The 136,845-nt window shown below is 39.6% G+C and overlaps 5 protein-coding genes across 8 annotated transcripts; 3 read left to right on the forward strand and 2 right to left on the reverse strand.

Moving 5' to 3' along the window:
* Positions 1–5,623: 5,623 nt before the first annotated feature.
* gcc1 (GRIP and coiled-coil domain containing 1) lies at positions 5,624–8,888 on the forward strand. Its single transcript, XM_046859989.1, has 3 exons — positions 5,624–5,835; positions 6,210–7,280; positions 7,371–8,888. Exons 2-3 carry the CDS (start codon positions 6,267–6,269, stop codon positions 8,643–8,645), a joined length of 2,289 nt encoding a protein of 762 aa, XP_046715945.1. The 5' UTR covers positions 5,624–5,835; positions 6,210–6,266; the 3' UTR covers positions 8,646–8,888.
* Positions 8,889–9,776: 888 nt separating this feature from the next.
* On the reverse strand, positions 9,777–25,063 carry dennd6b (DENN/MADD domain containing 6B). The gene is given in 21 exon segments (XM_046859991.1): positions 9,777–11,017; positions 11,162–11,236; positions 12,418–12,520; positions 12,621–12,721; positions 12,878–12,903; positions 12,906–12,930; positions 13,033–13,122; positions 13,217–13,281; positions 13,388–13,450; positions 13,535–13,629; positions 14,161–14,256; positions 15,204–15,326; positions 15,603–15,658; positions 15,751–15,813; positions 16,945–17,024; positions 17,357–17,462; positions 20,192–20,272; positions 20,348–20,463; positions 22,112–22,154; positions 22,239–22,277; positions 24,863–25,063. Coding segments are annotated over 21 exon segments (1,707 nt in total). The 5' UTR covers positions 25,001–25,063; the 3' UTR covers positions 9,777–10,894.
* Positions 25,064–36,007: 10,944 nt separating this feature from the next.
* ppp6r2a (protein phosphatase 6, regulatory subunit 2a) lies at positions 36,008–62,001 on the forward strand. 3 transcript variants are annotated; one of them, XM_046859986.1, is made up of 25 exons: positions 36,008–36,555; positions 40,194–40,352; positions 44,540–44,794; positions 45,474–45,660; positions 45,830–45,967; positions 46,161–46,226; positions 46,992–47,104; positions 48,050–48,163; positions 49,837–49,963; positions 50,098–50,250; positions 50,578–50,778; positions 51,588–51,652; positions 51,769–51,884; positions 52,200–52,285; positions 53,776–53,856; positions 53,995–54,092; positions 55,679–55,736; positions 55,837–55,964; positions 56,091–56,242; positions 56,355–56,481; positions 57,563–57,600; positions 57,682–57,811; positions 58,618–58,719; positions 59,171–59,231; positions 61,100–62,001. In XM_046859986.1, exons 3-24 carry the CDS (start codon positions 44,568–44,570, stop codon positions 59,214–59,216), a joined length of 2,553 nt encoding a protein of 850 aa, XP_046715942.1. In that variant the 5' UTR covers positions 36,008–36,555; positions 40,194–40,352; positions 44,540–44,567; the 3' UTR covers positions 59,217–59,231; positions 61,100–62,001. The 3 variants fall into 3 exon arrangements, with proteins under 3 accessions (XP_046715942.1, XP_046715943.1, XP_046715944.1); XM_046859987.1 differs by having other exon boundaries at positions 36,009–36,555; positions 57,566–57,600; XM_046859988.1 differs by lacking the exon at positions 59,171–59,231 and having other exon boundaries at positions 36,158–36,555.
* Positions 62,002–66,514: 4,513 nt separating this feature from the next.
* On the reverse strand, positions 66,515–87,572 carry fam3c (FAM3 metabolism regulating signaling molecule C). Its single transcript, XM_046859958.1, has 10 exons — positions 87,419–87,572; positions 83,400–83,468; positions 83,187–83,285; positions 81,601–81,624; positions 79,741–79,864; positions 77,480–77,538; positions 77,340–77,390; positions 69,035–69,119; positions 67,376–67,502; positions 66,515–67,255 (listed from the first exon to the last, which is right to left on the reverse strand). Exons 2-10 carry the CDS (start codon positions 83,413–83,415, stop codon positions 67,166–67,168), a joined length of 675 nt encoding a protein of 224 aa, XP_046715914.1. The 5' UTR covers positions 83,416–83,468; positions 87,419–87,572; the 3' UTR covers positions 66,515–67,165.
* Positions 87,573–94,720: 7,148 nt separating this feature from the next.
* cep83 (centrosomal protein 83) lies at positions 94,721–127,760 on the forward strand. Of its 2 annotated transcripts, XM_046860075.1 has the most exons (16): positions 94,721–94,798; positions 98,404–98,596; positions 98,737–98,887; positions 110,081–110,173; positions 111,833–111,964; positions 112,065–112,316; positions 113,543–113,674; positions 113,781–113,895; positions 114,703–114,847; positions 115,014–115,163; positions 118,335–118,410; positions 118,557–118,714; positions 121,828–121,957; positions 124,376–124,479; positions 124,568–124,736; positions 126,805–127,760. In XM_046860075.1, exons 2-16 carry the CDS (start codon positions 98,409–98,411, stop codon positions 126,934–126,936), a joined length of 2,127 nt encoding a protein of 708 aa, XP_046716031.1. In that variant the 5' UTR covers positions 94,721–94,798; positions 98,404–98,408; the 3' UTR covers positions 126,937–127,760. The 2 variants fall into 2 exon arrangements, 1 of the variants encoding a protein (XP_046716031.1); XR_006927225.1 differs by lacking the exon at positions 126,805–127,760 and having other exon boundaries at positions 121,828–121,956; positions 124,374–124,479; positions 124,568–124,709.
* Positions 127,761–136,845: the final 9,085 nt, after the last annotated feature.

Raw genomic sequence — 136,845 nt, forward strand, 5'->3', positions numbered from 1 at the left:
TGAGGGGCAGAATATCAGTACAACCAACAATTGTGAGCTGCTAAGAACATGTGTGACAGGTGTAGCATTTTACATAAACTAATGGCTGCACACAGCTTTGCGGGGACATGTCCAACTAATGAGAGATGTTTTGATTACAGTGAACGTTTGTCTGCATAAACAAACGCAATTTGCCTTTTAATTCTTGCACCTTTTGTTGTTTTTTTGAAGGCTCACTTTGGCATATTTCGCTCCGTGTTTGGGGTCAAAATGCAGACATAGATTGTACACGTTGACGTTGACACCCGTCACTGCCTCATAACACAAAAGACATATCGTTTTTCTTTGTGAAGCACAAACATATATTCGCCTTCTCATCTTTCTTGAAACAGCCTTCCATCTGCATACATTTTTCTCTTCCTGGACATTTTGGGATCATTGTTTGTATTTCTTAATTCAGAAAATGGCACTTATGTGGAAACACTGCACTCTAGTGTTGGGATGCCGTCAATTCACGGGTAACATGATCGGCATGCATTTTGGGAAATGTAGTTTATGGTCAATGCACCCTTTTGACTTATTTATTATACGATAATTAGACCTTTTCATCTTTCGCAGGCCACATAAAATGACGTGGAGGACATATGCCCTATATCAAGGTGTGCATAATTATTAGGCAGATTCTTCTCCTCAGGAAAAATGGGCCAAAAAAAGAGATTTAACTGACTCTGAAAGTCAAAAATGTAAAAAAGTCTTCCACGGGGATGCAGCACTCTTAAAATATCTAAGATATTGAGGCGTGATCACAGAACCATCAAACGCTTTGTAGCAAATAGTCAACAGGGTCGCAAGAAACATGTCGAGGAGAAAAGACACAAATTAACCGCCAAAGATTTGAGAAGAATCAAACATGAAGCTGCCAGGAACCCATTATCCTCCAGTGCTGCCATATTCCACAACTGCAACCTACCTGGAGTGTCAAGAAGTATGAGGTGTTCAGTTCTCAGAGACATGGCCAAGGCAAGAAAGGCTGAAACCCGACCGCCTCTGAACAAGACACATAAGTTGAAACGTAAAGAATGAGCCAAGAAATATCTAAAGACAGATTTTTCAAAGGTTTTGTGGACTGATGAGATGAGAGTGACTCTTGACGGACCAGATGGATGGGTCTGTGGTTGGATCAGTAACAGACACAGAGCTCCACTTCGACTCAGACGGTATGGGCAGGTATTATTAAAGATGAGCTAGTTGGACCTTTTCGGGTTGAAAATGGACTCAAAATCAACTCTCGGACCTACTGCCAATTTTTTGAAGACACTTTCTTCAAGCAGTGTTACAGGGAAAAGTGATTTTTATGCAAGAAAACGCTCCATCACACACATCAAAGTTCTTCACTGCGTGGCCAGTAAAGGCCTTAAAGATTAAAAACTAATGACATGGCCCCCTTTCTTCACCTGACTTAAAGCCTATTGAGAACTTTTGGGCCCTTCTTAAGCAGGAAATGTACAGTGAAGGTAAACAGTACACCTCTCTGAACAGTGTCTGGGAGGCTGGGGTTGCGGCTGCACAAAAAAGTTGATTGTGACCAGATCAAAAATTTAATTTAATTTATTTTTATTTGTATTGCCCTTTATGTTCTTTATAAGTGTAAGTTTGTCCCTGATGAGCGAGCCGGTGGTGACTGTGGCAAGGAAAAACTCCTGAGACGGCATAAGGAAGAAACCTTGAGAGGAACCAGACTCAAGAGGGAACCCATCCTCATCTGGGTTGCACCGAATGTCCATTTATAGCAAAAATCCAAATCCAAATCCATCTTTAAAGCTCCTGTTCTTACTCCGGAATTTCATGGAACCACCCAAGGCGTTGATGAGAAACCGTCCCAAGCTGCACAGAGTGGCCTCCAGTCAAGACTCGCTATGGCAGCATAACTAAAAGGGAGAACCAGAAGGTAACACAGACATGAGGGATCTCTGGGATAAGAGACGACCCACCACACCACCGTCAACAAACCTGAGTGAACGTGTGAATGTGAGGGGACGACAGCATACAAATATCCCAGTTCACCAAACACTCTATATCCATGTTCCCTCCAGATCTGAGCCTTTACCTAAGAAAAAAATCTACTGATAAAAGGCTTAACTAAATAAATATGTTTTCAACCTCGACTTGAACACTGAGACTGTGTCCGAGTCCCGAACACTGATTGGAAGGCTGTTCCATAACTGTGGGGCTTTATAAGAGAAAGATCTGCCCCCTGCTGTAGTCTTCATTATTTGAGGAACCAACAGATAGCCAGCACCTTTTGATCTAAGTAGGCGTGGAGGATCATACTGGTACAGAAGTTCACTCAGATACTGCGGTGCGAGACCGTTAAGTGCTTTATACGTCAGTAGTAGTATTTTATAATCAATGCGAGATTTGATTGGGAGCCAGTGTAGACTAATTAAAACAGGGTGATGTGGTCATATTTCTAGATCTAGTGAGGACTCTTGCTGCTGCATTCTGAACTAACTGAAGCTTATTTCTGCACTTACTCCAACACCCAGACAGTAAAGCGTTACAGTAGTCTAATCTAGAAGTAACAAAAGCATGAACTAGTTTTTCTGCATCCTGTAACGACATCATATTTCTAATTTTAGCAATATTTCTAAGGTGAAAGAAGGCGATCCTGGTAATTTTATTCACGTGAGACTCAAAGGAAAGACTCGGGTCAATAATCACACCAAGGTCTTTGACAGCCGTACACGCTGAAACAGAAACACCATCCAGAGATGCTACATAATCGGAAAGTTTGCTTCTAGCTGCATGTGGTCCTAGTAAAAGTACTTCCGTCTTATCTGAGTTGAGCAGAAGAAAGTTATTAAGCAAAAGAAACTGACTGACTGCGTGAATGAAAGGCTTGTGAATGTTATGGAAAAGAAGGGTGGCTTTACTGGACACTGAGGTTTTCTTTTTGAAATTTCAGAAATGTTTATTTGTAAATTTTGAGTTTGTTTTTTATTCTCACTTTAACAGGTGAAAATAAACAAGTGAGATGGGAAAATCTTTGTTTTGTATTAGTTGCATAATAATTCTGCACACTAATAGTTGCCTAATAATGTTGTACATGTAGATATTCTCTTAAGAAAGTCAAAACTTCACTTTTACCACTTAAATGTTCAGGTTTGAGGGTTAAACATTTTGGATTCACCAAGAGCCCTGTAGGTATACAATAACAAAATTAATCCTCAAAAATACAACTTGCCTAATAATTGTGCACACAGTGTATATATATATATATATATATATATATATATATATATATATATATATATATATATATATATATAAAATATATAACCTTGATACTCACAACCTCTATAGTTCACAACTTTTTATTTGAAACTGGACTGAGTGTAAAATACAAAAAATCTGATAAATCGCAAGAAGCCGTAAGTGGCTTGAAAGTTCAGTATAACATTTCAAGTTTGTACAAATAAATTACATACAAATTTAAAAATAACATTTTATTATTGTATTATTCATATAAAGTAGTAAATAAAACTTTTATGACAAGTAATTCACAATTTGTGTTGAGTTTACACTACAGTACAGTACATGTTCAAATAAAGGAAACATCAAAAAAAGAGTCAAAACCTTGTGAATTTTTGTTACTCGCGAGGGGTTAAAGAACGTAACCCCCAGGAGTATCAAGGTTTGCACTGTGTACATATATATATATATATATATATATATATATATATATATATATATATATATACACGATAACTGAATTCTAGAAATGTCACGTCCATAAGTATTCAGATGCTTTTCTCAGATGCTTTACTAATCCTTAAGTATTTTTGGGTTTGACACAACATGCATGGACACCTGGACTGGGGAATTTTCTGATATTCTTCATGACAAATCTTCTCAAGCAGATTGCATGGGGAGCCTCAGTAGTCAGCCACTTTTCAGACATTTCAATAGGGTTGAAGTCAGGGCTCTGGCTGGGCCACTTTAGGATATTCACAGAGTCGTCCCTAAGCCATTCGTGTGTTGTTTTTTGGCTGTGTGCTCTTGGGGTCAATGTCATGTATGAAGGTGAACTTTTAGCTTATTTGGATATTTGGATATCTCTGTTCTTTGCTCCCTCAGCACTGACCAGTTGCCCAGTCCCTGCTGCAGAAAGACTGCAGGAAAAGGAGGTGCAGAACAACATAGTGGCAAGAAAGACTACCCCTCCTCCCAGTGACCAGGTGCTCTGTCTATATTTACAGCTAAAGTGAGAAGAATTATATGCAGAGTTAACCCACAGAAGTCTGCTGGACCAGACAACATTCCTGGCAGAGTGCTCAGGGAATGTGCAGAACAGCTAGCGGATCTCTTCATCGACATCTTCAACATCTTCCTGAGCAGCGCAGTTGTTGTGCCTCACAATAAGGACCATCGTCCCCGTGACGAAGATGTCTCCAATCTCCTGCCTCAATGAATATTGTCCCGTCGCACTCACACCCACCATGAAGTGCATTGAGAAGCTCATCATGACGCACATCAAGACGCTCGAATCACATCATTAAGTTTGCTGATGACACGACCGTGGTAGGTATCATCAGCAAGAATGACGAGTCAGCATACAGAGGGAAGGTGCAACAGCTACCAGCCTGGTGTAGAGCCAACAACCTGTCTCTAAACTTGGACAAAACTGAAGAGATGGTTGTTGAGGAGAGCACAGAGTGGCCATTCTCCACTGATCATTGATTGATCCTTCATGGAGATTGTCAAGAGCACCAAATTCATTGGTGTTCATCTGGCAGACAACTTCACCTGGTCACTGAACACCAGCTCCATCATCAAAAAAGCCCACATCACACAGTCAAGAGTCAAGTCAAGAAGCTTTTTATTGTCATTTCAACCATATATAGCTGACGCAGTACACAGTGAAATTAAACAACGTTCCTTCAGAACCCCTGGTGTGTGTGTGTGTGTGTGTGTGTGTGTGTGTGTGTGTGTGTGTGTGTATGTGTGTTCAATTTCCTCTGAACAGTGGATGTTGAAATATATCTGCCACTTGAACTCAGAGAAGCATTTATGTAAATTGCCAGTCTGGTTTATGGATGTTTATGGATGGTGGATGTGCATAGGATAGACAATAGACAAGACAAGACAATATGAGCCTACACAAACAATACAAGTAATAAATAGAACACAATACACAGAGTATATCACAGATCAGTAATGTACATAGACGGATTCAATGACTGCAGTGTAGAACTGTATCAACAGCTCCTGTGGCAGACTGTACTTCCTTAATTTTCATAGAAATTACATCCTTTGCTGGACCTAAAATAGGAAGTATAGTCTGCCACAGGAGCTGTTGATACAGTTCTACACTGCAGTCATTGAATCCGTCTATGTACATTATTGATCTGTCTATTTTGTCTTTTATAGTCTAAGCTAAATGTAGTGTTATTTATGTCTGTACTTTTAAAAGTCACCAAAAGCCAAATATATTGTGTTTATATCAACACACTTGGCCAATAAACCTGATTCTGATCTGATAAGACTTTTATACAGAACACAGAGCGCTGCTGATTTCTCGCGAGATTTCTCGAGAACACTGTCTCGTCCGCGCGCGGTGTTTTGTGACGTAACAGATTCCAACCGCATCAGTAAATCACTGTAGATTATTATTCATTTTTATTGTTTATTGTTGAATTATAAATTGTTTTAAAAACAGTTTATGTAAATTTTAAGGTGAGAATTCTTGTTGATAAAATAAAAGATTGTGTGTTAAGACGGGCCCACGAGGCGTCACTTACTACGTCACTTCCGCATGAGCCCCTTGGAAGAGAAGCCGGAAGAGACGTGTGGAAGGTAAACACGAGCGAACAGACTTTGTACATTATAATTGTTTATGGTTTTTTTGTTGTTTTTTATTGCGTCTGGACTGTCTGGAGAATGTAAACTGTAATTATTTTCTGCGTTTGCTTTGTTTATTAACATCTGGACACAATGTGAGCTGTGTGGTTTATTAGTTGTTATGGCAGGACCGGTCGGTCTCAGCAGCTGGGTGTTTACTGAGTTATATTATATTTAAAATGTGTATATTTTTATATGTTTTAATCTGGTTGTTATTTTTGCCTGCCGCTTTTAATAAAAGAAAATCACCTTAAATGACTAGAATTTCTGAAACACTGCAGTCTAGAAGTAAAACTTCTAATGTTTCTGTTCCACCTGAACTCCTGCAGCTTCACACCTCTGACTCTCTGTAATGAACCGACACTGAGAGTCGCGAGTCGTTCAGCATGGAGAAGTTTGGGGTGAGCTTCGGCGGAGGTCTGAGCAAAAAAGAGCTGCTTGAATGTGTTGAAAGTCAGAAGAAGCAGCTCATCCAGTACCAAACCCGTTTTAAAGACCTTGTCCAGGCCTATAAGAGTTTACTGAAGGAGAAGGAGGCGTTGGAAGCTAGCCTGAAAGTCCTGACGGTGTCTGCACAGTGTCCGGAGCCCAACACCGAATACGCTGAAGACCATGGGTCACTGCACAGTGAAGACAGCCTGGACGCTGCTGAATCCGGTGGTGAAAGTGTTGTGACTGGCAGCAGCATAACGAGTGATGCCACAGATGAGAACCAGGTCGATCATGGAGAAGGTAACATAGTGTTTCCACAGCCAGAGAAGAGCGAATTAGAAAACAACACCGGCCCTGCAGCTGTGGAGCAAACATTAGGCTCAGCAAACGCAAAATCAGACCACCGGATAAACCAACTCAAGTCTCAGCTGACTACCTTGACCTCGTCCTTGACCACAGTTACGCAGGAAAAGTCCCGGATGGAAGCCTCTTTCCAAGCTGATAAGCGTAAGATGAAGCAGGAGTTGGAGGAAGCACGGGAAAAACTAGAGGACGAGCGTAAGCAGCACCAGCTTGAACTCCAGGCAGTTCAGGAACAGCTAGCGGAGAGCAGAGCACGCGTGATTATGCAGCAACACCAGTATGATCAAGAACAGCATGACCACGGCCATATGCTTCGTGAACTTCAGAAACTCCTGCAGGAAGAGAGAAGCCTTAGGCAGGATACAGAACTTCAGTTGGAGGATGCCAAGAAAGCTTTTGCAGAAACCATGCAGAGCAAAGACAAAGGGTTAGTTTATGAAGAGCAGCTGAAGCAGGTTAATCAGCAGTGTGAATCATTGAAGATCAGTCTGCAGGCTCTGGAGGCCGAGAAAAGCAAACCTGAGCAGCGAGTGCTGGAACTGCAGCAGGAGATCGCTGATCTAAAAGCGCACTTTAACCAACAGCTTCAGCAGGAGATTAGAAAGGTATAGTTTCACTACTTTAACACTGAAGCTTATTAATGGCATTTGATTGAAGGTGTTTATGTTTGTTGACTTTGAAACATATTTGTGCAGGTTGCTCAGGCAGATGTCTGCTTGCAGAAGCAGGCCCAACTGGAAGAGCAGCGAGTGGCAAGTCTAGAGGAGCGGGTTTCTGAGCTGTCTGGGCTGCTGGGTGCGAGTGAGAAGGCCAGGCAGAAAGACCAGCAGAATGCTCAGAGGCTCCGTGAGCATATCCTCCAGCTGGATTCAGAGAACAAGGCCCTAACTATTGCAGCCAGCACTTCCAGGAACACCTCAGGTGATCTTGGAATTGATGAACTGAATTTGGATGTGAACACACTGAAGGACAAGCTGGAGAAGGTAAAGAAGCTGTTGCAGCTGGTTGCACAGAGATCTCCAGAAAAAAGTTTGGAAATTGAGAAAATAATGGAGGGAGCAGGGGGACAGGATGCAGAGAAGGACTCGGTGCAGTTCTATCAGCAAGAGCTGCGACAGCTAAAGGAGGAGTTTGAGCGATACAAAGTGCGAGCACAGGTAGTCCTAAAAAATAAGAACGGCAAAGACAGTGCGCAGAGCAAAGAGCTTGAGGAAGCTCGGAACCAGCTGGCAGAACTGAAGGAAAAATACATCAACCTGCGTGTGCAGTTAGAAGAAGCCAAGATGACGCACAAGCAGGAGATTAAGGAGCAACAGCAAGCACTAGCAGCTCTTCATCAGTCTCATAAACAGGACATGGAGAAGCTAGAGGCTCAACACAGAGAGAATTTCTTGCACCTTGAGGCAGAGCTGCACAAGCAGAGAGAGCGCACCATGGCTCTACTCGAAGAAAAGGACCTTGAACTAGAAAAACTTCGATCCGAAACCACTGCAAGTGACGTAGCAGAAAGGGGATTTAAAGGGGATGTTGAGTTTGAGAGTTCTGTGCATGAAGATGGTGAGACGTTCACGCTGAAGCTCGCCACCCCCCCAAAAAACACCTTGCTGCTGTATGCCGAACATCTGGCTCGAAACGAAGTGGAGATTTCTGCTTTGCGCAAACAGAAGCATCAGCTAGAGGAAGGCATGCATCAACTCCAAGGAAAATTGTTTGCTAATGAAGAGAAGCACAGGGAGGAGGTAGATGAGTTGCAGGCGCAGCTGGACAAGAGGATTCGTGACCAGAGCAGAGACGGTGCTAATTTAGAATATCTCAAGAACGTCATCTATAGATTCCTCACACTACAAGACTCCAGAGGTTGCCAGCAGACGCTCATGGCCATTCTGACCATCTTACACTTCAGCCCTCAGGAAAAGCAGGCTGTCATGAAGCAGCAGGTGCACAGCTGGTGGTCACCCAGGAATAGATGATGCGATCAATTCATAGCTCAGTGCATTTATTTATTTTCTACTCGTTATTTTCTCATCTTTTTTAACTGTATATCAGATTATAAGGGCAGTTTATGTCAATGTTTATGTTCAGGTGGTGTTTTCTGGTAAAGCTGATAACTTTTCATTCTTTTGTTTTTTGTTATAATTCTGACATTCCAAGTGAATAACTTGCTTTAAATCTGTCAGCAATATTTACTGACCAATAAATCATTAATAATGAAACTTTGATTTCTGTTTTTGCGCAAAACATTGTAAGCTTGTATAGAAGTGTGTATCTGTTCTATTTTATTTATAAATATATATATGCTTATAAACTCATGCAATATTAGATAATGTAGTCTTCTTTCCTTGAGGCAGCCACTGTTTTAATGCTCATGACTTCTGTTTCTGGGTGATTGGATTGTGGTCCCGATGATGATGATGATGAAGATTTTATCACAATAGTGAGTAACTGAGTAGCCACTGCTGATTAACCATTAATTAATTAATAATCAAATCTTTATTGGATCATCACCAGCTGTAATTCCGACATCTCCAGGAATAAAAATTGTATTTTGATGAAGTAAGAAATGTTCAACTGTGTGTGAAAATTGTTGGATTTTTCCATAAATATGAGCTTTAATCAGAACTTGTCATGGTGTAATGTTTCTTCTGTGTATGTTAAAGAATGAATGATTCAGTGCCTTATTAAATGGATATTTGAAATCTTTAATAAAGATGTTTGTATTTTTCATTAATGTTTTTACAGCGATTTATACAAACGTAGGAAACATTACATTTTTATTATAATGCATTTTCTTCAACATTTGTACATCACGATAAACAGAAACTCTCAGTGCCTGCTAATGTTTTAACAAAACACATCCGAGAATAAATATATTGTATAAATAATGACTTACTCATTTAAGAGTTTGATCAACTTTACTGGACGCATCATAAATACATCAGTGTAATAATTTTAAATATCAGTGTATATGATAATCTAGACAACTGTCACTACTACCAATACACACACCACCACACACACTCCAACACACACACATTTCTACTCCTTGTAACAGTTTAAACCTCGAAAAGTGATTTCATGCATTCAGTTCTACTCAAACTAAATTATTGTTAAAGCATTTATTTGTCAGTTCAGATTAGAAACAGCTGACCATCACACCCACATGCTTCATCCTCAAAAAGGAAAAGGTAAAGAAAGGTGTGTTATACTTCTCACATGTACTTTATAGCACAGTGAATTCTTTCTTCACAAAACCCAGTGAGGTTAAAAAGCCGGGATCAGAGATGCTACAGCGCCCCCTGGAGCACAGAGGTTTAAAATGCCATGCTCAGGGCTCCAGGAGTGAGAGCAGAGTGGAAGAGTAGAAGCTTGAACCAGCGACCTTCTAATCAGTTACCAAGAGACGTCACCACTGAGCTCCAACTTCCCCCAAGCTATTAACACATTCAGAAGCATATAACTTTATAGAACTGTCTCTGCAGCTTTTCAATTTCGTTTTAATCCTGTTCCAGCATGATTTATACACAAAACCAGCTCCATGAAGCTCTATGGTGTGTTAAGGTTGGAATAGAACTTGTGTCCTGCACAAAGCCCTGATTCCATAACTGAACTAGAACATAAAATAAACACCAACCTCCTCAGCCAACATCAGTGTCTGATCTCATTAATACTAGTGTGGGATGGTCAGTGGAGAAAAAACCCTTATTACAAAAAAAGCATAAGAAATAATAAAGACAATATGAGGATCAATTTTATACAACTATAAACATCAGTTCTGGCTCAACATGTAATCATTCAATTAACAATAAAGTGAAAGAAGGTTTCTTTATGAAACAGAAATAATGTACAATACAACAAACCTCTAATTTTACTTTCTTGATTTAAAGTTATAAATTCTTACTGATAAGCTGCAGATCTCTATTGTTTCAAAAGTCAGTAGAGCAGAGTGAAGCACCAAGAGTGAGAGGCAGCTAGGCCACATTTCTATCCCTTCACCCTCATGGCTTCACTCAGCGGCACACACACACACGCACGCACGCACGCACACACACACACACGCACACGCACGCACACGCACGCACACACGCACGCACGCACTATAATACAGTATTGCTATCCCCTGTGTGTTGCTGTATATCTATTATTGCTGCTGCTCCACGAGTTTTGAAATGAGAGCACATGAGCTACCTGATCAAATCGGATTTTCATCCCTGCACTAAAATCAGTTTTTGTCGAGTACAGTCTGAAGATCCTCAGGCAGAGAGCTGATCACAGAATGGATGTAGTTCTGCAGCTTGTGCAGTAATTCCTCCTTCACCAGAAGCTGCTGTGTGTGAGCTCTCCTCTAGTGTAGGAAAGAAAACAGAAAAAGGAAAGTATGTAATAATAACAGATGAGAGTTTGCAGTAGTAAATCTAATAAAACTTGTAGAGGCACTGGTTTATAATCATGTCTGATGAAATTTAGAGCTTATAATTTTATCACGAACCAGTTTTTCACGCAATTTTAGAACCAGGTCAACAGTCTCCACTTCAGACTTGTCTTTTGTCCAACTCGGCAGATCCTGTAAAGAGTAAACAGCGAAACAAGAGCGAAACAATTCCAACACACTGAGATTCATTCTTATAAAGAGCCTGGATGTGATGTGAACACATTTACACAAGCGTTATCATCAGAAATCTGCTATTGATGAAAATACATTTAGTGTGTTAGTGTGTAAATGTAAGCATAGACATCATAGGGATGCTTTATACTTAAAATTCTTTCTTCACATTCCCCAGTGATGTTAGGAAGCTGTGGTCAGAGCGCAGGGTCAGCCACAATACAACCCTGATGGAGCACAGAGGGTTAAGGGCCCTGCTCAGGGGCCCCAAAAGCAGTTTGGCGATTCTGGGGCTTAAACCCCCAACCTTCAGTAACCCAGAACCACTGAGCTCCCACCTCCTTATTAATGACTAATATAAACCTGGAGGACGGACCTTATGGTGAGTGTACAGAAAAGTCCCATCTGATAATGTTACACATCGATCAGATATAACATTATAACACTGACATTATGAGCGGTGAAGTGAGTAACACTGATTATCTCTTCATCATGGCACCTGTTACTCAGTGGGAAATATTTATTAGGTAGCAAGTAAACATTTTGTTCTCAAAGTTAATGTGATAAAGCAAAAAAAAAAAAAATGGGTGAGCGTAAGGAGTTTGAGTTTGAGTTTGACGAGGGCCAAATTGTGACGTCTAGACGACTGGGTCAGAGCTTCTCCAAAACTACAGCTCTTGTGGGATGTTCTGGTCTGCAGTGGTCAGTGTTTATTAAAAGTGCTCCAAGGAAGGAACAGTGGTGAAGCGGTGACAGGGTCGTGGATCATTGATGCACGTGAGGAGTGAAGGCTGGTCCATGTGGTCCAACCCAACAGACGAGCTCCTGTAGCTCAAACTGCTGAAGAAGTTTATTCAGCAATGCTGTTGATGCTCGATGGGTCACGACTGTTTAAGCAGCAAAAGGGAACCAACACAATATTAGGAAGGTGGTCATAATGTTATGGCTGAACGTCTATATATTTATATCATATTGTCCTCTTCTCCCTGTTGTCTGGGAACTTTACCTTTCTTTGTCTGATGTTTGTAAATCCAGTGGAATTTTGTGCTTTGATTTAGATAATGCTTACATTTACACACAACTTTGAGTAAATGTGATAGATGTGGGTCAGTGTTGCTATGGTCCAAGGTTTCAGTACTCACAGCTTCACAGATGGCCTCCAAATGAAGACATTCTAATTTCTGTATCATTTCTCTTTGCTTTGCACGAAACCAGCCATCAAAGTTAGAAGACTGAAAGAATTTCCTTTAAAACACACAAACAGACAAATATCTAATTCCAGTATATTCATTTATAGAGAGAAAACAGAAACAATTTAATTGTACACATTGTGTTATAAAGTTACTTATAAAGGCCGAGCCAGTCCCCTTTGGGTGTTTGAGGTCCAGCATGATTCAGAGTGGCGAAGAACTCGTCCTGACTGAACGGTCGGATCTGAGGAGGAGTCTATGCACACACACACACACACACACACACACACACACACACACACAACTAATCATTCATTTTATAAATCTGCACAAAAATAAATAAATAAATAAAATGCTTTAATCTTTCTGAAGCATTTAAAATCTAAACAGGTTGGAATTAAGTTTATTTAACCTTCCATGGAGTCACGGATATCTGCCCGGCATCAAGCCAGCCAGGTATCGCTCCTGCAAAAACATTTTTTAGTTCTGAACACGCTCCTAATCGTTCTATTATCAAGGTATTTATTTATTTATTTATTAAGTATTATAATGAACATGAGTCCTCACCAGTGGAAGGACAAAGCTCTGGGTCAGTTCATACAAATAGCGCCTCAAGATGGCGCTCTGCACCTCAGAAGGCCTTTTCTTCTGAATTCCCTGAGAGAGAAATAAAGTGAGAGAGAAAGGAGTGAAACATAAATCTAACATTGCTATTAATATGCATAGTTTAATCAGGCTCGGTTTTATTCACCTTTAAAAGTCGCTTGATTAGAGCTTTGTCTTTATGGAGAAAGGGTTTGTACGCTGTGTATACACCTTAACCATGGACCACAACACAAGGGCACAGATGTTTATTTTACAGTCTTTCATCATTAAACCTTTTGTAATGAAACAAAATGTAAATGAATGCATTTCTATGCACCTGGTTTTGTGTCCAGCATTTTCAGCTTGGTCAGTTTCTTTAGTTTAACTTGTTTTAGCAAATCTAAAATCAGAGTGTGATCAAACTTGTGTAATAAGAAATGTGTTGAGTTTTAAAGATAGAGTTTTAGAAGAAAGCAGCACTTACTGGACATCTTTAGATCCCCCAGACACATGATGTGAGGCCAGTTCTGAAAGGTCTTTATAAAGAAAGGATTTGTAACACCAAGTAAAACATTAGGCCTGAAATTACAAGAAGAAGCATGAAGAGAGAAAAATCTGTCATCTTTTGGTACTTCATGATCTTCTATTGGATGCCTGAACATTTGTATTCACAAATACACTACGAGGTGGTATCAAAACGTTTTGCGATTAGCTCTGTTTGCTAAAAATAGTCCCCTGTTCCCGCTGGATCTCCTCAACGGTCTCAGAACTGCGCCATTTGAGCTGTATCTTCAGGAAGAATGCAAAGTCTGCAGGATCCAAATCTGGCGAGTAAGTTGGGTATCAGAGTGCACATGTGGTCAGAATAGCACAAGTTGCACGGCTCCAGATATACACAGGATGATGTATTTTGGCACACTGACTTATGAAGTTCGGTGCTCCCTGTGAATGTGAGTGCAGCCTTGTGCTGCCATCTGTTGGCTTATTACAAAACTAGTCTCTAAACTTTTTGATACCCCCTGTATATATATATTTATAATGTATATTATAAGAAGTAAAAACTGAAGGTTTTGGAGATTGTTTTCGTGTTTGGAGTGTGTTTGTGCTTACGGTGCCTGAGTTCTGGTCGTGTACTCCTTAAACTCACAGTCATGGATGGTAAAGTATGGCCGAAAATCACAACAGTATTTCAATGGACTGATGCAGCTGGAAAGAAGTGAACAGGAACTTGCTGAACTACACATAATTTACATAACAATAGATCGGCCTAGTGTGGTGTAATCAAAGACAAATATCAACTTTGTTTTTGTGCAAAACATGAAATACTTCTCCGATCATTAATTCATCTTTAAATGAGTGAGAAATGTTTATAAAAAAGTTGTCTATAATTGTAAAATGTGCATTTGTATGAAGTACTTTTGAAAAGAGTGTAGGAGGAATGAATTAAACACATCACATCGAAAACACCTGCACAATAACCAATAATTACAGGTTCACATGCAGACTGGCTGAGCTGAATGTGAAGAGAAAACCACAAGACCACAAAGAGCTTTGAGTGAATTGCATGACTGTATCTGAAAATTATATTCCTGCAGTGTTAAAAAATAGTCTTAATAACCAAATAGTCGGTTTTATACATTGATCAGCATAACATTATGACCACCTGCCTAATATTGTATTGGTCCCCTTTTTGCTGACAGAACAGTCGTGACCCATAGAGCATTAACATCATGAACTTCTTCAGCAAGCAGGAGCTCGTCTGAGAGCATTAACATCATGAACTTCTTCAGCAAGCAGGAGCTCGTCTGTTGATCAATGAGCCTCGGCCGCCCACGACCCTGTCGCCCGTTCAACACTGTTCCTTCCTTGGAGCACTTTTAATAGACACACTCGCCCATTTTTCCTGCTTCAACATTAACTTTGAGAAGAAAATGTTCACTTGCTGCTTAATAAATAAATTCACCCACTAACAGGTGCCATGATGAAGAGATCATCAGTGTTCTTCACTTCACCATGTTATAATGTTATAATATTATGCTGATGTGCGTCTGTCCTTTATGTTAGTTTTATATGTAACTGAATTGCCATTGCAGTATAACAGATATCTGACTCTATAAATAGAAAGTCTTTAGAATATTGGGAATTGGGAATACCTAACTAGAGCCAGCACTGTCTCCGAGGACACAGCTGGAGAAGGTGCCATGACGACCAACGGCTCTCCTAGCAACATCAGCTCCCACAGCAACTGTATGTGAATCAGGACAGACTGGAAGCACCTGAACAGGACACAAAGTCTACAAAGTCAGTTTAGAGCAGTGACAGATGTTTTAGATCTTCATGTTTCTTTATATTAAAATGTTTAATCACATCTGCTCTGCAATTCATCTCATCACATCTCATGACTAAGACTCAACATGAGGAGGTGAATTTGTTCCCATTAACAGATTTTACCCCAGAGCTACAAATATCAAAACATAAAATCTGTCCATTTTCAGCACAACAACAAAAATATCATCTACGCATACAGCAAATAGAACCGTACGGCAACATACTTAAAAATATCCAGCTCATGAATGGTAGAGAGAACCATAGAGGAAGAGAGACGCTTCTACAAATGACAAAAACAGAAAAGAGACTCAGGAAATATCAACATTTGATCTCAGAACTTTATCAGTACACATATAAAACATGAGCTCACACCTCTTTCTGTCCCTGGCTGATAGGACTTCCTCCTGGTTTGTCATCTTTTGAAGGAATTCTGACCTGGAAGTAGAGGAATACGCAAACAAAACAATCAACTCATCAACACAAAAGCACAGTTATCTCCTGTTCAGGATTATAATGAATCTAGGGACTATTCTTTCACACTTTGTGAATTTATTGTTAATTCACCTAATTTATTGAAGCACATGAGGACACATGAGGACATGTAGAATTCTGCACAGGCAGTAAAGACAAGCTTGATGTTTTCTTCTATATTTTCTATATATTTGTATGTTTCTTTGTTATTAAATTAAAGTAAATGTTATATCTTTATTTTAATCTCCTGAACACAGCACTGCTGGAAGACTTCACCCTGTAGAACTAGAACTTTTTTCTAAACCTGTTATTAAACCTGTTATCTGTTATTTAGGTGACAACAATAAACATATAATAATATTTAATCATTTAGGTCACTGGACACATGGTTTGGATCTGATATAATTCTGGATGCCAGAGTGCTTTAAATGGCATTTAATTTTAATATCTGAGAACATTTTCTTTTAATAACAATAGAACAATTTTAAGCAAATATATTTTTATTGTAATTTTTGGAAGAGTCAGTAGAGCTATGCAGAGAGTTTCAGATATATAAAAGCATATTTTGTTTCTTTGATCATGTGGTTTTATTCTGGAGCTCTTGAAGGTTATTTATAGCTCTGAAAATTACTGCTTTAACTGCCAGCTTCTCTGTACAGTGACATTTTCCTCGAAGTACTCGAAGTACTGTTTGGGGGAAATACTTTTTCCCCCAAACATTCTGTCTTTGGCTCAGGTCTGTTTTGGCTGTTGTTTTGTAGTTAAGATGGGAATTTTATAAAAACCTTCTTTAAAACAGGACATTTCAGGATGAACCTCGCACATAAAAACTGAAACACTGGCAAGGTTTCTCAGAACAGATGAACACAATAGCTATTATGTTTAAGCTGCATTTATATTTAATTAGGATAAATGATCTGCTCAGTCTATGCAATGTATTTATACTCAGTTACATTTATAACAGCTACTTGATAAATATGTCCAGGTTTGATACAACTGGGTGTTTCCTGATGCTGTTGTTAATGACAACCTTATATCTGAGAATCAACATGGTGTATTTCACTACTAAGCTACAAGCATGCATGAAGCATGAACCTGCAAGATGACTCCCATCACAGGTAAACTGAGTGTCTGTCCTGGTGCAGGTGGGGGCCACTGGTCAATCTCATTACAAACTGCAACATATTTACAACACAGATATTGTACTAGTTAGTTACTTTAAACATGTACTAATCAGCGTTATACACACCACATCGGGCTGCTATTAACAGTACATTAAATATGCAGCGCTGAATTAATTCACTGGTTCAACTACTTAACAAGCTCATCCTATTTGATTACATTACGTTAGCTTCTATTTCTAAACCAGTATTTTAGATATATTGGCATTCAAGCACATTAGAGCCTTTAGGTTATGTAATTTATCATTTGTTCATCATTGCATTATCATGTGTGACACAATGCTGGAAACTTCTCATGTTAAATGAATGAACCAGCTGGTCCTCACCTGCCTCCAAACAAGGCTCTGACTTCTCAAAGAACTCAGGAGCGATGATCTGCAGTAGAGACTGGAACAAGTGAACATACGGCAGTCTGGACACCAGCACCAGAGACTAGGACCGAAAGTGAAACAGTTAGGTAGGTAGCCAAGTTTCAGAAAAACAACACTGCCAGAAACGGGTGAATAAATTCTATTCAAATGCCAATTATTGACACCCTTGTCAAATTAAATGCTAGTAATTAGCTTAATTTTACACTGGAATAATAAAACAAATGTGTCACAATTATTGACACCTCTACAGAATGTCAGGTCCCTGAAGAGAAACCTGTTTTTATTTACATTCTGCTTTTAAATTACCTCAGAAATGTAGAACTGGAAATTACGTCATTTACAACCTCTGAGCATTCGAGCTAAATGTGGGAAATACAGTTCACCTTCTGTTAGCAAAAAGCTAATCAACAAACTGTGATAAGTGTGATTTTTAAAACAGCTTTGAAACAGTTTTTCTTGTTGGATGGTGTAAATACGTTATGAGCTCTTTTTTTTTTAAATATTGTACATTTTATGCTTTTCTTAGTGATTAGCAAAATTCTTATGTAGTCTGCCAGAATTTCCTTTTACACACATTTATTTATATTTGTTATTTTCTGTTTAAATTAATGCATTAATAATGTGTGATTAATGTAGCGCACATTTCTGCTTGACCATTTTAATTAGAAATATAAATACACATAAAAGAGACTAAATTAAATCCTTCAACACACATTTATTCACAAACGTACTTTTTCCTCCACGATGGACACATCCGGCAATTAAAACCACCATGTGGAAACAGTGCAAAATGAAAAATCATTTAAAATACACCATAATACTTTAAAACACAAAAATATTTAGTCTTCATGCTCTATGTTGAGTTTGATTTCACTAATAATAAACATACATTTGAATAACGCAGCAATATTTGTCCATGCGCATGTTGATTAGAGTATTAAAAACTTGAAAAGTATTAATTTAAGGTCCATTAAGAACAGATAAAAACGAGTTAACTCATGAAAATCATGTGATTAATTGCGATTTAATATTTGAATCGATTGACAGCTAATTGACAGCCACACATTTCTCATTTGGTTACCATGTCTTTAAAACTCACTACTCACCATCTTTACACCAAAAACATTATTTTCAAAGATGATTCAAAACATTATTTAATGTGAGCTCTAACAGAAATGTGACTGAACCAAAAAATGACAAAAAGCGATCTTAGGCAGCAGTGAAAGTGGGCGTGGCATAAAAGGAAGGATGGTTACACTTCAAATAACTGAAATTCCACTGTTAAATATGATTATTTTACAGAGATGTTCTTTCTCCAAAAGCTCAGTGAAGCTTGTTAGAATACTACGGCTCCACACTGTGAAGAAAAATTGGGACAATGTTATTAAACTAATTAGAGATTAGCAGATTTATTTTGAAGCATGTTTACTTGAGATTTCTGGGAAGATATTTCGATATTATGGATGGGCTATGATGCAGGGGTCTGAGTGTGCCAGGGAGTTGGAATGTGGCATCAGCAGTAGAAAGCTAAACTCACTATTATCTTTTTGATAAAGAAAATCTTTACCCTGTTATGATTGCTTGCTAATTCTGAAGGGCAGATTAATCTATTTTTATTTGAATAGCGCTAATCACTATGCTAATGATTTAAAAAAATCAATACTATGGAGTAACAGATTCTGATCTGACTGCATCTGCCAGGCTACAGCTGGCACTCGGTTGGATGTTTCAGCAGGATAATTAACATAACAATACAAAACCACACACTAACGCTTCAGTAACCACAGATTCAATCTTGTGTCATGGCCATCCCAGTCTTCTGACCTAAACCTCTTGAAACCCTGTGAATCACTCTTATTAGTATTATGTGATGTCATGTTGGTAAAGGGAAGTTACATAAAATACTTAAAGCATCAGGGCCCATAACTGTGACACATGACTTTGAAATTTTATTTTTTCATTTTTTCACTGAAACAAACCATTCAGTGAAATCAACTTCAATTTCAGTGTGAGCTTAAATTAAATATTCATCAATTAATGTTATTTAAATCCTAAATTTTTTCTGGAATTAAAAATTAATTCTGGATATAACTCAAGAACAATCTTTTTCACTAGATTCTTCTGGTGCATTTGTGTTGTTTCATTGTTAAAACATTACAAAATTAAGCCACTAGCAAACTATACGCTAAAACACAGCTGGTAGTTATTTATATTTATAAGAAAGGAAAGTGACACTGCTATTTTATTTATTTTACTATTTCTTTTCTTTCTTATTCGATCTGCCGATTAATCAGCTTAATCATTAATCATAGTTGATTGCTGAAATTATCTGCAAAAATACGTACCAATAGTTTTTCAGGGTTGCTGGAGTGGCTGAGAAGGTCCGCTGTCATTATACAGTATGAGTGCGGTCTCTAGAGGTGAATCACTGTCAATTTCATCCATTTTAGAAGTAACTGTTTATTTATTTGGAATGTTGCTTTTTGTTTCAGTTTCAATGCATGTCTTATTTTCCTGTATGTTTATCAATATAATTAATATATTCATATTTGTCATTTAGCCCATTTTTATTTTTGTAATAAAGCTTAGTGTTATTTTTTTTGTTTTTAATCCAGTATCCATTTTAATCTGTTGATTAATCAGGTATCTGCACGTTTGATCCAACTGAGCTATCGCTATCGGTACAATCCACTATTAATCAACCTCTAGTGAAAACTGTGATAAACAGTGAGCCACGTGGCTAGACTCCAGCATGCAGGAATACTGGTTTATATCATCTCATGTACTCACCTTCTGAAAGTAGCCCCTTCTGACGGAGACATCCTTCACTTGTCTAAAGTACACATAGCCGTAGAAATGAGCCATTTCCTTCTAATATAAAGAGAAAAATAGAGCTCTATGACAGATTCTATTATATTATATGTAAACTAATATCACATATCTTACCTGCAGTGGTAGTGGTGCTTCTCTGTTGTACACATCTGTCTCTTCAAACCATATACCACTCACTCGTCCCACAGACTGGCGCAGCCTAAAACTGAACTGCGTGTCTCCAAGGCTTCCTTTGGGAGAAGATTGGTACTAAATGTAACTTCTACTTAATACTCATAAAAATCTAAGCATTTTTAGTGGAACACTTGTTTATTAAAATTATATTTATTGGACAAAAGTGTATCAGTACACAGTGAAAAATATTCATAAATCATTACTAATGTGTAATAAATTAGTTTTATGATCCAGTGTGTGCATGAGGAAAATATTATTTTTTTCAGGCTTAAGATGGATGCGATTGCAGTTAAAGGCAATTATTGAAATAATCGTGACCGAAAAACCTAAACATAAACGTAAACAGGTCAGGAGATGAACTATCAAGACAAACAAGGCAAAAACAGGGCAGTTTGGTAGTGCTGGGATTTAAACTCATGACTTTCTGTTCAGAGGTCCTAATTTACTACCACTTCCAAGTACCAAGTTCTCATCTCATCTGACAAATCAATCGGTCTTATGAATTCTACAATATATTTGTTTCTCGTCTCAACCTGCCACTTCCTCCTTTATGCTTATCCATGACTGCAAATAAAGAACCACTGTTTTCACTACTATTTTAACATTCCCTCCTTTATGTTCAGGATTCATCTCCTCTTAGCAATTAAGCAATGCTCAATCCCATTAATCTCCACAATGCTCCAGACCATCACACAGAACCACCTACACGTCATCTCTAACGCTGGCTCATTAACCAAATGCTAGTTAACAATGGTCCATCCTGTAGAAACCAACCCTAGAGACCAGGCATTACGTCTATCCATTCTTTCTCAAATTCTTTGAGAAACACTCTGATCTCTTTGTTTTTCCCAGAACAACCTCGAAGATTCTGACCAGAGTGGCTTCAAAACTGCACACTACATACAAGCTGATTGTGTGGCCTTTACTGAGAAGCTTTATGTCATTAGATCAGTACTCATCCATCTCGACCTTTCAGCATCTTACATTATCCATCACATGAGTTTCCTGTTAATCCTTAGCGATCTTCTGTGAGATTGGTTTAGTGAAGAATGGCTGTATGAGAACATTCTCCAATCAGACACAAAGTCATTCTGTCATTCCATGCTGATGTCTTGGGATTCATGCACACAAACAAAAACTCACTGGTGCTCTTAGAAACCAGTCACATACATGACCAGTGTTTTACTGTTGGACCATTAGAAACGGTTACAGTTTTTCTTGATTGCTTTGGAGCGTTTCTCAGATCAGAACAGAAATTCTTAAAACCACTTCAACCTCCACATCCTGCGTCACGTGTGCACGTGTTGCCTTGAACAAATTGTGAACGCTTTTGTACATTTTTTAATTAATTGTGTCCAAGTGTCTGCAGTTTCCTACATTATCAACTGTTTTTGTCATTTCACTGAATCCCACCTGAATAGTTTTAAGCTTTAATTAGTGTGAAGCTTAAATTTCTATTAACTTTTTTTTGTAAATGTGTCTGAACTGATGAATTGTGCAGATGAATGGTGAATGTCACTAATGAAGGCGAGTGAACGGCATCAGATCAACCAATAAGAAACTAGTTCTCTAAAACAGATTGAAAGTGAATCTCGTGAACTTTCACTTGTCTCGTGAACAGACAGAGGAAAACACAAAATTATAACATCTGAAAATGGATTAAATTAACCAGGAAATGAACAAACAGAACTCGAGCGAACTTACCCGAAAATGAGTCAGGAAAGGATAGGTAGCATATGCTTGTTTTCTGAAGGAAACATCTTTTTTTTAGACACAATAGTAAAGCTAATCAACTTTTATAATAAAAAGTGTATATAACTCAGGCTCTTACCTCCTTCTCTGTAAGTTTTGCATCATGAGGGTAAATTAACTATGAGAAGAAACAAAAACAAATTCTCCTGTAACAGATGCTAATTTGGATGATCGGCAAATTTATTCAGTATTTTCCCCGAAACAAATGGTGAAATAGTCAAATGTTCCCTCATGTGTAACTCTGTGAGGCTAAAATGGATTTGACCTACAAATATAAGCAGTCCAAAGCAGAAACGTGAACATGATGGTGCATTCATGTGTTATTTCAAGGGCACACTTCAAGGATAGTGAACACACACAAAAACTGGTGTTTAAACATTTCCTTACATTACTGTAAAATTAATATCATAACACAATCATAACATCTTTGTGCACTATTATATATTATATTATATTATATCACATTATATCACATTAATATCTTCTTTCAGCTTCTCCCATTAGGGGGCGCCACAGCGGATAATCCGTCTCCATACCCCCCTGTCCTCTACATCTGCCTCTGTCACACCAACTACCTGCATGTCTTCCCTCACCACATCCATAAACCTCCTCCTTGGTCTTTTTCATTTCCTTCTTCCTGGTGACTCCATCCTCAGCATTCTCCTACTGATATAGCCCATGTCTCTCCTCTGCACATGTCCAAACCATCTCAATCTACATAGGCTGTCCCTCTAATAAACTCATTTCTAATCCTGTCCATCGTCGTCACTCCCAACAAAAACCTCAACATCTTTAGCTCTGCTACCTCCAGCTCCACCTCCTGTATTTTACTCAATGCCACTGTCTCTAAACCATACAACATCTCAGGTCTCACTACAGTCCTATAAACTTTCCCTTTCCCTCTCACAGATACTCTTCTATCACAAATCACTCCTGCTATCACTCTTCTCCACCCACTCCACCCTGCCTGCACTCTTTTCTTCACTTCTCTAACACACTCTAGATTACTGTTCAATGTTGACCCCAGGTACCTGAACTCCTCCACCTTCTCCACTTCTTCTCCCTGCAACCGCATCACTCCACTGCCCTCCCTCTCATTCACACACATGTACTCTGTCTTACTCCTACTGACTTTAATTCCCCTTCTCTCCAGCACGTACCTCCACCTCTCCAGGCTTTTCTCCACCTGCTTCCTACTCTCAACACAAATCACAATATCATCCGCAAACATCATAGTCCAGGGAGACTCCTGTCTGACCTCATCTGTCCATCACCACTGCAAACAGGAAAGGGCTCAGAGCCGATCCTTGATGCAGTCTAACCTCCACCTTGAACCAGTCTGGCATTCCTACTGCACACTTCACTGCTGTCACACTGTCCTCATACATGTCCTGCACCACCCTCACATACTTCTCTGACACACCTGACTTCCTCATACAATACCACAACTCCTCTCTCCACCCTGTCGTACGCTTTCTCTAAATCCACAAATACACAATGCAACTCCTTCTGACCTTCTCTATACTTCTCCATCAACATTCTCAAAGCAAATAATGCATCTGTGTTGCTCTTCCTCGGCATGAAACCATACTGTTGCTCACAGATGGTCACCTCTTCTCTCAGCCTGGCTTCCACTACTCTTTCCCATAACTTCATGGTGTGACTGATCAACTTTATTCCGCTGTAGTTACTGCAGGTCTGCACATCTCCCTTATTCTTAAAGATCAGTACCAGCACACTCCTTCTCCATTCCTCAGGCATCTTCTCACCTTCCAAAATCCTGTTAAACAATTTTGTTAAAAACTCCACTGCATCTCTTCTAAATATCTCCATGCATTCTACCGGTATCTCATCTGGGCCAACCGACTTTCCACTCTTTCTCCTTTCTTTGTGTGTGTGTGTGTGTGTGTGTGTGTGTGTGTGTGTGTGATGGTGATTTGGTAGTGGTGTGTGTGTAAGAGATGGTGAAGAGGTAGTGGTGTGTGTGTGTGTGTGTGTGTGTGTGTGTGTGTGTGTGTGTGTGTGTGTGTGTGATGGTGATGGGTTAGTGGTGTGTGTGTGTGTGTGTGTGTGTGTGATGGTGATGGGTTAGTGGTGTGTGTGTGATGGTGATGGGTTAGTGTGTGTGTGTGTGGTGTGTGTGTGTGTGTGGTGTGTGTGTGTGATGGTGATGGGTTAGTGCTGTGTGATGGTGAAGTGGTGGGTGTGTGTGTGCGTGTGTGTGTGTGTGTGATGGTGATGGGTTAGTGTGTGTGTGTGTGATGATGGTGATGGGTTAGTGGTGTGTGTGTGTGTGTGTGTGTGATGGTGATGGGTTAGTGGTGTGTGTGTGTGTGTGATGGGTTAGTGCTGTGTGATGGTGAAGTGGTGTGTGTGTGTGTGTGTGTGTGTGTGATGGTGATGGGGTAGTGGTGTGTGTGTGTGTGTGTGTCTGAGATGGTGATGGGGTAGTGGTGTGTGTGTGTGTGTGAGTGTGAGTGAGATGGTGATGGGGAAGTGGTGTGTGTGTGTGTGTGTGTGTGTGTAAGATGGTGATGGGGTAGTGGTGTGTGTGTGTGTGTGTGTGTGTGTGTGAGTAAGATGGTGATGAGGTAGTGGTGTGTGTGTGAGTGAGATGGTGCTGGGGTAGTGGTGTGTGTGTGTGTGTGTGTGTGTGTGTGTGTGTGTGTGTGTGTGAGTGAGATGGTGATCTGCTCCACTCACCTCTATTGCTTGTCCGAGCTCGAGGTCGAAGGTAACAACACACACACACTCGAGCCAAGCGGAGAAACGCGTCCATGGTCCCGAGTTCAGAACACTGTTCACCTCCCTGTTGTTCTTCTGGCGGTCAAAGCGATCCATCACAAACCCCAAAGCCCGCTAATATCTCTCTGTGCTCTCTCTCTCTCTCTCCTGCAGTATTTCTTCTTCTTGCAGACGCGTAAATTGGTGTTTTACTGCCATCTGCTGGAGCAGGTTGCCTCCTAAACACGCAACTAAACTGTAGAATTTAGAGCTTATTTGATTCTATACAGTAAGAATAATAAGCTCTAAAGGCTTCAGTTTAGTTGTGTGTATATATATACACTGGCGATCAAAATTAGAGAACAATTTATAAACAATTGAACAATTCTGAATTAATGTGATCTTCAATGCTCCACAGTTGAAGGAGTTTTTGTCCTGTCTATACCATGCTACCAGAACACCTTTTCCACAAAATAACTAAGGCATTTAAAAAAACATTATTTTGCAGAAAACACACTGATCAAAATTAGAGAACACTTTCAGATACCTCCCTTGTCTTGCTATGGCTGATAAGGGCAAAGGGATGACCCTATCAGCCATAGCAAGACAAGTTGGTCGTTCCAAATCTGTGATTTCAAGAATATTTAATCTTTACATCATCACAAACTCATTCAAGTCTGCCAAGAAGGCTGGTCGTCCACGGAAGACAAATACAAGAGAGGACAGGACACTGCGGAGGATCGCAATGGGCAATCGTTTCCACACTGCAGCTGGAATTGTTCACCAGTTCAGCGCTGAACAGGGTAAGGGTCTGTCTCGTCATACAGTGTCTCGACGTTTAAGAGCATTTGGACTGAAAGCCTTCTCTGCAGTGACCAAACCTCTCATTAGCAGAAAGAATCAAAAGGCTAGACCAAGCATGTTGTGTGGACAGAGGAGAACTGGTCCAAAGTTCACTTCAGTGATAAAAGCAAGTTTAATTTATTTGGGTCCGATGGGAAACATTATGTTCGGCAACAAACTGGAGAAAGACTGAACCCAAAGTGTGTAAAGAAGTCAGTGAAAAGTGGAGGAGGAAGTGTCATGGTTTGGGGCATGTTTTCTGCAGCAGGAGTTGGGCCTCTTATACAGCTACATGGCAGAGTGAATGCAAATGTTTATCAGAACCTTTTTCAACAAAATATGGTTCCTTCCCTGCGTCCATCACCCAATCAGCCCGCAGTGTTCATGCAGGACAACGCTCCATGTCACACAGCAAAACGGGTAAAGCAGTTCCTTGAAACTGAAAACATTGAAATAATGACATGGCCTGCTCAGAGTCCTGATCTCAACCCAATAGAGAACCTCTGGAAAATCCTTGGTGACAAAGTTATGACAAAGTTATGGCCATGAAACCCACTACAGTCACCGAACTGTGGAGGAGACTGGAAGAAAAGTGGACCAAAATCACACCAGAGCAGTGTGAGAGACTAGTGCTGTCCTGTGGCCGCAGATGTGCTGAAGTCATTCAGAGCAGAGGCCTGTACACTTCCTACTAATTGCTGACTGTTGTAACCTTCAAAACATTTTATTGTAATCTTTTTCCATGCTACAGTCATTGTTGTTCTCTAATTTTGATCAGTGTGTTTTCTGCAAAATAATGTTTTTTTTAAATGCCTTAGTTATTTTGTGGAAAAGGTGTTCTGGTAGCATGGTATAGACAGGACAAAAACTCCTTCAACTGTTGAGCAGTGAAGATGACATTATTTCAGAATTGTTCAATTGTTTATAAATTGTTCTCTAATTTTGATTGCCAGTGTATATATATATATATATATATATATATATATATATATATATATATATATATATATATATATATATAAAAGACAAACAAATTCTATTAAACATCTAACCTTCTTTTAAAGACGCACAAGTTCCTCAGATCTCTGCAAAATATATTTAATTTAATTGCAGTTTTATATGTAGAGCACCTTTAACAACAGACATTTTCCCAAAGCAGCTTTACAGAAACAAAAAGTTTATACAAAATGTTATTCATAATTTTATTGCCTAAAAGTTGATCCCTACTGAGTAAACCAGTGCCCATTGTGCTAAAGAGACTGTTCCATCATTGTTAAGGAGTTAAGTGATGGGTGCTGTGCAACCTGTGGTCCTGAACCATTTTAGCAGACTGTAGAATATTAATTCCAGTCCAAATCCTTCCTCAAGAGTTGCTCAGTAACTTTATGGATCTTTAAGCTGTTGATGTGAAACCATCATGACACACAGTCTCCAACTGATGAGAACTCCATTCAGAGGTAGAGCATCACAATGGATCAGGCAGATCTGAAGAGATAAAAAAGGACAGGAGGGACTGGTCACGAGAAAGAGAGAGAGATTTTTAAAAAGACCTTTATTACCAAAGTTCAGGACATACAACAGCAACTGGTAAAAAGGTTCAATTAAAGTCAATGCAGAAAAAAAAAAAAATAGATAAAAAATAGATTAAAAAGTAATTCACGTAAAAAGGCATTAAAAACAAAATGTATCAGGTGTTTTTAAGACATTATCAGTGCAAAATGTAGTTCATCATTTAAAACCGAGCAGAGTGCATTTTTATTGCACCAGATTCTCTCGAACATCACCAAGTTTACTGTCTTTTTGTAAAAGTGAAAGTCCACTAGAATCCTGGACTTCATCATTGCTGCTGCCACCAATTTTGCATCAGTGCTGCCTCTACGTTCTATCTTATTTCTGCGGCTGATGTAAATGCCCATCTTCGCCTGGCCCACGACAACGTTTAAAAGTTGACATTCCGCTTGCCTTCTCTGAGTGTAATTCACTCCCAGGATAAAAGTTTGGACCGAGAAGGATCTGTTAAAAGCACTAAAACAGTCTGTAAAAGAGTAAAAAGTGGATTCAGTCTGGGACACAGAGTAAAAGCATGAAATATCGAGAGAGAGAGAGAGAGAGAGAGAGAGAGAGAGAGAGAGAGAGAGAGAGAGAGAGAGAGAGAGAGAGAGAGAGAGAGAGAGAGAGAGAGAAAGAGAGAGTAAGAAAGAGAGTAAGAAAGAGAGAGAGAGAGAGAGAGAGAGAGAGAGAGAGAGAGAGAGAGAGAGAGAGAGAGAGAGAGAGAGAGAGAGAGAGAGAGAGAGAGAGAGAGAGAGAGAGAGAGAGAGAGAGAGAGAGAGAGAGAGAGAGAGAGAGAGAGAGAGATGGAGAGAGAGAGAGAGAGAGAGAGAGAGAGAGAGAGAGAGAGAGAGAGAGAGAGAGAGAGCAAGAGAGTGAGAGAGAGAGAGAGAGAGAGAGAGAGAGAGAGAGAGAGAGATGGAGATGGAGGGAGATGGAGGGAGAGAGAGAGGTTTTTAAAAAAAATACTTTATTAAAAAACCCTTCTCAGGTACAGTCAATGAGAACAAAAAAGAAAAACACAAAGAAAAAAGGAAACAGCACAGTGTGTGATGTGGGTTTATGATCACTGGTGTAAAAGTGAGTTTGCCTTTAATTACTGAACACAGACAATCATTACTGCACCATTCATCACCAAAAGTGTTCACTGTATTCATCAGTTTATGGAGGTTAAAATCAACAATTATTCTGGCTTTTATCATGTTCTTAAAGATGGGCACTGTTTCCTGTCCAGCTTTCTGTTCCATTCTGCTCTTTCTGCTGATGTACACAGCGAGTTTCGCTTGACCTACAATAAAATTAACCAGATGACTGTTTCTCTCTCTAAACAGAAGGGACATGAATCACTTACTGTGGGATTGATCTTATTAATAAACACATTCACAGCTACAGCACCATGTAAAATTCTCTACTGGAGATCACCTGTTTTTAGTCAGTGGTGGTGTGTATAATACTCTCCCACGCCAGTTTAAGATTTTCAGGAATCATTAATTTGTCGCGCCACACAGTGTCTGTTCGCTGTTTCAGCGTGTGTTTGTTTAACACCTTTACAATGTTTCTGTAAATCACTTCACCACTAAATGTACACAGATTTACAGTTTCACATTGTCCCAGGTTTAGCAGTGGACTACTGTGGCTTGATCCTTCAAGTGCAGGTGTGATGATCATGTCCAGGAAGGCATCAGTAGCATCAGGGACTGTAGCACCCAGACTGTATTCCTGTAGTAGCTCTTTCTCTTGTGGGTTTAGAGCTTCAGCCAGTTTGTTAAGGAATTTTTGTGAATACTGTAGTGATCTGACCCCCAAGTGTGATGAAACAGTCTCTGCGTCCTCAAGGCCTGGGCCTGCTTTGCTGATGATGTTGTGCAGTTGAAAGGAAAGTTTAGATAGGAGTAGTTTTTTGGGTCCAGGGAGGTCATTTCCCGACTCGTCCCGGCGAGCCCCAAAGATGATTGGTTCCTTTAGCAACCAATAGAGGGAGGACCCCCTGCTCACCCACTGGTGTTTAAAAAAAAGTCCACACTCTGAAAAGACTCCGATAGAAAGAGGGTATTCCAGTAAAGTCCATAGAGGAACAATCCATTAAGAACAGAGTAGCATCAAGTCCCAGTCCACCCACTCTGTGTAGAATGGTCTGAGCTAATGGTTTCCATGTCAGATTTTGGGTGTTTATCAGGAACTTTTGAATGAACTGGAGGCGGTATGTTGCTCCTCCGCTGGCCAGGTTAATGCGTCCTTGACCTCCCTCGTCCTTGTGCAGGAACAGAACACTTTGCGGGGTCCAGTGCAGATTGTCCCAGAAGAAGTTGACGATCTCACTCTGAATCTTTAAAAGAAGTCCATGCTGGAGGGTCCATGCAAGCGAGTTTATGTCACATGCAGGATGCTGCCAGGTTGTTGGTTATGAGTGTGCGTCCTCGATATGACATTTGAGGAAGAAGCCATTTCCACTTCTGTAAACATCCTTTAATGTTCTCAAGTGTTGTCTCCCAATTTCTTTGAGTAAAGTCATCATTACCCAGAAACACTCCAAGGTATTTTAGGCCACCTCTTTTCCATGTCAGATCTCCTGGTAGCATGCAATATCCTTTTTCCATTCTCCATCAACAATGCTTCACTTTTTTCCAGTTGACTTTTTCAGAAGAGATAGCCTTGAAATCCTTAACAATGCATTCTAGTCTTCTAACATCATCAAATTCAGAAATGAAAATTATTACATCATCAGCATATGCAGAAAGATGAAAAGAGTGGAGTCCAGTTAGTTCCTTTCTTTTTTTGCACAACAGCAGCTCGATGGCCAGCATTCCTGACATTGCACATCCTTGTCTATCCCCTCTCTGAACTTTAAAAGGAGCACTCAAACCACCATTGATCTTTAGTTTACTCTCAATGTTACAGTACATAGCCTGGATAATACTCACAAAACTCTGACTAAAACCAAAAGCTTCTAAGTACTCCGTAGGTGTTGGTGTTCGACACGGTCAAAAGCTTTTTCTTGATCTAAGGAAACCAACATCGATGCCTGAAGCTTTGAGACTTCTAGGATGTCTCTGACTAGTGAGATGTTGTGGAGTATTGATCTATTGGGTATGCAGTATGTTTGTTTAGGATGTATTACTTGATTTATTACTTTACTCAGTCTTGGGCAATTGTTTTTTACAGTATTTTATAGTCTGCACATAATAAAGAGATTGGCCTCCAGTTGCTTATGTTCTGGAGGTCGCCTATTTGGGTATCAGTGAAATAACAGCTCTTGTGAGGCTGAGTGGCAGAGTGCCTTTTTTACAGCTATTATTCAGAACTAGCAGAAGATCTTCACCAATTTCTGACCAAAAGGTTTTATAAAATTCAACAGGTAAACTGTCAGTGCCTGGAGATTTCCTATTGTCCATGCTCATTAGTGCTGTATGTAATTCTGCTAGTGATAGAATTTTTGCAAGGTTTGTGAGTCATTTATTTTAGGTAGGTCTCTAAGAAAGGTGTTGTTAGTAACCTCTTTATCTTCTATCTTGCATTTGTATAAATCCTTATAAAATTCTACTGCTCTCTTGCTTATCTCATTGAGTTCTGGGCCTATGGCTGAGCACAGTGAGTGAATTAATCGCTTTTTTACCATTTTTCATTTTCAGATAAAAAAAGAACTGGGATGTTGCATCCATTTTCGAGATGCTTTGAAAACGCGAGCGAATCAGCGCCTCTTGTGCTTTGATTTCCAACAAATCAGCAAGACCTGCTTTTTTAGATTTTAGAAAATTAAGTTGATCTTCATTCCCGGTAGATGATGATGTGTTTTACAAGTGCTCTATTTCATTTTCTAGTTTTTCCATTGCGTTGGCTATTTCCTTAGTAACATTGAAAGTATGCTCTTTACACAATTGTTGGACATAAACTTTGCCACAATCCCACCATTGTTGTAAGGAGCAATAAAAAATGTTTTTGTTCTTTAAAATTGTTCCAGAACATAATAAACAGTTTAACAAAATTGCCATCACTTAACAACGATGTGTTAAAGTGCCAGTAAGCACTTTGTGATTTCACAGATTTAACAGAAACGTGACAAATAACAGAGCTATGATCAGAAAACCCGACTGGGATGATTTTACAGTTTTTAAAACGGTTTGCTTGAAAACTAAACACATAGAATCTATCGAGCCATAGATAAAACATTATCCCTGCTGTGGGCCCATGTTTACTGCCTGATCTTAATACTCATGTTCCTCCAAATGTCACACAAATCAAAAATTCTGATCAGCTGTACAAGTGTTTTTGAGAGGCAATCTGTGGTTCTAAGTGATTCCTATCCAGTTTATCATTTTCACTGTAATTAAAATCTCCACCTAGAAACAAAAAACCTTCTGAATTGATGTTTTATAAAATGGAGCTGATTTTATTTAGAAAGAGGATTCTTTCTGCCCCCTTTGTAGGTGCGTAAACATTTAAAAAGGTCATTTATGTGTTTTCAAATTTTACTTTTGCTTTTAAAAGGTGCCCTTCAACTATTTCCTAAGTGGTTGGTAGAAAGTTTTTTTAAAAAAGTATTGCTACTCCTCCACTAGTAGAGGACATGTGGCTTAAAAGTATTTGTCCGTCCCATTGCCTTTTCCAATCCACTTCCTTTTTTAAGATCACTGTGTGATTCCTGAATAAACATTATATCAATCTGTTTATGCTTTATAATTTCAAACAAAACCATTCTTCTCTGACCATCTCTAGCACCATTTAGATTAAGGGTTCATACTTTTACATCCTTCATATTAAAAACATTAGTTTTTTATGCCATAAAATGCGTTTCATTCTTCAACAGTTGTCTCTTGAGTTTACTCACAATTTTCCTGTAAACTTCCTTATCTGAAAAGGCACCTCCTTTCATTAACGTTTTCACATCATTTATGAAACTCATGCCATCAAAGAAATAATCCTCCACCTCTACTCCTGGTAACCCTTTTGTCTCAAGTAAAAAATTGCTGATCTCCCCAGCATTGTACTTTACACTCATCTTTTCACATTTATATTGTGACGATAAGTAAGAACATTCTGATGTGTTGAAATCTGATGAATCACCATTGTTATCAGACACTACATTTTCAGCTTCACCTTTCCATTGTTTCTTTTGTTTATTTGTTTTGCTGCAACAGAGTTGCTTTCTTTTGGTGGGGACTTTTGTTTGCAGGTTCTTTTACTGCAGGTTTATCTACAGTGTCAGCGGTTGCTGCCCGCCTACTTCTTTTTCCTTTTTTTTTTTTTTATGGCGCCTTCTAAAGCAGCACCGGCTACACCGGTGGACAACCTATCGCGAGCCTGCCCAGCCACGTGTGGCGCACTCATCGCCGCGAGGGATTCCCATCGCTTCTACGTTGTCTGCATGATAAAAAGTAGCAGGACGAGGCTTTCAAACTGTATCTTCCTAGAAAGCCGGTGCCGCTCTGCCAAACGCTTCTGCTGCGGGACATCATTTCCACTACACTGGCAGAACTAACAAACCCCACGGGAAACCACCGGCTCACCAGCTCAAACTGCTGTCCTTCAAGACAGCTCTGCTTCTGGCTTTGGCTTCCCCCAAACGTGTCAGTGATTTGCATGCGCTCTCGGTTCATTCCTTATGCACCAAATTCTCACTCAATGGAGATAAGGTTTTGCTTAGGCCTAACCCGGCCTTCATGCCTAAATGCTTCCCAGCTTTCACTGGTGGTGTGATTGAGCTCTTCATCTCTTGAGCCCCACCAAACACGGGGAATCCCATCTCTAGGCAACGCCTCTTTTGCTGGCTTGTGGAAGCTATCTACTTAGCGTATGAATCTAGGGGCATGCAGCCTCCAGGTGGCCTTAGAGCTCACTCCACTAGAGGCTTGGCTGCTTCTTGGGCTTTGTTTGGTGGGGTTTCCTTGCAGGACATTTGTGCCGCTGCGAGCTGGTCCTCTCTGCACACCTTTGTCAGGTACTACAGGCTTGATGTTATTCGGACCCCGGTGGCTCATACGGTCTTAAGTGTGGGCTCTTCATAGCCACGTGCTACTAGGCCTGCAATCCTTTCAACCCTGCCTGCCTATATGTTTCAAGCATATAGTCTGCCCCTTTCCCTGACACCTGGGTTTATAAACATGTTTTTCTTTCTGCATGCTTGTTCGACATCATCAGGGTTTGAGCATGCATGTGACATGTCGTGTTTTTTTTCATGGCTGGGTTTTTTTCTCCCACCCAGTGTGTGAGGTCTGCTACTTTGTGACGTGCCGAGCACCACCTTTTGGGCCGTCCTCTGGCTTACAGGGCCTCACTGTGAGTGTATTGGGCAACCGGGGAGTTGTCTATATCTCCCATAGGTGGATCTCGAACACGAGATAATGAAAGAGAACAATAGGTTACTTTCGTAACCTCGGTTCTCTGAAACAACGAGTGGAGAGATCCACAAAGTTTCCCCGCTTGCTGCACAAGAAGCGAACATGGTCACTGAGGAAAAGTAGTGCGTGCAGGTGCCTTATGCACTCGGGTAAGGGGCAGTCCCTTAACTGCCATTGGGCTCCTGTCTGTCAAGCCATACTTGGTGCTATTGGATGCTTCTGCAGAGGTCAGGTACGGACGCCCTTCCCATAGGTGGATCTCTCCACTCGATGTTTTAGAGAACCGGGGTTACGAAAGTAAACTATTGACTCTTCCGCGGCACGAGCAGGCACTACCGTGGCGCGAGCACAGGTGATGTCAGACCCGGCCTCGGCAGGCTTTGCCTGCTCATGATTTCCAGCATCGGTGTTGTTTTGATTCAGGGTCTCAGGGCATGCACGCACAAGGTGGCCTTTTTTTCCACAGCTAAAGCACTTCATGCTCGTTTCAGATGTTGCGTAAACAGTGAAATCATATTCATCAACTCTGACAATAAAGGACAAATTCAAAGCATCTGCATTGTTCTTTAGAACCATGTAAACCTGTCTTCGGAAAGACACAATGTGTTTTAATAGCAGTGATTTACACCCGAGGGCAATTTTCCTGATAGGTGAGACCAATTTGCAATAAAAAGACAACTTTTGCCAGCTTTTTTTTTTCTTTTGCCAGACTTTCATCTTTTACAAAAGGGGGGACGTTTGAGATGATAATTTTTTTAGACAAGCTGCTGAGTGGGAAAACAGGTACCAGTGAGTCATCGAGTTTAATTCTTGTTTGAATCACTTCATTTGAGTTTTCAATCGTGCTTAAAACGGCGTTGTTCATTCTGGAAGCCGACACTATGACACTATGACTGACTACATCTTCTACTGCTAGAGCACACTCCTCTACCCTCGCTTTACACAACACCTTCACTCCATCACGCAGGGTTAAACCTTCACAGCTCATCCTGCACAATCCTACCACGAGTCTACACACCAAAACAATTTTTATGACCTCACAAAACAAAAAAACCCAACAAAACTAAGAAAATAATATGCAAAGGTGTATAAGAAGTAAGAGTAATAAAAAAGCACAACCGCACACGGTCGCCACTCACTCAACATGCCATCTCAGCATGCACTCAGAGAGAGAGAGAGATAGAGAGAGAGATATAAAAGAGAGAGAGAGAGAGAGAGAGAGAGAGAGAGAGAGAGTAAGAGAGAGAGATAGAGTAAGAGAAAGAGTAAAAGAGATAGAGAGAGAGATATAAAAAGAGAGAGTAAGAGAGAGATAGAGAGTAAGAGAGAGAGAGAGATAGAGAGTAAGAGAGAGAGAGAAAGAGTAAAAGAGAACTCTCATGTTTTGTGTTTCCTGTAAGTTTTAATATCAGTCTCAGTTCCTTTTATTCTTCTGGGTTTTTTCTGCTCTCACTGTTTGATATAACGCTTTGTCCTGTCTTTGCTCCACTCACTGCTGTTTTCCTTTCATTTGACCAAAACTGATTCTGGGGTAAAGAGGGGTAGGATGTTGGGAGTAGACCCGCTGAATGAGCAGAAAAGTATTGAAGAGTCTGAAAACACGAGAGTAGAAGCTGAAAAGGCTGAAATGTTTGTATACACAGAAACCAAACTGCTGCTGTCAGCTGGAGCATCACTTATGCAAATCCAACCTACCAAAGGTTTATTCTGTGTGCTGGTCTGCTAGTTCAAGACCTTCAATATATTTTTCATCATATCACTCTGTCCTGAGTTCAAATTTCAATACTCCCAGACATTAAATTCAGTGTTTCACAGTTCTATGTGATACAATTGAATAATTTTCTATCATTCTAATGCTCAAAAAATGTTTGTTGAGAAATACATCAAAAATAAATCAACAATTTCACACCACAGTTTTCTCTGATGGTCTTTATCTGTCCACTGACCAGGTAGTGGAGCAAACAATATAGTCCTAAACCATCACTAACTACAAGATTAGACTGTTGATTGATATTATTTACAAGAAAAAAAAATGAAGGCATCAATTCACATGTAGCTTCTTCTTGTGTTACAACATGACCACATGATCAAGACTCATGACTGAATATCTCAGGCTCCACAAAACATCTCAATTTGATGGGCTGCATAGGCCAAAGTGCACAAGAGGATCTGCCAGTGTCAACCAGGAACAGGAATCAGACTCATGTGGACATGATTTTATTTTATATTTGTAATCTTCAGCTCTTCAGTTGGACTCCAGCTGAACTTGTGTTAATGAGATCAACAGGTTCCTGGTTCCTCTCATGCTGGAGTAGAACTGCTCTGTACACCAGAGATGATGTGTTTCACTTTATTTTATTAAATACTTTTGAACATTAGTGACATTCATCTTAGAACTGAGGGAAATAAAGGAATGAACCAGAAGCAGAGGAGCAGCACCCCAAGTACAGTTTGTGAAAGTCAGGAGGGTTCAGGAAACAGTTCCACTCTCCAGACCATTTGGCGGCGGTAGTGCAACTATCACCAACCAAAGGAAAAACAAATACGAATGCGACGAAACGACGAGAAAGAAGAAGAAGAAGAAGACGAGGAAGAAGAAAACGGCGGCGGAGGCGGCGGCATGGCAGCGCACTGGCGCCCCCTGTTGACCTGCGCGGCTCTGAGCCTCAGCGCTCCTGTGGTGGAGTTCCGCCATTTTGAATCGAAGAAGAAGAAGAGTTGTTCTGCTCGCATGTGAGGATCGGAGAGTGTGGAGCTTAGCGTCAGGAGAGCAGTTACATCCGACTATCATGTGTGTTCCCGGGGACACCTAACTCTCCGGCTCTTACCGAGTCTGTGGAGCGGAAACAGAACCTGAGAGCTTCCCCGAGCAAAACACATCCTCCGTGTGTGTCTGTGCGCGCGCGCGTGTATGTATGTGCAGTTAAACTCGGAGCTGAACTCGAGGTAAGTTTATGTAAAATCACTGCGGTGTCGCTCAGCGCCTCACTGTCCGTGTGTTTACTCTCCACTGCACTTTCAGCGTCCCGGTGACGCTTCTCACGCGCGCTCTCTCTCTCTCTCTTACACACACACACACACACACACACACACACAGAGAGTGTTAAAGAGTCACACAGACAGAGTGTTAAAGAGTCTCACACACACACACTCTCCCTCAGTGTTAGACACACACACTTCGCTAACAAAACGACGAACCGTCAGCGCGCGACTCTGATTAGCTGTGCTAAGCTAACACCAGTTTTAACTTCCTCAGGCCTCAGACTTGTAACAAACACACACTTCTCCCAGATACCCCTCATACCCCTCAAACAGACTTCACACAGCTCTCATCCACACACTCATACAAACCTCACCTACTTCTCACACCTCACCTACGTCTCACACAAATCACACACACCTCACCTACGTCTCACACAAATCTCTCACACATCACACACACCTCACCTACGTCTCACACAAATCACACACACCTCACCTCGTCTCACACAAATCACACACACCTCACCTACTTCTCACCTACATCTCACACAATTTACACACACCTCACCTATGTCTCTCAAACACCTCACCTGCTTCTCACCTACATCTCACAATTCACACATCTCATCTACATCTCACATAATTCACACACACACCTCACCTATGTCTCACAGACACCTCATCTACATCTCACATAATTCACACACACACCTCACCTACATCTCACACACACCTCACCTACATCTCACACACACACACACACACTCACCTATGTCTCACACACCTCACCTGCTTCTCACCTACATCTCACACACAATTTACACACACCTCACCTATTTCTCACACAATTCACACACCTCACCTACTTCTCACAATTTACACACACCTCACCTGCTTCTCACCCACATCTCACACAATTACACACACCTCACCTACTTCTCACACCTCACCTACTTCTCACACAATTTACACACCTCACCTACTTCTCACCTACATCTCACATAATTCACACACACACCTCACCTACATCTCACACAATTCCCACACCTCACCTATGTCTCACACACACCTCATCTACATCTCACATAATTCACACACCTCACCTACATCTCACACAATTCCACACACCTCACCTACTTCTCACCTACATCTCACACAATTCCCACACACCTCACCTATGTCTCACACACCTCATCTACATCTCACATAATTCACACACCTCATCTACATCTCACATAATTCACACACACACCTCACCCACATCTCACACACCTCACCTACATCTCACACACATTCCACACACCTCACCTATTTCTCACACATTCCACACACCTCACCTATTTCTCACAATTTACACACACCTCACCTGCTTCTCACCTACATCTCACACAATTCACACACCTCACCTACTTCTCACCTATTTCTCACACAATTCCCACACCTCACCTGCTTCTCACCTACATCTCACACACACACCTCACCTATTTCTCACAATTTACACACACCTCACCTACATCTCACACCACACCTCACCTATGTCTCACACACCTCACCTACATCTCACACATTCCCACACCTCACCTATGTCTCACACACCTCACCTGCTTCTCACCTACATCTCACAATTCACACACCTCACCTGCTTCTCACCACATCTCACACATTCCCACACACCTCACCTACTTCTCACACATTACACACACCTCACCTACATCTCACACACACACACCTCACCTGCTTCTCACACAATTTACACACACCTCACCTACTTCTCACAATTTACACACACCTCACACACCTCACCTGCTTCTCGCACAATTTACACACACCTCACCTATTTCTCACAATTTACACACACACCTCACCTACTTCTCACACCTCACCTACTTCTCACAATTTACACACACCTCACCTATGTCTCACACACCTCACACACCTCATCTACATCTCACACACACCTCACCTATTTCTCACACACCTCATCTACATCTCACATAATTCACACACACACCTCACCTACATCTCACAATTCACACACACCTCACCTATGTCTCACACACACCTCACCTGCTTCTCACCCACATCTCACACACCCCACACCTCACCTATGTCTCACACACACCTCACCTCACATCTCACACAATTCCACACCTCACCTACATCTCACATTCACACACCTCACCTACATCTCACACAATTCACACACCTCACCTACTTCTCACCTATTTCTCACAATTTACACACACACCTCACCTATTTCTCACAATTCACACCTCACCTACATCTCACATAATTTACACACACTCACCTACTTCTCGCACAATTTACACACACACCTCACCTACTTCTCACACCTCACCTACTTCTCACACACACACCTCATCTACATCTCACATAATTCACACACCTCACCTATGTCTCACTAACACCTCACCTGCTTCTCACCTACATCTCACAATTCACACACCTCATCTACATCTCACATAATTCACACACCTCACCCACGTCTCGCACAATTTACACACCTCACCTATGTCTCACATAATTCCCACACACCTCACCCACATCTCACACAATTCCCACACCTCACCTATGTCTCACACTCACCTCACCTACTTCTCACACAATTTACACACACCTCACCTGCTTCTCACCTACATCTCACACAATTCACACACCTCACCTACATGTTACATAATTCACACACACCTTACCTGCTTCTCACCTATTTCTCACACACCCCACACACCTCACCTACGTCTCGCACAATTTACACACCTCACCTATGTCTCACATAATTCCACACACCTCACCTATTTCTCACACAATTTACACACACCTCACCTGCTTCTCACACAATTTACACACACCTCACCTGCTTCTCGCACAACTTACACACACCTCACCTGCTTCTCACAATTTACACACACACCTCACCTGCTTCTCGCACAATTTACACACACTCACCTCACCTACTTCTCGCACAATTTACACACACACACACCTTACCTGCTTCTCACACATTTACACACACCTCACCTGCTTCTCACACACCTCACCTACTTCCCACACAATTCACACACACCTTACCTACATGTTACATAATTCACACACACCTTACCTGCTTCTCACCTATTTCTCACACAATTCCCACACACCTCACCTACTTCTCACACAATTCCCACACACACACCTCACCTGTTTCTCACACAATTCACACTCACCTCACCTACTTCTCACACAATTTACACACACACCTCACCTGCTTCTCGCACAATTTACACACACACCTCACCTTCTTCTCACCTATTTCTCACCTTCTTCTCACACACCTCACCTACTTCCCACACAATTCATACACATCACCCACTGCTTACACAATTCACACACACCTCACCTGCTTCTCACCTATTTCTCACACAATTTACACACACCTCACCTACTTCTCACACATGTCTCGCACACGCAGGTGGAGATTGAAGGTGTATTGTGTATATAGTCAGTAAAGTGTGTTTCTCTTCTCTAATGTTGCAGAGTTTTTGTTATTTGTTTGCACTGATGTTTTATGTTTTCATGTCGTACTCATGCTTTTGGTCTTGCAGTGTCCATCTGAGGTGTTTGTGTGGTGAGGAGGCTCTGGTGGGAAGCAGACTCCATGCTGATTACTGCTAGTTTGCTCCATGCTTTCTGCAGTCTGCCACTCCAATGCCTGTCTACTCGTGGGGAAGGTGTAATTAAGGATTCACTCATTTCATCTGCTGGTAAATGACTGTTCATTCAGAACATGCAATTTATCCACTTCAGACCACAGACTTCTGCAGTAGCAGTGTTTATTCTGAACTGATTCTGTAGTACAAATATGAAAACTAGGAATTATGTGGACTGAATGGAGACCTGAGTAAATCCTTCATTTGGGCAAAATGATATTTTACTATATGTATAACTGTAGCTGAAATCATCTGTTCTTTATTTGCACATCTCTCACAGAGTGGAACTGAATTACAACAGGGAGGTGAAAGACTAATGTCCAACATTTGAGTATTTGATTGCAGTTAATAATTTCTGTTAAAATGTTTGTAAAGCAGAAATGCTGAGGCTGAAAAACTGGCAGAAAGAAAACTCAGTTTTGGACAGAACACTTTTTTCAGAATTAATCTGCAGAAGCATCCGAGTTTTTTTTCTCAGATCATCACACAGATCTGAAACTAGGGTTAGAATTTATTAGGAAGATTGTCTCATGATTAAATATTATTATAACTTTATCTCCTAATAGTATTTTTTTGGTTTCTGGCTTATATAAAGTATTGTGTATTTATTATTATTATTATTTTTATTACTATTAGCAGCATCATTCTTATTATTACTGTTATTAATAATTATATAAAGCATTGAAACAGAATGATCACTTCAGTTGTGCTCAGTAACTATTTTAACTCCCCTCAGGGAAACTGTTCAGTTCCTCACATTGAGTTAAAGCTCATTTTACACAAAGAACAAACCTGAAACAATGAATGCTAATGAGCTACAAGTAACCAAATGTCCGATAACACAACCGAGTTTTTGTGTATTTTTTTACTGTGATAAAGATTTTGGGTGTTCAGGGATGTTTATCATTGATAATGGAAATCAGAGGAAGTGTTTTATGATGTGAAAATAAAACACTACGAGTTTCTTACAAATTTTCTAATAAATCCAAAAATGCTGAAGTATTGGAAAAAGAAGCTGCATAATCATACAGCACATAGCGCCCTGCAGTGGCCATTTTTAAAGGATGAAAGAAAGAACAAAATGTGATTTATACTTGTCACATGAATTTTTTCATATCCCAGCGATGTTAGGAAGTGCAGGGCTAGAGCCATGATACATTGCCCCTGGAGCACAGAGGGTTAAGGGCCTTGCTCAGGGGCCCTAAGGGTGACAGATTGGTGATACTGGCTCTTAAACTCCAACCTTCCGATCAGTAACCCACAGCTTTACCAACTGAGCTCCCACTAGATTAAAGGGTCTTTTCAAGTCTCGCATAGAAAGCTGGGGTCGGAGTGAATCATCAGCCATGACACAGTGCCCCCTGGAGCACAGAGTGTTAAGGGCCTTGCTCAAGAGCCCAACAGTAGCAGCTTGGCGATAGCAGGACCTAAACCCCTGACTTTCTGATTAACATCCCAGAGCCTCAGAGTTACCACCTGAGTTTCATCCCTACAGGAACTAAGCATAAAAAATATAAAAACATTAATTAAATGTTTTATTCTCTCTCATACCTGCTGACAGGCTGATCAGGTATCAGTAAAATCTTGGCACTTATTCCTTAAATTCTCCCGCACAATAAAAGCCATAAGAATCAATTAACTCCTTCATTTTCAGCTAAATTACATAATATGCAAAACCTTCATTGAGAACCTTTTTTTTGTGTTAAAATTAGTATAAACGTCCTCATGAGTGTGACGTGACTGTCTAATGATCTATCAAGGCTTAATTAAGACAGCAGTATCAACGTTCTTCACACGTGCTTCTCATATCCCATATTATTCTGTTGTGCACCTACAGATAAATAAGCATTACCTTCCAAGCGCTATATAATCTATTTAATTACATTTATTTCATATTTATTGTTATTGAAATCAAAACCTTTACTAATGCATATGTTTGGTGGGTGTATCTAACAAATCATTAGGTTACGTTAATAACCAGAGGTCGAGCGATAGTGGTTTTACTGATACTGGTTGGATCGTACTCGCTGATAACTGATTAATCAACCGATAGTTTTATGCAGCTTAATGCAGCTTGCAGTCTCGCATGTAAAAACAAGCAGCACGTGGTGACAGTGATTCGCCTCTAGAGGGCGCTCTCGTAATGACAGCTGACTGGAAGCTGGAAAAATGTTATGGATTTTTTCCCGATAGTTCCAGCGATCAATTATCGGTGCCTCAACCCGCTATTAATAAATTAGGGACATTTCAGTTGAAATTTTTCATCCAATACAGATATGATATGACTAAAACGTATATAAAGTTACATTATTAAAATATGTCTCTGGCATTGTTCGAGGGCCGTTCCAAATGTGGGGTGTAGTTTGGGGACCATTGGTATAGATAATTGACCTTATTATTACTGTTATTAATAATTATATAAAGCATTGAAACAGAATGATCACTTCAGTTGTGCTCAGTAACTATTTTAACTCCCCTCAGGGAAACTGTTCAGTTCCTCACATTGAGTTAAAGCTCATTTTACACAAAGAACAAACCTGAAACAATGAATGCTAATGAGCTACAAGTAACCAAATGTCCGATAACACAACCGAGTTTTTGTGTATTTTTTTACTGTGATAAAGATTTTGGGTGTTCAGGGATGTTTATCATTGATAATGGAAATCAGAGGAAGTGTTTTATGATGTGAAAATAAAACACTACGAGTTTCTTACTAATTTTCTAATAAATCCAAAAATGCTGAAGTATTGGAAAAAGAAGCTGCATAATCATACAGCACATAGCGCCCTGCAGTGGCCATTTTTAAAGGATGAAAGAAAGAACAAAATGTGATTTATACTTGTCACATGAATTTTTTCATATCCCAGCGATGTTAGGAAGTGCAGGGCTAAAGCCATGATACATTGCCCCTGGAGCACAGAGGGTTAAGGGCCTTGCTCAGGGGCCCTAAGGGTGACAGATTGGTGATACTGGCTCTTAAACTCCAACCTTCCGATCAGTAACCCACAGCTTTACCAACTGAGCTCCCACTAGATTAAAGGGTCTTTTCAAGTCTCGCATAGAAAGCTGGGGTCGGAGTGAATCATCAGCCATGACACAGTGCCCCCTGGAGCACAGAGTGTTAAGGGCCTTGCTCAAGAGCCCAACAGTAGCAGCTTGGCGATAGCAGGACCTAAACCCCTGACTTTCTGATTAACATCCCAGAGCCTCAGAGTTACCACCTGAGTTTCATCCCTACAGGAACTAAGCATAAAAAATATAAAAACATTAATTAAATGTTTTATTCTCTCTCATACCTGCTGACAGGCTGATCAGGTATCAGTAAAATCTTTGGCACTTATTCCTTAAATTCTCCCGTACAATAAAAGCCATAAGAATCAATTAACTCCTTCATTTTCAGCTAAATTACATAATATGCAAAACCTTCATTGAGAACCTTTTTTTTGTGTTAAAATTAGTATAAACGTCCTCATGAGTGTGACGTGACTGTCTAATGATCTATCAAGGCTTAATTAAGACAGCAGTATCAACGTTCTTCACACGTGCTTCTCATATCCCATATTATTCTGTTGTGCACCTACAGATAAATAAGCATTACCTTCCAAGCGCTATATAATCTATTTAATTACATTTATTTCATATTTATTGTTATTGAAATCAAAACCTTTACTAATGCATATGTTTGGTGGGTGTATCTAACAAATCATTAGGTTACGTTAATAACCAGAGGTCGAGCGATAGTGGTTTTACTGATACTGGTTGGATCGTACTCGCTGATAACTGATTAATCAACCGATAGTTTTATGCAGCTTAATGCAGCTTGCAGTCTCGCATGTAAAAACAAGCAGCACGTGGTGACAGTGATTCGCCTCTAGAGGGCGCTCTCTTAATGACAGCTGACTGGAAGCTGGAAAAATGTTATGGATTTTTTCCCCGATAGTTCCAGCGATCAATTATCGGTGCTTTAACCTCTATTAATAAATTAGGGACATTTCAGTTGAAATTTTTATCCAATACAGATATGATATGACTAAAACGTATATAAAGTTACATTATTAAAATATGTCTCTGGCATTGTTCGGAGGGCCGTTCCAAATGTGGGGGTGTAGTTTGGGGACCATTGGTATAGATAATTGACCTTGTTATTTGTGCTTATTAAAATAAATAATATTAAAAATGTGGTGGATATGTCTATATCATTATTTGCCACACACCTACATCTGTTTTCTCTCTTTGTCCAGGCACGTGCTTTCTCTTCCAGCTGTGGCCATGTTCTGGAAGTTTGACCTGCACACCACCTCCCATATCGACCAGCTGCTTGATAGGGAGGATGTAACTCTGAGGGAGCTGATGGAGGAGGAAGATCTCCTGCAGGAGTGCAAGGCACAGAACCACCGTCTCCTGCTCTTCCTATCACAGGACCACTGCATGCTTGAGCTGGTCAGTCTCATCACAGAGGAACCTTCTTCTGACCTGGAGGAGAAAACACGCTTCAAGTAAGACATCCCACGTAATTAAGGGTGTAAGGGTACACAAAGTTCACGGCTCGGTACGTACCTCGGTTTTTAAATCACGGTTCGGTTCCATTTCGGTGCAGTTTTGTGGGAAGGAATACAAAACAGAATAGAATTAATTTTTATTAACACCGTTTATTATTATTGTTATTAACATTTGTGAACATCAACAGTTTACATTTTGAAAACAACCTTTTATCAAATTAATTCAATATACTTTTTTAATTAAATTGGCACAAATGTATTTAAATCAAATGAAAACATTTAATTAAACAGCTTATTTTTTTTAGACCCAGTATATATTTATTTATAAAATGTTTGTGTTTTAAATGAATATGATCTACTTAAATGTTCTACTTATTTTAGAAGATTTTAACAAATGTTTTTATTTCTTCAGTCCTTCATTCATTCACACACACACACACACACACACGTCACTTCTTCGCATGTGAACGAGAGAACGTGCAATTTATAATCATCTGTTTAGGTGTGGTGAGGAAATGACCAGGGGGATGCTGAATAATATCCTAATTTATTAATTATTTATTGTTTTATTTTTAAATGTACAGGTATTAATCTCTTCCATATGGCAATAAGAGACAAAATAACGAATAAAGAGAAAAAGATCAAATGAACCTTCTTTTGTTCTCTTTTCATCTAGACTTCCAAATATTGCCTGCGATCTCCTCACCTCCGATGTGAGCACCATTAACGACAAGTTGGGTGGAGATGTATCTCTGCTGGAGAAGCTTTACAGTCTTCTGGAGCAGGATCCACCTCTCAACCCGCTGCTTGCCTCGTTCTTCAGCAAAACCATCGGTAACCTGATAGCACGCAAAACAGAGCAGGTAAGTGCTTTTAACCTTAAAACATGATCAGCTGCGCTGCTCAGATTTCCACTGACATGCAGGAGACAATTCGTTATTGTGTGTGTTTATTTGAATGATGTTACTTGTGATGTGTTTGTTTATTTGGTCGGAAAATTATTTGCTTTGAAACGGCTTCATTTGCCTTTAGATGATCTCGTTCCTGAGGAAGAAACACAACTTCATCAGCCTGGTGTTGAACCACATAGACGTGTCCCCCATGATGGATCTGCTCCTGCGTCTTATCAGCTGTGTGGAGCCAGCACCCCTCAGACAGGAGGTTCTCAATGTGAGGAAACGCACTTCTGCTTGCTCACACACACACACACACACTCTCTCCTGGGTTGAACATTTTATTTCTTATAGTCTGAGATGATTTTCTGATCATTTAGTAATTGAATGTTATGAGAAGTGCAGGGTAAACAAATCAAAATGCTTCAAAAACAAACATGAACACACTGTAATAATGATTTGTTCTCCAGTGGCTGAATGAGGAGCGACTGATCCAGAGGCTGACTGAGCTCATGCACACAGGGAGAGACGAGGAGGTGAGAACATCACTGTCCCATTTAAATCTGGAGTAATGTGAGTAACTTGGTGTTTTATTAACCTGCTGAGGGATTTTAGCCTTTAAAGCACATTTGTTTTGTGCATACCAAGAGAGGTGCTCTACAAGGTGGTATCAAAAAGTTTTGAGATTAGCTCCATTTACAAGAAAGTTCTTTATCTACGTTTACACACAATCACATTAAAAACAGACCCATTGCACAGAAACGCAGCGCTCCCAGTGTCACTTCTGCCACTTCTGGAATGCGTTCTGGAAGTCTTCTTTTCAAAGCGTCTCAAGCACCTTCTGCGATTCGCGCTGGATCTTCGCAATGGTGTCAAAACGGTGACTGATCTTCATCTTCAGGTAGAGAGCGAAGTCTGCAAATCTGGCGAGTGTGGTGGGTGCAGAAGTGAGATCATGTGGATTGTTCTCCGTCGAACATCATGCACAAGTTGCTGAATGGTTTTGAGATGTTCGGGAGTTGAGCACGTTGAAAGTCTTTCTTATCTCTTGTGGTCTTCCTGATGTTCGTCGTATGTCCGTTTCATGCAGAATTTCACGTTTGCTCTTCGTTCTAACTTGCTGTCAATGATGAAATTGCGGACGTGGTATTGCACGTGTTCAGAATAACATCAGTCTAGAAACCTTTTGATACCACCTCGTGCATGATACCTGATTTGTGCAGTTTGGGAACATCTGTAATTTTACAGAACACTACAGAACTTGCACGTAGTTAAATAAAAGCTCTCTTGTGCACCGACAGAGACAATCAAATGCATCGCAGACTCTGTGTGACATCATTCGTCTCAGTCGAGATCAGGCCATTCAGATCCCAGAGGCCGTTGAACCAGATCCGTTACTGGCAGTCCTGGAGTCGTAAGTTATCGCTCGTTATTGTATCTAATAACAGGTGCAGGTGTCCGTGTGTCCACCCACAGATCACTGAATGTAATGAATTATAATGAATGATAATTCTACACATTCATCTAGTTATCCCTGTGCGTCCAGAAAGCCAGCGGCTGTCCTCACATAATTCATAACGCTCTTTACATTGCTCCTAAAACAAAGATGAGACACAAACTATGACTTTTTTTTAAACAAATATCTACATTCCTGATTCTTTAAAGGCTTCAAGAATTAAGGTGGCATGGATGTGATGTAGAAGTGCTCAGTGAGAGATTTCCGGGATTCTGGGCTTTTCAGGGATAAGCAACTGGCACCTTGGAGTATCTTTAAACACGGCCCACAGGACCATGTAAAGACTACTTTTAATATTAGGATGGTATTAATTCTTCAACCAGGAGCTAGATTCTGCCAAGTAATTATAAGCGATAAGCGGTGGAAGAGGGAAAACTAGATTTTTTACTACTCTCTCTATCACTACACTACGTATCCCTAAACTTTTTATTTTTTACTTTTTCTTCTTTGCTTATCTTGATTTTCGTCACGTTAATTCAATTGTGCACCAGCAGGAGAAATGACATCTTTCTCATTGAGACTATTTATAGACTATTTGGCAGTAGGAATGTTGTCTGAAATGTCAAAAATAGGGACTATGTACATTTGTTGTGATGTGTACGTTTGCTTGCTTTGGCCATTTAATAAACGCGTTGCATTAATTGTACAATGAGTTCCCTCAATATAGTGTAAATTAAGAAATGATGTATAATATATTAGTCTGGATTAATAATCTGACCCACCGAGTATGAAGGAGAATGCTGGACCCTCATCTATAAAAGTTGCCCATCCCAGTTTACATGCCTAGGAGAGAAGTATGGCTTTATATCTATGACCTGCTATAACAGTATTGTTTATGTTTAGAGAGGAGAATGTGGCGCAGCTTTTGAAGAGCATGTTTGAGAAGATGACCAGTGAAGCCTCTATAGTCAATGGAACTCAAGTTCTTCTGACGTTACTGGAGTCGAGGAGGACAGGGTGAGTAGATCCCTTAGGTTTCCATGTTGTGTGTGGCAGCCAGGGAAATCCTTCAAATAGTGAAATAAAGGATTCCTCTTCACAATTCCTACAATCACAATTTGTAGCATTTTGAAATAAAAAGAAAATCAGTGGGTTTTAGTGATCACTTGCCTTCTGTTTGTGTTCACTCAGTACAGTAGTTTAATAACCAGTGAAGCACAGAGAGAGGCAGTGATGTGATGTTCTTCACTGTTATAGTGTCTTGGCACTGAAATGTTGCTAAACTAATCGATTAAGAAGAAAAAAGGCAATAAATAGTTCCTGTGGTGAAGCAGATGATGTGCTGAATGAGGAAAAACTGATCGTATAAGGTGTGTGAATTTAGCAGCTGTGTCCTCAGGTTTACTTTTGGAGAAACCTGAACGGTTCTGCAGTTATTTTAGACTGATGATTTAATTTACTCCTGACAGGCAGCTCTTTGGATGTTTCTGCGTATGTGTACACAATCCAGCGCTAGGACAGAGAGAGAATTCCTTTGGTGCTCTATTATTAGCTCACTCATAAAAAATGATCCAGAGACTTGCTTTCCTTTTTATGGAGCTTTCACTCCCCTCCTTCAGACAGATCAGAGCCATGCTGTCAGGAGTGAAATAAAATCAAAAGGAATTTAATCTCGGGGTCAAGGCTTCTCGCTACTACAGGGGTGATTTGCTTTTTGTTGATGGCTCATTTAAAAGAGACTGTTTGTTTTATATCTGGAGCATTTAATAGTCAGAGCGGCATTTATATCTGGTTTGGGATAATACATTTTCAGAAATGACGACAAAACCAAATCCATACTTTTTAGTCCTAAAATATATCATGACTTTTATAACAGATGCGTGTGATTCAAGGGAAATGTGTAAAATGCAGCATTAATATTGCATTTGGTCTAATGTTGATCTGAAAACATATTAAAGTTTCTGAATAAAACAGTTTAAAGATCAGTCAGAAGCTTCTGGGCTACATTTCTGTTTGGTTCGAGATGATTTTCACTTCAGTTTGTTCATTATTGGATAATAAACTATAGTCATAGCAAAATTAATAATATATTCTAATTATTCTCAAACACAATTATAAGTGTAAATAAGTACAAAATAAATATTTATACCTACAACCTCAAATTCAGCAGTCTCTTTTCTGGATAAAAATCATGGTGACACTGATTGATTCTGAATCAATAAAATCATGATGTGACTCTATTTAGGATAAAAACCATGACGATGTGACACTATTTTGGGTAAAAATCCTGATGTGACTCTTCTGGATCAAAATCCTAACGTGACTCTATTGTGGATAAAAGCTGTACCATTTGCCAACATGGGGCCTGCTTTAGAAAGCTGCTGATTCGAGATAGGATGAAAGTTATTCAGATTTTTTTCATGGTTATTTAACAGTTAACTAATTAAAAAATTACAAATTTTCATAAAGGAATATGTACGTTCCTGTCTGTCCATGTAATGTGTGTAATTAACACAGCCTCTGATTACACATTATTCTCACACCTACTGTACAGACTTGTTTTTTTTTTTTTTTACTGATTTATTACTGCACACTATTTTATAAGTAGCAGCAGCATTATATATGTAATGCACACAATTATTTGTGTGTTTGTTTATTTTTTTTAATTGACCTCTGCTTGTGTGTTCTAGGCTGGAGGGTCTAATGGAGCTGTATTCTCAGGGATGTGAAAGGTCTTACACTGTCAACAGCAGTATTCTACGTACTATTGAGCCTCATCTAAAGGACTTCCAACAGCTTCTACTGGACCCTCCCAAGGTACTGGTTCCATCACTGAGCTGAGAGTGAAAGTGTGACTTATTGAGACTTCATGTTTTCACTCAGATTTATTTTTTCATTTGTTGTTCCTTTTTTGTTTTGTCCACTATCTTCTACTTCTTTCTCCAATGCAGAAAAGTGCAATACTCACAACTGTTGGTGTTCTGGAGCAGCCGCTGGGGAATGCACGCCTTCATGTGGCCAGGCTGGTGGCATCGCTGCTGCAAACAAGCGACAACAGCATCTGCCAAGAACTCTGCAGGCTTAACACCATGGACCTTCTGCTGGTGAGGAGTTACCTTCATATTGTTATCACACATGTTCCCATAACACACACTTCATTTGATTAAGTATTTGTGCCCATATGAGGTGGCATCAAAAAGTTTCAAGGTTAGCTCTGTTTACCAGAAAGTACTTTTGTTTATCTATGTTTACACATCATCACCTTCAAAATAGTGTTGCAAAACTATTCTCCAATCTTTTTTATTTACCTGATTATATCTGTGATGGAGAGGATTTGTTACGCAGTGTGAAAGAACCTGTGAGATCTACTGAGTTTTACTTCCATTAGTTTGTTTGCACTCATTTTTTGACTTTTTTTTTTTTGGTTGCAGGATTTATTCTTTAAATACACCTGGAATAACTTCTTGCACTTTCAAGTAGAGATGTGTGTGACCTCGATCCTGAACCACTCATCTCACATGGATCTGCATCCCTCAGTTCTCCAAAACCATGAAGAGAAGCCTCACTCTGAAGGCCAGAATGTCAACCCAGACGCACCAAATGAACCAACCCGTGCTGCCTTGGTTACCAATGTAATCAAAACATTTCAAATGGAGTTCTGTAGCAGTATAGTGGGAGAATTTATGATTTGGACACTCAGTGGTTTTCTGACAGTGTAGCTCACCAAATTGCATATAATCCTCTGTGTGGTTGCCAGTTCCATGAAACTGTTCCCTTCTGTAAAAGACACAAAAACAAAGGATATGTGCTGTAGTTTAATAAGTATGTGCTGAATGGGCTACTTCCATCAACACATCTATATAATATTTCACAATTTCTGGTTGATTCCCTGCACTCATGATTGATATTTTACAGCTGGTGTCTGCAAACACCAGTGTCAGTGACCTTCGTCTGTAAAAAAAATACTCTTTACTGTAAGTGCACATGAACATGCTGACTGCATGTCCCAGCATTCCAGGAGAAACTGGATACTTTCATGATATCTGTTGGACATAATTACTTAATGTTGTGGAGTTCTTAATTCACTTAATTCGGTCATTTTTGTGATGGTAATTATTACTATTTCATTACTAAGAACATCTCCTTTTCATCAGCCTTCTGTCAGTCACTGGTTTTGGTTTAGGGTCTAACTGACCTGGTATCTTTAAAAGAAATGCTCTGAATGAACTGTCATGATGTAGTTTAGTTCAGGCATGTTTTTTGAGCTCACTCTGAACTCGGGAGCTGCTCAATATAGATGTTCCCAGAGTTATCATGATGTTTCACACAGCAGACAAACGTAGCAGCATATATGCTACACTCGTGAATGATACTCTAATGTTGAGCTGCTGCTGACTATTCAGATAGTCATTGTGTTTTCCATCTGTGTGTTACTGTGCAGCTCTTCCAACAGTGTCGCTTGGTGCAAAGGATTCTGGATGCATGGGAGGAGAACGACAGAATTCAGTATGAGCTGCTTCCGTTTTTCACCATTTACCCACGTTTAAGCATGACGTATATGCATTATAGCATAGCATAGCTTTTCTTTTTCTTGATCTTGTTTTATGTCCTCTAAATTCTAGAGCTGAGGGTGGGACCAGGAGAGGTAACATGGGTCATTTGACTCGGATCGCCAACACTGTGGTTCAGAACCTGGAGAAAGGACAGGTCCAGTCTCAGATTAATGATCTCATTAAAGGTAGGTCTACGTGTGAGTGTAGATGTATGAGGTTTGGGAATGTAACATTATGTGGCACAGATTTGACATCATCTTTTTCCTCCGAGTTGTTTAGCTTGAACATTCCTTTTCTCTCATTTGAGGCCAGTATGAGAGACTGTTGAGAGGCAGTAGAAATATGCTGTCTGGGGTGATGGGTGGCTTTAAGTGCTTGTATTTCAGATGCAATATATAAGTGGTGAATGTATTTTAAGTTCTGAAAAATATTTGTGAGCTTTTCTTGGACTTTGCAGCATGAATCCCAAGCCTTTAAACATTTTGGTTGCATTTTTGCAGAACTTCCTGAGGACTGCAGGGGGCGGTGGGAGAGCTTTGTGGGAGAAACCCTCAGAGAAACGAACAGGAGAAACACTGTAGACTTGGTGAGCAGATGTGCATACAGTGTACATCACAAATTCCATTAGTTACATTTCAAACTGAGACCAAACATTTCATTCTTTACTGAATGTTCCATCACCTTGCACAGCAGTTCTACAAGAAAATCTCAGACGAGACGCACATTTAGTATAACAAATTCTATAATTGTACGTATTTCTTTTTAACCCAAACAAACGTATCATTTCATCATAAAAGCTGTGGGTTTTTTTTAAAGCCTTAAAAAGTATTCAATTCGCTGTTCTAGGTCTGAACTCATTTTAAACAGGTCTTTATTTTCTGATGTATGTACATGTAACGCTGCCTCTAATGCTCATTCAAATGCTTCCGCAGGACTTTCTAGTGGTTTTTTGTTGTTGTTGTTGTTTCCGTAGTGGTGGTGTATTTTCTTCCACTTGTCCAAATATAAAAAACTTTCTTTCAGCTTCTCCCATTAGGGGGCGCCACAGCGGATCATCCCTATTCGTGATCCGCATGTTTGATTTGGCACGTTTTTACTCTGGATGCCCTTCCTAACACAACACCCCATTTATCCGGGCTTGGGACCGGCACTAAGAGTGACTTGGCTTGTGTAACCCTAATGGCTGCGTTTGGACTAGTCCAAAAATAATTCCCTGTTTTATAATTACAAATGATACTAACATGCAACAGCCAATCAGCTTTCTGTTATCAATGAGAATCTATTTTAAATTGTACCACAGGTGTAAAACGTCTTTTATTTCACAGCTATGGGGAAGTGCAGGTTTAGTGATATTTAGAGCCTCGTTAGGCCAGTTTCTAACAACTTATTTGTGTTTTTGATGTTGTGTAAATGTCTTAAACGGAAGTTTTAAGCGGACATTCATGTCATTTACGTAAATATTTACCAGGATTTTTAACATTATTTTATGTGCAAGATTCAAGAAATGATGTTTGTTATGGACAAATGCACAGTGTCTGTAGGGGCGTGGCCTCAGTGGCCCTGCAGTAAGTGTGCTGTGTGCATGTGATTGATGAATGTGCAGGAAGAAATTTAACTGAAATCGCATTAAATCAGGTTGTTTTAGCTAGGAATATCCTGCATGATTTTTTCAAACTACATTTAAATTCCCTGTTATAGACTAACCTGTAATTCCCAGTTTATTCCCATTAAATCCTATGTAAAATTTCCAGTCTTGACAGTTCCTAGAGTTTTGCAACCCTAAATGTCACTAATTCTAGCAGCACATAACTCCTGATTAGCATAAAATAGCCTAATTAACCCACATTTATGAAGTGAGAGTTAGCAGTTTGAACACCTTACAGCAAAATCATAAACATGTATAATGAAATTCAGATATTAAATCTATTAGCTTGCATTTATTCTCCAAAACGTTCACCATATAGATCATGTTTTACTAGATAATATATACCAGCTTATCTGTAATTACTGTGTGATGCTGGTGCTGCACCCTGACTGTTTGAGTTCTGTAACACCTATGACCTTCTATTATCACAGGTCAGCACACACAACCTGCATTCTTCTAGTGAAGATGATGACATGGAAAGCCCGTTTCCCAATGATCTGTCTATCCAACAGGTACAGTCAAAGGTCATGTTTAAAAAAAACAAACAAAAAAAAACCACATTGTGACCAGTATCATCCAGAATGGTATAAATATATCCGATCCTCCTGAGATGACTAAAACGTGTCCATTATTACCTGTTTATCATCCAGGCATTCTCCGAATATCAGATTCAGCAGATGACTGCTAACTTTGTAGATCAGTTTGGCTTCAATGATGAGGAGTTCAGTGAACATGATGAAACTATCAAGTGAGTTTCTGCCTCGCTGAATTTTTGTAGTGATGTTAATTCTGTCTGTCTTTCACTTTCTGTCTTTATTAATATTATTATTATTATTATTATTAGTAGTAGTAGTAGTAGTAGTAGTAGTAGTAGCCTGGGCACACAGTTTAGGGGAGCAGTCACTGAAGGTGGTAGCTTCTCGGTGGCCCTGGTGTAGTGTTTGGACTTCTGTTGTTTTCAATAGGGTTTTATTTCTCTCTTTTTTTCTTGATCTTGATGAAGCTTGCTTTTTGCGTAGTTCTTCCTAATGTTTCTCGGACAAGACAGAGGAGTCTGATTGGCCAAATGATGGTGCTGTAGTACTGAGCTTTGCTGTTTATCTTATTAATCTTATAATTACTGAGTCCTTAAAGCTTTAAAATAAAATTCTTAAGAACTGTTTAGGTAAGTAATAAAAAGTTAATTTAGTAATCAGTGTAGCCACAACACGAGGATCAGTATTAATGTGTTAATTAACCAGTATTAATTAACGTCATGACTGTTTGGATTCATACAAAATCTTAACATTACATTTGAACATTACATTATTACTCAGGTTGGAGAATATGCCAAATTCAAGTCTTTACAACCGAACTAATGCTCGGTTTATTTTAAACCTATTTCACTGTTAAAATGGTGAGGTCGTGTTGTAGCACAAGGTTTTTAAACTTTGGCCAGTTTCTAATTAATCGTATCTCCTGCAACTTCTGTTCTTTCAGAGTTCTTCCAAAAAGGCTACATATAACATGTGAAGCCTTTTCTTTTGCTAAATAATCCTAAATATGTGCAGATAAGCAAAATGATTTAGGATTATTTTGCAAAAGAAAAGGAAGAATATTATTCCAATTTTACTATTAAAAGGATTAAAGTCAAATGATCAAAAACTTACAATAAGGCTCCTCTTTCCAATATCTGTATGGTGGAGTTTGATTTACTGCCTTTAGTAACCTTCTGCAGCTGTAGTAGTATACTGACTGGTGTTCACTTTAGTGTTCTATCCAACTTGTTGCTGCGCCATCAAGTTCTTTGAATTCTAGAAATCTAACGGGTGAGCCGAGTGAAAGGAATCCATGATGATAGACCGGGCTCTTGTCCAACATCTGGATAAGTAGATCATCTGGAGTTATGGAAGATCTTTGCATGCAGTTTTGCATTGTTCTGCGAGTGAGTGGATCAGGCAGGAAACTTTTCTGGGCTTGTGAAATCTGACCACTGTGGCAGAGTTTTTCTCAAAGATCTGAAGTCTGTTCAGATAGAACAGATGATGCTGTGTATTTTTAAAGATGGTTCTGATGCATGTAGATGAAGTAAAAGAATCTGACAGCTGAACTCTTAGGAGAACCATTGCTGGTTTTTTGTTGACTCATCGAATGTTTTAAGTTGCGGTTCTGTAAATATGGTTCTGTAATGGAGGTAGTGTTCATGCATACAGGTTATAATGTTTTTCAGGAAGTGAAGCTGGAAATCACGCAGAACAGCTACATCAAAAACGACCTATAAATATAATATTTACACTCATCACCTCTCTGTGTTCCCTCCACACATCTCACTGTTAATTTCTGTTTTGTTTTCAGTGCTACTTTTGATCGAATTGCTGAGATTAACTTCAGTATTGATGCAGATGATAATAGTGTAAGTTTCTGGAGCTGGTATTAAAGCACACATTTTTAAATTGCATTGGGTTTGGTGAATAATAAAACATGTTTGGGAATGTTCTCGTATATAATTCTAGGCGAGTGCTGCTGCCTTTGAAGCTTGCTGTAAGGAGAGAATACAGCAGTTTGATGACTGTGAAGAGGAAGAAGACATTTGGGACGATAAAGAGATCAGCTATGCAACTCAAGTGAAATCCCGATCCAGGTGTGTGTGGGTTTTTTCTCTATAGGAATTAAATTCCAAACATTTTAAAAATGCTTGTGTTCAAGTTGTGTAACTTGATTCTGCAAGTTGTGACTGAGTGAAGGTAAAATGTGTTTTTGTTTTTAGGTTTGGTGTGTCTTTATCTTCAGGAGGCTCACCTAAGGTTTCTGTGAGCAATGGGAAGCTGGGCCGCGGGTCGGCCGATAAGGATGGGGGGAGTCAGGTTTCTACACAAGTGGCAACCAGCCCTAAATCCCCCACACCACAGACTCCAGAAAGTATGTTTTAAAATGCCCTCATCACACACTTTAACGTGTGTCTGTTACTCAGAAATCTCAGATTAGAGATTGCACTCATTTAGAGATTGACCTTTGAGGTGTGTCTGTTAAGGTCCCACATGTTTAGGTGATTTCAGTGAAGTGAAGGACACTGCCTGGGGTTCTGCCTCCAACCAGGCCAATAAGGAGCATCATGGTACAGGATGGGCCAATTTCACAGAGTTTCACCCTTTCTGCAGGTAATCTGGACTCAGCACTAAACTGTATAATGTTGATTATAAACTGAATAATAACATTAAGGCCAGTTCACACCAGACACACTCGTGCCACTAAGAAAACCTAATCCAAAGTTTTAAGCGTTTAAATCCACCCAATCCCACTTTTAGTTTTCACTCAAAATGAGTTTAATTTTTCAACTTGTGCACAGGAGTGAAGTGTAAATGTGAAAACCACTGAAATCTCTTCTGATTCAGTGAGAAAATGATATGTGAGCAACCTGCAGTTAAATTATGAAATGTGTAATACTCTTTAACACTAAAGAGCATGTCTATCACTTCAGTTCATTTTTATTTGTATAGCACTTTTAACAATGAACACCGTCTCAAAGCAGCTTTACACAGATAATGTGGTTATAAAGTTGTATAAAAGTATAGGTTTAGTGCCTAAATGTTTGTTCCTTATAATTGTACGTTTATTCCTCTTGTATCTTCCATCTAAAATATTATAAAGTCTGTTCTGATTGAGGCCAATTTCACACAAATCCCTACAATGTTCTGTGTTGCTTCCTGGTGTCCTTCATCCTCACCCCAGTTTTGATTGGATTTTAATTTTAATTGACAGACTTGATGCATGGTCCTGCTGAAGAATAACATCGACATGTTTTTTATGCGGATCTCCTTCTCCAACTAGTAATTACTCAGCTAAATAGGTGTATTTAAATCCAAAGTACACATCTCTAACCACATGTATTTACACAGCTTTTCACTTTGTGTTTTTGTTAACTTTACATTTCATTATTATTAGTAACTCTCATAGCCTTTTAGTCTGTTCATTAATGATCAGATTATTGTATGAATGTCGTTTATTATAAACTTTTATATAGTGGAAGTGTACATTTGAATATTACTGTGTAATTCAGGTTATAAATTCATGGTTGTCTCCCCCCAATACAAGATTTATTATATATTATTTATTATATATTGTGCTGGTTTGGTTTTTTTATTTAAGTTTCTCAACAGTTTTTCTTTTCATCAAGAGTTTTAGGTTTAGTAAATGATTAAGTTCATTAATGATTAACTAATTGATTATTTTTTCCCCTAGCAGCTCTAAAAACTCAAAGAACCAGTCAGAAAAGAAAGGTTAGTATTTATTATTTTATGTTTTCATTCATAAATATGTCAAAAATTAAAAAGTAAAAAATATGTAATAAACATTTGCAGATCAGAAGGCCCCTGTGCTAGCTCCAGACTCGGGAGGCTTTGATGGTGAAGATGATGTGGGAACAGACAAGACTGAGGATGAACCCAAAGCAGCAGGCAACCAAAAAGCAGCAGACACTCAGATGTGCAGGTGAGAGAGAGAGATGAAGAGAAGATACCTGATTCAGTGATATTTACATGTATTGTGATTTAAACAGTGGTCCATGTATCTGAAACACACACACACACACACACACGTGGCTCTGTATTAAACTTGTTTTTGGCTCTTGGTGTTCCTACTGATCACCAACATACAGTTCAGCAGCAGTTCAACAGCAAGCAGAATATTTCCGAGAGAAATAAATGATGAAGAATCTCCGGATGATTCCTTGAGTAATTAGAATATAAGAAAAGTCTTGTGGACTATTATTTGCCTCGATGCTTTTAGTTCATTAAACTACACATGGAGCACTGTATCCATTATTACTGACTGTAGAGTAGAGTACTAAATTAATACAATAATCCCTAGCTGCAGCACTACTCCTGACTCTAACATGCCACTACTCCTGTCAGCTTATTTGCGTGATATTTTTGGTTTTTGATGATCATGTTTGTTAGTGTGTTAACACACTGATTTATTAATGAATTATTAATGATTGAAATGAGTTGATTATCATTTTTGTCACAAGACTCTTTAATTAATGTGAAGATTATAGCCGTAATAAATCAGAGTGCTTTGAAAGTAGAGATTTAGTAGATAAAAAAATGACTCCAGTAAAAGTGTCTCTTTAAACTTTCACTCGAGTTAAAGTGCAAAAGTATTTGCCTTCCAATGTCCTTTTGATCAAGTATATGGTTTATGTACTTGGTCCACCACTGATCATTGAGTATAATTACAGCTCTGTAACTGATCTATTGTGAATGAACAGAACTGCAAAACTGTTCCATTGTTTTCAGTGATGCACTTGGTGAGACACTGCAGAAGCTCACTATTACAGATGCAGCAGAGTCCCAGACACCGACATCCGATTCAGAGAACACCACTGTGACCGACAAGAGGTACGCGTCATCTGTACATTCTTTACCACGTTTCCATAAAGATGGTAACATTTCAATTTGACTCAACATTTAAACAATTTCTTTAAATGAATGTGGTGTGGCTGGTGATAAAATACTCGAACGTTTACACCGAATGATGAAGAAAACAAAAACAGAGTAAACGTTTATATGGGCAGAAATGTCTTCTAGAGGAGAAAGATCATAGGAACATGCAGAGGAACGTATCACTCTACAACTGCTTTGAGCAGAACAGCATCAACTACAACCTTTTACTCAACACATGTTCACTAAAAACTAGAGAGCTGGAAAATGTTCATGTCTCCAAGTCCATGTCTTCTGTGTCCACAATTAGAACCTAAACAATCTTTTATATTATAGTTCATGTGCATTTCTCTCCAACAGTATTAGAACAGAAAGGAAAATTCTTTTGTTTTTGTTATCTACTGAATAGATTTGGTTTTGAGGTCAAGATAAATGAAGTGATGGATCAGAATTGAAGCTTTAATTTTGAGGTGAGTAAATACAGGAACATAAAGAACACGTCACATGATTTGTATGTAATACATCTCCAGGCTTGTACCAGTGCTTTTTTCTGTTTGTTTTCAGAATGATTATTCATTTCTTTATTCTTTCTGACTGCTCAAAACAATCTGACCATTCATTTCTTGATCTCTTTCCTAAACAAGATGTTTCCACACAATGAGTTGTTCTCATATTAAGAAGGATTTAGGAAACACTAGGAAATCATGGGTCTGGTGAATGAATTGACCAGACTAAAACTTACTGATTTTTAGCTTCAAAATGTCCTGCGTTCCCCACGTATAATCTCTCTAGTCTTCATTAATGTTATCGTTTTAACAACAGTCGACATTCAGTGCTATTAACTGTTTAAACAATCAGATTAACAGAACAAACGAGGGCAACAAAAACACCAGTCAATATGATCCAATATTTTTGATCACTTGAAAAAAGAATGGTTTCAATCTAAAGGTTCCACATTAAACAACAGGAAATTCTGATCCATCCTTTCATGTCTCTTAAAATCAAATGACTTTTGGTGTAAAGCAAAAAACATTTACCGTATTTTTCGGACTATAAGGCGCTACTTTTTTCCCACGTTTTGAACTCCGCGGCTTAAACAACGAAGCGGCTTATTTATGAATTTTTCCTGGGTTTTTCCCGGTTTCACCAACTTCAAGACAAAAAACTGAACCACATAACATTAGACCAATGAAATTTCAGAATGGAAACGAAAAAGCGCACCTCACCTGTGTTCTGAGCTGCACGGCATCGGGAGAAAAGCTTCATCGATGGTGATTTTTAAACGCACGACGATGCCAAAAGATAAACTCCTGAGAGAAATAGTTGTGAAAGGAAGGAGGAAGACAGTGAACAATGACTTTCTTGGTCGGCTACTGTTTAGATACAAGCCGTTGTAACGCGTTGAGTCTGGGTGAAGGGAGAGCTCGCTAACTCCGGGTTACAACAGAAATCATATAAGCACAGACAGGTTTCCAAAACTCGTGCTTTTTTATTTTTCTTGGCAACAGCATTACGGGTTAGTCAAAGAAACTTAGAAATGAGCATCAGAAAATAATAAGGGTGCGCTTAATAGTCTGGAAATGACTGTGCATTAATCAGAGATGCCTCCTGATCCAGGGTGAGTTAGATGGTGAATTAAAGACTCATCAATAAATACTCTAATCCTGGTTCATTAGGACTTAAACTAAGAACCTCATCTGTTCAGAGATTAAGACGATGTTTAGACATTTAACCATCTTGGTGTCAGAACAGAGAACATTCTGGAAGCATGTTACAGAGAGTGAAGAATCAGAGGCAGGAAACAAATAGTTCAAACTAAAACTTGGCTTTATGCAATTAAACACACACACACACACACACACACACACACACACACACACACACACACACACACAGCTCCATATCTCTCTCTCTCTCTTGATGATGGATGGAGACATTTTTCTGATTTTTGGAAATCAGAAATGAACATGAGGTTTTTAGATTAGCAATGTGAGAAGAAAAAGGACAGTTGATTGATCTCACCTTCAGCCTCAGCACACAACCTTGAGGGTAAACAAAAATATATATCAAAGTATTTTACTAATCCTGCCACAATTCATTTATCAAGGAGCCTTAAAGTACATTTTAACCATCTGATCGATCTAATTAGCATTAAAGTACGATAAGAAACTCAGGACCTACCTGTAATCATGTTTATTCTGAATTCATATGATCATTATTCTGATTATTCTGACAGCTGTGTTTTCATACACACTTTGTTCTTTGCATGCACCTACGTGTAGTTTTGTTGAGTTTGGTGTGTGCTCATAAAACTTGCTCTGCTTTTGTGTGTTTTCAGGTTTGATGACACCACACCCAATGGGCCGATCTGAAAGTGTTGAACGTGAAACCAGACAAAATCCCCTCCAAACCCACTTCTTTGCCACTTCTGTTCTTACTCGGAAAAACAGTACCACTTTTGGTGTTAAAGTAAAAATGCTGCCAAGTTTATTGAACGTGGATCTACCAATCAGCGTGCCCCAGTGAAGGAGAAGGGATGTGTAGCACACGCCCAGGAACCAGAACTGTGCTCACAGGAGCTTTTATTTCTTTCAACTTTGTATGAAATTTGCAGTTTTTAATGTAGCAGTTATGGGTTTATTTTTCAGTTAGATCATTAAGAATTGTCTTCTTTTTTTTTCTCCTTTGTTTAATTTCCTATTTTTTATTTGCATCCGGTGCGATCGCAGTAACAGCAGGGTGTGGCAGCAGAGCACAGGATGTCCAATCACCCTCATCTGTCTTTCACTCCAATCACACGTGTTCATATGCACATCTGCAGCCTTTAACATGTATTTAAACACCGCGTCTGTAATCACTTTCCTACACCTCACAGTACAACTCGTGCACGTCAGTGGAACCCCATCCGAATAGGGCTCACGTCTCCTTGTGTGCAATAATGACATTTCAGCCCACACTGTTCGCATTGATGGTGAGGTGTTTCTTCAGGTTCTGAACTTTCTGCAGAGCTTTATAAATTGTGTAAACGGCAGCGTATGATTTATTTTTGGTTGCTATAAAGAATTTTGTCCTTTTCTTTTCAAATCAGCAAATTTCAAATTGTATGTTTTTGTTTTTTTTCCTTGTGTACTGCTTTTCCTGAGTATTTGTTTTCCCCGACAAAGCACTTTTAATGACGAATCTTGCCTTAAAGTCTTTTAATTGATACCGTGTCAATCACAAAAAACTAACGAGAGTGAAGTGGTCTTTCTTTCTTTCTTTCTTTCTACCCAAAGCACTTGCACAGTCTTCCTCTTTCTCCGCAGCTTCATCTGTTTATCTCTAATTAGCTTTTCTTTTTTTTTTTAAACTCGAGACAGAGCAACAGTGACCGTCATAATCCGTGATACAAAACAACAACAACAACACGGTTTCACTCATGGTTTAAATCTCACTGTTCATGCCTCAGGAGGTTTTGCTTCACTGTGCGTATGCGTCTCGCATTTCTCATTCGTTTGTTCCACAAAAGCAGAATCTTTTCCCAGGAAGTTTGAACACTGTACATCCTGCAGGTGCGATGGGAGAAACCGAATCCTCCTCAGTTACACTCCTGTGTTCGGATTGCGTCTGTACAGAACGTCATCATCAGCTCATGAACGAATCGAAACGTTTTAATCCTGTCCTTATTATATACCAAAGTTGTTCATCAGCAGCAAGCGCTTTATTCTGGTCAGGGTCGTTGTGGAGCTGGAGATCATCCTGAGATCTCTGGGCAGGAATCCATCACCGAGGTAAAAGCTGAGAATTCAAAATGAAATAAAACTGCTCTGTGGTTTCTTTTTCTCCAACCCTCATTTACTAATGTGTCCAATATCCAGGATTAAATCTACAGAGATGTCGATCATCAGTCGTTTCCCCTCACACCCGGGAAGGTCGATTGTTTTTTGTTGAGTTTTTCTCATGTTTGAGCGCATCTGAGTGACGCTGCATCACTGAGCTTCACACGCCTGCGTTATTTGGAATGATGATGACGTGGAGATTATTGTGTTCATGGTTCTGTAATGAGATGCATTTTCTGATATTTCAGCTAAAAGCCACTATATGACGTATAGACTGTGTCTATGTGGTTCTCAAGGCCAACTAGATACACACACATGTACGTGTATGTATTTTTATAGCTATTTGGAGATTTGTTTGATAGTTCTGTTCGGTATCATGAATAAATCTGTTATGAGAACTCGTTTCACTAAGCATCCGTCTGTGAGGGTCACGGGGGCCATGGATTTCACTCCTTTCTGAAAGACTGGAAGCAGGAGATGATTAATGAGGAGTTCAACAGTTTTCACATTAAAACTAGAATTCATTAGGAGATGACGATGCAGTTAAACGTTTCACAAAATGAATTTGAAATGATTATTATTAAACTCGAAAAATGATTTTTGTGAGTAGAAGGAAACTTCAAGTTAATCTTGAACTCAATTCAGACGAGGAACATTGGACTGCATGAGAAATGGATTCATGCGTGTGCAGGAACTTGGAGTGAAATTTAAACCTCTTTAATTAAATACATAATTATAATAAAAATGTAATACATTCTGTAAAAGCTGCTTTGAGACAATGGACATTGTGTGTGATTATGGGGAACAGCTGAGATTTTAGCATCAACATTTTTTAACACTTGTTAGATAAAAAAATAACTAAAACCTGACGTTTGGGCCACTGGACTGAGTTTACTGTAATCAGGATCTATTTGGCTTCTACAACAGAAAAAGTGGATAAATGACCCCTTTAAATCAAGTGGCTTTAGTCAGACTGAAGCTGAATGAAACCTCTGAGGATAAAAATGTAAATGAGCTAAAAGAAAGTAGAAGCTGCACAGGATTCGAGTGTGTTTGGATGTGTGTGGGTTCTGAAGGATCAACGAGGCACTGGCAAGGCTTTCGTGTAAACGTGGAAAGAAGATGGCAGGGGACTGGTGAAGGAAAAAGAACTGCAGAGTTCAGTGATGAGACTGGAGTGAAGGTGCACCAGACAACTCGCCATATAAAATATGTATGGAAGGGAAGTGAGAAAGAGGCAATTACTAAAGAGAAAAAGCTATGAAGAAACTTAGAAAGGCAATGAGCAACACAAAGCTGAAAGCTCTACTAGTAAAAGGTCAGATCTCAATCCCACATGCTGCATCCAACCAACTAAAGCCAATGGATTGTTTTTCCAGCACTTTTGACTGGATTAAGATCTGGATTTGGAGCATTATTCTGCTGAATAAGATCACCGCCATTAGAAACATATATTTCTTAAAACGTTACAGTCTAATGTGCTGCTGACAAACACCTCCAAGAATGAGGACGAGTCCCAGGCCACTGGTGCGATCTCAGGGTTGAGGTAAGATTCGAGGTTCAAAATAGAAATGATGTTTGGGATTCAACTATTCAATACACTGGTTAACTGTAAAATCAGGCCTTCAACATATCAGTGCGGCACAGTTGAACCAATAATCTAGGAATGAGAGACGCCTTGATTCAGTGCATCAAATCCACAAGATGGGATCGCAGGACAACTTGGAAGACTGTTAGATTTGCTAGAACTAAATACCACCTGGTGGCACATCTGAGGCCTTATCACTTCCCTCGCCAGGTTTTCCATCCCCCCCTTCTTCTGTTTCTTCCTACTACATTATAGTTTTTCTCAGTTGCTTAGGAGCGTTTCTGAGATCAGAAATAAAATTTTCAAAACGACATGTTCAACCTCCACATCATGTCATCACTTGTGCTCATAAAAAAAATTAATAAATTTGCTTTGAACAAATATTGAATGTACCTTTAGTAAATTCCTTCAACTAAATGTGTTCAAGTGTCTGCTGTTTCCTACATTATCAGATATTTATGTTCATTTTGATCAAAATATAATTTTCTGGTTCTCACCTGGAGTTTTTCCCCAAAACTGTTGTTAAACTTGAATTAATGAATTGTGCAGATGAATCTTCAATATCAGTAATGAAGACGAGTGAACAGCAGGAACGAAGGATTTAAAGAAGAGTACAGGCTTCTGCAGGAAATCTTGTTGTGCTGTTTGTATAAATTGTTTTGTGAAACTGAGAAAAACTCTTAGAACCATGTCTCAGAATGTTGAGGAGGAAAAAGCATCCAGAACCACACGTTTACTGCTACTGAGCAGGAGAACTTCAAGACAATCCACCTTAAGTTAACTAGGATTTCTGATCAGTTCCTTATTTAAGATGATTGAGATGATTCTCTGGTGTTTCTGTTGATCTGTGTGGGTGGAGCACTTAAGGAAATTGTGATACAAATTCACATCATGTAACAAAATTGTATTTTCTTTTTAATTGCTCAAAAATGATTGGTACATCGAAACAAAATAATTGTGAACAAGTAAAATAAGGCACTTCATTGGTTTTCTTCTAATTTGGACAAAGGCAATCGTTTCACAGCACACAGTTTTATGGAGGACGGATGGTACAACATTTAAACGTGTGAAGAAAATGGACTTTAAGATTATAATACAATCCATAAACAACATCAGCACGCACAGTTTTGGGGGGTTTTAAGCACATTTCAGTTTCCTTTGCATTTGTTGAGCTCCGAAACACAGCATCAGATTAAAAAAAGAATAATACGGCTGCTTTTATGCTGTACATCATTCTGTACAAAGTACCAGATCTGCTCGTCACCCAACTACTCGAGCTCTCAAATCACCTGTAAACATTAAAAGTTAAAATATTAAAAGTGATAAATCAACACAGGATTCATGCCGTTTGCATTTCCACAGCGTTCGTGATGTTCAAGATGAAACAGAATCACCAGGAGCTGCTGAACTTTCACCAGGAGACCAGTCATTTTCACACACATTGTAGTGCAGCGTATCCCAAACTCAACTCAATGGAAAGATATACACTATATTGCCAGAAGTTTGCGGACACCTGGTCTATGCGATTTCTGAGCATCGTATCTCACATTTAGTCCCAATTTGCTCTTATATTTCCTTCCACTCTTCTGGGGAATTGTTCCACTAGACTTTGGAGTGTGTTTGTGGACATTTGTGTTCATCAGACACGGGAGTGTTAGTAAAGTCAGGTACTGATGTAGGTGAGGAGACCTGGAGTGCAGTCAGCGTTCACATTCATCCAGTAGGGATGAGATCAGAGCTCTATAGCAGACCATTTAAGATCTTCCTCTTCAAACCATGTAAAGCAGATCTTAATGGAGTTTGCTTTGTGCACAGGGGCATTGCCATGCTGGTACAGGTTTGGGTTTCCAAGTTTAAGTGAATGCAAAATGTTACTGCATCCAAAGACGTCCTACACAATTGTGTTCCTATAACTTTGTGGTAACAGGAAGGTCAGGTGTCCAAATACTTTTGTCCATATAGTGTGTGTGTGGGATGATGATGAGGTTCTGTTCACTGGGTTTTTAATGTCATTTTTCTCTATGTTTATCTGCTGTTTAATGCTGCATGAGCGAGATGTAAACAAGTGAATAATTCATTTTGCAGAACAGATTCCTGAACTGAACACGACAGAAACACTTCTACTGGTTATGAATGGAGTGAAGAGGAAAAGTAGCACAGGCTCAAACCCTTCAGACTGCTGGAAGGCAAAAGCCCTCTGTTCCTAGCAGCAGCTGTAAAAGAGCTGAGTGTGACTTGTGAAATGAGGTAGAAGAATAATCTCTGTGGTGCTGTGGCCCTCCAGTACTGCAGCGTGTCTGCTAATCACAATAATATAAATAAATCAAAAGCATATAAGGGCTGAAAATGGTAATTAAATATATATATATATATAAAGTTTTGACATTCACGTCCATCCACACACCCAGGTATTAAAATGAGAAGTTTTAAGTCTAATCCTCACACATTCACACTGAGAATAAAAGAAATAAAGCATTCAAACAAACACAAACATCTTTCTGACAGCAGGAAACTCGGTAAGAAGCTCTAAAGTGCAGGGAGCGAATTAATGCACAGATTTGGGTTGGTTGTGAACCTCATAATGATCTAAACGATTCCTATTGAGTTACGAGCCAATCAGACTGGAAATCATTTCACATCTGAACGTAAATAAAAAACATGATTCCTATTCTCAGCTGTAGCAGTAGCTCTCTGCACCAGTCACATTCTCTCATCACAAGCACAACAGCTTTTCCTTTAAGTTACAAAACATACAACAATACACAAACCTCTTTATCTTCCCTCTAATACACAGCAGAACACATCTACCTTTCCATACTGCATCATCTCCTCATGTCCTGCCTTCTGTTCTCCTCCATTCCAACTAATTACATATTCATTAAAAGTAAGAATCTTTTGCATATAGAAGTAAAAAGTGAATGTTATGAAAGAAACATCTGTTCTGATCGACTGGACACGCAGACAATCGCTTGGTCTGAGAAGTGTGATGAAGAGGAGATCAATCGCGTTTCCGAGGAATGCATCCTTCCATTTCCAGAACTTCTGGCCAGCCTTCATACTTGTTGGTCTCACCATTGTTCTTAATGTACTGAGAGCAGGAGACAAGGTTTAGTTACATTACATACAATTAACAATGAAACATGTGAAGAAACAGCAGACAAAAGAAACAGAAACCTGAAGGCATCTGTGAGGCACAGTGGAAGTCTACCTGCTCAAAAGGACTCTTTGTTTTGATTCCTTTTCCTCCAACGAAGAGCCAGTTGTCCCTGAAGCCTAGTGAATTGATATACGAACTGCCCAATGCTGAGATTAACTTCCGTGCATCAGTATTAAGTCTGTTCACAAGAGAAATGCATGTTATTAATAGTTTGATGTCCAAAACTTTAAAAAAGTCATCTCAATATTCTGAGTTAAAAACATTTAGAACATTTCGTTTCACAACACCTCCCCGAGATCAATAGTCGAATCAGGGTGCTCTTATTGAAGCACTTTTCATTTAATAAAAAGAAGTAAAAAAAGTCACAGGAGATGATCTATGAAGTAGATTCCATGCTTCGATAAGAGGAACCTGATTTGACTACTGATCTCTCGGAGGTGTTATAAAACGAGGATCAAACCATTTTGGTTATATGGGCGTGTCTGATTTCACATAGAACTACCTTTTTTTTCTCAATAAGTTATATATAAATAAAATACAGATAAATAAAAATATGGCAAGAAAAGAAGCTTTTAATAAATATTTGTAACGTGTGTGAATAAATTCAACCTCTCCTGTGACTAAAGTTTCACTTTCTGTGATCCATAGCTAACCCAGGAGCATCTCAGCGGCAGGGATTTAAATACTGAACAATATCTGGGAGATTCTGTAAGGGTTTATTCTGTTCTAATTTCACTCTGTACACTTTGTTTGTTTTTCAGTGCATCAATGTTGTGCTGTACTTAGCACACACTCGCGTGGGAAATGTAGACGATGTAATTTGATTTGCTGACGTGTGAAATTTAAATCCTGTGGCCTTTATACCAGAAAGACTTTATGCAGTTTATTTATATATAATTTTTTTTAGGTTTATTTGAATCAAATTGTTTTAATAAATTTTCTTCTATCATCTTTGTGTGATGTTTTGGATTGTCACAGTACTGACAATATTTTATTGCAAAGCCTTTTATAACTTTGAGATCTTTGTTTTCATTTTGTCATCAACTCAACTATTTCCCAAAAGTGCATTTACGTTTATTCTGTTTAGAGTAAATCTTTTCAAAAGAAGTCTGATTTGTGTTAATTACTTTACACATTCACCTGGAATGGAGATGTTTGTGGTGCACTTTACTGTGTTTGGTTCTCTGTGTAAATGCTGCTCCTGCCACACTTTTCTGCCTTCTTTCTCCCTCACCTTCTCACCTTATTATAAGTGTAAGAGTGAGATTGTGAAATCCTGTGCTGTTCATCTGTTTGTTAGGCAATTAGTACTATGAACTTTCCCCTTCTGTATCAACCCACAGTACTAACATGGATTTTTAAGAAAATGTGTAAAATTGAGTTTCACCTTTAAGTCGCATGAAATATCTTTTATAACGACACCTGAAGCAATTTGAAATAAAAAATTAAATTTTTTCTTTTTCTAGAATCTTATTTCTGTAACCTTTACATCTATATTTTACCAAACATTTTTCCCATGAATTTTTGTTTATGCTTATAAACACATTTACTTTTAACATTTATAAGTACATATTTAAAAGACCTTATGAATGTACATCTAAAGTAGAATTTTCCACTGAAAACTTAAGTAACAAACAGCAGTATGTGTGTTATTATTATTAATAGTAATATTTACTAACGATCACTGCAAATACAATTAAGAGAACCTACTTTGTAGAAGCGTCATCAAAAGTAGCCATCATGACCACTGTCCCCTCTTCAATATCCTGCAAGAACTGGAGAAGTGGTTTGACATCTGAAAAGAAAAAAAAAAAGAGTCAAATTTCTCTAAAAATTTGTTTTCTTGCCAAATCCCCCGATAGTACAATCACTAATACACAAGACTTCAATTAGTGAAGTTATTTAGGAGAGGAACTTCTATATCAACAATAATTCATTAAATAAATTGGTGACCACTAAAAAAGTATTATATACCTGGACAGCACATATGATGGCATTAATGATATAAATAAGTAATGAGTGTCTGCAAGAAAACAATGTTACCACCAACCACTAGGGATGTGAACCACCATAAATGAGGCACATGTAATTTACAAACTGGCCTTTGTAGTGCAAAATAAAAAAAAAAATAGAAGAAAAAGGATTTAATAAAACCAGACAATTCTTCTCTTGTTCTTGTTAAACCAGCCATTAGTGTCACATATGTCAGGTCACTCTTAGTGCCGGTCTCATGCCTGGATAAATGGGGAGGGTTGCGTTAGGAAGGGCATCCAGCATTAAACATGTGCCAGATCAAATATGGAATCAGAATTTCATACCGGATCGGTCGAGGCCCGGGTTACCAACGACCGCCACAGGTATCGTTAGCCAACAGGGTACCGGTGGAAATTGGGCTACTGTTGGCCGAAGGAGGAGAAGAAGAGGAGGAAGACGTCTACAGAGACGGCAGGAAATGGAGAAGTGGAGGAGAGTGGAGGTTGGAGTTGGTACTTTAAATGTTGGTACTATGACTGGTTAAGGGAGAGAGGGAGCTGATATGATGGAGAGGAGAAAATTAGATATGCTGTGTGTTCAGGAGACCAAGTGGAAAGGGAGTAAGGCCAGGAACATTGGAGGTGTTTAAACTGTTCTATCATGGTGCGGATGAAAAGAGAAATGGTGTAGGGGTGATTCTGAAGGAAGAGTACAGTAAGAGTGTAGTGGAGGTGAAGAGAGTTTCTGATAGAGTGATGAACGTGAATAAGGAAGTTGAAGGGATGATGATAAATGTCATCAGTGCTTATGCTCCACAAGTGGCTTGTGAGATGAAGGAGAAGGAAAGATTCTGGAGTGAGTTAGATGGAGTGGTAGATGATGTACCTAGGAAAGAATGATTGGTGATTGGGGCAGATTTCAATGGGCATGTAGGTGAAGGGAACAGAGGTGATGAGGAGGATCCGCTCCGCTCCGAGATACCGGCTCCGCTGCCTACAACACGTGGCTCACCACCGGGGACATAGACGAGTACAAGGCTGCGTCTTACAGTGTTCGCAGAGCGGTGAAGGAAGCAAAGCGGCGCTATGGGAGGAAACTGGAGTCACAGTTCCAACATGGTGGCTCTAGGAGCCTGTGGTCTTCATCACTACGACAATACCAGACACACTGGACCATCTACAAATAGCGTACAGCCAGAACTGTTCTACTGAGGACGCCATCGCAAATCTTCTACACACAACAATGAGCCACCTGGACTACAGAAAAGGGAATTATGCAAAGATGCTGTTTGTGGACTACAGTTCAGCGTTCAACACAATAATACCCTCCACACTCACCTCTGGACAGACAGATCACAAGCCGTACGGGTGGGAAAACACACCTCATCCACCCTCACAATCAGCACTGGAGCTCCCTAGGGTTGTGTTCTGAGCCACCTGCTGTACTCACTGTACACATATGACTGTGTGGCCACTTCCAACTCCACCAATATCGTCAAGTTTGCTGATGACATTGTTGAGGTGGGCCTGATCTCCAACAACGACGAGGCAGCCTACCTACAGGAGGTTAAAAACCTGGAGAGATGGTGCCAGGAGAACAACCTTCTGAACGTCAGCAAGTAAGTTGTTGATAGTGGACTTCAGCACGAAGCAGGAGCGGTCATACCAACCACTAAACATCAGCGGGACCCCAGTGGAGAGAGTGGACACTTTCCGGTACTCAGGTGTTTACATCACACAGGACCTGTCTTGGTCCTGTCACACCAACACCCTGGTGAAGAAGGCCCGGCAGCGTCTGTACCATATGAGACGCTAAAGGGACTTTAAACTTTTCTCTTAGGTGCTAAACACTTTTTACACCTGCACCATTGAGAGCGTTCTGACAGGTAGCATCAACTCCTGGTTCGGGAACAGCACCATGCAGGACAGGCGATCCCTCCAGAGGGTGGTGCGTTCAGCTGAACGTACCATCCACACCGAGCTCCCTAACCTGCATTGTGCTGATCCCGAACCAGGAATTGATGCTACCTGTCAGAACGCTCTCAATGGTGCAGCCATCCCAACAATGGACTCTTTTATTTGTTGTGTTAAGGGAAATGCTTGGTGATGGACAGGTTGACGGACGAGGTCAGACAGGAGTCTCCCTGGACTATGATGTTTGCAGATGATATTGTGATTTGTTGTGAGAGTAGGGAGCAGGTTGAGAAGAGCCTGGAGAGGTGGAGATATGCGCTGGAGAGAAGGGGAATGAAACTCAGTAGGAGTAAGACAGAATACATGTGTGTGAATGAGAGGGAGGGCAGTGGAGTGGTGCGGTTGCAGGGAGAAGAGCTTCAGAAGGTGGAGGAATTCAGGTACCTGGAGTCAACAGTGCAAAGTAATGGAGAGTGTGTTAGAGAAGTGAAGAAAAGAGTGCAGGCAGGGTGGAGTGGGTGGAGAAGAGTGACAGGAGTGATTTGTGATAGTAGGGTATCTGCAAAAATGAAAGGGAAAGTTTATAGGACTGTGGTGAGACCTGCGATGTTGTATGGATTAGAGACAGTGGCATTGAGTAAAAGACAGGAGGTGGAGCTGGAGGTAGCAGAGCTGAAGATGTTGAGGTTTTCGTTGGGAGTGACGAGGATGGATAAGATTAGAAATGAGTTTATTCGAGGGACAGCGCATGTAGGATGTTTTGGTGACAAGGTGAGGGAGGCGAGATTGAGATGGTTTGGACATGTGCAGAGGAGTGACATAAATTATATTGGTAGAAGAATGCTGAGGATGGAGCCACCAGGTAGGAGGAAAAGAGGGAGGCCAAGAAGGAGGTTCATGGATGTGGTGAGGGAAGACATGCAGGTAGTTGGTGTAAAAGAGGCAGATGTAGAGGACAGGGTGGTATGGAGACGGATGATCCGCTGTGGCGACCCCTAATGGGAGCAGCCAAAGAAGAAGAAGAAGAAGAAGAAGAAGAAGAAGAAGAAGAAGTTAAGGGAAATGCTTCCGTTTCTTGAAAGCAAACACAGAGAGAATGAGGAGGAGCTTCTTCCCGCAGGCCATTCGGAGTTTAAACCAGGAAACACCCAGGATCTAGAACTGGTCCTCTCTCTCCATCTTCACACTTTTTCTGCTCAATTTTCTTTTTGCACTAGGACACTTTAATCTCTGGACTGTCACTTTAACTCTGGACTTGCACAGCACAGTGCACTTTATACCACACCACACCGCACACGGTCACTTTAAGGACAATCATGTCAATCACCCTAAATTTTTACTGTTTACTGTTTATACGCATCCACATATATCTTTATATATTTTATATAGTTTATACTTTTTCTTTTTAGTTTAATTTATCTACCTTTTTTTCCCTTGGTTTATTTTTCTCCTCATTCTATTCCCTCATGCGGACCGTCATAAAGAGCATTTCACTGCATGTTGTACTTTGTATGTGACAAATAATATTTGATTTGATTTGATGGGTAGGTATGGCTTTAAGGAGAGGAATGTGGAAGGGCATTTGGTGGTAGATTTTGCTAAACGGATGGAAATGGCAGTGGTAAACACTTATTAAGAAGAAGGAGGATCATAGGGTGACGTATAGGAGTGGGGTAAGGTGCACACAGGTGGACTATGTTCTATGTAGGAGATGCAACCTGAAGGAGAATGGAGACTGTAAGGTGTTTGGCAGAGGACAGTGTAGCTAGACAGCATCAGATGGTGGTCAGTAGGATGGCTTTGGAGGTGAAGAAGAGGAGGAGAGTGAGGACTGAAAGAAGAATAAGATGGCGGAAACTGAAGGAGGAAGAGTGTAGTGTGAGGTTCAGGGAAGAGGTCAGAGAGGGGCTCGGTGATGGTGAAGAGGTGCTGGATATTTGGGCAACTACTGCAGAAGTGATAAGGGAGACAGATAGAAAAGTTCTTGGTGTGACATCTGAAATAGAAAGAAAGACAAAGAGACATGGTGGTGGAAGGAGGAAGTGCAGGAGAGCATAAGGAAAAAGAGGTTAAAGGAAACAGAATTGGGATTGACAGAGTGATGAGAAAAGTAAGCAGGAGGACAAGGAGATGCAGCAGCAGGTGAAGAGGATGTGACGAAAGCCAAGGAAAAAGCATATAAAAGCTGTAGGAGAGGTTGGACACTGAGGAAAGAGAAAAGGATTTGTAGCGATTGGCCAGGCAGAGGGACTGAGCTGGGAAGGATGTGCTGCAAGTAAGAGCAATAAAGGATGGAGATGGAAATGTGTTGACTAGTGAGGAGAGTGTGTTGAGAAGATGGAGAGAGTATTTTGAGCAGCTGATGAACAAGAAAAATGAGAGATAGAGAAGGTTGGATAATGTGGAGTTGGATGGTGTGGAGGATTAGTAAGGAGGAAGTAAGAGCAGCGATTAAGAGGATGAAGAGTGGAAAGTCGTTAAGACCAGATGACATACACGGAGAAGCATGGAAATGTTTAGGAGAGATGCAGTGGAATTTTTAACCAGGTAGTTTAACAAGATTCTGGAAGGTGAGAAGATGCCTGAGAAATGGAGAAGGAGTGTGCTGGTAACGATCTTTAAGAATAAGGGAGATGTGCAGACCTGCAGTAACTACAGGGTAATTAAGTTGATCAGTCACACCATGAAGTTATAGGAAAAGAGTAGTGGAAGCCAGGCTGAGAGAAGAAGTGACCATCTGTGAGCAACAGTATGGTTTTATGCCGAGGAAGAGCGCCACAGATGTCTTATTTGCTTTGAGAATGTTGATGGAGAAGTATAAAGGTCAGAAGGAGTTGCATTGTGGATTTAGAGAAAGTGTACGACAGGGTGGAGAGAGGAGTTGTGGTATTGTATGAGGAAGTCAGGTGTGTGAGAGAAGTATGTGAGGGTGGTGCAGGACATGTATGAGGGCAGTGTGACAGCAGTGAAGTGTGCAGTAATACCGACAGACGGGTTCAAGGTGGAGGTTGGACTGCATCAAGGATCGGCTCTGAGCCCTTTCCTGTTTGCAGTGGTGATGGACAGGTTGATGGACGAGGTCAGACAGGAGTCTCCGTGGACTATGATGTTTGCGGATGATATTGTGATTTGTGTTGAGAGTAGGGAGCAGGTGGAAAAGAGCCTGGAGAGGTGGAGGTACGTGCTGGAGAGAAGGAGAATGAAAGTCAGTAGGAGTAAGACAGAGTACATGTGTGTGAATGAGAGGGAGGGCAGTGGAAGGGTGTGGTTGCAGGGAGGAGAGGTGTGTGGATGAGAGGGAGGGCAGTGGAAGGGTGCGGTTGCAGGGAGAAGAGGTGGAGAAGGTGAAGGAGTTCAGGTACCTGGGGTCAACAGTGCAAAGTAATGTATAGTGTGTTATAGAAGTGAAGAAACGAGTGCAGGCAGGGTGGAGTGGGTGGAGAAGAGTGACAGGAGTGATTTGTGATAGAAGAGTATCTGTGAGAGTGAAAGGGAAAGTTTATAGGACTGTGGTGAGACCTGAGATGTTGTATGGTTTAGAGACAGTGACATTGAGTAAAAGACAGGAGGTGGAGCTGGAGGTAGCAGAGCTGAAGATGTTGATGTAGATCTTTTCGTTGGGAGTGACGATGATGGACAGGATTAGAAATGAGTTTATTAGAGGGACAGTGCATGTAGGACGTTTTGGAGACAAGGTGAGGGAGGCGAGATTGAGATGGTTTGGACATGTGCAGAGGAGGGACATGGGGTATATCGGTAGGAGAATGCTGAGAATGGAGCCACCAGGAAGAAGGAAAAGAGAAAGACCAAGGAGGAGGTTTATGGATGTGGTGAAGGAAGACATGCAGGTAGTTGGGGTGAAAGAGGCAGGTGTAGAGGACAGGGGTGTGTGGAGACGGATGATCCGCTGTGGCGCCCCCTAATGAGAAAAGCCGAAAGAAGAAGAATTTTGTATAATAATTAAATGATTTATTCATAAATAAAATACAAACATTGAAAACAAGCATGTGAACGTAGTAAAGCCGCAATAAATCCCGTATGAAAACAGATAAGTTACAGTTGTAGAAGACAAATGCAAATGGGGTATATCAGTAGGAGAATGCTGAGGATGGAGCCACCAGGAAGGTGGAAAAGAAGAAGACCAAGGAGGCGGTTTATGAATGTGGTGAAAGAAGACATGCAGGAAGTTGGTTTGAAAGAGGCAGATGTAGAGGATAGAGGGGTATGGAGACGGATGATCTGCCATCTTAATCGGTATTTTATGTGACTCTCAGGACACGCCTCGGTCTCTGAAGTGCTGTGATGCGTCATATTCACGTAGCAGCAGCGGTGCCGAGAGAATGAGCTCGAGAAACAGTTTAGCAAGGAGAAATCAATCTACATAGAAAATATTGGTCACTTTCTAAATAATAAAAGAAATATGAATCTACTAATAATTATATATAAATAAATCATTTTTTACATTTTAGCGGGGGCGGAGTTAAAGGACTATACCATATGATGGAAGAGATCAAACAAAATGGAGCTCAAAAGGATTACCTTATTTACTATTTTCTTAGAGTTAGTTACACTCCCACCAATCATGAGTGAATAATGGGACGTATTAAGCATGAATGATTTCAACTGAAAATTACCTTCCCAGAACCCGTATAAGGACAAAGACAACTTATGCCAAAGTTGGTAACTTAGCAACGACTATGTACTATTATTCACTATAGAGGGAAGGAGCAGATTTAATTAGACTCCAGCAACAGAACAAGCTCCTGGATTGGGCGCTCAACTTTTGACAACTTGTGAAGATGCTCCCCTTTCTTGCCAAGCTTACGGTCACCAAGCTGGAGTTTAACTCTCCGTACAAGTCCATCTTTGTCAGTAGTGGCTTTTGAAGAGGGGCGGAAGAGATCAAACAAAACTCCAAAACTCGTGCTTTTTTATTTTTCTTGGCAACAGCGTTACGGGTTAGTCAAAGAAACTTAGAAATGAGCATCAGAAAATAATAAGGACATATTCCTCGGTCTTGCACACATGCAGTAATAGCGGAAAAATGCGGCGGCAGGCTATTCCCAAAATGCCGCTCTGCTCTTAAGGGAGCCACAACATATTTCATCCGTTACACCATGTAACAGAGACACTCTCTTTCGTTAAAGCCTGTGTAAAGTTTATTAGTTTCAGTGTAGACACCTGCGGCTTATAAACAGGTGCAGCTTATTTATGTTAAAAATAAAATCTTTGTAAAATTCAGTGGGTGCGGAAATTATGGTACTTACTGACACAATTGTTCTTTTATTTAGACCCTTTTCCTCACAATTAAGTGAGCAATATGCTACTTACTGCAGTACAATACTGTAAGATATTTCAGAAAAGCTTGTAGTAATGGTCTGTTACATCACTGCCTTTATACAGGAAGTATAAAAGGCAGAGAGTAATGAACAACATTTGGGGCACATTTAGGGTTTATAAACTTTCAAGGCTTAATTTAATTTTAATGCTGCAGACCAGCTATAAGTTTTTAACCTATTGCCTCTTCCCTGAATTCATTTTTTTGTTTGTTTATGTTCAGTTTTTTGGATGTCTGGCACTTTAACGCTTTCCTCTGTGCCATTTATAGTTATTCACTGGAATTCCACTGCTTATATAAAAACTGAAAAAATGTGTGTTCTCTAACATTTGACCATTAGTTTACATATTAGACACAATTACACAACTGTAACCATAGTAACATACAGTTCCAGGAACACAAAGGGTGAGACGGCGATTTAAACATGGAGGATTTTTGTGTATGGGTTTATTTATATGGTGAATATGGTGATTTTGATAAATGGGTCGAGGCACAAGATTAATTTCACAAACTGGAGCAGAAAATTTTCAGAAAATAAATGTCATGAATAAACAGCACCAGTAGTTAACACTAACAGCTTCATTATCAGTAGGGATGTGACACAGATGTAATTCACACACACACACACTTTATTAAAATTCCTTATACATATACCTTATACCATATCTTAATAACATGTCTCCACAAACTTTTGTCCATGCAGCAAAACCATGTAATGCAACACCTATCCCTGGGTTATCCTTGCGTGTGTGTGTGGGTGTGTGGGTGTGGATAGGAAACAAATGCTTACCTCCAGCCCACATGTCGAAAGATTCGGTCTTGATTAGTTTACCAGTCTTTCCTGTAACATGCACAAGTTAATCAGTGATTAGAACTTTTTTGCTCTTAGTCTTAATAATAAACTAAACTTTTTTCATCAAAAAGACATACCATTCACTAGGGCAATGTTTAGACCCCTTCCCACGTTGTTCTTAACACCACTCATCAATCTGAGGCAAGAAATAAACACATCTAAATCTATTAAAAAGAAGGTTTAACAGTTTAATATATTTATTAAATTTATAACATTTTAACAAATAGTTTTTACTTTAATACTAAACATACAGAGGACAAACAAGGATCACTCGCGGTGGTAACAAGAGAAAGAAACCTTGAGGAAAAAACAGACTCAAAAGGAAACCCACCCTAATCTGGGTGACACCAGACACCGGATAGACAAACATCACAATTTCACGTGCAATTAAAGACTAGAAATCAACTCTATTTTATTAAAAATAAAGGAGATAAAAGGTCTAAAGGGCCACACATTAAACTGCTTATCAGTCAGGTGTGCGAATACTTCTAAACCTGTGAATATGGAGGTATTATAAATAAAGCTGTAGTGTTAACAATTAAAGCACATTTTTTTAACCCTTGTATTTAGGATTTCAGAATTACAACTTGATTGTTCCATTTCAAATCCATTGTGGTGCCAATGTACTTGTCCAAATACTTATGAAACTGATTGCACGTTATTTTCCTTTTATGGTGATTGACTTTGCAGTCAACTTTAGACTCTTTCATGAAAATAAGCAAAAATTCCTCGGATATTTCTTAATATGGACATGCAATAAAGAATCCAAGTATTTCAGATCTTTTAATGCCTATGTGACCCAGCTGAGGCTGATCAGACCCCACATGTTCAGATTGACCATGGTTCTCCTCTCTTGACCCACAGCTATCTTGAGAATAGATGGCTCCACTCCCAGCAATTAAACCCTCATACGTGCCAAGTTTCCTTCCAAAGTTCTCTTTCCAAGAGAATATCAGCACAATAAGCTTTTCATTTTCAGATCTATTTTTATCAAGAACATTCTTTTAAGCAAAACAGAATCATTTTTAATTCACACCAAAAAGCTGATTGAAATCCATGGAGAAAGCTAAGAAGTCTAAACCTATAAAGACCCACATAACCTACAGGATATTGGATGCAAGTTTCAGGTTGCTGAGTTGCACTGAATCTACCTGTTAAATGGCTCCAACATGGAAATTATTCAAGGGGTGCCAATAATTCTGGCACATGCATTTGAAAAAACGATAGTCATTTTCCCACATAAATAACCACAATGTTCAACACCAGATTTCAGACCAAAACAGTTCTGATTAAGCTTGTTTTAGGCAGCAGTGAACTTCTCCCACACAGATAACAGCAGTGTAACTGAATAAAACAGCAGGACAGAAGACAACGTTCTGGAGTTTATCCTGAACACTTTGAGGTTAATCCCCTCGATGAAAAATGCATGTTGATGTGTCACTGTACTGAAGAATGTGACCGATACCTCCCAAAAAATGTTATGTTTAAAAAACGAATGTCTCATAACACAGAATGTAAGGAGCTCACCTGCCAACAGTGGTGGACGAAGTACACAAACCATGTATTTGAGTTCTAGATACACTGTTAAATATTACAGTAAAAGTGTCTCTAGACCTTTACTTGAGTCATAGTATGAAGTATTTGCCTTCCAATGTACTTAAGCATCCAAAGTACTATGATTTATTACCACTATAATGTTCCTAGTATCATTTTTGTTAAAGACTCTTTACTTAATCACCTCAGTTTAAGTGAAAAGACTCTGTTACTCTCAGAACACTGACTCATCAATTTAATTTTATTAATAATCAAACACATTGATTTCCATTTTAATTATTATGAGCCCAAATCGTAAAAAAAATTTTTTTGTGTAAATAAGACCACATGTGTTGTGGTAGTTCAAGTCTGGAGTTTCTTCATCATATATTCCTCTCTAAATGTTCTGCTTGCTGTTGAACTGATGCCGAACTCTATGTAGGTGATCAGTAGATACACCAAGCGCCGATCAACACCAGTTTAAAACAGAGCGTGCGCTCGACCCTGATTGGTGACTCGACCTGTTTTTTATCCACTTATAAATAAAAAGGGAGACTGATTTCGCAAAATGAAGTTGAGTAAATAGGAAGATATTTGACTTTAAAATGTAGTGAAGTAAAAGTAAAACGTCTCCTTAAATGAAAAAACTTCAGTAAAGTACTGATACAGTGCAGTAATTATTTATATTTACTTTATTACTGTCCATCACTGGTCTACACAAACCCATACACATGCACACACAGCGGACATGCAACAAAAATATGTACCGTGAACCGTGCGGTTTTAAGAAGGTGAAAGTACTTACATATCATCCTCTAGGCAGACTTTTGGCCCAACGATGCTGGCAGCTCCACTGGCCATTTTGAAGGAGAAATGGTCCTCAGGACAGAGTTTATATAGACCACACTTGTAACGAGCCGGCTTTGTAACTAAGGAAAAAAAAACAGTATTGGTTAGCGGTCTTCAGGAAAACCAGGAAAACACCTAGAACCTAGTACCTGGTCTCCTCTCTCTCTTTTTCCTTCTTTTGAACAATTGAACTGTCACTTTAATACAGCACATGAACAATCTGGTCTACTGTCAATATCTGTCATATCCATACTTATCCCTTACTATATATTTTGTACACTTATATTTTATACTTTATAGTTATACTTTTAATTCTTTTATATATATATATATATATATATATATATATATATATATATATATATATATATATATATATATATATATACACTAAACTCTGACTAATAAAATTAGATTTCATGTACAGATATGTATTCAGTTCTGTAAAGGTATCAGTTTTAAAAATGTAGTTTATACAAAAAGACTTATTTTCAAAAGATTTGTTAATACACTATGTGGCAAAAAGTATTTGGACACAAACTCGCTCCACTCAGAAGGTTCTCCATTAGATTTACGAGATTAGTAATCATTCATCTACAAGAGCATTAGTGAGATCAGACATTAATGTAGGTTGATGAGCTCTGTGTGGGACACTTAAGTTCTGCCATTCCAACATTAACACACCATATCTACATGGAGCTGAGTTTGTATAGAGATAGATTATGATGCTGGAACAGTCTCTGAGTTTCTTTCTTTCGAGTGAATGGAAAATTGTCAAGCTACAAACAGATTCTATATAATAATATGCTTCGAACTTTGTGGCAATATTTGGGGGATGACCCACAAATAAATTGGATGATCAGGTGTCCACACCCCCATAGGCCAGGCAGTTTACGTGTAACAGAAACTCAATTTAAACAGAAATCTAATAGCGCAGTATATTTAAGGCACCTCACCCTGCACCGAGAGCAGTCCCACACCTCTATCCTGTTCAAACACACCCTAAAGAAGATCACATTAAGAATGTATCTAGTCTTACAAACCACATTTCATCACAGGCTGAAAAATGCTCTGGATAGTTTAACATACATGATGTGGCAAATAATATTGGGACAACCATGTTTTTTTTTCAGCTATACGTGGTTCTTTCTCACACTGAGGCACATAAATTGTATCGGATGTCTTTGGATGCAGTAGAATCAAAATTTCCCCCACTTACTAGGAGTAACTATGAGACTCAAACCTGTTCCAACGTAACAATGCTCTTGTAAACAAAGCCAGCTCCATGAAGATCTGCTTTACATGGTTTGGAGAGCTCTGGCCTCAACCTTACTTTACCTTACAACCTTCCTACAAACTTTTGTCTAATTTTGTATATTGTATATTACAGGATTCTTTTCTGAATTCTGGTAAACAAAGTTCATTAATGATCTCTGCTGTTTTTAACCTACATCACACTGCTCTGTTCAAGTTTAGAGCAGTTATAAACCTCCAGATTAGAAATATATGTAATTGTGTAAATGAAAAAAATGGTATGTTGAGAAAAACAGGAACACTGCCCACAACATTCAACTGAACACAAATTGAACTAAAGCTATTTATTTTATCAGCTTAGTTAAAACCCTCATTTATTAAAACCCTCAGGCACGGACACATCACAGTGCTCACCAACAGAGCCTTAATGCATAAAGCAGCTCTTCAGAAAGAATGAAAATCTGCATTGTAAATATCTGTGAACAACTTTGTCCAGATTTCAAACAATTATATAGTATTAGTAACTTACACAAGTGGTGATTGATTAAACAAATATACTCACACTCTTCCATGGCTCCAGATTTCACTGCAGAGTAAAAGAGTACAGATTAAAGTCAATTTCTAACATTAACACTAACATTGATCTAAGATGAAAGGACATGTCAGTAATATTGTATTCATAAAACCAGATATGAACCACAAGTGAAAGTGAAACACAACCAAATTGTTTAAAATTTATTTCAATTTATTACTAAAATACTATCATACTATTACTTTAACAGCATTAAGTTCTTCAGCGGTTTCACTTCCCACTTGCATCAATGAGCCCCGGCCGCCCACGACCCTGTCACCGGTTTACCACTGTTACTTTTTGAAGCACTTTTAATAGACACTGACCACTGCAGACCAGAAACATCCACAAGAGCTGAAGTTTTAGAGACGCTCCGACCCAGACGTCTAGAATTTTGGCCATATTAACCTGGTCATTAAACCGGTGTAAGACCTCAGAACTAGTCATAGACTATCCCACTTATAACCTGTTAACTTACCAGCTTTGACAATGTGAAGCTGTTTGCAGTTTGCACAAACTGACTGAATGTTTAAATGTGAACTTTAGTTATTTTATATATTTCTGCTGTTCAAAACCATATACTGTGATATTGTGGGTAAATAAAATTAGATTTAATAAAATGTATTAATTAAGGGTATGAGATTAAGAGACACAGAGAGAGAGAGAAAAAAAAAAGAATGTGTGTGTGTGTTTGTGTGTGTGTGTATTACAGTTTCCGTGTTGCGTCTTTCCTAATAACAGAGCTGTTGACCTCTGCTGCTGTTTTGTTGTTTTATTACTTATTTGAATGTTTTCTTCTCCATTTCCTCCACTCTGTGTAGCTCAGTAAGGTCAATTAAATAAAACGAGTAAATTACTAAATCCGTACAGAAGCTCCGTCACTCTGAATGTAAATGGCTCTGTATATTACTATGGTTATAGATGGCTATAAGCATTAAGAACGCTGTTGAAACTGACCACAATTTCCTGTTAAACGCTCACACCTTCCTTTTCAGCCAATCAGAATCTGCCATCACACTATCATTTGTTTATGTATAATTTCTATTTCAGCATAAAAACTGTACAGAATCTTAAAGAGTGGCATCTTAAAGCTTTGCTTGATGTAAAATTATTTTTATAATCTGGTTGCCACTCAAATGAGGATGGATTCCCTTTAGAATCTGAGTTCTCTCAGGGTTTCTTACTCATTATTTCAGAGACTTTTTCCTTGTCACTGTTGCCACTGGTTTACTTATTAGGGATAAACATATCGGCACTAACATATAAAGTCATATTTATGTCTGTAAAGGTGTTTTGGGACAATGTCCATTGTTAAAACTGACTGAAATCATGAGTGTACACACTGTAATACTCCTGTTAAAAATTCAACACTTTTATAGTGAGTAAAGACACAAGTCTATGTCCGGGATCATCCACAAGCTGCCGTCATTAAACAGGCAAATATCCTGCTCTGCTCAATGCACTATTTACTCTGTCACTCACTCACAAGTGATAACACAGTGTGATAAAAAAACCAAACAAATTGTCCTCCTCACAACCGGATAACGCAGGAAAAAACAAAGGCTGGAGATATTTACCTAACATACGTGAAAAATCCATGTTAATCTCTAAGAGATGAAAAGCCAGGAATGCTGCCAAGAGGAAGACGGAGAGCAGGGCTATCAGTTTCAATATTCCTGAAAGCAAAAAAGTGCAGCAACAATACGGAATTAAAACCCTAACAAACAGCAACAAGAAGATATTTAGAAACACAATTAAATGAAACAGACACACGGGAAAGTAACACAAACCTCCGGTTCTCATCATCTCATCAAAACTTGCGTTGGTGAAAGTACGAAGGTGAAGTGAGGGTCAAATTCCTGGAGAAAAACACACACAGTATAGGAGGTGTAGGTCCAAATCAGTGAATTTTATACACATTTTTCCAAGTTGGTGGGAAGACCAGCAGAACCAGAACAAAGGAACATCTCTCCAAGAACTTTCAAGAACTGAACAGAACAGATGAACATCTCTCCAAGAACTTTCAAGAACGAATTTTTGACCTTGTTACACTTTATATCTCAGAATATTTATACGCATAATAAAATATAATAAAATTTCATATAAGTTCACATAAAGTCTAACGCTGCACAAATGATACAATGTTACAACAAGGTTCAAGGTTTTCCCAATATCTAAAACTGTAAAGTGTGAGTCAAACCCCAGGGAGAAAAACACAGTAAAGAAAGTCTTTTTATACACATTGATCATTTTCTGGGCAACAGACACTGAAATAAGATGACCTCTGGGTGTGGGTGTGGAAAGTAAATGAATTATTATTAATGTATTTGCACTGACTCACTTATACAGACTCTGAACAAACTGTACAATGGATTATTCTTTATTTATAATATATTTTATTTTCTTAGTTTACAAATTTGTAGAAGCATATCATGACAAATTCCTAGTACATGTAACAGGAGGATTTATGAGTTAAGTTAATAAAAGTGATTCTGATGAAGGTGGAGAGAAGAGAGATCTGGCCACCACAAAACAGTCAGTAATAGTGTACAGGTGAAGTGTAGATGTAGTGTAGATGTAGTGTGGAGGTAGTGTGGAGGTAGTGTGTGGAGGTGTAGATTTAGTGTAGAAATAGTGTACAGTTTGTATAGATGTAGTGTACAGGATGTGCAGAGGTAGTATAGAGGTAGTATACAGGTAGTGTACTGGTAGTAAACAGCTAGTGTAAATGTAATGTACAGGTGGTGTAGGAGTGTGTAGAGGTGGTGTAGTGTTTGTGTACAGGTGGTGTACAGGTTGTGTACAGGTGGTGTAGAGATGGTGTACAGGTTGTGTAGAGATGGTGTACAGGTGGTGTAGAAGTTGTGTACAGGTGGTGTAGAGGTTATGTACAGGTGGTGTAGAGGTTGTGTACAGGTGGTGTAGAGGTTGTGTAGAAGTTGTGTACAGGTTGTGTAGAGGTGGTGTAGAGGTGTGTAGAGGTAGTGTAGGTGGTGTAGAGGTGGTGTACAGGTGGTGTAGTGTTTGTCTATAGGTGGTGTAGACGTTGTGTAAAGGTGGTGTAGAGATGGCGTACAGGTGGTGTAGAGGTTGTGTACAGGTGGTGTAGAGATGGCGTACAGGTAGTGTAGAGATGGCGTACAGGTAGTGTAGAGATTGTGTAAAGGTGGTGTAGAGGTTGTGTACAGGTGGTGTAAAAATGGTGTAGTGGTTGTGTAGAGATGGTGTAGAGATGGTGTACTGTTGGTGTAGTGGTTGTGTAGAGATGGTGTACTGTTGGTGTAGTGGTTGTGTACAGGTGGTGTAGAGATGGTGTACAGGTGGTGTAGAGATGGTGTACAGGTGGTGTACAGGTGGTGTACAGGTAGTGTACAGGTGGTGTAGAGGTTGTGTACAGGTGGTGTAGAGGTGGTGTGGAGGTGGTGTAGAGGTGGTGTAGAGGTGGTGTACAGGTGGTGTACAGGTGGTGTACAGATGGTATAGAGATGGTGTAGAGGTGGTGTAGAGATGGTGTGAGGTGGTGTAGAGGTTGTGTAAAGATGGTGTAGAGGTGGTGTAGAGGTGGTGTAGAGTTTGTGTACAGGTGGTGTAGAGATGGTGTACAGGTGGTAGAGGTGGTGTATAGGTGGTGTAGAGGTTGTGTAAAGGTGGTGTAGAGGTAGTGTACAGGTGGTAGAGATGGTGTAGAGATGGTGTAGAGGCAGTGTAGAGGTAGTGTAGAGGTGGTGTAGAGATGGTGTAGAGGTAGTGTAGAGGTAGTGTACAGGTGGTGTAGAGATGGTGTAGAGGTAGTGTATAGGTGGTGTAGAGGTAGTGTGGAGATGGTGTAGAGGTAGTGTATAGGTGGTGTAGAGGTGGTGTGGAGATGGTGTAGAGGTAGTGTATAGGTGGTGTAGAGGTGGTGTAGAGGTAGTGTACAGGTGGTGTAGAGGTAGTGTAGAGGTGGTGTAGAGGTGGTGTACAGGTGGTGTAGAGGTAGTGTATAGGTGGTGTAGAGGTGGTGTAGAGGTAGTGTAGAGGTAGTGTATAGGTGGTGTAGAGGTGGTGTGAGGTAGTGTACAGGTGGTGTAGAGTGGTGTAGAGGTGGTGTACAGGTGGTGTAGAGGTGGTGTAGAGATGGTGTAGAGGTAGTGTAGAGGTGGTAGAGGTAGTGTAGAGGTAGTGTGGAGATGGTGTAGAGGTAGTGTATAGGTGGTGTAGGTGGTGTAGAGGTAGTGTACAGGTGGTGTAGAGGCAGTGTAGAGGTGGTGTAGAGGTAGTGTACAGGTGGTGTAGAAGTAGTGTATAGGTGGTGTACAGGTGGTGTAGAGGTAGTGTATAGGTGGTGTAGAGGTGGTGTAGAGGTAGTGTAGATGGTGTAGAGGCAGTGTAGAGGTGGTAGAGGTAGTGTATAGGTGGTGTAGAGGTGTAGAGGTAGTGTACAGGTGGTGTAGAGGTGGTGTAGAGGTAGTGTACAGGTGGTGTAGAGGTAGTGTACAGGTGGTGTAGAGATGGTGTAGAGGTAGTGTATAGGTGGTGTAGAGGTAGTGTGGAGATGGTGTAGAGGTAGTGTATAGGTGGTGTAGCGGTAGTGTAGAGGTAGTGTACAGGTGGTGTAGAGGTGTGTAGAGGTGGTGTAGAGGTGGTGTACAGGTGGTGTAGAAGTAGTGTATAGGTGGTGTAGAGGTGGTGTAGAGGTAGTGTAGAGGTAGTGTATAGGTGGTGTAGAGGTAGTGTATAGGTGGTGTGAGGTAGTGTACAGGTGGTGTAGAGGTAGTACAGGTGGTGTACAGGTGGTGTAGAGGTAGTGTATAGGTGGTGTATAGGTAGTGTATAGGTGGTGTAAAGGTAGTGTACAGGTGTTGTAGAGGTAGTGTACATGTGGTGTAGAGGTAGTGTACAGGTGGTGTAGAGGTAGTGTGGAGATGGTGTAGAGGTAGTGTAGGTGGTGTAGAGGTAGTGTAGAGGTAGTGTACAGGTGGTGTAGAGGTAGTGTACAGGTGGTGTAGAGGTGGTAGAGGTAGTGTACAGTTGGTGTAGAGGTAGTGTAGAGGTGGTGTAGAGGTAGTAGAGGTGGTGTGGAGGTAGTGTACATGTGGTGTAGAGGTAGTGTACAGGTGGTGTAGAGGTAGTGTAGAGGTGGTGTATAGGTAGTGTGGAGATGGTGTAGAGGTGGTGTAGAGGTAGTGTACATGTGGTGTAGAGGTGTAGAGGTGGTGTGAGGTAGTGTACAGGTGGTGTAGAGGTAGTGTAGAGGTAGTGTGAGGTGGTGAAGAGGTAGTAGAGGTGGTGAAGAGGTAGTGTAGAGGTGGTGAAGAGGTAGTGTAGAGGTAGTGTAGAGGTAGTGTAGAGGTGGTGAAGAGGTGTAGAGGTAGTGTGAGGTGGTGAAGAGGTAGTGTAGAGGTAGTGTAGAGGTGGTGTAGAGGTGGTGAAGAGGTAGTGTAGAGGTGGTGAAGAGGTAGTGTAGAGGTAGTGTAGAGGTAGTGTAGAGGTGGTGAAGAGGTAGTGTAGAGGTAGTGTAGAGGTGGTGAAGAGGTAGTGTAGAGGTGGTGAAGAGGTAGTGTAGAGGTGGTGAAGAGGTAGTGTAGAGGTGGTGAAGAGGTAGTGTAGAGGTAGTGTAGAGGTAGTGTACAGGTTTCCTCAGCTCTCGGTTGTAAAAAAAATTGTATACGTGTATATAATAAAACTCTCCCAGACCGGTTTCTCCTCACCGCCTCAACACTGATGCTAAACCAGTTAGCATAACACAACATGACGCAGGACTGCCACGAACAGTGTTAAAAAGGGTTATATAAATACAAATGTTTTAAAAAAGGTGCTGAAAACATACCGACTTGTTGAATATTCCAGAAAACTTCTGTGCCTAAAACATCTGGAAGGCACAATCCAGGAAACTACTCACAAACTACTCGAAAGAGCCAAATAACTACTGCCATCAACCTTCTCCGCAGAAGCAGGAAAGGGGCGGGGCACCGTGGGCAGGGGTGTGGGCGGAGCATAACTGGCTGTCCGCCGTCAAGTGGGCGTGGTCTTCGTAGATCAAAGATCTAGGGATTTCCTTTCGGTAAGTGGGTGGAAAGACCGGCAGAACCAGAAGAAGAGCAATAGCTCTCAAAGAACTAGTGATGGAAACAGCGGATCATTTTAGCGACTTGATTCTTTGTATCTCGTTTATCTAAAATGAATCTTTTTTTTTTTTTTTAGACATTTAGTGTATTTCGTTCCTTTTATCAGAAATGTAATAAGAGCGTATCACGTGACAGAAGAACGAACGACTCGCACCAGAGGACTCATGAGATTGTGTTTCTTATGTAATACATGGCATGGCGTCGATGTGAGTCACTTAATAAAATACCAACGACTCGGACTGGAACAGTCTAGATATGAACTACAATTTCTGTTTCCTGTAAACAAACTACGAAGAAACTACTCGTTCTTCTGAGTCATATTTCTGGATCGGACCACTAGTAATTAGATACATTTTCACGTTATATTTATATAATATAATAATAATAATACAATATAATATAGTTTAATATAAAAGCAGTTTACAAGATGATACACTTTTTAGGCATAACTTTATGACCACCTGGTTCCCTGGTTGGTTTGCTGGTAAACAGTTCTGACCCATCGAGCATCACTAGCATGAACTTCTTCAGCAGTTTGAGCTACAGGAGCTCGTCTGTTGGATCGGACCACACGGATCAGCCTTCGCTCCTTACGTGCATCAATTAGCCTCGGCCGCCCACGACCCTGTCGCTGGTTCACCACTGTTCCTTCCTTGGAGAACTTTTGATAGATACTGACCACTGCGAGCCAGGAACATCCACATGAGCTGCAGTTTTGGAGATGTTCTTACCCAGTCCTCTAGTCATCACAATTTTTTTCAAATCCTTACTGTGGCGAGGAAAAACTCCCCGAGATGGCATAAGGAAGGAACCTTGAGAGAAACCAGACTCAAGAGGGAACCCATCCTCATCTGGGTTGCACCGAATGTCCATTTATAACAGATATACGATGTTGCGGGGTACAGTGATGATGATCAGAAGTGAAAAGTAGTCCTGAATCAGTGTAGCAGACTGTTGACATTAACTACAGTCCAAATCCATCCTCAAAGCTCCCATTCTTACGCTGGAATTTCATGGAACCCCCCAAGGCGTTGATGAGAAACCGTCCCAAGCTGCACAGAGTGGCCTCCAGTCGAAGAGAACACTATCCAGAGGCAGACCTGGACAAAGTGGGAAGATCCACAGAGGGGCAGGAACAGTGGTCACTGGAGCCTCAGGAACATGTTTAACTCGACCAAAAGAGAGAAAGAGAGCGAGAGAGAGAGAGAGAGAGAGAGAGAGAGAGAGAGAGAAGAGGGGTGACAGGAAGAGAAGGATATAGATTATTATGTGTCTTTATTGTTGTATGAAAGTTAATGTCACTGTCTCATAATGTTATGCCTGATAGGTATATTCTACAGTTATATAACAATCTTCTCCTGGTTTTTCCTCAATATCCAAAGCTGTTACTGAAAACAGCCTCAAACTAAATAAATCTGAAACTACTTTCTTTTATACAGCAGCTGTTGTACCCTGTTGATACCCAGTCTGCATCAGTTGACCGATTTGCACTGCACACGCATTTATCATATTTCAAAATAAATAGGAGCAGCATTATTATAGCCTGACTGCAGGAATGTTCACTATTTAAACAATCAAATCAGATCAGATGTAATTATATGATCCCAGAATTCTGTCATGTTTAGTGTCATTTAAATGTGTATTTCAAGGTAAACACTTATATAGGAAAATATATAAAATAATCTTTACACACACACACACAAACACACACACACACACACACACACACACACACACACACACACAATTTTTGGCAGTTGAGTGTAGACAGTTAATATGTGAATATTTTTGGAGCATTTAGGCATGATGTGGCAGTGTCCCAAACCAAAAAAGAGCATTAACAGAGTGGGTGCTTGTTAAAAGAAACTATCCAGTTCTTACAAATATACAATTAAAATCACAGGCAGTACACTGAATTAATTTCAGGATTTATTTTAGGTGTAAACATTGCTTTTGATATTTGATCTCCTTTTTACAGCAAAACCTATATTAAATAATAATAAACAACCTATTTATATGCTTACCATTAATATCTTCTTTTTCTTTCGGCTTCTTCCATTATCGATCTCCACAGCGGATCATCCCTCTCTTTATATTACTCTGTCCTCTACATCTGCCTCTTTCAAACCAACTACCTGCATGTCTTCCCTCACCACATCCATAAACCTCATCCTTGGTCTTCCTTTTTTCCTCCTTCCTGGTGGCTCCATCCTCAGCATTCTTCTACTGATATACCCCATGTCCCTCCTCTGCACATGTCCAAACCATCTCAATCAGGCCTCCCTTACTTTGTCTCCAAAACGTCCTACATGCATTGTCCCTCTAATAAACTCATTTGTAATACTGTCCATCGTCGTCACTCCCAACGAAAACCTCAACATCTTCAGCTCTGCTACCTCCAGCTCCACCTCCTGTCTTTTACTCAATGCCACTGTCTCTAATCCATACAACATCTCAGGTCTCACCACAGTCCTGTAAACTTTCCCCTTCACTCTCACAGATACTCTTCTATCACAAATCACTCCTGCTATCACTCTTCTCCACCCACTTCACCCTGCCTGCACTCTTTTCTTCACTTCTCTAACACACTTTCCATCACGTTGCACTGTTGACCCCAGGTACCCGAACTCCTTCACCTTCTCCACCTCTTCTCCCTGAAACCGCATCACTCCACTGGCCTCCCTCTCATTCACACATGTACTACTGACTTTCATTCCCCTTCTCTACAGCACGTACCTCCACCTCTCCAGGCTCTTCTCCACATTCTCCCTACTCCACCACAAATAACAATATCATCCGCAAACATTAAAGTTCACGGAGACTCCTGTCTGACCTTGTCAACCTGTCCATCACCACTGCAAACAGGAAGGGGCTCAGAGTTGATCCTTGATGCAGTCCAACCTCCACCTTAAACCAGTCTGTCGTTCCTACTACACACTTCACCACTGTCACACTGTCCTCATACATGTCCTGCACCACCCTCACATACTTCTCTGACACACCAGATTTCCTCATACATTACCACAACATGCAACTCATTCTGATCTTCTCTAAACTTCCCCATCAACATTCTCAAAGCAAATAATGTGTCTGTGGTGCTCTTCCTCAGCACGAAACCATAATGGTCACCTCTTCTCTCAGCCTGGCTTCCACTACTCACTACTCACTACAGATTCGCTTTGTTTGTAAGAAAGTACTTTATTTATCCACATTTGCATGCTATCACAGTTTCCCTGCCACTTCTGGAATGTGTCCTGAAAGTCTTCTTTTCAAAGCATCTTCTGCTATTTGCGCTGGATCTCCACAATGGTGTCAAAACTGCAGCCTTTGAGCTGATCATCTTCGGGAAGAGGGTGAAGTCCGCAAGAGCCAAATCTAACAAGTAGGGTGGGTGTGAAAGTGAGATCAAGTGTGAGGAAAGCTTGATGATGGTGCACACATGGTCAGATTAGCACCAGTTTGCTTCTATTCTTATGTGCTCTTAAGAAAGTGACAACTGTTTTCATATTTAACCGTTCAGTTAGTTATTAGTAGTAGTTAGTTATTCATTGACAGTAAGTTAAGTGTTATTTGATAATTATAATAAATCATAATAATTTGAATAATTAACTCATTATATTATTTTATGTGCTGGTTTCCTGGTGGTCTAGTGGTTAGGATGCAGCGCTCTCACCGCTGCGGCCCGGGTTCGATCCCCGGTCAGAGAACCAACCCCAGCCACTCTTAGTGCCGGTCCCAAGCCCGGATAAATGGGAAGGGTTGCATTAGGAAGGGCATCCAGCGTAAAAACATGTGCCAAATCAAACATGCAGATGATCCACTGTGGCGACACCTAATGGGAGAAGCCGAAAGAAAGTTTATATTATTTTATGTGCTGTATTTAAAACTATTGTTCAAATTTAAAGGTTAAGCATGTCATAATAAATAGAGCCCTAAGTGTTCTCTAATAGTTCTATTATTGTATTATTAGGCACAGCAACAAGAATCATAACTATCACTACCCTCCAGCTCTAAACCAAAACACAGCTAAAGTACATAAATACAGCAACTTATTTTCTCGCTATAAGAATGTCACAAACACATCAGCAGATCATAGAATAGCTGTTAGAAAGTGTTCAGGAAGCGCTGGATCAGAGTCTATTTACATACATTCAAATAAGACTGCATAAAAAAGCATTTCCTATTAGGAGTCAAGTTGCAGCTGATCTTAGCCTGCAGGAATACATAAGCTGTTTTTATGACTTTTGTGACTCGACTGTCATGCTGTCATATGGAAAAATGTCAATCATCTCATCAGCCACACATTTTTTTTTATTACCACATACATATTTATACCTACTACAAAATACATTCAAAAGTACTAAAACTAAACATTTCCCACAAACTGACAACACTGAGATGAATTTTCATATTGTTGATGTTTATTAACATTACTGATCATGTGCATGCTGTGACGCTGATTATTAATCGCCTTGAATGTGTAGTTTTACACAGTAGTTTATTAGTCATTTGAGTTACAAATATTTTACACATTTTATATATTCAGTAGGAAATTGCACATCTTACACAGCTGCAGTTTATTATGTTACTCAGTGACATATTTTTGTGCATATTTATTTGTATTTCTATAATTTGCAGCCCTTGTGTGGGAGAGCAAACACTCATATAAAATACACACTGAAGAGCACGTCCACAACAACTCTGACCACAAACCAGCAACACAAACTGGTAATACAATTTCTACCAACCAGAAGTGCCGTCCTCACAGATCTTCCAGAGCTTACTTCATCTTTTTTGATTCAACTAAGGCAAAGGACATTTCACCTCAAACGCTGAAATTCCTCTAGCACTTTCCACAACACACGTGTATTCAGCAGTGGACACCTATAAGGTGGCTGTTTTAGACGGCATACCCAAGACGTGTGCTCACTTCTGGTCAACTGGCACAGGTCATCACTGACATTTTCAATCTGTCACTGGCCCAGGCCACGTTTCCCACATGCCTGAAAACTATCATACCAGTGCCTAAGCTTTCAGTTGCTGAGTGTCTGAATGATTTTCACCTGGTTTCACTCACCCTTATTGTTATGAAGTGCTTTTAGAAACTGCTTCTGAGTCACCTCATAGAAGGCCTACCATCTATATTGGACCCACAACAAGTCAACAGAGGATGCAATTTCCACTGCTCTTTATCGAGCCCTCACTAAAATAAATAAGAACAAAAGATACATTAGAATGCGTTTAATTGGCTTCACTTCTGAAGTCAACACAGTCATACCCACTAAACTGATCTTTAAGCTCCGTGTCCTAGATATCTGCACCTCCAAATGCAGATAGATTCTTGACTTTCACACCAATAGACCTCAGTCTGTAAGTTTGGGCAATCACATGTCCTCAACCCTCACTCTGAACACTGGCATTCCAGGGGTGTATGCTGAGCCCGATAATCTACTCCTTGTTCACTCATGACTGTGTTCCTCTGTATAAATCCAACATCTTCATCAAGTATGAGTTGAAGATCAGCATCAATGATGAATCAGGTTACAAGGAAGAGATCCAAAGCCTGACAGTGTTCCACCAACAACCTTACCCTCAATGCTATGAAGTCTAAAGAGTTGATTGTGAGCTAACAGCAGGAGACACTCCCCTGTCGACATCAATGGAACTGAAGAAGATCAGGGGTCTCCAGCTTTAAGTTTCTGGTAGTTAACCTTTCTGAGTATGTGTCCTGTAACCAGAACACTTCACCTCTGCTTAGGTAGGTGCAACAGCATTTGTCCTTCTTGAGGAGACTTCCAGACACTGCTACAGATTAGAGAAAAATAAATATAAATGAAATATATGGTAAAAGAAATGAAACATTCTATGTAACAATTAAAAAAGGTGCTACAGAACTAAATTCATATTGCACATGATGTGATAGTGCACATGGTTTGATGGTATAATAATGCACATGATATATAATCTTAGTTGCTTAAGAGCATTTCTTAAATCATTCTTAATATGTATTTATTATATAATTATAAATATAATAAATGCACCAGTAAGTGCATTTCTCAAAACAATTTGTACAAACAGCACCACACATATTTCTCATTGCCATCAGAAGTCCTTTAGTCGATGTTTACAAACAAGATCATCAAATTGTTTAGTCATGTTGTCATTATGATGGTGCACGGTTTCAGTATTTCCTGATGTAGACTATGGTTTGGATAAAAATAATTAAAAAGCTGAATTTCTTCTGTATGGCATCTATACATTTTAACAGCACAAATGTACACATTACTTTATGTGAGATATTGATTGTAAAAGACCAGACAGGATTCACACGTTTACTGTACTGTACTAGTGTTCATTTATTTCCTGGTTCTTCATCCATTTTCAGAAGTTGTAATTCTGTGTTTTTCTCTGTCTGTTGCCAGTTAAATGTTCATGAGATTCATTTTTGACCTGTTTTAGAGAACTAGATGATTATTGGTTGATCTGATGCCGTTCACTCGCCTTCATTAGTGACATTCAAGATTCATCTGCACAATTCATCAATTCAAGACACATACAAAAAAAAAAGTTTAATAGAAATGTAAAGAAGATAAACTTCACACATTATAACACCTGATTTAATCATTTTGCATTCAATGAACTGATGCTGAGATGTTTTGGGGGTTAAAACTATTCAGGTAAGAACCAGAGTAATATATTTTGATAAACATTTTTTGATTAAACAGTTGATAATGTAGGAAACAGCAGACACTTGAACACAATCAATTAAATGTACCAAAACAACGAGAAATTGCTTTTAAGACGCGCACAAGTGACGTCATGATGTGAATTTGAATTGAGAATTTCTTGTCGGAAATAAGAATAAATCACGCTCCAAAGCGACTGAGAAAAACTCTGATCTCAGCAGAAGGAAAACATCTGGAGGTTTTTCTTTACCGACTCCCACTTTTGAAACTCAGACACGCGGAAATGACGTCATTGCTTCTCAACGCATTCTGCTGTGTGTTCGCACGGAGGGACTTCGGACTACACCGGAAGTTCCGGGTTTCGGAGGATGGGGCAGAGGGTTGGAGTGTAAACAGGTAATGAATGTTCACTTTTTGTTCATTGCCTTCTGGTGCAGTAGGAGGAGGATGATGATGATGATGATGATGATGGAGATACAGCGGTAGTTTTCGCTGTTCTTTCTCCACTTTCCGAATCAAAACATCCTGTTTAATGCTCTAGTTTTTGATAATCCTCAAATAATACACAGTGAAATCTAAACTTCTTTACACAGCACGTGTTCTGTCTCAACACAAACATAACACCAGGAGAGAGAAACCTCTCTCTCTCTCTCTCTCTCTCTCTCTCTCTCTCTCTGTGTGTGTGTGCGTGCGTGTGTGTGTGTGTGTGTGTGTGTGTGTGTATGTGTAAGCATAGAGATAACAAAATTCAATTTAAAATGTAATATGCGAAATTGCTTGTGTGTCTGTATTTAAATTAACTTTTTCCATGACTACATGTGCAGTTTGGTGCAAAATGAAAATTAAATTATATAATTTACACTTGTCATTTCCAGCTGTAGTTTTAATATGTAAATAACATACTAATTTTAACACTTTATAAGTTGCAAAATAAAGATGAAAATTTATTTCCCAAATTGATTTGACATGTCCAAGCAGAACTGGCAGCAAAATGATCATTGAAATGTGATTCGTCCTAAATGCATTTAGACTCATGTTTAGGACACTAAGGATTGTGTTTTCATCATAACATCCTCACATCATCATCATGAATAAAAGTAAATATGTTCTTTGTAAGTATGTTTGTCCCTGATAAGCAACTGTGGCAAGAAAAAACTCCCGAGATGGCATAAGGAAGAAACCTTGAGAGGAACCAGACTCAAGAGGGAACCCATCCTCATCTGGGTTCCACCGAATGTCCATTTGAAGCAGATATACAATGTTGCGGGGTGCAGTGATGATTATCAGAAGCGAAACTGTATCCTGAGTCAGTGTAGGAGACTGTTGACATTAACTACAGTCCAATCCATCCTCAAAGCTCCTGTTCTTATTCCGGAATTTCATGGAACCATCCAAGGCATTGATGAGAAACCGTCCCAAGCTGAACAGAGTGGCTTCAAGTCGAAGAGAACACTATCCAGAGGCAGGCCTCAACTAAATAAATATGTTTTCAACCTCGACTTGAACACTGAGACTGTGTCTGAGTCCCGAACACTGGTTGGAAGGCTGTTCCATAACTGGGGGGTTTATAAGAGAAAGATCTGCCCCCTGCTGGAGTCTTCATTATTTGAGGAACCAACAAATAGCCAGCACCTTTTGATCTAAGTAGGCGTGGAGGATCATACTGGTACAGAAGTTCACTCAGATACTGCGGTGCAAGACCGTTAAGTGCTTTATACGTCAGTAGTAATATTTTATAATCAATGCGAGATTTAATTGGGAGCAGTGTAGACTGATTAAAACAGGGGTGATGTGGTCATATTTCCTAGATCTAGTGAGGACTCTTGCTGCTGCATTCTGAACTAACTGAAGCTTATTTCTGCACTTACTCCAACACCCAGACAGTAAAGCGTTACAGAAGTCTAATCTAGAAGTAACAAAAGCATGAACTAGTTTTTCTGCATCCTGTAACGACATCATATTTCTAATTTTAGTAATATTTCTAAGGTGAAAGAAGGCGATCCTGGTAATTTTATTCACGTGAGACTCAAAGGAAAGACTCGGGTCAATAATCACACCAAGGTCTTTGACAGCCGTACACGCTGAAACAGAAACACCATCCAGAGATGCTACATAATCGGAAAGTTTGCTTCTAGCTGCATGTGGTCCTAGTAAAAGTACTTCCGTCTTATCTGAGTTGAGCAGAAGAAAGTTCCACTGTCTAATGTCCTTTACACACTCCTCAACATTGTTAAGCTGATCTCGCTCATCTGGCTTTGCTAAAATATACAACTGTGTATAATCAGCATAGCAATGGAAGCGAATACCATGTTTATGAATAATTTCACCAAGAGGCAGCATATATAAAGAGAAAAGCAGTGGGCCTAAGACAGATCCTTGAGGAACACCAAACGTTACCTCATAGAGTGTGGAGAACTCACCATTTACATCAACAAACTGATAGTGATCAGTCAAATAAGACCTGAACCAAGAGAGAGCTGTTCCCTTTATTCCAACAACGTTCTCAAGTCTAGCAAGAAGTATAGTGTGATCAATGGTGTCAAAAGCTGCACTAAGGTCGAGCAAAACAAGTAAAGAGACAAAACCTTGATCAGAGGCCAATAACAGGTCATTTACCACCTAAAATAGTGCCGTGTCTGTGCTATGATGAGGCTGAAATCCTGACTGATACATTTAAAAAATGTTATTCATAAGTAGGTGTGAGCAGAACTGCTGTTCTACAACCTTTTCTAAAATTGGAAAATGGAAGAGTTAATTATTTTTAAAACAGGTTTAATTACCTCTGGAGCTATCTGTTTAAAGAAACTTGTAGGCAAGGGATCGAGAATGCAGGTTGATGATTTTGATGAGGAGATTAATGAAATTAAGTCATTCTCATGAATAGGAGTGAAGCTTTGTAGTTGATTGTCTGCTATAATGACACTGCTGTCTACAGGGTTACTTGTAAAATAATTTGGATTTATATTAACCGTCTGGATTTCTTGCCTGATGTTTTCAATTTTATTATTAAAAAAGTTCATGAAATCATTACTACCTAATGATGGTGTGCATGTTAGCGCAGTGCTTTTATTCCCTGTTAATTTTGCTACCGTGCTGAATAAAAATCTAGGATTATGCTTGTTATTTTCTATGAGGGAGGAGAAATATGCTGATCTAGCAGCACTAAGAGATTTTCTATAATTTAGGAGGCTCTCCTTCCATGCTATTTGAAATACTGTTAATTTTGCTTGACGCTACTTATGTTCTAACATGATCACAACATCGTCATAACATCATCATAACATGATCGTAACATCTTCACAACATCATGACCATCATTTTGCTGCTATTTCTGCTTTCCGCTTTACACATATCAAATTAATTTGGGTAATACATTTTTATCTTTATTTTGTAACATGTTAAGTGTTAAAATTACTATGTAATTTAAATATTAAAACTACTGCTGGAAATGGCAAATTGAATTATATAATTATAAATTGTAAATTTTAATTATATAATTAAACTTTCATTTTCCATTTACACAAAATTATTCACATATGATGATGGAAAATGTAAATTTAAATATTTAAAATTTTAATATTTGATATTTTTATATATACATTTTTAAAAGAATTTTGCTGTATCTGTGCTTTCATGTGTATGTGTGTGTGTGTGTGTGTGTGTGTGTGTGTGTGTGTGTGTGTGTGTTACTAGCTCTTGCTGCTTCAGTTGCCCAGACAACCTGCCCCAGTCCTCAGTGTGCCCTTGTGTAATCACACATTTCGTATCCACAACACAAAATGAAGAGAAATCACTTGAGACTGAAGTGTGAGCTCTGAGAGGCAGAGAGCAATCATGTGAGCATGTTCCTGCCCTGTAACTGCCCCTGTAACTGCCCTGATTTGCCTCTCATCCCTGCACTGGGACAGAAGCTGGATGGAAGAGTGTGTGGGTCGGTTCAACATCTTCAGGTCACGGAGCTTCACAAGACACACTGATTTTTCGTTCTTTTTGTCTCAAAGAAACGATGGACGGTGGAGTAAATTTCTCAGCCATGTTTCCAAACTTGGAGGCTGGTGGAAGTGGAAAAGCCCAGGAAGTAAGTGCAGGGTTCCGCAGCTTGGACACAGAGCTCCAGAAGATGCTGATTGATGAAAGGATGCGCTGTGAGAACCACAAAACCAACTACCAGACACTTAAAGCAGAGCACACAAGGTCTGGTAGCATGTCATTGTATAAGGAAATAACTTGTTATATCAGAAACTAGGTTTAGTTTTGTTATTCAGCAGATATTTTGGTGTAATTGGAGAATTGTGCTTGTGTGTGTGTGTGTGTGTGTGTGTGTGTGTGTGTAGACTGCAGGGTGAGTATACACAGTCCCAGGCTGAACTCAGAAGGATGCTGAGTGAGAAGCAGGTTGGTCAGGAGAAGCTGCAGCTGCTCCTGGCAGGGCTAAGAGGAGAAGTGCTGGATAAGACCCGGGAGCTCGAGGAGCTTCGATTACAGGTTCATATATAATATTAAATATTAGAGGAGTTTCACGTTTCTCACTTGTTCTACTCTTCTCCACATTAACACAAACTGAGGCATTTGAGTAACTTGTAAATCTCTGGGTAGTTTTTCTCAGTTGCTTTGGAGCGTTTCTCAGATCAGAAATGAAAATCTGAAAAAAACTTCACATCATGTCGTCACTTTAGCACATCATCAAAGCAATTTCTTATTGAGTGAACGCTTTGGTACATTCATTTAATTTATTATGTACAAGTGTCCTAGATTATCAGTTGTGTGTCATGTTGATCAAAATATAGTTTTCCCGGGTTTTCACCTGAATCGTCTTAACCCCTAAAACATCTCTGCATCAGAGTCATTTAATGCAGAACGGTTAAACCAGTTGTCAGAATGTGTAAATCTTAAATTCCTATTAAATCTTGTTTTGTAAATGTGATGAATTGATGAATTGTGCAGATGAATCTTAAATATCACTAATGAAGTCGAGTGAACGCCATCAGATCAACCAATAATCAACCAGTTCTCTAAAACAGCACTTCCAAAGCAAATGAGAAAAAAAAACTGTAAACAAAATAACAAAAGAAATAATGATCACTGATTCGCCAAAAAAAAGATCCACCTTTATTTAACTCAGCAATAAGGTAAGAGCTTTTTTGATAATTAATGAAGTGAATAATATGATTCAGAGTTCAGAAGAATGAATGGCCTCAAGCAAAAAATGTGCTTTTGTTCTCTTTGTTGGAGTTATTAAAATGTGTATGTACGTGGTTGTGTGTGTGTGTGTGTGGTAGGTGATAACACCTCAGCGGTTGGAGTTATTAAAATGTGTATGTACGTTGTTGTGTGTGTGTGTGTGTGTGTGTGTGTGTGGTAGGTGATAACACCTCAGCGGTTGGAGTTATTAAAATGTGTATATACGTTGTTGTGTGTGTGTGTGTGTGTGTGATAACACCTCAGCGGTTGGAGTTATTAAAATGTGTATATACGTTGTTGTGTGTGTGTGTGTGTGTGTGTGTGTGTGTGTGTGGTAGGTGATAACACCTCAGCGGTTGAGTTATTAAAATGTGTATATACGTTGTTGTGTGTGTGTGGTAGGTGATAACACCTCAGCGGTTGGAGTTATTAAAATGTGTATGTACGTTGTGTGTGTGTGGTAGGTGATAACACCTCAGCGGTTGGAGTTATTAAAATGTGTATATGCGTTGTTGTGTGTGTGTGTGTGTGTGGTAGGTGATAACACCTCAGCGGTTGGAGTTATTAAAATGTGTATATACGTTGTTGTGTGTGTGTGTGTGTGTGTGGTAGGTGATAACACCTCAGCGGTTGGAGTTATTAAAATGTGTATATGCGTTGTTGTGTGTGTGTGTGTGTGTGTGTGGTGGTGATAACACCTCAGCGGTTGGAGTTATTAAAATGTGTATATACGTTGTTGTGTGTGTGTGTGTGTGGTAGGTGATAACACCTCAGCGGTTGGAGTTATTAAAATGTGTATATACGTTGTTGTGTGTGTGTGGTAGGTGATAACACCTCAGCGGTTGGAGTTATTAAAATGTGTATGTGTGTGTGTGTGTGGTAGGTGATAACACCTCAGCGGTTGAGTTATTAAAATGTGTATATACGTTGTGTGTGTGTGTGTGTGTGTGTGTGTGGTAGGTGATAACACCTCAGCGGTTGGAGTTATTAAAATGTATATACGTGGTTGTGTATGTGTGTGTGTGTGTGTGTGTGTGTGTGTGTGTGTGTGTGGTAGGTGATAACACCTCAGCGGTTGGAGTTATTAAAATGTGTATATACGTGGTTGTGTGTGTGTGTGTGTGGTGATAACACCTCAGCGTTGGAGTTATTAAAATGTATGTACGTTGTTGTGTGTGTGTGTGTGTGGTAGGTGATAACACCTCAGCGGTTGGAGTTATTAAAATGTGTATACGTGGTTGTGTGTGTGTGTGTGTGGTAGGTGATAACACCTCAGCGGTTGGAGTTATTAAAATGTATGTACGTGGTTGTGTGTGTGTGTGTGTGTGTGTGTGTGTGGTAGATGATAACACCTCAGCGTTGGAGTTATTAAAATGTATGTACGTGGTTGTGTGTGTGTGTGTGTGATAACACCTCAGCGGTTGGAGTTATTAAAATGTGTATGTGTGTGTGTGTGTGGTAGGTGATAACACCTCAGCGGTTGAGTTATTAAAATGTGTATATACGTTGTGTGTGTGTGTGTGTGTGTGTGTGTGTGTGTGTGGTAGGTGATAACACCTCAGCGGTTGGAGTTATTAAAATGTGTATGTGTGTGTGTGTGGTAGGTGATAACACCTCAGCGGTTGGAGTTATTAAAATGTATATACGTGGTTGTGTGTGTGTGGTAGGTGATAACACCTCAGCGTTGGAGTTATTAAAATGTGTATACGTTGTGTGTGTGTGTGTGTGTGTGGTAGATGATAACACCTCAGCGGTTGGAGTTATTAAAATGTGTATATACGTGGTTGTGTGTGTGTGTGTGTGTGGTAGGTGATAACACCTCAGCGGTTGAGTTATTAAAATGTGTATGTACGTGGTTGTGTGTGTGTGTGTGTGTGTGTAGGTGATAACACCTCAGCGGTTGGAGTTATTAAAATGTGTATGTGTGTGTGTGTGGTAGGTGATAACACCTCAGCGGTTGGAGTTATTAAAATGTGTATTTACGTGGTTGTGTGTGTGTGTGTGTGTGGTAGGTGATAACACCTCAGCGGTTGGAGTTATTAAAATGTGTATGTACGTTGTGTGTGTGTGTGGTAGGTGATAACACCTCAGCGGTTGGAGTTATTAAAATGTGTATTACGTGGTTGTGTGTGTGTGTGTGTGTGTGTGTGTGGTGATAACACCTCAGCGGTTGGAGTTATTAAAATGTGTATACGTGGTTGTGTGTGTGTGTGTGGTGGTGATAACACCTCAGCGGTTGGAGTTATTAAAATGTGTATGTACGTGGTTGTGTGTGTGGTAGGTGATAACACCTCAAGCGGTTGGAGTTATTAAAATGTGTATACGTTGTTGTGTGTGTGTGTGTGTGTGTGGTAGGTAATAACACCTCAGCGGTTGGAGTTATTAAAATGTGTATGTACGTGGTTGTGTGTGTGTGTGGTAGGTGATAACACCTCAGCGGTTGGAGTTATTAAAATGTGTATATACGTTGTTGTGTGTGTGTGTGTGTGTGTGTAGGTGATAACACCTCAGCGGTTGAGTTATTAAAATGTGTATGTACGTGGTTGTGTGTGTGTGGTAGGTGATAACACCTCATCGGTTGGAGTTATTAAAATGTGTATATACGTTGTTGTGTGTGTGTGTGTGTGTGTGTGTGGTGATAACACCTCAGCGGTTGGAGTTATTAAAATGTGTATGTACGTGGTTGTGTGTGTGTGTGTGTGTGTGGTAGGTGATAACACCTCAGCGGTTGAGTTATTAAAATGTGTATGTACGTGGTTGTGTGTGTGTGGTAGGTGATAACACCTCATCGGTTGGAGTTATTAAAATGTGTATATGCGTTGTGTGTGTGTGTGTGTGTGTGGTGATAACACCTCAGCGGTTGGAGTTATTAAAATGTGTATGTACGTGGTTGTGTGTGTGTGTGTGTGTGTGGTAGGTGATAACACCTCAGCGGTTGGAGTTATTAAAATGTGTATGTACGTTGTTGTGTGTGTGTGGTAGGTGATAACACCTCAGCGGTTGGAGTTATTAAAATGTGTATGTACGTGGTTGTGTGTGTGGTAGGTGATAACCTCAGCGGTTGGAGTTATTAAAATGTGTATGTACGTTGTTGTGTGTAGGTGTGTGTGTGTGTGTGGTAGGTGATAACACCTCAAGCGGTTGGAGTTATTAAAATGTGTATACGTTGTTGTGTGTGTGTGTGTGTGTGGTAGGTGATAACACCTCAGCGGTTGGAGTTATTAAAATGTGTATGTACGTGGTTGTGTGTGTGTGGTAGGTGATAACACCTCAGCGGTTGGAGTTATTAAAATGTGTATGTACGTTGTTGTGTGTGTGTGTGTGTGTGTGTGGTAGGTGATAACACCTCAGCGGTTGGAGTTATTAAAATGTGTATATACGTTGTTGTTGTGTGTGTGTGTGTGTGTGTGTGGTAGGTGATAACACCTCAGCGGTTGGAGTTATTAAAATGTGTATATGCGTTGTTGTGTGTGTGTGTGTGTGTGTGTGTGTGTGTGTGGTAGGTGATAACACCTCAGCGGTTGGAGTTATTAAAATGTGTATATACGTTGTTGTGTGTGTGTGTGTGTGTGGTGGTGATAACACCTCAGAGGTTGGAGTTATTAAAATGTGTATATACGTTGTTGTGTGTGTGTGTGTGTGTGTGTGTGGTAGGTGATAACACCTCAGCGGTTGGAGTTATTAAAATGTGTATATACGTGGTTGTGTGTGTGTGTGGTAGGTGATAACACCTCAGCGGTTGGAGTTATTAAAATGTGTATGTATGTTGTTGTGTGTGTGTGTGTGGTAGGTGATAACACCTCAGCGGTTGGAGTTATTAAAATGTGTATGTACGTTGTTGTGTGTGTGTGTGTGTGTGGTAGGTGATAACACCTCAGCGGTTGGAGTTATTAAAATGTGTATATGCGTTGTTGTGTGTGTGTGTGTGTGTGTGTGTGTGTGTGTGTGTGTGGTAGGTGATAACACCTCAGCGGTTGGAGTTATTAAAATGTGTATATACGTTGTTGTGTGTGTGTGTGTGTGGTAGGTGATAACACCTCAGCGGTTGAGTTATTAAAATGTGTATGTACGTTGTTGTGTGTGTGTGTGTGTGTGTGTGTGTGTGGTGGCGATAACACCTCAGCGGTTGGAGTTATTAAAATGTGTATACGTGGTTGTGTGTGTGTGGTAGGTGATAACACCTCATCGGTTGGAGTTATTAAAATGTGTATATACGTTGTTGTGTGTGTGTGTGTGTGTGGTAGGTGATAACACCTCAGCGGTTGGAGTTATTAAAATGTGTATATACGTTGTTGTGTGTGTGTGTGTGTGGTGATAACACCTCAGCGGTTGGAGTTATTAAAATGTGTATGTACGTGGTTGTGTGTGTGTGGTAGGTGATAACACCTCAGCGGTTGGAGTTATTAAAATGTGTATATACGTTGTTGTGTGTGTGTGTGTGTGGTAGGTGATAACACCTCAGCGGTTGGAGTTATTAAAATGTGTATATACGTGGTTGTGTGTGTGTGTGTGTGGTAGGTGATAACACCTCAGCGGTTGAGTTATTAAAATGTGTATATACGTGGTTGTGTGTGTGTGTGTGTGTGTGTAGGTGATAACACCTCAGCGGTTGGAGTTATTAAAATGTGTATGTACGTGGTTGTGTGTGTGTGGTAGGTGATAACACCTCAGCGGTTGGAGTTATTAAAATGTGTATGTAGGTTGTTGTGTGTGTGTGTGTGTGTGTGTGTGTGTGTGGTGGTGATAACACCTCAGCGTTGGAGTTATTAAAATGTGTATGTACGTGGTTGTGTGTGTGTGGTAGGTGATAACACCTCAGCGGTTGGAATTATTAAAATGTGTATATACGTTGTTGTGTGTGTGTGTGTGTGTGTGTGTGTGTGGTAGGTGATAACACCTCAGCGGTTGGAGTTATTAAAATGTGTATATGCGTGGTTGTGTGTGTGTGTGTGTGTGTGGTAGGTGATAACACCTCAGTTGGAGTTATTAAAATGTGTATGTTGTGTGTGTGTGTGTGTGTGTGTAGGTGATAACACCTCAGCGGTTGGAGTTATTAAAATGTATATACGTGGTTGTGTGTGTGGTAGGTGATAACACCTCAGCGGTTGGAGTTATTAAAATGTGTATGTACGTGGTTGTGTGTGTGTGGTAGGTGATAACACCTCAGCGGTTGGAGTTATTAAAATGTGTATGCGTGGTTGTGTGTGTGTGGTAGGTGATAACACCTCAGCGGTTGGAGTTATTAAAATGTATATACGTTGTTGTGTGTGTGTGTGTGTGTGGTAGGTGATAACACCTCAGCGGTTGGAGTTATTAAAATGTGTATATACGTTGTTGTGTGTGTGTGTGTGTGGTAGGTGATAACACCTCAGCGGTTGGAGTTATTAAAATGTGTATATACGTGGTTGTGTGTGTGTGGTAGGTGATAACACCTCAGCGGTTGAGTTATTAAAATGTATGTACGTTGTTGTCTGTGTGTGTGTGTGGTAGGTGATAACACCTCAGCGGTTGGAGTTATTAAAATGTGTATGTACGTTGTTGTGTGTGTGTGTGTGGTAGGTGATAACACCTCAGCGGTTGGAGTTATTAAAATGTGTATACGTTGTTGTGTGTGTGTGTGTGTGTGTGTGTGGTAGGTGATAACACCTCAGCGGTTGGAGTTATTAAAATGTGTATATGCGTGGTTGTGTGTGTGGTAGGTGATAACACCTCAGCGGTTGGAGTTATTAAAATGTGTATATACGTTGTTGTGTGTGTGTGTGTGTGTGTGTGGTAGGTGATAACACCTCAGCGGTTGGAGTTATTAAAATGTGTATGTACGTGGTTGTGTGTGTGTGTGGTAGGTGATAACACCTCAGCGGTTGGAGTTATTAAAATGTGTATGTACGTGGTTGTGTGTGTGTGTGTGTGTGTGTGTGTGTGGTAGGTGATAACACCTCAGCGGTTGGAGTTATTAAAATGTGTATGTACGTTGTTGTGTGTGTGTGGTAGGTGATAACACCTCAGCGGTTGGAGTTATTAAAATGTGTATTTACGTGGTTGTGTGTGTGTGTGTGTGTGTGTGGTAGGTGATAACACCTCAGCGTTGGAGTTATTAAAATGTGTATGTACGTTGTTGTGTGTGTGGTAGGTGATAACACCTCAGCGGTTGGAGTTATTAAAATGTGTATATACGTTGTTGTGTGTGTGTGTGTGTGGTAGGTGATAACACCTCAGCGGTTGGAGTTATTAAAATGTGTATATACGTGGTTGTGTGTGTGTGTGTGTGTGGTAGGTGATAACACCTCAGCGGTTGGAGTTATTAAAATGTATGTATGTGTTGTGTGTGTGTGTGGTAGGTGATAACACCTCAGCGGTTGGAGTTATTAAAATGTGTATGTACGTTGTTGTGTGTGTGTGTGTGTGTGTGTGTGGTAGGTGATAACACCTCAGCGGTTGGAGTTATTAAAATGTGTATGTACGTGGTTGTGTGTGTGTGTGTGTGTAGGTGATAACACCTCAGCGGTTGGAGTTATTAAAATGTGTATGTACGTTGTTGTGTGTGTGTGTGTGTGTGTGGTAGGTGATAACACCTCAGCGGTTGGAGTTATTAAAATGTGTATACGTGGTTGTGTGTGTGTGTGTGGTAGGTGATAACACCTCAGCGGTTGGAGTTATTAAAATGTGTATATACGTGGTTGTGTGTGTGTGTGTGTGTGTGGTAGGTGATAACACCTCAGCGGTTGGAGTTATTAAAATGTGTATTTACGTGGTTGTGTGTGTGTTGTGTGTGTGGTAGGTGATAACACCTCAGCGGTTGGAGTTATTAAAATGTGTATGTACGTTGTGTGTGTGTGTGTGGTAGGTGATAACACCTCAGGTTGGAGTTATTAAAATGTGTATTACGTGGTTGTGTGTGTGTGTGTGTGTGTGGTAGGTGATAACACCTCAGCGGTTGGAGTTATTAAAATGTGTATGTACGTGGTTGTGTGTGTGTGTGTGTAGGTGATAACACCTCAGCGGTTGGAGTTATTAAAATGTGTATACGTGGTTGTGTGTGTGTGGTAGGTGATAACACCTCAGCGGTTGGAGTTATTAAAATGTGTATGTACGTTGTTGTGTGTGTGTGTGTGTGTGTGTGTGTGTGTAGGTGATAACACCTCAGCGGTTGGAGTTATTAAAATGTGTATGTACGTGGTTGTGTGTGTGTGTGGTAGGTGATAACACCTCAGCGGTTGGAGTTATTAAAATGTGTATATACGTTGTTGTGTGTGTGTGTGTGTGTGGTAGGTGATAACACCTCAGCGGTTGGAGTTATTAAAATGTGTATATACGTGGTTGTGTGTGTGTGTGTGTGGTAGGTGATAACACCTCAGCGGTTGGAGTTATTAAAATGTATATACGTGGTTGTGTGTGTGTGTGTGTGTGTGGTAGGTGATAACACCTCAGCGTTGGAGTTATTAAAATGTGTATTTACGTGGTTGTGTGTGTGTGTGTGTGTGGTGGTGATAACACCTCAGCGGTTGGAGTTATTAAAATGTGTATATACGTTGTTGTGTGTGTGTGTAGGTGATAACACCTCAGCGGTTGGAGTTATTAAAATGTGTATTTACGTGGTTGTGTGTGTGTGTGTGTGTGTGGTAGGTGATAACACCTCAGCGGTTGGAGTTATTAAAATGTGTATATGCGTGGTTGTGTGTGTGTGTGTGTGTGGTAGGTGATAACACCTCAGCGGTTGGAATTATTAAAATGTGTATATACGTGGTTGTGTGTGTGGTGGTGATAACACCTCAGCGGTTGGAGTTATTAAAATGTGTATGTACGTTGTTGTGTGTGTGTGTGTGTGATAACACCTCAGTTGGAGTTATTAAAATGTGTATGTGTGTGTGTGTGTAGGTGATAACACCTCAGCGGTTGGAGTTATTAAAATGTGTATGTACGTGGTTGTGTGTGTGTGTGTGTGTGTGTGTGGTAGGTGATAACACCTCAGCGGTTGGAGTTATTAAAATGTGTATGTCGTTGTTGTGTGTGTGTGTGTGTGTGTGTGGTAGGTGATAACACCTCAGCGGTTGGAGTTATTAAAATGTGTATGTACGTTGTTGTGTGTGTGTGTGTGTGTGTGTGTGTGTAGGTGATAACACCTCAGCGGTTGAGTTATTAAAATGTGTATGTACGTTGTTGTGTGTGTGTGTGTGTGGTAGGTGATAACACCTCAGCGGTTGGAGTTATTAAAATGTGTATGTACGTGGTTGTGTGTGTGTAGGTGATAACACCTCAGCGGTTGGAGTTATTAAAATGTGTATACGTTGTTGTGTGTGTGTGTGTGTGTGTGGTAGGTGATAACACCTCAGCGGTTGAGTTATTAAAATGTGTATGTACGTTGTTGTGTGTGTGTGTGTGGTAGGTGATAACACCTCAGCGGTTGGAGTTATTAAAATGTGTACGTGGTTGTGTGTGTGTGTGTAGGTGATAACACCTCAGCGGTTGAGTTATTAAAATGTGTATATGCGTTGTTGTGTGTGTGTGTGTGTGTGGTGGTGATAACACCTCAGCGGTTGGAGTTATTAAAATGTGTATGTACGTGGTTGTGTGTGTGTGTGGTGATAACACCTCAAGCGGTTGGAGTTATTAAAATGTGTATGTACGTGGTGTGTGTGTGTGTGTGTGTGTGTGTGTGTAGGTGATAACACCTCAGCGGTTGGAGTTATTAAAATGTGTATGTACGTGTGTGTGTGTGTGTGTGTGTGTAGGTGATAACACCTCAGCGGTTGGAGTTATTAAAATGTGTATATACGTTGTTGTGTGTGTGTGTGTGTGTGTGTGGTAGGTGATAACACCTCAGCGGTTGGAGTTATTAAAATGTGTATACGTTGTTGTGTGTGTGTGTGTGTGTGTGGTGATAACACCTCAGCGGTTGGAGTTATTAAAATGTGTATACGTTGTGTGTGTGTAGGTGATAACACCTCAGCGGTTGGAGTTATTAAAATGTGTATATACGTTGTTGTGTGTGTGTGTGTGGTAGGTGATAACACCTCAGCGGTTGGAGTTATTAAAATGTATGTACGTTGTGTGTGTGTGTGTGTGTGTGTGTGTGTGTGGTAGGTGATAACACCTCAGCGGTTGGAGTTATTAAAATGTGTATATACGTTGTTGTGTGTGTGTGTGTGTGTGTGGTAGGTGATAACACCTCAGCGGTTGGAGTTATTAAAATGTGTATGTACGTTGTGTGTGTGTGTGTGTGTGGTAGGTGATAACACCTCAGCGGTTGGAGTTATTAAAATGTGTATTTACGTGGTTGTGTGTGTGTGTGTGTGTAGGTGATAACACCTCAGCGGTTGGAGTTATTAAAATGTGTATGTACGTGTGTGTGTGTGTGGTAGGTGATAACACCTCAGCGGTTGTAGTTATTAAAATGTGTATGTACGTTGTTGTGTGTGTGTGTGTGTGTGTGTGTGGTAGGTGATAACACCTCAGCGGTTGGAGTTATTAAAATGTGTATGTACGTGGTTGTGTGTGTGTGTGTGTGGTGGTGATAACACCTCAGCGGTTGGAGTTATTAAAATGTGTATATACGTGGTTGTGTGTGTGTGTGTGTGTGGTGGTGATAACACCTCAGCGGTTGGAGTTATTAAAATGTGTATGTACGTTGTTGTGTGTGTGTGGTGGTGATAACACCTCAGCGGTTGAGTTATTAAAATGTGTATTTACGTGGTTGTGTGTGTGTGTGTGTGTGTGTGTGTGTGGTAGGTGATAACACCTCAGCGGTTGGAGTTATTAAAATGTGTATGTACGTGGTTGTGTGTGTGTGTGTGTGGTGGTGATAACACCTCAGCGGTTGGAGTTATTAAAATGTGTATATACGTGGTTGTGTGTGTGTGTGTGTGTGGTGGTGATAACACCTCAGCGGTTGGAGTTATTAAAATGTGTATGTACGTTGTTGTGTGTGTGTGGTAGGTGATAACACCTCAGCGGTTGAGTTATTAAAATGTGTATACGTGGTTGTGTGTGTGTGTGTGTGTGTGTGTGGTAGGTGATAACACCTCAGCGGTTGGAGTTATTAAAATGTGTATGTACGTTGTTGTGTGTGTGTGGTAGGTGATAACACCTCAGCAGTTGGAGTTATTAAAATGTGTATTACGTGGTTGTGTGTGTGTGTGTGTGTGTGTGTGTGTGTAGGTGATAACACCTCAGCGGTTGGAGTTATTAAAATGTGTATGTACGTGGTTGTGTGTGTGTGTGTGGTAGGTGATAACACCTCAGCCGTTGGAGTTATTAAAATGTGTATGTACGTGGTTGTGTGTGTGTGTGTGTGTGTGTGGTAGGTGATAACACCTCAGCGGTTGGAGTTATTAAAATGTGTATATACGTTGTGTGTGTGTGGTAGGTGATAACACCTCAGTTGGAGTTATTAAAATGTGTATACGTGGTTGTGTGTGTGTGTGTGTGTGTGGTAGGTGATAACACCTCAGCAGTTGGAGTTATTAAAATGTGTATGTACGTTGTGTGTGTGTGTGGTAGGTGATAACACCTCAGCGGTTGGAGTTATTAAAAGCCCAGCTGCAGCAGGAGATGGAAGTTCCTATTAAGGAGCGCTTTAATAAGCTAGAGGAGGTGAGTGACCTTTAATCTTCTGCTAGTCGCTCTAAAGCAACGTTCTTCTTCACAGGCAGCCATAGTCATAGCCATAGATTCCTCTCTCCTTAAAAGCCTGAAGAAAGCACACAGTCACAGAGGTAGGAAGGAATGAGAGAGGAGCAGAACTGGTCATCTGGAGCTCCTAAGTGGAGATTAGAATAAAGTGTATGTATAAACAAGAACCAGAGCAGCAGGATGCACTCCAGTTTTGTTTATTTACTATAACCTACATTGTAGGAATGTCTCAGGTTGTGCATGCATACACACAAGGAAACATCCTGATCCTGACCATCCGTAATGTTCAGAATCAAATTACACTACTTATGATTTTTGAAAAACAAGAATTTACTAGGGGTGTAAGAAAATATTGATCTGCGTTAGTATCGCGATATTTTGTTGGGCGATACTGTATCGATTTTCAGAACGCAATATTCAATCCTGACGTTAGATAGATAGCAGTTTTCTTATCTCTGAACTTAAACAGTGACAGGAAATACTAGCACTAATGTTAGCGTTAATATCCACCTGTTTCCTGGGGGGCGCTGCTGTAAAAACAATTAGGAGTAGAAATTCTGCCAGAACCAGTAGCAGCTTTGACTGACTGATGGCAATATTAAAATTTTTCGTGTTTGAAAATATAAAAATGGCGTTTAACAAGCTCAGGAACGACACGTGCTGTTTGTGGTTGCACTTATAACCAGACGGAGCTTAATTTGTGGCGTAAAGAACAGCGCCATATACACAAAGCTTAAGTTAGAGTGAACTGCATGTGCGAGAGGACACGCCTGTTTTTCCTCACCTGACTGCATTCTCTACATTTATGGAATAAATATGTATTTTTTTTGCTCATTATTTTCTTGCCTCCCTACATTTGTAGATTGTAGGTTTTGGATGTAAAACAGTGGAGTTCAGATCATGCTTCTACTACTAGCATAATGCTAATACTAATAATATAAAACACTCATCATCATCAATACCACTTTATATGCGCTGTTTTAATGACTATGTGCACATGTTTTTTAATGATCATGTGAGTTACAGTAATACAGATAATTATGTACATGTATTGCAAAACACTTGCTGGCACTGAGGTGTGATGTGGGTACGGGCTGGTACAGGACAGGTTTCATGGTATGGGTAGGTTTAAGAGGTTCAGGTTAGCATTTAAATGCACTGTGTTTTGTTTTTTTATTTTTTTTATTAAGGTTTGCATATGGTGGTGTTTTTGATGACAGCTTTCTTGAAAAAATTTCCTATTCTTAAAATTAGAAATATCTTAATATACCTCCCTGATTACTGTATCACAACGTATTGCTAAATGTCCTATCGTAACCCCTGCATCACGATGCGTATCGTATCGCCAGATAATTGCCGATACACAGACCTAGAATTGACCATGACTTTGTAAAGAAACCATGTGTGTCAGTGTGGCCAGAACGAGAGAGCAGCTATTACTCTGGAGTGTTCGAGCAGATGATACATGCTGATTAGGAATGAGTGTGTATGGTGTAATGGTGGTTATAATCCTGACTCCCCCACAGGTCATCTTCAGTGTGAAAGCTGGTGGTGAATCTGCAGTGTGGCTTTAAATCTGAGATGATTGGGTTCTTTATATCATTTCTCTGTGTGTTCCAGGAAGCTGAGAAATACAGATCTGAATACAATAAGTTGCGCTATGACTTCACCTTTCTCAAATCTGAGTTTGATCACCAGCGAGAGGAGCATGAGCGGGTTTTGGAGGAGCAGCGGATACGTTACAGTGCGGATGTAAGTCTTGTGATTGGCAAGTTTACTTCCAGAAATGGAATAAAATGATTAGATTTTTCGTGTGTGTGTGTGTGTGTGTGTGTGTGTGTGTGTATGTTAGCTGGCTCTCTTGGAAAGGGAGAAGGAGAAGCTGAGTGCACAGCTGCAGAGTGGAGATTGTGTGACCGATGGGAAGCGTGTGGAAGCTCTGCTGAGAGAAAAGGCGCAGCTACATCAGAGGCTCTGCAGCCTCGAGGCCGAGGTGGCGGAGCTCCGAGCGGAGAGAGACAGCACAGGAGCACAGGCAGAAAACACACAACGCATCCAGCTCCGCCAGCTGGCCGAGTCCCAGACTGCACTCAAGACCCTGGAGGTAAAAAGACTTCTGGACTTCTAGGCCTATTTACTGTGATTATCCACAGGTCTGCTTACATCTGGTCCAATACGGTTCAATATTGTTTTATATTCATCTCAAGTATTATTGACTTTATTCCTGAAGAATGAGCACAAACAACAAGTTACATGTGTTTCACACATGTATTTATCAGCCTGAATATAAACTGATTTTTCCAGAAATCTTTTGTATGAGTAGATGCCCTTCAAGAGTAACTTTGAAGAGCTTTGGAGTTTCTTCCTGCAATTTATTACACAGAGGTGTTATGACACAAGGATCATACTATTTTGGTTATATGGGGGTGCTCAATGTCTGAATTCAAATAGAACTACTCTTTTTCTCACAATAAATGAATATACAGTCTTTTATAATAATGCTGGAAATAAAAATGTTAAAAGAAAGTAGCTTTTATTAAATATTTGTAATGTGCGTGAATAAACATTACATTTACATTTACATTTGCGGCATTTGGCAGACGCCCTTATCCAGAGCGACTTACAGCTGAGCAGGGGGTGGTCTTAGGGCTTTTGCTCAAGGGCTCAGCAGTGGCAGCTTGGTGATGGTGGGATTTGAAACTGTGACCTTCCGATCCAAAGTCAAATGCCTTAACCACTGAGCTACCACCTCCACCACCTCCTAACACCTGCTTAGTAAACGTCCTGTGACACATTGAATTTTTATTTTCCATGATCCGTGAGTGACACCGGAGCGGCAGGGATTTAAATAACGAACGATGTCTGGGAGATTCTTGGTTTTATTCTGTCCTAATTTTATTCGCACGGGAAATTTAGCCGATTTAATTTGATTTGCCGACATGTGAAATGTAAATCCTGCCTGCTTGTGTGGCCTTTCTGCACTTCTTTACTTGTTTTCCTTTAGGTTTATTGATTCACACTGTTTTTATACATTTTATTTTTAATCTTTGTGTGATGTTCTGAACATTGCGGCTTTAAAAGGTATCGTTTTCCGAGTGTTTCAACCATAAAAAGATAAAAAGGCATCGTCACTTTCGTCTCTCACTTGACAGGGAGATGGAAGCAAGTGAACACAAAGCTGTAAATTAAGATGAAAATATACAAATCAGACTTTTGTCGTTACTGATTATATTTATTTCCTCTTCCTCACTGTTAGGCAGCATCATGCTTTGTGCTTAATTCAGTATTTAATGTAGGAGAATGTTAACGGCTCGGTTTGTTGTGATGCAGTCGGAGAAGCAGTCCGTGTGCCTGCAGTTAGATCGAGTGGAGAAGGAGCTGCGCTCGAGCCACGAGCAGCACATCGTCCTCACGGGCAAACTGCACAAGGCCGAGAGGGAAATACATGCCCTGAACAGTCAGGTCTGCTCAAAGATCCACATTCTCTCTGCAGTTATTTTATTTTTCACATATTTTATACTTAATATTGAAATAATCTGTGTTACATTTCTACCCCATATAAAAACAGGTTGAAGAAATTAAACACGCCCATAGGCTGGAACTGGCTAATGTTAAGATGGAGTTTCTGAAAGCCAGAGGAGAACTGGAAAGAGAACGAGACAAACTGCAGACTCAAGTGGAGAGTAGGTTTTTACTTCTACAGTTGTTGCTTTTCTGATATCTCGAACTCTCTCACTAATATTTTCTAGACTACTAGAAAAGCTTCATTTTTAAAGGCGTCAAGCAGCGTGTTCAAGCATGTTCACCTCAGTCTCACTAGACATGGGGGATTTCATAGAAGTGTTCTTCATGGATTCATTTGGATAATTATTACAACCCCAATTCTAAAGTTGCAATACAATGATCTCATAAATCCATCTATTCATCATTCGGGTTGCAAAATTCCAGAAATATTCAATGGGAATAAACTGGGATTTTACATAATTGCATGTTAGTATATAACAGGGAACTTAAATGTAGTTGAAGAGAAAAATCTTGCAGGATAATTTTGGTTAGTTTGCATGCATGTCATCTTATGACCAGACAAAATGTTTCTATTTATGTCTAAATATGATACATTATTTAGATGTCCCCAAATTTCTAATTATTTCCCATAAATTTGCTGGTAAGTTTCTTGTAATTTGTAATATATTAAAAAAAAAAGTTCCTCTGGGAAGTTTATGGAGATTTTCCACCCCTCTGAAACCCTATTCACAATAAAACAAACAAATAAAATAAATCAAATGACTCTTCTTCTGCCAAGTCATGCTGTTGTAATATATGCAGTTAGCATGGTCTTGTTTAAATATGCAAGACCTTCCCTGAAAAAGACACTTTCTGGATAGAAGCACTTGTTGCTCTAAAACCTGTATATACCGTTTAGCACTGATGGAGTCTTGAATAGAGAAGAATCTTTTTAAAAGGCCAACAAACCCTTCTCCTCGTTTAAGGTCTGCAGTCTGATATTGAAGTTTTGACCGCAGCGGGTGAGAGGAGTAAAGAGTTGTTGTCGGAAAAAGAGCAGGAAATGGTGCTTAAGATACAGGAAGCTAGAGAAGAAGAGATGCGGAAAATTGCTGTGCTTCAGGAGGAGAAGTAAGTTTTTCTCTGCCTTCCTTAAGTCCTTTTTTCTATCCAGAATTTCCATGTATTTCTTTCTATATATATAGTTTGTCTTTGTCCTTTTATTTAATGGTTTGTTGTAATTTTATTGTGTGACTGTTGTGTGTGTGTGTGTGTGTGTGTGTGTGTGTATGAACAGGTTGGACATGGAGAATCGTGTCTCTGAGCTGGAGCAGCAGAAGGCTCTGCAGGAAGCAACCGGAAACTCTAAGAACGAGGAATTTGAGGATCGTCTCCGTAGAGCATTTCTTGGGGAAGAATCTGCACGTAAAGAGCTGCAAAATATCAAGTATTTACATTTCAGTGCACATTTCTATATTTTCATGAACAATTTTTTCCCACTCAATTTTTTTTTTTATGCTACATTCTGTTGGGCTTCATGAAAGCTCACTTCCAATCACAACAAGCTCCTATCTACTTCCTTTGTTTTTCAAGTGTGTTCCAGTTGAAGGGAAATGATGGGCTGCATCTTCTTAAGTCTGCAAATACAATCAACTGTTATTGGCTTTATTCAGGGTTTCCACAGGGTTTACATAAAGTCTTATAAAAAAAAATTAGAAAATTTCAAAGTTAAACTTTCAGGTATTAAAAAGTCTTAAACTCGCTGTAATAATTTTAAACAGGTTATAATTATCTGATGTCTATGGAACACTCTTCTCATTATATTCTTGGGTTTTTTCCATCTCCTGGTGGTCTTTCTTTCACTAGTTGAAATATAATTTGCTTTATTATGACTGCAAATGAGACCACATACAGCAGCCAATCAGCTTTCTGTTATTGGCTCAAATCTCTCTCAGATTGTACCATTTTATTTTTCAGATGTGGGGAAATGCAGATTTTGCAATACTTGGCTTGAAAAATATCTATTTATGACTTAGTTAAGGCCAGATGCTAACTATATTTTTGTGTGTTTGATGTGATTTGGGTCTTACATTTCATTCTTTTAAGACCCTTTTAAGCTTAAAATGTGTTAAATTTGACCTGGTATGGAGATTTTTAATTCAATATGTCTGCATTCTAACAATACTTTTAACAGACTGCAATACAAAGTAGGATATACATCATAAAATACAGATTACAGATTAAAATACAGATATATTTTTCCCTTTTGGAAAAAAGAAACAAACTTCTTTTAAGCAACTCAATGTGCCAATCTCTTATTACCCTGTTGTTTTAGAATACCAATTCTAAAAGGAACAGTTTCAGCTGCAGAGTAAGTTGTAAATGTTACGGGCTGCTGCTCTCGATTATTTTAGTAATTGCGTATTCTGATTATTACTGATTATTCCGACGATTAATCGATTAATCAGATAAGAAGAACTTTTTCTTTATTGAAGAACAACACTAATTATACAAGAGAAAATAAGACGGGTCTCTTAAAAAGTAAATCATAAGTCATTTGCTTTCCTTTTTTTAAATGTAATTTTTCTTGCTAAAATTTCATACAAGAATATCTGTAAAAACTAAACCCATTTAGTGCATTTTATTGCCATGATAACAAAATGTAAGTACAAATATGTACATTAAAAAAATCATGAAAATCATGAAAAAATACATTTCAGATTACAGAATAAAACAGAAGAAAAAACCAACAAAAAAGTAAAAGTTATTTTTGCTTTAGGTCAAAAATTATCCCAAACTTTGAAAACTTTCTGTCTATTCCTTTGTCCTGAATCCTGTGGAAGCTTGTTTCCAGTTTGACTAATTCCTAAAGACTTTTTTTTTCGTTTGAAGTTTGAAGCTGTTGGTGTATGAACGAGGCTCCTCTGCTTCAACCGTCTTGTTCCGTCTTCTCCAGAGCGGATTGTTTATTTATGTGGCGGAAATGGGCTTCCATATGAATACACTCTTTGCCCCTTTGCTGTTTTCTTCTTGTTCCATTTTTCTTTCTGCAGCGTCTTCTGTGTTCCCTTTTCAGAGCGTTTCAGAGTTTAGTGGGTGGTGCGTCAGTGATAATGGTCTCTGGGAAATGCAGTGCTCAGTGTGTAGTTAAATGGACTAAACTAATTTTTGTAATTGAATTATTTGAGTTACTTAAGGAATCGCTACAGCCCTAATTACAGGTATAAAAAATGGATTCTGGTGTCGCAGGCCAGTTCAGAGACCGTTAATCAAGATGGCAGACAACAGCGTTAGTGTGTGCACACTTCAAGCACAGTAGTGAAGCAGGTTGTTCTAGTTAGCGATGGTACCGAGAACATAATTGGGTCAATAACAGACTACTAATACGCTTTAGGACAAACTGTACTGTTATCGATACTTGCATTGTTTTATCTCTGTATACTTTGTTTTTGAAGATGAATTTACAAGCTGTTGCTTGTCATTTTCTGTCTCTGAATAATGTCATTACTCGCTGTACGTGATATCCATGTGCGGTGTGTAAAAATGTTCAAATGTGTGGGCTCACGTTTGAGCAAAACTAAACTACAATAGTGTCAGATGTGTTATATGCAGTAGTGTAATAGTGAACACTAGTAATATAATAATAGTAATATAATAACACGCCTCTACCTCAAGCAGTGCGCTGTATTTACTATGTCTCTATCGTCTCAGCACTGATAGTTGATTGCTGGAACTTTTGGCTATTGGCAAAAATCCGTTCTGATGGTTTTTCCGGGTAGTGTCGGTTGCTGAGTGAGAGTGGCCTCTAGAGGCGAATCACTAAAGTCAGTTGCTGTTTGTTTTTACACGCAAGACTGCATGCATAGAGAGAACAATATTATTTTTATTTTTATAATTTACATGTTATTAATTATATAATTATATTTATAATAAATTAAATTATTATATTCATATCCAACCTAGCATTCGTTATCGGTCAACCTCTAATTCAAACATGTTGTTCTGTGGTATCCTGAGGAAAATCTCTCTGTGAAGGGCTATAGAATAGATTTTTATGTGTTTTATGTGCCTTTTTCTGTTTGCTGAAAAGCATTTGTAAACTGCAGTATTAAAGTTCTTGAAATTTGTAACATCTTTTCACATCATGTTTCTTTTCACCAATTTATAAAGATGAGTATAAATAACAGTATCAATAAGTACTGTTATCAATAAGCAGTATAAAACGACACACAGCCCTAGTACTAGCATGGTTCACGTGTACTGACACATTTATCCACTCTGAATCTGTCCAGGACGAGTCAAACACGGGGACCAGTGAATAATATAGCAGTGGAGTATGTCCAAAAATATATGTAGTTTCCACTCTAGTCCTGGCTGACTTGAACGCCCCTCATGTGTGTGTGTGTGTGTGTGTGTGTGTGTGTGTGTATATATATATATATATATATATATATATATATATATATATATATATATATACTGTATTCAGGCAATTTTTCTAATGTGTTTTCCATTTTGTGTATTATATTTCTTGGATGAGAATCAATGGATGAAATCATAATGTCTGTAGATTTTTGTATAAACAATCAGTTATCTTATATTTATCTGTATGTTTTAGAGCGAAACTGCAGCAGCAGACACAGCAGTTAGAGGATCTGGAAAGACAAAAGGCAGAGAACACGGAGTTGAGAAGAGTACGTACCAAAAACCCATCCCTTACAAGTAGATCGTAGAAATATCCCCACATTTTTATGTCTAATGTTTCAGAATATTCAAAGGAGTATTTATTTTATATATTTCTATTTTTATTTCTTTTGAATGGTTCTGCTTAATTTCTCAGCATAATGCGGAGCTAAACGTGCAAGTCAGCACTCTGTCATATTCAGAGCATGAGCTGATGGACACCAACGCAAGGCTGAGGGAGAGTCTGGAAAGAGTGAGAGAAGAGTTGCGAAATGCTCGCACACAAACTGAGAGGATTCAGCAAGAAACTGAAAGGTACAGAAAAGAGAACATACAACCATATAAAGGTGCTGAGGGTTGCATTTTTACAGGCATCACTTTAGTCAGCACTTTAGGGTTCAAGCATACTCACTTCAGTCTCGCTAGGAGGAACTGGAGATTTTCAACTCTTCTAAATGGATTCAGTTTGATGAATAATACAACCCCAGTTCTAAAAAAGTTGAGACACTGTGTAAAATGTAAATAAAAACAATGTTATGATTTTCATAAACCCAAATCCTATTCCCAAAAAAACCCCAAAAAACGACTGTTTAAACCAAGAATATACACCATCTTAAGAAAAAAAAAACAAGGTCAATATTAATCTAATGGCTGCAACAGCTTTCTTCTTCTTTTGGCTGCTCCCATTAGGGGTCTCCACAGTGGATCATCTGTCTCCACACCCCCCTGTCCTCTACATCTGCCTCTTTTACACCAACCACCTGCATGTCTTTTCTTACCACATCCATAAACCTTTACCTTGGTCTTCCTTTTTTCCTCCTTCACGTCCAAACCATCTCAATCTCACCTCTCTCACTTTGTCTTCAAAACTTTGTCCCTCTAATAAACTTATTTCTAATCCTGTCCACCCTTATCACTCCCAACGAAAACCTCAACATCTCCAGCTCTGCTACCTCCAGCTCCACCTCCTGTATTTTACTCAATGCCACTGTCTCTAAACCATACAACATCTCAGGTCTCACCACAGTCCTATAAACTTTCCCTTTCACTCTCACAGATATTCTTCTATCACAAATCACTCCTGCTATCACTCTTCTCCACCCACTCCACCCTGCCTACACTCTTTCTTCACTTCTCTAACACACTCTCCATTACTTTGCACTGTTGACCCCAGGTACCTGAACTCCTCCACCTTCTCCACCTCTTCTCCCTGCAACCGCACCACTCCACTGCCCTCCCTCTCATTTACACACATGTACTCTGTCTTACTCCTACTGACTTTCATTCCCCTTCTCTCCAGCACGCACCTCCACCTCTCCAGGCTCTTCTCAACCTGCTCCCTACTCTCACCACAAATCACATCATCCGCAAACAGTATAGTCCAGGAAGACTCCTGTCTGATCCGGCCGTCAACCTGTCCATCACCACTGCAAACAGGAAAGGGCTCAGGGCCGATCCTTGATGCAGTCCAACCTCCACCTTGAACCAGTCTGTTGTTCCTACTGCACACTTCACTGCTGTCACACTGTCCTCATTCATGTCCTGCACCACCCTCACATACTTCTCTGACACACCAGACTTCCTCATACAATACCACAACTCCTCTCTCTCCACCCTGTCGTATGCTTTCTCTAAATCCACAAACACACAATGCAACTCCTTCTGACCTTCTCTATACTTCTCCATCAACATTCTCAAAGCAAATAATGCGTCTGTGGTGCTCTTCCTCGGTATGAAACATACTTTTGCTCACAGATGGTCTCCTCTTCTCTCAGCCTGGCTTCCACTACTCTTTCCCATAACTTCATGGTGTGACTGATCAATTTTATTCCCCTGTAGTTACTGAAGGTCTGCACATCTCCCTTATTCTTAAAGATCAGTACCAGCACACTCCTTCTCCATTCCTCAGGCATCTTCTCACCTCGCCATCTCTCCTAAACATCTCCATGCTTCTACCGGTATGTCATCTGATCCTACCGACTTTCCACTGTTCATCATCTTAATCGCTGCTCTCACTTCCTCCTTACTAATTCTATCCACTTCCTGCTTCAACATCTCCACACCATCCAACCTTCTTTCTCTCTAATTTTCCTCGTTCATCAGCTGCTCAAAATACTCCCTCCACCTTCTCAACACACTCTCCTCACTAGTCAACACATTTCCATCTCCATCCTTTATTGCTCTAACTTGCAGCACATCCTTCCCAGCTCGGTCCCTCTGCCTTGCCAATCAGTACAAATGCTTTTCTTCTTCCTTAGTGTCCAACCTCTCGTACAGCTCCTCGTATGCCTTTTTCTTCGGCTCTCGCCACATTCCTCTTCACCTGCTGCCACATCTTCTTGTACTCCTGCCTTGTACTCCTATTTATTATTATAATTAATATATTCATATTTATTTCATTTAGCACATTTACATGATTCACTACATTTATATTTATGCTATTTGGCAGACACCCCCTTATCCAGAGCAACTTAAATGGGGTTATGATACTGGGTTAAGGGCCCTCCTCAGGGGCCCAGAGGTGGCAGCTTGGTGTGGCTGGGATTTGAACTCCCAATCTCCCTAAGTCCAATGCCTTAACCACTAATCTAACACCTCCCCCAGTACTGTTTTTTTATTTTTGTAATAAATTAAAAAATAAAGCACTATTTTACATAAAGTATGGTTTTTAAATCCAGTAAACATTTAAAAAAACTATCGCTTGATTATATGGCTATCGCCAAGTACGATACAGCTTTCTGTATAAAAAACAGGTTTTAATAATCTTGACCTATTTAATACACATCTTCTCACACATTTCTTTTATTATCTAATCTCATGATGTGGCGGCAACACAAAGCAAAATGAAAATCCTCCAGATACAGACTACAGCTGCAAATTAGATTCTGCTTTCAAATAAATGATTGCTACGTTTTAATTGAGTGGGTATTTTAGTTGGGTTGTTTTAAAAAAAATTAAATACCAAAAAAAAACTTTAATCACTACAGCCACAGACTTTTAAAGCTCATTAAGTGCAGTTATCATCCTCAGATTCTCATGCTACAACTACTTTTTACCCGAGTACCAGCAGATAAACTCCTAGCTTTGGGAATTGATTGCACCAACATGCAAAGTGACATCAAGGTCAAACATCTAAAATAGTTTTTTCATGTTTAAAGTGCACTCATTCATCACACGCTGTGCACCTGCTTATTTACGCAGTTATTTCATCAGACAGTCATATTGTTTAAAATCATGCATGTCAATTAAAGGGAGAGTTTTTTCTGCCAGGCAGGAAAAATCAATATATTATAATATAATATAATAATATATATTTAGGTGAGGAAACTAATGAGAACAGCAGAGTTTAGATTAGCGTTTTATCTCTCACTTTTATCTCTCTCAGCCAGTGTCCTAATGCAGCACAGCTGTCCTGTTATTTGTTGCAGGCTTGAAGAGGAAAGACGTGTGGAATGGTTGGAGGAAAAACATAAACTTCAGGAAAGAGAGGCAGAACTGCAGGAGAAGTACAGCCAAGCCAAACAACGCATGCAAAAAGCTGCACTCGCCCAAAAAAAGGTCAGTGTTATTCAGTGCTCCTGAAAATTTATTTTTGAACTGAACCGCAATTTATTTTTAGATTTTTCCGCTGTTTACAGAGGGTCCACAACACGAGGCGTTTTAGTGCTACAGTAAAAAAATAAAGAAATAAACGATAACGAGATTAAAGTCGTAGCAATAAAGTCTAAGTATTTTGACCCCAGCTGAAGTACTTTACATTATCTCTTGAAATAGCACAGAGATGTAACTATGAAACGATCCTTCATACTGCACAAAAGAAGAAATTCCCTCAGTGTTTTTATAATTTTTTTTTTTCTGTATAAATAAATTTTTTGCTGCAGTCTCCGTTTACTAATTCTAATGAAAAGACAAATAAAAAAGACCTCACTGTTAGATTTTAACCTAAAGTACGATTTAACCAAATCCTCCACACACATTTTATGGAAAACAGTGAAATGTTTTTCTCGCAATTCTGTGATTTTTCTAAAAATAGTACCACTTTAATCTGGGATATTTCGACTTTATTCTTGTAATTTTTACTTCATTTTTTTAATTTTAATTTTAATTTTTATTATTATACAAAATACGTAATATTTTTGTGTTATTACGACTTAATTCTCGTAATCTTAGATTATTATTTTTTATTATACATGGCACTAAAAATGTTGTTGTAGACTGAAAGCCCAAACTGTCAGTTTTATTATTAGATTTCTAGTCACTAAAGGTGCTGGAACCACACTGATCCTTCAGCTTTACACTTTTACTATTTCTCATCACGGTGTCACTCATGTAGCACCTGGAACCCTGTTGTTTTTAATCGCAAGAGGTCAATTGACCTGATGGTGGCGCTATAGTACCCTTTTTGTTTTATTACATCTCATGAACTATAAGTCCTACCACAAAATTTCCTGATTACTAGAATTCTTCCAGACAGAAAACCTTTTTACCCTGATTATTTTTAATAATTATTTGAAGACATGTTGAGAGGTTCCCTGGTGGTCTAGTGGTGCTGTCACCTGACAGCAGGAAGTGAGGCAAGTATAACAAACAAGGGTTCATCCCCAAAATGTTGCCCATTTGAGGACACACAAACAGGAAGTGCCACATGCATGTTACAGGGTTTCTAAGTTTCTTTGGTGCATTTCTCGAATCATTCTTAATTTTGCAAAGCAGTAAGTGCATTTGTTAACTATTTGTACAAACAGCACAACACAATGGATTTCCTGCAAATGTCTGTACTTTTCTCATAATCATTCATTCATCTCTCGAAAGTAAGTTTTTGTGTCAATGAACATCTCATTACCATCAGATTAAGACAAAGAAGATCATAAAATGTTTATTCGTGTTGTCAGTGTGACGGAGCACGGTTTCAGTATTTCCTGATCTAAACTGCACTTTGGATTCCAATGACTGAAAATGCACGAGACTGAATTTCTTCTGTTTGGCATCTATGAATTTCACCAGCACAAATGTACACATTACTGTGAGATATTGACTGTAAGAGACTGACAAGGATTCACACTTTTACTGTACTGTACTGGAGTTCGTTCATTTCCTGACTGTTTTCAGAAGTCGTACTTCTGTGCTTTGCTGTCTGAGATTCACCTTTGACCTGTTTCAGAGAACTAGATGATTATTGGTTGATCTGATGCTGTTCCCTCGCCTTCATTAGTGACATTCAAGATTCGTCTGCACAATTCATCAATATAAGACACATTTATAAAAAAAATCGAGCTTAATAGAAATTGAAGCTTCACACATTACGACAACTGGTTTAAACATTTTGCATTCAATGAACTGATGCTGAGATGTTTTGGGGGTTAAAACTATTCAGGTAAGAACCAGAGTAATATATTTTGATCAACATGAACATAAACAACTGATAATGTAGGAAACAGCAGACACTTGTACACAATCAAATAAATGAATGTGCCAAAAAGTTTGCAATTCAATCAAATAACTTGCTTTAATGATGCGCACAAGTGATGACATGATGTGGAGGTTGAACAAGTCGTTTTGAGAATGAACCAGCTCCATGAAGATCTCCTGCTTTGAGCTCAAAACCTACCTTACTGAACATGAATATGAATGCTGACAGCATCACCTCATCTACATCAGTACCTGACTACCAACACCCTTGTGTCTGAATGAGAACTTATTCCCACAACATCTTTGCATATGTGGACTAAATGTGGAATGAGATGTCTAAAAAGCATGTGGCATATAACAGTACTGCCTCATGAAACCAACACAGCTGCACCTTTAGTGCTTGGGCATTAACAGCAATTATCTTCTGACTACTGGCTGTGAACGAGCCAAAAAAACCTTCCTTAATGACGAGCTTTAAAGTTTAATGTTGGCTATATTTTTATGTTTGCTTTGCTTTTTGCCATATAATTATTTTTCCCATTTACTTTTTTTTCTTTTTTTTTCTAGAGAAAGACTCTAACTGAGGCTAAGGAGAAGAAACTGCAGGATAAATTACAGCTTCTGGAAGCCAAGATAGAGGAACTGGAAATTGAGAGTTCTGTGGCCAAAAAGTACTACTTTTTGAAATTCTGTTTAAAAGTACTGTATGTGCTTCTTTAGTATCTGGTTGATTTGAATTCCTGTATTTGTGTGTCTCAGAAATCCCTCGTTTGCAGAGGAGCATGCTCAACTTTGTAGACGTCTAAGCGAGCTGCAGAGGAGACACAAGGAGTTTCGGCAGCTGCTGATGGGAAACCACACGCTCTCAATGTCTTTACCCAACGCTTTATTCATTACAGGACCTGAGGGCAGCTTCAAAAACCCACAGGTGACTTACATTTATAAAGCAATAGTGAAATGCATACTTTATCTTCATTGGCATTCTTGATGAAAGCTTATATATATGTTTTGAGCAGTATAGGTTTTTTTATTTATACTTTTCATTCACCTTTATTATGGCCAAGGTCATGGTGAATCCTGAGTTTAAGGAAAAAGAGAGTGAGGCGGGAATATACCCCACATGGTGCACCAGTACATTTAATTTAACCTAGTGCAATTAAAAGTTTTAAAACTAGTTTTGTAACAAGCCAACAGATGTCAGCACAAGGCTGCATGCACAGTCACAGTGAGCACCGAAAAAGTGTGCCAAAAGACATCGTCCTGTGTACATATGCAGCTGTCACCGAGTTCTCCTCACACGTTAGACTCTCAACATAATTTTACTTCTGCACCCATCCTCCTCGCCAGATTTGGCTCCTGCAGACTTTGCCCTCTTTCACAAGATTAAGATCCAGCTCAAAGATTTGTCGCTGTTTTGGCACCATTGGGGAGATCCAGCGTGAATAGACTTCCAGGACACGTTTCAGACGTGTCAGGAACACTGGGAGGGCTGGGTTGCTGTGCAAGGAGACTATTTCGAAAGTGATAGTGTTGTAAACAGAGCGAGTCTCGAATACTCGTCTCGACTTTCTGATACCACCTTCTACCCTAGATGGGGCATCAATAGATTTAGTTTAACCCAATATAAAGTTAAAATTTTTGCTTCATTTGTATTAGTATTTTATTTGTGTAGTGTTTCGACAAATCTCTGGTTTTAACCCTTATATACTGTTTATTTAAATACGATCATATTGTGCATGTTTTATTATTTAATCGACAATTTGTATTTATTTTAAATGTTTATCATTTTCAGACAAATATACTATTATTTAAAAAAAAAGCAGTACTTTTAAGAGTTTTTTCTGTTATTTGAGTTGAGAGTTGGAGTTAATGTGTGCAGTCTTGTCTGGAGAGAATCATAGCACTGGGTGTCTGAGTAATATGTCAGACACCCTTGTGGAGGTCTGTGGAATTCCTCTTCCATGAAAGATATTTTAATCTCCTTTTTATTAGTGCATGGGGGCTGCCATCTTTATTTTAAGCATTATTTAACAAGATTCAAATCCGGAGACCAGGACTGGCAAAAAAACACTGGAGAATGAATAATATTTTAAGTGTAAAACCAGTGATGTGCAGTAATGAAGTAAACGTCATTTGTTACTGTACTCAAGTAGCTTTTCACGTATCTGTACTTTACTGAAGTATTTCCATTCAGGGGACTTTTACTTTTACTTCAATACGTTTCAAAGTCCAATATGTTTTTTACTTAACTACAAATTTGCGAAATCAGTCGTTATTTTTTATTGATGAGTAGATTAAAAAACAGGTCGAGTCGCCAGTCAGGATCGAGCGCACGCTCTGGTTTGAACTTGTTTTGATCAGCGCTTGGTGTATCTACTGATCATCATCATACAGTTCAGCATCAGGTCAACAGCAAGCAGAACATTTAAAGAAGAATAAATGATGATGAAACTCCAGACTCGAACTCCCACAACACACGTGGCCTCATTCTCGTGATTTATTTATAGTAGTTGAAAAGAAGGTTTTGGGCTCATGATAATTTATTAAATATCAATCAGTGTTTGAGTCATTAATATCATTCTATTACTATCAGTGTGCTGAGAGTCACATTCGAGTCTTTTCACATAAACTGAGTTGATTAAGCAAAGAGTCTTGTGGCAAAAATTATAAACATTATAGTGGTTAATAAATCATAGTACATTGGATATTTCAGTACATTTGAAGGCAAATACTTTTGTACTTTTTCTCTAGTGAAAGTTTAAAGGGACACTTTTACATGAGGGATATTTTCCTGAGTGTATCTCTACTTTTATGACATGGTTTGTGTACTTTGTATACCTCTGTTAAAGGATGTAATGATTAAGTATGTAATTATCCATGATTGAATGCATTTGGTTCCTTTTTCAGTCATTTTTTTAATACAACATTTCTGACTCTTGGAGTCGACTGCACCCAGAAGATACTTTGTGTTTCTAAACGTGTTATTGTTCTTCCAGGAGGAGCAGCACATGCGGGAGTTATCAGGGCTACAGAGGAGACTGGAGGAACTAGAGAATAGTCAACAGCAACAGCTGCAAGAACTGACTCCTCCTCTGGATCGAGACAGAGAAAAAGACAGCAACTCATGACAGCCTGGCTGACCTCTGACCTTTCACGCTTTTGAGACTGGAGCCGTCATAATATTGTGCCAAGTTAAATGTGGGTCCATTTGTTGTTTTGTAAAAAACCTTTTGTGTTTAGAACATAGATGAAATCTTTCGTCTTCCTGATTCTGATCCAAACAATATATTAGCTTTAAAATTGTTGAATAGACGTTAATGAACATATTTTAGGTTCATGCAAACTCTTTAGCTAAAGCAACACTACAGGCTCAGAAATATCTTACCTACATTAAATCTGCACTCATGAGTTTTTTTAATTAGGTTGTAAATTTATTAGTAAATCTCTGAAGGAGGAGACCGAACAAGCAGTTTCATCTTACAACAGCCAGTTACTGAATTACTTCTCAAATTATTCTACCTTTCCGTGACCCTCTGTCAGGGGGAGGTGGTAGCTAAATGGTTCAGGCTTTGGATCGGAAGGTTGTGAGTTCAAATCTCAGCTACACCATGCTGCCCCTCCTGGGCCCCTGAGCAAGGCCCTTAAATCCCATACTTAGTTGTATGAATGAGATAAAATATGTTAGTGGCTCTGGATAAGGGCCTCTGTCAAATACTGTACATTGTGTTCATTCAGGAGATGATAGTGTTCATTGGTGCTACTCCATTGGTTTATATACAGTTGTGTGCGTTAACGTACAAAAATAATGTAATGTTCATGTAATTTTACTTTTTTAAAGCATTCAGTCGAGATGTGACTGAAGTGCAGCCCAGACACCTGAACTCGTACAGGACCCGACACAAACGTGTGCGGGTTGCAGGAGAATAAATATTTTCGCAGGACTCTGCGAAAAGAAAAAAATATTTAATTCAATTCATTTTTATTTGTTTTGCGCTTTTAACAATGAACATTGTCTCAAAGCAGCTTTACACAGATAATGTGGTGATTAAAAGTAAATATATTCCTTATAAGTAAGTTTGTCCCTGATGAGCGAGCTGGTGGCGAGGAAAACCTCCCCGAGACGGCATAAGGAAGAAACCTTGAGAGGAACTCTCAAGAGGGAACCCGTCCTCATCTGGGTTGCACCAAATGCTCATTTATAAATATTTTATATTTAAAAATATTATTTTTAATTACTTAAAACAAATAATCTGGTTTTATCTACTGCACAAAAACAACAATAGGAACTAAAATAAAATAAAAGAATTTACAGGCAGAAGGTCGGAAGTGAACTCTCGCGTGGTCCATGTGAGACTACTAGAGCACACCGAGGAACAACGTCTGAAGCACGAGACAGCGGAGAATCACTGAGTGCTACAGATATCACTTAATTATTAAAGAAAGGACCAAACAACACAACAAAACCAAATAAAGGAAAATCCAATATTTGTTGTGACGGCAACGGAAAGTGCCTTCCTCTTGCTAGAGTGCTCTTGCTCTCACGTACAGTGGGCACAGGTGTAAACCTTCAGGCCCTATGCGTGAGATGAGAAAGATGAACCGACAGAAAAAATGACTGTTTGTTCTGACCCAAGACCTCATGAAACCGTCTCTGGCCAGGGTTTCTTTAAACTAGCGCAGCACCTCGTGACACAGCAGACAAGAATGGAAAAGTTAATGTGAAGGAAATGTTTCCTCGTCCAACGCTGTCATGAAACCTGAGTGAAAGGGCACATGAAAACATTTAAGCATAATGTTTAAAATAGAATAGATAGTTTACAGAAACTTGTTTTTGTCACTGACAAAGGAGAACATGGTTGCTGCTTTAGGCAGCTTCACAAGACTGAACTGTAGTAATTCAATTCAATTTCAATTCAATTCATTTTTATTTGTATAGCGCTTTTAACAATGAACATTGTCTCAAAGCAGCTTTACACAGATAATGTGGTGATTAAATGTAAATATGTTTATTGTAAGTAAGTTTGTCCCTGATGAGCAACTGTGGCAAGGAAAAACTCCCCGAGATGGCATAAGGAAGAAACCTTGAGAGGAACCAGACTCAAGAGGGAACCCATCCTCATCTGGGTTGCACCAAATGTCCATTTGAAGCAGATATACAATGCTGCGGGGTACAGTGATGATGATTAGAAGCAAACTGTATTCCTGAGTCAGTGTAGCAGACTGTTGACATTAACCACAGTCCAATCCAGTGGTATATAGTAGTATTATAATACTCACATACCGTAATTTTCGGACTATTAAGCGAACCCATATATAAGCCACAACCTCTGAATTTTTTTATAACATAAATAAGCCTATAAGCCGCAGGTGTCTACACTAATGTACTTTACACAGGCTTTAATGAAAGACATGTTACACACGGTGTAACGGGTGAAATATGTTGCGCTTCCTTTAGGAGCATAGCGGTATTTTGGGAATAGCCTGCCAGAAGCGAGCTATCCCTTCACCCAGACTCAACGCGCTACAACGGCTTGTATCTATACAGTAGCCTACCAAGAAAGTCATTGTTCACTGTCTTCCTCCTTCCTTTCACAACTATTTCTCTCGGGAGTTTCTCTTTTGGCATCGTTGTGCGTTTAAAAATCACCTGATGGAAGTTTTTTCTCCCGAAGCAATGCAGCTCAGAACACAGGTGAGGTGCGTTTTTTCGTTTCCGTTCAGAAATTTCATTGGTCTAATGTTATGGGGTTCAGTTTATTGGCTTTAAGTTTGTGAAACCGGGAAAAACCCAGGAAAAATCATAAATTAGCCGCTTCGTTGTTTAAGCCGCGGGGTTCAAAACGTGGGGAAAAAAGTAGCGGCTTATAGTCCGAAAAATACAGTACACAATGCCATGTTTTCACAGGCATTCTCATCCGCCGTGGTGGACAAAACACCCAAAGTTGGCCACATTCTAAAAGACATGAAAAAACTAGTCACCTATGTCAAACACTTTGACCTGCAAGTGGAGCCAAGTCTCTAAAGCAGTCAAGATGAAATTTGAATTTCAGAGTGCTAGATTCAGTGTTTCAGCAGTCTGATGACATTGCAACAATCCTGTTGTAAAATACACAGTAGGACAAAGTCGAGTGCTTCAACTTAAAACCCTGGAGACCTTTTATTTATTTATTTCTTTATTTGAAGATAAAACCAATGATTTGGAGTCAGACAATTCTAGAGCTGCAACAACTTATCGATAAAATACATATTGTGTAAACTGTTTGTAACTTCTTTAAAGTCGAACTGGATCTATTCGTTCTTGACTCACGAGCATCAGGTTGCTCGATCAACTCGCCCACAACATTGTGATCATTTTAATTAAAACTGTGCGAACAAACGCTAAATCTAAAAGGAGTAAATAACATCAGCAGCAAACGATTCTATTTGTACTCACTGTTGTGGTTTTCAGCGAATGATTATGCATTTGTACACCACTGCATATTATTTCCTTTTTTAAATTTAGCTTACTGCATTTCTCCATTTCATTCTCTTTTCATAGCATTTCAAGTCAAGTCAAGAGGCTTTTATTGTCATTTTTACTATACACAGTGGTACACAGTACACAGTAAAAACGAAACAACGTTCCTCCGGAACCCTGGTGCTACACTAAACAACAACAGCATAGAGCTACAACACAAACATAAAGTGCTTCGAGTGCAACCTGGTGCAAACAGTGCAGACAAAAACCAGTACAGACAGACAGACAACACAAGACAACACAAGACAAAAGACAAAAAACCAAGTATAGCGCCGACGCCGACATTTGTCTTCTACAACTGTAACTTATCTGTTTTTAAACAGGATTTATTGCGGCTTTACTACGTTCACATGCTTGTTTTCAATGTTTGTATTTAATTTATGCATAAATCATTAAATTATTATACAAAATTCTTCTTCTTCTTCTTTCGGCTTCTCTCATTAGGGGTCGCCACAGCGGATTATCCGTCTCCACACCCCCCTGTGCTGTACATCTGCCTCTTTCACCCCAACTACCTGCATGTCTTCCATCACCACATCCATAAACCTTCTGCTTGGTCTTCCTCTTTTCCTCCTTCCTGGTAGCTCCATCCTCAGCATTCTCCTACTGATATACCCCATGTCCCTCCTCTGCACATGTCCAAACCGTCACAATCTGGCCTCCCTCACCTTGTCTTCAAAACTTCCTTCATATGCTGTCCCTCTAATAAACTTATTTCTAATGCTGTCCATCCTCGTCACTCCCAACGAAAACCTCAACATCTTCAGCTCTGCTACCTCCAGCTCCACCTCCTGTCTTTTACTCAATACCACTGTCTCTAAACCATACAACATCGCAGGTTTCACCACAGTCCTATGAACTTTCTCTTTCACTCTCACAGATACTGTTCTATCACAAATCACTCCTGCTATCACTCTTCTCCACCCACTTCACCCTGCCTGCACTCTTTTCTTCACTTCTCTAACACACTCACCATTACTTTGCACTGTTGTCCCCAGGTACCTGAACTCCTTCACCTTCTCCACCTCTTCTCCCTGCAACCGCATCACTCCACTGCCCTCCCTCTCATTCACACACATGTACTCTGTCTTACTCCTACTGACTTTCATTCCCCTTCTCCACAGCATGTACCTCCACCTCTCCAGGCTCTTCTCCACCTGCTCCCTACTCTCACCACAAATCACAATATTATCTACAAACATCATAGTCCACGGAGACTCATGTCTGACCTCGTCTGTCAACCTGTCCATTACCACTGCAAACAGGAAAGGGCTCAGAGCTGATCCTTGATGCAGTCCACCTCCACCTTGAACCAGTCTGTCGTTCCTACTGCACACTTCACTGCTGTTACACTGTCCTCATACATGTCCTGCACCACCCTCACATACTTCTCTGACACACCTGACTTCCTCATACAATACCACAACTCCTCTCTGCATTCTGTCGTACGCTTTCTCTAAATCCACAAACACACAATGCAACTCCTTCTGACCTTCTCTATACTTTTTCATCAACATTCTTAAATAATGCGTCTGTGTTGCTCTTCCTCGGCATGAAACCATACTGTTGCTCACAGATGTTCCCCTCTTCTCTCAGCCTGGCTTCCACTACTCTTTCCCATAACTTCATGGTGTGACTGATCAACTTAATTCCCCTGTAGTTACTGAAGGTCTGCACATCTCCCTTATTCTTAAAGATTGGTACCAGCACACTCCTTCTTCGTTCCTCAGGCATCTTCTCACCTTCCAAAATCTTGTTAAACCTCTCTTTCGGCTTCTCCCATTAGGGGTCGCCACAGCGGATCCTCCGCATGTTTGATTTGGCACATGTTTTTATGCTGGATGCCCTTCCTAACGCAACCCTCCCCATTTATCCGGGCTTGGGACCGGCACTAAGAGTGGCTGGGGTTGGCTCCCTGACCGGACCGCAGCGGTGAGGTGTCACATCCTAACCACAAGACCACCAGGGAACCTCCGAAATTTTTGCCACCAAATGGAATTGACATGCTCTACAAGATAGCTACATTCCTCACTTCCCAACTGCATCAGTTAATAATAATGAAAGACAAGCTGCGATCCATGCCGTCAAAGTGCTAGTTGATGTGTTGTGGTTTAATGAAAACACAGAGGAAATCCTACCACCTCCAGCAAAAAGATGCTTTTCAAGACCTCATTAAGTAGTTCTGAAAAGTTCATTGTTCATGTCCTGTTCATGTTCATCATTTACACATTGAACTAAAAACATTGAAATTTGTTTATTTTCTGTTTCGTTTTTTATTTATATTCAAAAGAAAAGCAAGTGCAACAAAAATAAAGCAGAATAGCAGGAAGAAGCAGTCAGGCATTGAACATAAAACTACTTCTACATTTTACATGTGGGCTTTTGCAGTCATGAGCGAGAGAAAATAATAATTTTTAGCAGGAGTGGGACTGAAAAATTCATCTCGCGCCAGTCTCTAGTGCAGGCATACGGCTTTAATTCAAAGGGTTCACCAGTTATAAATATAATGCTTTTTTAATCCTGGGATGCAAATCCTTTGCAGTTAATAACTGCCTAAAATCTGGACATAATCAAACACGGAGTTTCCTCTTTTGAGATGTTTGCCAGCAATTTACTGCAGCTGCTTTTCATTTTGTCTTCAGTAAAAACAGTTGAATTGGTTTGAGGTCAAATGACTGATTTGGCCATTTAATTAACCAAAGCCCATATATTTGCCTCTTGGCAACCTAAGATCTTCTTAAGGCAAAGAAAATAAAAAAATATACTATCAACTTGTGCAGCATTTGACTGAATCTGAGCAAAATCTAAAGGGAGTCACTATATACACTTTAGTCTTCATACTGCTACTTTAGAAGTCACATCAGGAATAAACACCAATAACTCTAACCCCCAACCCCAGTTCACTGGCAGCCACACATACTGCCTCTTTGTTTCCATGAGAGCCCAGCAAACCAAAAAGTCACAGAATTCTTTCCTTTGTGAAGAAAAACCACTAGCAGCACATAGGCAAGGCAGGAGCACTCTGGGAAGTTATGGGTATCATTGTCAAAGTCAATAATCAGGCAATATTTTGTTAAAAATCCCTCGAATTAAAGCTGAAAGTCTGCATTTTAATCACATCACAATTTCTTCATTTTAAACCTATTGTGGTAGAGTACAGAGACAAAAAGATGAAACAAGTTTCACTGTCCAAATACTAGTCAAACTCAGTGTATATGGGACAGGGCTGGGAAAAGGGCAGGGCTATGAATGTGTATGTTTCAGCAGAGGGGATGCATGTGATAGACCATGTCCTGATCATTTCAACTGAAATCATAAGAACAGTTACCTGTACTGAGTTACTCTAATTAAGATAGAAAACAACAAACAATAATACAATTAACGATGTTAAAGGTGATAAAGAACCTGCAAAAGACTTCTTAAACATTCAGCAAAGGAGAGAAGTGATGATTTTAGAAGCTACCACAAAGACAAAAGTTTGGGACACCTGACTTTTCCAGCCACATGCGGTTTCTCCCCAAACTGTTACCACAAAGCTGAAGGAACATAATTGTATTGGACGTCTTTGGATGCAGTACCATTAACTTTAGATTTTTCCAAGTTCGACCCCTTAATTTGAACTTGGAAACCAAAACCTGTTCCAGCATAACAATGCACCTTTGTACAAACCCAATTCCAAAAAAGTTGGGACACTGTACACATTGTGAATAAAAACAGAATGCAATGATGTGGAAGTTTCACATTTCAATATTTTATTCAGAATACAACATAGATGACATATCAAATGTTTAAACTGAGAAAATGTATCATTTTAAGGGAAAATAAGTTGATTTTAAATTTCATGGCCTCAAAAAAGTTAGGACAAGGCCATGTTTACCACTGTGTGGCGTCCCCTCTTCTTTTTATAACAGTCTGCAAACGTCTGGGGACTGAGGAGACAAGTTGCTCAAGTTTAGGAATAGGAATGTTGTCCCATTCTTGTCTAATACAGGCTTCTAGTTGCTCAACTGTCTTAGGTCTTCTTTGTCGCATCTTCCTCTTTATGATGCGCCAATTGTTTTCTAGGGGTGAAAGATCTGGACTGCAGGCTGCCATTTCAGTACCCGGATCCTTCTTCTACACAGCCATGTAAGAAAAAAAGATGAGGACAACGAAGATCGTAATGAAGAAGTTTATAACAGCGTAGCAGTGACAAAATACACGAAGCACTTTGGGTTCATCGGAGTCAGAAAGAACCCAGAGCAAACTCTGCCCAGATATTTTATATTGTTCTTCCCTTTGAAGTATAGACTGGAGTTCTCCTTTAAATGTAAATTAGATATAGAATATGCGTGAGGAAACAAAAGGCTGGGGAAGACCATTCTCAGCCGAGTTCAGCAGGTGGTAATCAGATTCACACCTTTGCTGGCGCCGGCCCCCCTAGCAGGTCAGGAAGGGGTATTGTGTAAATGATAATCATGGTCCCAGCTACCTTTTGGTTAGAGATAGTCCTTGGGGCTTGCTGCTTCTCCCAGACTGATTAAATTATGTCTATGATTCTGATTGATACAACTGAAATTCTACATAACTACTTTTGTGAAATGTAAGCCGTTTTGCGGATGAGCTTATTTTGATATAGCGTAGGGTGGAATCTGGGTTGAGGCAGTCTGTAATTCTTACAGTCCCCCCTTTGATGCTTTTGGCCCTGAAGCATCACATCCACTCCCTTTACACAGATTACACCTCCTGTCTTAGGCAGGTGCCCAGTGGCGGTGAAGCCCTGCCTTAGGCTGTCCTCCTTCGGCCCTCAGAGAATCTTACCCGTCATTGGAACATTCACCTCATGCACACCGGTTATCGCTTCATCCCATTCGGCATGCTTACCACGCAGGTTTCTCCTAAAAGTTTGTTATATGTAAAATCTTATCCATCATTGGGTCATCACCTTAGGCACACCTGTTTCATCCAATTGAGCAAACGTATTAGACATATCTTTATAAAATATTTGGCTATATGTAAAATTTTATCTGGGTTTGGAATAGAGGCCTTCAGGAACCATCATAACCAATAGAGGCATCCTACATTGAATATTGAATCATACGCAATCTGACATCTTAAAACAAATACAATAGAACATAATACACTGACAAAAATAGGAAAATTACATACACAAACATTAAAGTCTTTCATAAACGATGGGAATGTCCTATAGTGATCATAGAATTGTCTGAAATCTGACATCTTAACATAGAACACATACAACATAATATTTGGCCAATAATAAGGAATATAACATACATACATACAGTGATCTCTAAAGTTACATCCCAAATTAAACCGGAATAGGTAAAAAATACAATTCTGGGATATTTTTATCTCAAACTAATTGTTCTTCAGGTTTGAATGATGTCTGTTGATATGGTCTCATCATAACCAAACCAGCATTAAGTGCTGGTTGTTGCTCTGTGTATTCTTGCATCATTCTCGTCACTGGAAAGGACAATGCTACCATCCATTCAGCCATCTTTGTTTGGTGATTCTGAAAAACTCAGGGAAACAGAAAGAATTGCCCCCCTCCCCTTTTCACACATAAGAGTTCTTAGTGTATCTGGAGTTTCCTCTGAAAACACTGGGCACATTGACAATAAATAAACATTGAATGGGATGAAAGCCCATTATCAAAGCATCACTTAAGTTGAAGGTGTAGCACCTCTAAATGCTGTGGAAGAAGCATTACATGTTAAAATTCAGCAGTTAACTCTACTCTTTACTGTGGTATTGTTGGTGTTGTTTATGGTAGAAATAACCCATCCAATTCCACCTTGAGAGATTGGTTCAACATAGTTAACACACACACATTGAATAATCTAATGACTAAACAATTGTTCTATTAGCTCAGCGGTTTCTATCAACATACAAGCTTAGACCTTTCCTCTTATCTTAGCTTGTCAGCAGTCACTATAAAACATGGCTAATAGGACAATAGGACTTAGCTAGATCGTTAGCAAATTGTAGTTTAAATCTCCAACATAAGATTACTGATTATGGTTAACATTTACAGCTCTGAAAGGCCTAAATGCTACAATTCAACCCCAAATCCAGTCTTATGCGACAATTTTTAACTACTTTGGTGTAAATGTATTACAGTGCATTAACAACTACAGCATCACAATAAATCTAAATGAATACACAACAGTAGAAACTTTAGCTACATTAGCCTTAATGCACTTGAGCACATTAACAACTGTTCAACACCAGCTAAATTCACATTAGTCTTCATCTATGTTTGTTACACGTGTAACTTATAGCATATGTTTCCATAAGAACAACTGCAAGGACTGTAATTTTAACCATATAAGCTTAATTTCAAAGTTGCTTTAAACTAAATATTACTTGGACATCACAGAAATCTTTGTCGGGGCCGGAATGCATAAAATGCAGTAAGTCGTTAACCAAGGCAACATTAGCAAACAGAGTTTTTACTCTTAGGGGACAGCTAACCATTTTACTACAGACCCCATAGCCTTATTAAATACTTATT

This window comes from Silurus meridionalis, chromosome 10, assembly GCF_014805685.1.
Source record: "Silurus meridionalis isolate SWU-2019-XX chromosome 10, ASM1480568v1, whole genome shotgun sequence".
NCBI classification, from domain to species: Eukaryota; Metazoa; Chordata; class Actinopteri; order Siluriformes; family Siluridae; genus Silurus; species Silurus meridionalis.

Excerpts from the sequence above, each read along its gene's own strand:
- cep83 (XM_046860075.1), top strand. The coding sequence starts at position 98,409 with ATGGACGGTGGAGTAAATTTCTCAGCCATGTTTCCAAACTTGGAGGCT. Across the intron at positions 111,965-112,064 it reads GGATACGTTACAGTGCGGAT|CTGGCTCTCTTGGAAAGGGA; the intron begins GTAAGTCTTGTG and ends TGTGTATGTTAG. Across the intron at positions 124,737-126,804 it reads GCAGCTTCAAAAACCCACAG|GAGGAGCAGCACATGCGGGA; the intron begins GTGACTTACATT and ends TTGTTCTTCCAG.
- gcc1 (XM_046859989.1), top strand. The coding sequence starts at position 6,267 with ATGGAGAAGTTTGGGGTGAGCTTCGGCGGAGGTCTGAGCAAAAAAGAG. Across the intron at positions 7,281-7,370 it reads TTCAGCAGGAGATTAGAAAG|GTTGCTCAGGCAGATGTCTG; the intron begins GTATAGTTTCAC and ends ATATTTGTGCAG.
- fam3c (XM_046859958.1), bottom strand. Across the intron at positions 81,625-83,186 it reads GGATTTTTCACGTATGTTAG|TGAAATCTGGAGCCATGGAA; the intron begins GTAAATATCTCC and ends TTTACTCTGCAG. Across the intron at positions 77,539-79,740 it reads GTCTGCCTAGAGGATGATAT|ATTGATGAGTGGTGTTAAGA; the intron begins GTAAGTACTTTC and ends TTCTTGCCTCAG.
- ppp6r2a (XM_046859986.1), top strand. The coding sequence starts at position 44,568 with ATGTTCTGGAAGTTTGACCTGCACACCACCTCCCATATCGACCAGCTG. Across the intron at positions 46,227-46,991 it reads ACACAGGGAGAGACGAGGAG|AGACAATCAAATGCATCGCA; the intron begins GTGAGAACATCA and ends GTGCACCGACAG. Across the intron at positions 51,653-51,768 it reads GAGGAGAACGACAGAATTCA|AGCTGAGGGTGGGACCAGGA; the intron begins GTATGAGCTGCT and ends TCTAAATTCTAG.